We start from the raw sequence: 121,896 nt of genomic DNA, 5'->3' as shown, positions 1-121,896 counted from the left end.
TGATAAACGATTGGAAAAATTGCGAAGGGAACTTCCAAAATATGAAATAAATACAACTTTTTAAAGTGGACAATTTCATACAGTAATGTACGAAATTGAAAAATCAATTAAACATAAGAATAATGTTACGATATAAAATGGTAATATTAACTCAGCCAATGGAATAAAAATTGTAATCATTAAGCAAATATATTATTTTATAAAAATACACAATATTTTTTGTGTGTTTCAAAGATAATATTTCGTCATAGGTTTATTAGAAAAATTACTATTATATATTAAAAGTAATAACAATGTGATTACTTGTTTGTTCTTTTTAATAGTTGCTACTATTTAGAAAATTCCACACTAAATTCGCTAAATTAAAGCGACGTAAGGGGAATCACAAATAAATTTCGTATTGTTGATTTTAATTCTCAAAAATGTAAGTTTAATTTATTTTAATATACATCGACGAGTGTTTGTACGCGCGTATACATGCTCATGTGCGTTCGCATGCGTACAAGAACGACGCGCCATGTAAAAGATGATGACATTGTGTGATCGAACGAAAGTGATAATTATTATTATAATCAAGATCACAAGATCACAGAGCGTGGCTTCGGGACAAAGAGCGCGTCTTCCACAATGGAAGTCAGCTTGCCAAGTCGATATGCAAAAAGGAACTTTTTACAATAATAACTTTTAACGACATTCGTTTCAGAAACAAACGATACGGTTTATGCTCGTAAACTGCTGCAAAATCTGAACTAATTGGAGATTTCAATTCTGCAACGGTACATGCTTCGTATACTTTCGTGAGATTCGTTTTCTGTGAAATTAGTTTTGGGCCGGCTTATCGAACGATTCAAATCAACTATACGTTTTTATACAATTGCTACGGACGAATCCAATTTTTAACGTTTTGTCCTAATTCATATCGTTATCCGTGATTTTCCATTCAGACATTCTAATCATCGTTTCTTTCTTTCTTCTTTCTTCATGAATACGAATCAGTATAAATGTACACGTTGGAAGAAACAAGTTTTTTTTTTACCGATAGTAGAAATATCAATGGAAAACAGCTGGGAGTATTTATTTATTTATTATTACGATCACGCGGTCGATTTGTCCGTTAAAAGATTGGATCGCCAGCGTATTAATCAATATGAATAAAGCTACGACGCTCTACGATTATTTACATCTATATATAATAATTTTCGCCCTACAATCACGTTAATATCGTTTCGTTGGATTCCTGGAAATAGTTTTTATCTTTTTGTACATCGCAACAATATTTACAAGGAAATTTACAAATTACAAGTTAGACGTTACGCTACCTAGCCGATATTGGTTAGTCTCTTAAAACGTACGGGTAGGAAGATAAAATTTCAAACTCGAAAATGCTTTCTAAAACTATGATGTCTGTTATTCACTGATAAGCGATATGTCCGTCTAGTGGTGTCATTTTTATTTCCTAGACCCTCGTTAGCCTCTTTGCTTGCTTTGATATAAAATTGCTCAGCACCCTGTGAACGTCCCCGCCTGCGTATACTATTGCCTCTTCTGTAACTCTCGAACAACTAGGCGTTTATATCGTTAGAAACATCGTACTACAAAGTTGAAGAAAAACACCTTGAAAATACTTTGTCGCAAGTTTTTTAATAATTTCGTATACGAGAGGAGACGCAGGGCAAAGGAGGTACTCGACTCTATCGATAAGAGTGATCTTTTCGTATCGAGATAGCTAGTTAAAAAATAGCGATATCGGAGACACGAAAAGAGAATAGTCATTCGGCTGCTTTTCAGAACTGCTAATGAATCCTCCAAATTGCCATTTAATTTTACATTCTGTGACAGAATAGAAACCTCGATCCTCGAAACACCGATAAATGGATCGATCGATTATTCAAACCATCATTATTAATTGTAAATTCGATTACTAGAACAACACGTTATGATTCGTTTAAATAATCATGGTTTTACTTACTAAATAGCAATTTGGATGAGTTTCTGTTCCTTCTGTTCAAATAAATATCAGGTCAATTTGTATGTAGAATACAATTTTACGATAAATAATTAGAAATATAAAAGAAATAATTTATTAGTTAAACATTATATCAGATATTTCTTAACAATGAAATGGATGTAATCGATTTCATTCTCTAAAAATTGTATTATACATGTGAACCGAACGACTATGTCAATAGATGAAGAAAACACCCCTATGTGCTTCGATATGTATCATTCCTTAACTTATTCGATCATCGTTAATGATAAAACGTTATCGATTTTTGTTTGCTCTGGTTTCGATATACTCTCACACTAAAACTGAATTCATCGCTCAGCTCCGACGAAAATCATTACACAGATGCTTCTCTGCGACGATTTCTTCTTCCGTTACGCGGCAACTGGAGAAAAGATAAAATGCGTGAATCGAGAGGACCGATTTCGATTCAAGAAAGCGATTGTCAATCGCGAATACGATGATTATCAGAATATCCAAATTCGTTGAAATCCTGCGCATCGATGGATGTCGCTTCCGTGAACATATAACCCCTCGATATTTTCGTCGGAGCTTACATCTCGTAACACTATTTGCCGTTCGACGAGAGCAACGGACTGGCGGCGTTTGAATATCCTTGACTGCAGGTGGGCAACATAAATGGATTCATGTTGAATGGTGAACTGACCACTTCTCCTAGTCCTGCAACATACCCACTGTCGGTTATATGTTAGTGTCATTCGCTATAGCTTACAAGTTAAGAAGTAATTAATGAACTGGCGATTCGAAAACATGTCCCTTTTAAATTGTTCTAACATAACTATAAATGTGAAGATCTAACCGAAGCGCAATTATATGTTTAGGAAAAATTGAATCGAAAATATATACGGTCAGTCGCAAGAGATTATGTGCTTACACTCGTCTAATGCTATGTATTAAAAAACAATATAAATTTGGATTATAATATTTGAGTTGATTATAATATTTATAGAAAGAGATTTCTCTTGAATTAAATTCTTTATATTCGTTCAGCATGTTTTTCACGTTATTTTAAAACTACGCCTAAAGAATGTGTTCATTCGTTCGATTAAAATTTCCTTATTTATCCTCTTGCGCTTGGCAACGAAAATGGAGTTGATTAAACGCGGAGACAGATCAATGCGAGGTCGGATAAGGGGAAGCATACTTTATAAAATCGTAATATGAAGTGCGTTCTGGAATCACCAGTTCAAGCAGAACAAATTGAATTATATCGGTATAGTTATTTAATTGTTTCTAGTGCTTGTAGTACTCTAGTACTTTACTATGTGTAGATAAATAAAATAGTAAAAAGTTTAAGGACAGTAGCAATATAAATACGTAGAAATAAAATTGTAATTTAAATGGAAGAGATAATAAGAATAAATGTAGAGTAATTTTTTCATGCATGTTTAAGTAAATTTGGTATCTGCATACTCTAATTGTAACTTATATGTATCATATGGTTTAATAAACAGGAGTAATTTTATATCAATGACTAGTGCTCATTACAAGGTGAAGGACTATATTTGGAACTTCGTGCTATGTCGCGTCGTTTGGACACGTGCCAACAAAACGACCGCTCTAACGACGCTAACGTTCATTGGTTAAGTGGCTTTCTTAACAATCGACGGCAATAAATGATATTATAACGTTTCGTCTACGAGGATACTCGTATATCACGATAATAATATAGCTAATATAGCTATAGAGAACCGTTTCACTTTTTCAGCAAATAATTTCATTTTGTAAATTTGTTTTAAAGTATTGAACAATAAATATCGAACAATATAAAATTTAATACGAAGCGACCTTGAGAAAATTCTAGCCACTCTTATAATTTAGTACATAGTCATAGGATAATTTTAAAATTGATTAAATATTTGAAAAATTGCATAAAAAATCTCGAAGACCGCATAAATTACATCCGAGTCATTGTTTATTGTCAAATATCAAAAATTCAAAGTAAAGATTTAGCTGAATATCCACATAATATATCTCATAATAATGATACATACAGAGGCAACTGAGACGTAATATCCAATTTAATGAAATCAAGGACGGGATGGGGATTATCAATTATTCATAAATGAACGTGTGTGTACATACATCCTCGAGTCTCGTCTCTCGTGCATGTTTCTCATAATTCTTTAATCGCAGTGCATAGGGTGGTTGTGATGGTGATGATGGTGGTTGTGATGGTGGACGGTTAGCGGTTACTGGGCGGCTGTGGCGAGGTGGTGCTGTGTGGACCAGTGCGGTGGGACTGAGGTGGTCGGTGGTCGTACTACGGGGGCGAACGCACTCCCATCCCCGGACGTATAGAAAATGCCATACTGTTCGTGCGCTAAAACGAAAATTTCACATAAGGGAAAATCATAAAGTGCGTGCGCCAGAACCATACGTATACGTAACAAGCGCATGCGTGCCATAGTTTCACGTGTACACAAATTCACACACAACATGCATATTAAATTACAGTTCGAAATGTATCGGGAAGGTACTTTTGTTAACTTTCTTTTCATTCGACCGGAATAAAATAGAATTTTCCATCACTCTGTTAGTACGGATACACATTTCGAATTGTCGAGAAGTTACAAAAATCATGAAGCGGAATCGACAGGATTAAGTAAATAAAATTGGAAAATACAGAGACAAGGTTGATATCATCGAATGAGATATACTTACGCGATGTATAAAGAGTCGGGCTACCAGTGTACGGATTGGCTACCGAGTAACTTCCGTTTGTGCTGTGACTGTGAGGTGTGCTAGCCGAACTTCCGCAATAACCACCACCGGTCACGACTCCACGTGGACTCGCGCTACTGCTTTGTCTATAGGCATCGGCGCTGCCACCGACGCTTCCTCCGACGCTACCACCACCGCCACCTCCGCCTGCAGCACCGGCTCCTGTCGTCACGGAACTACCGTCTAGAAATAGAAACCTGCCCGTCAGACGAACTCGTCAGTATTTCATCATTCTGTTCATAGCGTCTTGCCTATTACACCTGAACGAGGAGGAGATGACGTATAACGGCGGATAAACGCGTTTATTTCGAGCTAATTTTAAGTTTCATATCATGTTATCAATATCGAAGCAGTTGGAGTCAATTCAATCGTTCTGTTGTACTTTGTATAATATGTATAATATTATATGAAAGACGCTATTTAGACGTAGAGAAGTGTTATATATATTTCTATTTTGATGCTGTTTGTAGAAGAAGCTGAAGAAAAGAAAGAGAACAAGTTTAAAGTTAAAGAAATAGATTGGCTTTACGCGTCAGTACTCGACTAATTGTTTAACAAATGATGTTGGGTCAAGTTATACATCGAATATTAAATGCGCAGAACTGGCTATACAGGTTCAATGACACAGATAAGATTCGCGTTTGAGATCCCGCGTGGAACGATGCAATAACTTATTATATGTACTTATTAAGAGATATTTTAATTTTGATTATGTTGTTGACCATATAGATATATATATAGACAATGTTAACTTCCGCAACAGATGCTATTTGTAATTAGCGTGACACGGTATCTTGCACCGCAATCGTTTCGCGTTTCTAATTGTTATAATGACTGTGTTATCGTGTGATCTAGACATAGAATATCGCTATAATACTTACCGTCTGTCCATTTCGCCGCGCTACCGTTTTCCTGTACTGTCACTGCAAGTTGTCCTGTGTACGAGTTGAACGCTGTTGCCGAACTAGATGTTGGTGGTGCAGGTGGATGGCCCGATCCTGGACTTCTAGGTGCTCCCGTAATTCCAGCGTTCCCGCTTCTCGGCATACTGTATAAGGCTTCTGCAAGATCTGCCGCCCTTTTTAATATGATTTCTTTTGGTAATTTTTCAGGATCTCCTGGATGACGTGGGATAAGTTTCTGTAACCTTTGGAAGCCGTAGTCGATCGTGGGTTCGTTTAACGCTGAAAAATGTGTAAAACTTTACATTAGTAATAATCTATAGGATCATATACGTAATTATAGGTTGTGCATTCATTTATACTAATCTCTATTAATTTCCAAGTTTTATGGAAAAGGAGCTCAGAAATTCAAATAGTAAATCGAATAAATTACGTCGGAAGCTTCAGAACTACAGAACTTTGTTTTTTTATGTTTATAAAATAAATCATAATAATCCATAATAATTCTAGGAAATATTCTGTCGTCATTTATTATACATATATGTATATTTAGGTACCATAGACCTATACACCCTTTGTTCAGAAAGCTCTTTAGTTATCTTTCGCCTTCTACGTATTGATTGTAGTATTCAAAACATGTATAAATATACATATGTGATATAAAATTTAATTATTATTCCTACCTACATTGGAATATAAATTATATGAATCTCTTATCTACATAAGTTATACAGTTATCATACTCACAAACATAAACAAATCTACCAGGTGCTCCTTTACAGAATTGTTTAGTTTTGTAGGATAACGTAACTTCAACGACGCCTGGTATCTGTCGTGGTGGAGTTTGTACTCTAATTGCGTTTGGTGTAATTAGCTGGAAGAAAAAAATAAATGAATGTGAAGCAAGATACGTATATATGTATAGTGTAATATATACATGTATGTAATGTACAACTTTCGCTTTGAAAACCAAATCTTGATATTTAGTTCAGTTACAAATTTTTTTCTATTCCAATTATCTTTGTTAAAATATAAAATTTTACATACCTCACTCCAAACCAACATCGACCCAAAAACGACTTGAAGTCCGTCGAAGAAGTTCTCTCCAATGATTATTACCGTGGATCCACCAGATGTCCAGCCTTCGTTTGGTGATATCGCTTTTATGCACGGCGTTTGAAGAGGTACAGGCGTATAGAGACCTGATTTTGCGAATACACAATATTATTAGCTTAACATGATATAATGATTACGTTTCGCTTTAAAGTGTCAATATAATAACATTTATTGTCTTTCTTCAACGAGTATTCTATAACTTTTCGTATAGTTATACCTATATCATCATACATGTATAAACGACGCTGTTAAAGTTATTCTGACTTTGTGAAATTTGAAGTTAATTCCAGCGAAATATTGCTTTAAATTACACCTTTCTGCAACGCCAGTGAAAATTATATGCAATGTTAATATCTTAACATTATAGTATGATTAGCCATGTACATTTGTATGCTTGTAGTGTTGCGCCATAGAATTATTCTAAGCATTAACATTCTAACTATGTATGACCTAATTTACCCTAAAATAGATTTTATGAAATGTATATACATATCAAATTTCTGTATACGGTAGAATCGAAATACAAAATATATACATATATCAAGACGAATATTGTAGACTTGTACGTATTTAATTTGTAATTTGTCAAATTTGGGAATGTAAAAATGCACAAAATGTACACAGGTAATAAAGAAAAACATATAAAGTTTCTAAAATATAGCGTTCTTTACAATATTTAATAGGATTGATAAAAACTCTTTACATAAATAAAAGTGTAAAACAGTGTAATTATCACGTGCTGTACAAGAACGGAATTTATAAACTAAAGTGTAATATCGGTGTTATATTTGAAATCACGAAAACAATAAGAAATGATATACAAGAATGAAAAACTCGTAATAATGGAAGTTGAAAAATTACTCGCATACCTCCGATCGCACGGAGTAAGCTGAGACAGTTAGTTAGGGGGTGGGATACGGAAAATTATCTGAATATTCTGTTTATTCGGTCGAGGCCGCGTGGTAGATATATTTCCCGTGGCAGCGTGGCAAGGAGAAAGAGTAAGAGAAAGAGAAAGGGGAGGAAGCGGACAGGAGAAAGAGGCTGAGGGCTGGAGTGGCCGGAGAAGGGTTGTAACAAGAAGGAAAGGAGAGGGGGGCGATCGGGCCGCTGGTGTCTCTGCTTGGAATTTATAACCCAATGATATCATTTTGTACCCCAGCGAAGCCAAGCCACCCCCGGTACCAACCCTGGCAGAGCGGAGCCACGGCAGAGTGGCTGACATCATGGTATATTGCTCCCAGTGATGCTCAAACAGTTTCCACCTCGAGTGCTTACGCTTCTGTATAAATCTTAAAAGGTCTGGAGATCTTGACAGTGGACATGGCGTGTGTGATCTCAAAAAGTTAATGACTGTATTCCAGAAGTGGTTTACATTTTGGAAATTTAATAATAACGATACGGTTATTCCTATCGACTATTAAATATTAATAAAAAAAATTAAAATTATTCGTACCTATTGTAAATGAAGATATTAATCGGCATTCTTATATTGCAATGTTTTGCACGTTTATACCGTCTGTTTGTAATAAAGTGGAAGAAAATTTAAGTACTCGAGGACAGTACAGCGTTAAAGAGTAGCAGTTTCCGTGTAAATGGAGATTCTTGAATGGGACAAAGGTATTTATTACGTTCAATGTATAAGAAAGTCGTTAAACAGAGTCAGCGACGTTGGCAACCACCCTGCTGGAGAATTGTCGGGTGCGATGGCATGGGGTAGAAGAGTAGGAAGAGGTAGAGTGGTAAGAGGTAGAGGAGGGTTGAAAAGAGGGATTCTGTGGAGGAGGCCGGAACAAGCGTACCAACCCGGAATAAATAAAATCCCCCGTGCCACTAGCGAGTGGTAAGGGATGCTACCCTTACTACTCTTTCCTACTCTCTCGAGTTCCTCTTTTACCACGAAACCATGGCCAAAGTCGAAGACTCGTTGTACTCCAACACGTTCGGCCCGATTCTCTCTGATCACTGTGAGATCGCGCGATAACTTCGTTTACCCTGATAAAGACCCGCGAACTTCTGCAGAAAGAAATTGCTTTCACTTTCACCGCGAACGGCGTCATTAAGCTGATGTTTTATGGCCAAACTGCTTTCTCTTTACCTAGGCGACTCGCATAATTCATGCTCCTTAATTATCGTTTATATCTTTGTAAATAGAACCACGCAAACATATATATTCTAATATTTAATTAAATTTCATTGAGAAACAAACTTTCCATGATGTAATTAGAGAAACTACGATATTAACAAATGGATTGCGGGTGCTTATGAAAAATTTAAAATTGTAATGAACGATGTTAGTTAGAGCTACTTCAGTGAAATAAAACGTAATTTCGACATTGGCGTAAGTAAATTTGGTAAACACTATCTTAGTGTTGCAGCTTTGACAGATCTAAACTCCGATTTCTAAAACGGATAGGAAAATTCGATTGTAGTTACGAGCTATCTTTTTGTCCGTTTCCTCTTTCTCTCTGATTTTGTCCTTTCAGCGCGTCTTCTCCTTTTGTCTCATCGGTATGCCTGTTTCAGCGTTTTGGGAGTTGCTCGCTAGGGAATTTGGAAAGAGTGCTAGCGGTATAGCGTCACAGCAGTTGCGAAAGCTGAGAGGATGAGATAGCATAAACTTAGAATTCACAAACCAACACCTCGCAGCAACCACTGCTAAAAGAGAGAAAGAGAAAGTGGGGAGAAAGGGAAGAAAAGAGAGGTCAATCCCGAGTTTCCTCTCCTTCTTTGTTCCCTTTTGTTCCTGTTCTACTTGTGTCTTTCCGCTTGATGGCAGCCAGCCCGGCAAAAAAAGAAACGAAAAGATACGGTAGGGTGGAAAGAAAGCTTGAAACCTGTGGAGAGGAGCGAGAAGAGAAACGGAGGAAATAAGAGCAATGGAGAAAGCACAGAGAGAAACGTGGTGGATCCCTCGTTTTCCCGCATCCCATTGATTTACATCTTGTCTTGGCGCAGCAAGGAAGAAAGGTTGGAAGAAGAAAGCTAGGAGAAGAGGAGAACGCGCGTAGTCAAGGGGTGGCCGCACGATATCAGCCGTTTGTATGCGCGACCGACGCCAAACTTTGCTGAATTGCCCTATGACTCCTTATATCCTATCCTCCGAGCATGCCCCTCCCTCTCCTCTTACGATTCCACCCTCTACTATGGCTCTCGAGTCGTTATACCGATCTCGAAGAAACCAACTCACCCCGCTACCGTACCCTTCCCTTTCATTCGAGAATTCCGTAAGGAAGGGAAACGCTGCTCGAACGCCCAGGATCTTCCAATTGTAAATGACGACTATAAATCGGTCGAGGAACTATCGTAAGATTACGTGTACGCGATTAATTGCGCGTCTCGTGTGGAATTTAATTCACTGTCATCTTATTTACAACATGTTTTATTTAAAGCAACATTTGATAAGTATTCATAGTTTGCAGGGATATCACTAAAAATTGTAATATTAATATTTAACGTTATTCGTATTCACATACTTTTATATACTTTTACTATTTACTTTACATACTTTCATATACTTTTATTATTTCTAGCATATTACATTTTTTATAATCGTTGCAAATGAACTCTGCGATGAATCATGCATTGCCATTAATCATAATGTATTCGTGAAAGAATGAAATATCTGAAATGATTGATCGCAAGTATTTAAGACGTCACCGCGATAAAGACGGATCGTTACAAAAGCTTTGTTTAAACTCGATTACTAGCGTTATATTATTTTAATTACGTATTGCAAGTAAAATCACTTTCGTTATTATCATCTTTGTATAATATTACAGCAAATTAATAGCGTTCTGTATCGTACGAAATGCGACCTTAAAATTACACTTCTGTCGCATTTGGTTAGTAAAAATCTATTTCTAATACGATGCTTTTACGCATCATTTACTTTACAATCGTAGTTCATGGTACTCACTGTTGTATTCACCAGGATCACTGGGATCCAATCGTTTCGTTCTACGTCCGTGTTTGCTGTTGTTGTGAACGAACATGTTGTCCGAGACGGCCAGTAGTGGTCCCTCCACTCCTACTTGCGTGGAAATGACCACCTGTTACGTTGAAATTCGTTGATATAAGATTTTACTTACAAAAAATTAGTAAAATTATAACGTATATTTTTAATTCCATAAAATAATCCAAATTAATGGAACAAAGAAATTACATTCCTAAGATAATTTCGAATCTTACATAAGATGAAACATTTTTCTTGTTATTAAAAGAGGTCAAATTATCAACATTAATTTTTCTATCACAGATTAAAGAATTTCAACATCGCATTTAATTTTCATATCGTTTTTAGATTTACAATAATAAATATATAAATAAAAATAGATATCGAAGTTCTAGTTTCACGTCGTAGTACAGATAAATTTATAGTCTCCGGTATGGTTTAAAACATGTTAAGCCATCGTCAAATAGAACACAAAAGGGCGTGTGTACAGAAACTATGTCGTACAGCACGTTGCGTAATTTTATTTACGTATTATGTAAGTACAGTGCATGTATATGTTAATCATATCTCTTGCGAACAAGCAATGTAACCTGATTTACTACATTGCATTATGTGTATTCGCCATGCATTCCGTGACTCTCGTGACCCCCTATTTGCACGTATGATAGATACTATCGTACAAATGTATGAATATAATCTCATTAAAGCTGAGCCTTGGAATATGGTTGCCTCGTGTAAGCAACCTAGAGCATTGTAAATACTATTAAATATTTTTTCTTATTTAAATATTGCGTACTAATAAAAGGAAAATTCCTTCTCATTAATTATAAAATTATCTTCTTTCAAAATAAATTTATAAAATATTAGTTGGAGAATCTTTACAAATATAATTATACAATAATTCTATTGATATGTGATGTGAATAATGTAACTTTATTGGTGACGTATGTATATTTCTTTCACTTCCATAATATAGAGAGCATACTTTTGCGAATAGCAGTTTAGACAAATTGAAACAAACCACGTGGTTAACCTCGAGTTTGCCGGATGCAAACAAGAGAACGATGATTTTCGGGAGAAAGTAGAAAGAACGTTTATAAAATCGACTGGGCGGTTGGTAAATGCCTGAAGTTTTGTCCTTCCGCAACTTCTCAACTTTCTTGGCTAGTTGGCTGTGGTACCTAGCGCGTAACGTCGTGCAAACTTGGCCAGCACAAGGGTGAGTATAACCTAGCTGCCCTTCGCCAGAGAAATTTTCAAGGAAACGGAAGGAGTATTGCTAAAATTTTAATTCGTTACGTCAAGTAATATGCAATTTCTAAACAAATTCGGTGAAATAATAAGTACTTTAACTTTGGTTTACTTTTAAGTGGTCGAATACAAAAATGAGTCCATGAAAAATTGAAAGACAAGGTTTGGAAATTATATAAAAAAATATACATTGATATTATATAAAAAATAAATCATATTAAAGTTATCATAGGTCAAATATATTATACAGTGCTTTTAGAATTTACAATTTTTTTTTCTTATATATATTTCTTTTATCGATATGGTTGAAATCATCAGCAGTTTTTCAAGTAAAACTAACGTCGATTAATTATATTAACTGGCCAGAGGAACGAAGACGAGAACACGAAAAATCTGTCGGAATAGCATGCCGGCGTATCGCTGTATAGTACGCCTAGAAATGCGTAGCTTCCACTTGGAAGCATTCTTTTTTAATTTCGAAAAAGAAAAGAAGAAGTTGGTCGAGGAGACAGCAATTTCCCGATGGTCGGCCATCGTCGGAAGTTGAGATCCCCATCCAAGAGACGTAATCCAAGGGGTTGGCAATTAGCTCAGCGCGGCATCAACCAACCCACCCCCGTATCCGTTCACCCCTTCCACCCCCACCTCCGTATAACGGTCTCTCCTACTCACCGACAGCCGTATCTCGCCACCCCGTCCGTATCCATTTCCACAGACAAAAGGTAGAATTAAAAAATAAATTACCAAAAACTTTGCGCTCTGTCTTTTCGCCTTCTTCCATTGGTTCCGTCCGCCTTATCGCACGATTGTTACGTTCCCTTTCTGTTCAGCCACTTTGTAATCGAATAAAAGAGATTCGAGACGCGGAAGAAAATCTAACTGTTCACTAATTTCTTTCTCACTCGGAAATAACGTTTTATGCGTTCGGCTGCTTCTCGGATTTTTAATGTAAACGTTACTTAACAGTAATGAAATTACGAGTTTTTATTTTAGGATAATGTTTAGGATTGATTCGTATCTGTGGTTTACTTGTGATTTACATGTGAAACTCATGTACAATTAAAAGATTATTGTTATAAAAGTTCACGCTACATTAAAATATGAAAATTAAGTTACTGACGATTAAAGTATAAGGTTTGTACCAATGAAATGAAAATGAAGATATATAAGAAAATACATAATGCAAAGAAGACATTTCTATCCATATATTCTAAAAAAAAAGATCATTCAAATTCCTGAAGATTCACTGTTATATATTCATCAAATTTTTATCAAACATTACGAATTTGACATTTTGACCACGCTGGCAATTTTTTCTTCTTAAGCGTTTTAATTAGCAAAAATTGATACGTTAACTTACTTGGAAGCGTCTCATATCACGTGGATTGCCGGCATTCTTAAGGCAGTTCTGGTTGCACTTGAGGAAGAACTTGAGGAAGAATCTGAAAGCAGAGGGGGACCGGAGTTAAACGGTTGACAAGGTGCTTAACGCTCTTCGACGCCGAGAACTTAATTAGAACGCGAACTTGGCTGGAAAGTAAGTCTGAATATTGCATAAGCCAATCGTAAGCCCTGTTCTACTCGCCTCTATTATTCAGCATTTCTCTAGATTAAACCCCCAACCACGTGTTCTTCGACCTTTAGGACCGTACGGCATTGTATACTATGCCAACGTACGTGGCTACTGCGCCACTCTATCCAAAATGTCAGATCGTGTATTTTTATAAAAACATATTTTTTTGTAAATCAGTGTAAAAGCTTCGTTTTCGTTCTAAAATACAAAAACAGATATAACGTGTAATTGCAACATATTTCTGATCACCAGAATCAACGAATGTGTATTAAAGATACGGATGATTCGAAGAATTATAAAATAATATTAATCTATATAACAAGACGATGGTAACATACGGCTTCCAAAAGAAATTTAAAAAAGCTCACAGAACAAAAAGCAAATTTTAAGGCAAAAAGCCGACGATTCAATTTTCATGAATTATGTAGACTGTAGGGGAAATATTGAATTTGAGAAAATTTTTGTAGATGCGGGAATACTCGTGTTTGCATTGGTGAGAGTGAAAGGCAAAAGAAGAATTCGCCGAAGAGACAGAAAGAGCGAAATACGGAATATATTTGTGTTGGTAGACTGAGATAGATCGACAGAGAATGGAGAAAACTCGTAGGAAACAATCAGGAGGACCGAGACGATGAAGAGTTCGACGGATGAAGGGGTAGTTTTCTGGGTGGCTGGTAGGCCTGTCCTCCCGTGGGACACCATTGTTATCCCCCTACGGACTGCGTCTATACGATCCGGGACTCCATCGAAAAATCAAACGCATACCTTCTAGTAGTGACGCCCGCTTTTTTCTTTCTCGTTTGCGCGAATCGTCCAAGCGAAACTGTAGGAGGAACTCGTCTGATTTCACTTCGTCGCCTCGATTCCTATCGATACCACGTTCCTTTTCTGTTCCTTTGTCTCCGCTATTTTCCGTGTTCTATATACGTTAAGAGATAAACAGAGGAATGAAAGACTGCATAGAACACAGTAAATGTCGGTTCGTTTAATTTTATGGACGCTGGAAGGAATAAAATCGTTTAGGTGTTGTGTTATATACGCGTGATCCATCGTCCTTATCGTTGCGTTGATTTATCTCGTGCCACGTCTCATCGTCTCTCGCGTCACCGTCCTTTTTATTTCCCATAAAATTGAAAGAAAATAGAGCAGCGGTAATAATAGTATAAATAACGTCTAGTATACAAGTTAATGAAGTCGGTAAACTACGTTGAAACATGCTTCGCCGTAAGTAATCATAATAGTGTAAACTTATCTTTTATTGCACTTATTAAATTTGATTAACGCCGTTTTGTAACATCTTGTATATGTTACTTGCTAACTTTTACAAAACTCATCTCTCTTCGTAATCTTTTTACAATTATTTCAAATACGTCTGTATATATACTACGTTATACTCCAAAATGTCTATTGAAATTAGTGTGTAGTTCGAACAGCAAGGTTCTATTTGTAGATATATCTTCGTGCCGTACTAACAGAGCCGTCAATTCATTCCTCTTTGCGATATCGCACGCGCGCAGATAACGACAGCGTGAGCGCGCATTACACGTGGTCGGATTATCTAAACGACACTTTTATCGTCGGTTGCATGATCCAGAGCAAGTTGTCAACCGAGTGGAACGTTTGGCACGGAATCCATATAGTTGGAAAAGTGAAAAGTAAAAACGAAAACCGATCGGGAGATAGCCCTTGTTCGCGTAGTGAGTACGGAAGGGAAGTACTGCTGGCTGGATATAAAGAGAAAAGGCGGAGGAAGAACGGGAAGGGACGATATACAGAAAGAGAAAGGGAAAGAAACGTATCGATCTCCTGCTTCATGCTTTTCGTATCTATCCGTATTCATGGACTATGCTCTAGGTTCGTGTTAACGGTTACGTTCGGCCGCTCTTAGAACGCCGAGCGAATTTAATTTCGTTTACTCTTAGAGGACGTTAAGATCTTATCGAGATGCTGGATGGGTATTCAAAGCATTGTACTTTACCTTATCATCGTTGTGGATCTTGCTCTAAACACGATGTCTCTGTCGTGCCTGAGGCGCGGAAAACGACGACGCTTTCTAGTCTTTTGCAGATACGAATCCTATCGACCATACCTGTGTATACCTACGTTCCTGTAAAAGCGACATGAAAACGTCTAGCGTGTTAACGTTTTTAACGGGAAGGAGGATGACCAAGCAAGTTGTTTCTACCACGAGTATTCTATTTTTCTTGTAGCTCGTAGTAATTGTTTGTTTATCGATTTATTAGATATTATATACAATATTTTCTTTCTTCAAGAGTCTAGCAATGAGAAGTACAATTAATCATATTTTAAACACGACTAATAGATGTTAAGTCGTGTTATGGTTAGTGAAAGAAATATGAAGAGGTTTACGACTCTTTAGGGAATTCTATGCAATAGAAGTGGAATGCAAGTAGACAAACACTTCGTAATTAATTTTGTAGGTTGTGTACACGGTCCTTTTTGCATAGTATTTATAGTTTTACATATATATTGATATTGACTATAAAATATACATTGATACATTGATGATGAAAGTTATTTCTAACAATGTTTTTATTGTTCTTTTAGTGATTTTCAGTTCTTTTTTTATATAAATATAATGCTAATAATTCTAAACGTGATATCTTATGTTTTTAATATTTTAGTTCGAATATTTATACAACGCGTACACTTATAATAAATTTAGTAATGAAATTTTTTCATTTCCTTTTTTTAGCAGAAACTTTATATTCCAATAAATGAAAAAGACATCGGAGAAATAAAAATCATTCTTCTAAACATTATTTCGTGTAATGACTTTTTGTTGTATAGAATATACTCATACGTAACACTAATCATTCGCGACACCCTACGGTTCGTATTGACGTCTATCCATCCCTCCATTCTTTTTCCTTTTTAGAGTCGTTTTCTTCCACGCTCTCCTCGGAGTATTGGCTGTTAGGAGCTAATGGATTGCGTTACCGACTGATTCAAATGCGAACTGGATTTCATTCTAAGCTCGATGGGGCGACAGTATCGACGATGTTGTAACGCGAACACGAGCAAGAAGGGTGGAAAGGCCAGTTTCTTACAGGGGCTCAAACTCGATTTCGATCATCTATTAGATTTTTCTCCTTCAGCGATGCTTTCCGCGAGCTTGCGCCAGTTTTCGCGATAAAACCTATTCTGGATCGTCGCTTAACACAGCCGGGAGGTGTATTTTACGTCATTGAAACGTTTGATGGAGTTAAAGATCGTTTGTATCAACAGCGAAGATTTATATACTCTACAATAAATCACTTAACAAAATATATATATATTTCTTAAAATACCCGAATGTCAACATTTTACAATTGAATACAAATACATATTAGAAATTGTAACTATTCGCTTGATCTTTAAAACATATATATTATTCGAAGACGAAGATCTTTGACAAATCTGTATAATATAACGAATTCTTAAAGATGAAACAAAAATTGTCAGCCCAAATCCTTCTAAAAAATTTAGTTTAAAAAACATTAAAAAATGTAATACTTTTAATGAGCAAAAACTCTTAACGTTAATACGCTCAGAAGTGGGATGATCAGTATCGTATGAACGTAAATATTATAGTTTCGTAATTAAAATGTTTTGTCAGTGAATGCGAGGAACGGATCGGTTGATTCTTGCTGTATTGGTCGTTGTTCAGTTGCTAACGAATTGACACGGAATAAAATATACAGAGGCCGACCAATTGAGAAATCATTCCCAACCTACCTTCCGATCTGTAGCATGCCTTTCCGTTGCCTCTGCTAAAATGAAAATAAAACGCAGCAACGCGCAGCGGAAAGCGGAGGGTTGTATGCGATGGGGAGAAGGGGAGACAGAATGGCAACGGCGTGTAGCGAGAAACGTGCACCGTTCGCTGTTTCCAGTTTTACAGTATACAACTTCGCAACGTCGGGATGGATGAACGAACGAGCCAGAAAAAATAAACGACGTCAATGAAAAAAAAAGAGCTAAATATTGGAGGTTCGCGGTGAGAGGGAGAGGGAAAATGAAAGGAAGAGAGAGGCCAGGTAAACAGAACCGAATGAATTCAATCAAACCTTGCAGTAAATCATCGGCACTTGTGCAGCGGTTTGTTAATATTTCCCGTGTACCAATTAGCGTTTTTTCTCACTATATTGAAGAGGATGCTTCTCTCTCGAAGAAAGTAATTTGTGTGGAAATATTTTCGAACCGAAAGATGTTTCATGATATGTATTTATCGAAATGTAAGGGTAAAAAAATATGAGGGTTACTAATATTGGACGATTTTGTTATTATAAAAATAATATAGAACTGTAAACGCAATATAATTAATTAAATATTCATTAAAACATTTTGTTTTTTATTATACTTTTATGTAATTTTGTATTAATCGTGTTGCTTTATTATTAGATCGTAAGATATGAAATTTGAATTTCTCACAACGAACATGTAATTATTTTTCGACTTATTTACACGTTATCAACACGTACACGGGTGTTAAGGCGAAAGTAGATGCCTTCTGATCTACTAAATATATTTCGACCAAGGGTGAATGGATATAGGGGGCTTACTTGGGGACTTACGCGTAATAGTTCCAAATAGGGTAGCATTACGCGTATCAGAAATCCATTTCCTCCCACGTTGGAAAATCTTTAATCATGTTTTCGGCTCCCTAAGTATAGCCCCTTTTTTGTTACCATAGAGCAGCGAATAATGTAATGTCAGGTCAGCGCGAAATTCAAGAACGTCACGTTTAATTCGCTCTCTCTGTCATTTTATTTCCTTTTTATTTTATAGCGAAGATAGTAAGTAATATTGCAAATTCTTACTTGATCCATTAAAGATTGTGTACAATAAATTGATAAAGTTAAATGATTTCTATGTCAAATAATTAAAAATTTATTTTGTAAAAAAATACAAGATATCTCATTGTTAACAATATTAATAAATATCTTGTTAGTCGTTTTGAATGATTTTTGTAATTACAAATTTCTGTTTCTTCAAATTACAATTATTATTTGTGAAATATGTTATTTAAACGCGTCCTCTAAGGAAAAACATATCGATAAAAATAAATTATTTTAGACGTTAATGAAAAATTCCACTGTGAGAACCTCTAAGTCTCAAAGGAATATCAGTAAGAAATTCTGTCTGTTCAGTGGAATAGGAGGCGTGTTCGATAGAGTACTAATCACCTATCCAAACGACAAACCTCTACTCAGCAGTCGTATTAACAATGTATCTCGGTTCTAGGTACTCCTTAGGGATATCTTCATTACGTTCATTGTTACTAAGCTTTAAGAGAATTCAGAATCTCATTATGGTACTAGATATTAGTTATCAGACTGTTGGTCCATTGAATCTGATCAGTCTTATACTTAGTCCGTCAAATAATGTACAATAAAGTAAAGCGTACGGATGAGGAATATGGGTTGTACCCATTGAAAAAGATGTTTTCATATTGTGGTTCAGCTTGATAAGATATAGGTCAATTGTGAAAATTGCGGTCTTACAATGAATATAGATACTAAATATGAGAATCAATATCATGTTTGTGATTTTTGAAAGCAATATCATCTTATGTGATAATAATAACAATAATAATGAGTTCACTGAGTATCCTATTTAACATGTTCATGCTACTCCATATCACTAACATCAAAGCCTTTAGGTAAAGAAGTTTATTTTTGAAAATGAAAGAAAATTTTCTAATTAAAATCCATAGATGTAAAAGCAGGAATACCTAAGAATTAAATTGAAGTAGCATTTAAGTTCATTCGTAAGTCAGATAAACTGATTTCATATGGGTATCTTCTTCTTTAACATTTTCGTATTATTTCTGATGCTACATCGATGATATTAATAATAAAGAAGAACATTCAGCGATAAACTACAAGATACAAGATAAAAGGAAAGGCCTAAAGAAAAGAAACGCATTTCCATTATTAAAACAGAAACGTACACACGTAGACACATAGATAGTACGTAACAATTTGCTATTTCTCTCTGAAAAAATACAGCGGTACACCGTTCGATTGGATATATTATTTTAGTAAGAAAACGCCCGGGAGTAATCGCAAGTGCATAATGCAGACGCGCGGAACGTCAATTAGTAAGAATGTATACGGAGGTCCGTAAGGCATAGGAAACCACCTAGAGCTGTATACCTTGCATACACCTTAACTGGGGTTAGTAAGGGGTTAGTAAGGTATCAGGGGATGCTTAATGTTTAACTAGCCTCCATTACGCCTCCTGCATTGGTCTTCTTGAAACCCCCCTCCCTCTTTGCATCGCCGTCATCCAGCATCCACCGACTCGTTCCTTCAGATCCTCTCTACAGGAAGTATTATAGATAGGAAACAGCTAAGAAGGATCATATGTAAGCTATCGGTTAAATTAGGAAATTATTGCCTGTCGATGAAAAATTTATTTATACGGGTCATTTACTGATTTTATATCGTCACCGACATAACTGTTTTCACTACAAAGTTATTGATATAAGTACGAGTTTATAGTATAGAATTTGATTTTTTTTAAGGATACTTACGTACCGTTATTCAGGAAAATATTTGAATACTTGGCATAGAAAATTTGAATAGATATATTATATGCATTATATAAAAGTTTTCGAGTTTCGTCGACGCTGCAATAATATACACTATTAAGCTTATGTTGGTGAATTTTGAAATGAATTCGAATAATAGTTACAAAACAGATACGTGTCGAAAGTGTGTATTTGGTTGTCCGAAAACTTTTTTACAGACCCGTCTTTTACAACGATGCATCTTTATACAAACATGAAACCTCATCTGTCGAACGTTGTGATCTTTATTTTGATAGAACAAAATGGATCATACGTAATTCAATAAAATAATATAAAACGGAAAATGTTGTGCATCCATTATTTCCTTATAAAACGAAAGAAACTTTTCGGACGACCTAATATATTGAATATACCCTTTAGCATACAATAATCTGTTCGTTCATAATAATTATATAAGTAATCTAAATGATCATTCTCTTAACTTCATCCTAGCATTATGTACATAATCGATTCCTTAACCATATTCTTTTAAGTATCAGATATTAAACATCACCGAAATAGTAAACGTATTACGTTTTATCAAGTAGAGTATTCTAGTGGACGTCACGGTGAAACGAACATTAATTTAATTTACAGAAAAGTCAACATTTTAGACAAGCTGAGAAAATAATACGACATGACGTGTGAGCAGCATAGGACCGCAAGCCGGTCCTTATGATATCGCTGTTTAATTTTCTCTTACCAGAATGTCGACGTAAATAGGAGCCGGACTGAGAGTGCAAGTAGAATAAATTTACGCTCGAGCAGACAAGAAGTTATGAATGTCCTTAGATGCCTTCAGCCACGCTTTTTCTACACTAAATATTCAAAACGTACCACATGATATCGATGAAAACGTTACTTTTTACAACCGGTTTTAAGTATCTTGTACATTTTACGAAATTCTGAAATTTTAAACTGTGAGATAGTGATGCTTGTGAAAAGCATTGTTCGATTGACGATGATACCACATAGATTTTTTTTATAGATTTCGAAAATATACTACGAAATTTACAAAAATATTTCTAAAAGAATGCTATTGGTGATTAATTTAGGAACTAGACTTATTTTTGTGAAAAACAGTCAAGGAACTTCAGGCGAGAATTTTCGTGACTTTGTCTATTAAAATATTTTTAAGTGAATCGATATATACAGTAAATAAAATAACTTCGTTATTGTTCGTTCGTAACGAGGAAGGCACTTGTCAAGTTTGTCAACCTTTCAAATAATAATGGATTCTATTAGTCGAAAGCTATATTTATAACATAGTGGAGTCAACATTATAAAATATGATTATTTAATTAACCGATTCTACAAAAAGTATTATCACAAAGTCCACAGCTTTATGATACTGATCAGATATAATTAAATATAATCATAATAGTTATATATACATTTATATAGATATAAATAGGTTAGATAAAAATTAGATATAATTCTTCTACAATGTAATCACAGACATCCTCCTCGTAAAAGTTATGTAATATATGAATATTCTGTTCAAAAACAGAAATATAAGATATTAGAATATCCTTTTGCTTCTCTGAAGAAAAACAAAGACGTACAATGGTCCCCTTTGATGTGAATTCTTCAATTGTCCATAGCATTTTTATTGAATATTACGAATTTTATGTACTTCTCTGAATCATACAAAAAAGTTTATATAGTTCTATCTTCAATTAAATAGCGTTCCTTATAAGATTTGGAGTTCATGAGAAAAAGTATATTCGTCCGTCTTGTTGAAACATGGTTACGAAACCAAACACGGCTGTTAATCGACAGTCCCGATGTATTTTGTATTGGGACGGTCGTTTTCGTGTTTACAAAAGGAAATCAGGCGCCCGGCAATGTGTAAAGAGGGTAACTTAACCGAATTCCTGTCAGTAGTAAGAGAGAGTTCCGTTTACCTAAGTCCTAAGATGGGAGAAGCTAAGGCTATTCGGCAGGTACTACCAAGGTACTGCATAATTCATACGTAAGTAATACGTCTTACTAACTAGCATATCCCGAGCTAACGTACCCTGTCGTGGTTCTATGTTGTGTAGCCCATCCTCCCTCCTTGCTCCTTGTGCGTTTCACAGTCCCCTCGTCACGACAGCGAGATATCCCTAATGGCAGTCTATCATATTAGCTACAAGACGGCTTGAGAGGCCGGCTGCTGTAACTAGATTTGCTTTGCACCTATGGTACATCAACTGACGATTTACTATCTATCGCATAGTTACTGTTACATAATACGAATGTTAACACTAGTCACGTAAGTGACGTGACTGTTATGGAATTCGCAATGCGGTTTAATGTAAAGTTTTACTCTGCATATATCGTGATTTCATACGAATTATGTTATCCTTAAAACGTATTCAATGAAAAGGAATTGCGTGTCCGATGTAATTTTCTTCTTTATGCTTTTTCAATTGGTAGTACAAATTTATAGAGATAATAAGGAAGGAATCGTATAAAAGTACCAAATAATGTAATTTAACGTCGGATGTAAAAATATACAATAAATAATTGAATAGTTGAATAGTTTATAGAATTTGTAGATTATTGTATGTAATTCTTTTGTTACGTCATATAGTAGCAAAAATATGGTTTCCTTTAATTCAATCCAAATAGATTGAAAAGTTTTTTATTTAAAAATTTCAGTTATCGAAATCACATCCGAATGATAAAATTTTTGTTATTGCAATTTAATTAGCTACAGAAAGCATTATCAGTTTCTATAATTTTCACCCTTTGCAGATACGACTGTCCGAATGTTCCCACTGAGTAGAGGGCTAGCCGAAAATTGTTGAATTATGTCGTAATGCCTTAGGCGTACGCTGTCCGAGCAAGGCACGAGTCATTTCCATAAACGCATCAGAACCTCCACCAGCGTAAACTAACTTACCGCCGACGACGATTCGTACACGAACGTACGAGTGTGTCCGCGATTTATTAATGTCTGCATTTAGATACGGAGCCCCTGAGGGCTCGATGGGGATGGTTGGGACCCTCTCAAGTTGCTACTGTCAAATATCGACAAAAACGACCGTAAGTCGCGCATGCTCCGGCACACGTGTGTTCTTACCAAAGATAAAAATGTCACGCAAACCAAAAACATCCTGTACCGTGTGTTTCTAACAAGAAGAATTTCATGAACAGTATTTCTATGCCTCTTTAATAATCCTAGGTCAGGAACGAAGTGTCATATTTTATATTATATTCATACTCTTTTAAATATAATCAGATCGATATATTTTTAATAATTTAGACAAATTTGTTATATCTATATTTTACTCAGAGAAAGTCTCCACAAGTCAGACTGTATTTGTATCTCCATAAATTATTCAAGTTTCCACAAATCAGGTTGTATTTATGAAAATGGAGATATGAGAAAATGGGAGAAACGGCCAGTGAACTTCAATAACCATATAAAATTCATTACTGACAAACGATTTAGCGATACGTGTCTGGGTAAAGTAACACAGTGCTGTAGGTTTTCCGGAAGCTCGCTTAATCTCGGTTAACCTTGTTGCACGGTCATGGAGTTCGTCGTCGAAACAGCGAGGGGTAGGGGGTGAGGAAAGGGCTAAAATGTGATTTTAATATTCGCGGCCCCTTTGAGGAAACTCACGACTCTTCCTTAACAGGCTTACGGAGGGTACCCTGAACCTTGTCTACTCCCTCCCACGAGAACGGCATCCCGCTTTGAGAGGCACACCTAGTTTCAAACTCGGTAAAATCTGCAACTCTGTCTCGCTTGAGAACTTCTCTTTACCTTCCTTCGTTGACATTCAACCATTCTGATTTTATTGGATGCTTCGTACCAGCGGCTTGTTACGCTGCTTTTTTTATGTACATATACATCTTTACATTCATGTCTTTAGACATCAAACGTTTGCAAACTTATTACGAGCAAGATTAACTGAAAATTGGAAATAGAATAAAATCGCTATTATTTTCAGCGAAAACTCTCATCCTGATCTCTCTTTGAATTAGATTTGTATTTCTGATAAAGAAGACAAGTATGACTATTTCTAAATTTAATCTAACTTGTCAGGATAAATACACCGAATTATCAAATCGCCGCCAATGAAAGCTGTAATCTATTGATTTCACGGCATGATAAAACTGTCCGTCATGAGCTACAAATTAATTTTAATCTACTGCAGAATTTTAATCTACTGCATTGTATTGGGCCCAATACAATGATTCTAAAAACTCGATACTGAGAAACATTCTATAATATAATCTTGATTAGTCTAATGCAACGAGTAATTGTTATACTAATTAAAAAGATTCTAAAGATTTGTCACTATAACGTACTCTCAATCATAAGTCGTATATACTTGCAAATATCCGACGTGTATTCATACACGTTTACACTAACACCCTTGCGAAAGAAGGAATCTCGTGATGAAGGTTGTAAACCCTTCTGGCTCGGATCGAGATAAGGTCCCTGTGTATCCCGCGGACGATGGTTCACCGCGTTCCTTTGAAAACGATCGTTCTAACGAACGGGTACGTGGGTCAAAATCGCGCGCGACCAGAATAAACGAATTTTCAGAACGGAAGATGAGAGGGTGAAAAAAAAGGTAAGCGACACGAAAGAGAAGACTTCTAGGTTATCGTCGACAGAGAAGTTTGGGAGGTTAGCAGTCGCCATGCTAGCAGGACATGGAAGCACGCAGGACACGACGCCGTGGCGGGCCGTACAGGGGTTGCCATGGTGATCTCATGGGGAGGGCATTCGCCCTCTCTCACCCTCACCCGACGAAGATAATGCCGCCTGCCTGCCTGCCTGCCTTTCTACCGATGTTGCTACCAACTGCCGCGATATCAGAAGCTCTGGCAATAAAGCAAACGTCCATGCTCGCACGGAAGTTTACGAGAGACCCGGTTTTCGAGTCGCGCGATTACGAGGCGACAACCTGCTCGATACTTCGTCTTTGTCTTCCAGACTGAAATTTCCTTCGGCGTTTCCGCATTCGAGAAATCACTTCTCCGTATCACGGCGACAAACGCCACGCCAGTAAATAACCCATGATTTGAAATTATGGATTTAGCTTGGAAATGTCATTCTTATCAATAAAAATTCAACGTAGAATTTTAATATTTCATATTAATCCTTGAAGGCTGTCGTGGGTAAAATTTCATCGTACACGTGAATTTAATTTTAATATTATTATTCTGTAATAATAGCATTATAGTGTTACCTGTAATCACTAAAGATGATAACACTTTCATTTTCCATGTAGTAGAAAATTCATATTGATTCAGTAGAAAAATCGTACTAGAGAATATCTAATTGCATTTATTCGGTTGTAAGATAAAAAGATCAACTACGATTTCATCCCTGGCAATATTAACGTTATTATACTCTAAATTAGGAAATAAATATACTATTTAAATTTCATATTATTTCATATTTAAATTTCATAATTCATACATATCTAGTAAAAATTGAATAATTTCATATCATCGTCATAATCTTTTCTCCGTGGAGGGTCTATACGAGGTTTATTTTCTACATATTCTGTTATAAATCTGCTATTTCCCTCGCATCTCACTTTATAATTTTTCATTTTCACTTTCTTAATTATGAAATATTAAGCAGACGATACTTTTAAGCGTTAAAATACGCGATTAAATTCAAGCTCTAAATATCTTGATTTCCATCACTATGATTTCTAGCTCTCCATATATGCCTTCTAATGTAAATCTACATAAAGTAATATTTGGTAGACTTCTCCAATAAATGTAACGAGTAAGTATCCCAATACTTATAGCCGGCATTGATCATCATGATAAAAATGAAGTTAAAAACACGGTAGGAACGACTGTTCGAATAATTTAATGTAACGAGTTAATAGATAATTTGAATTACACTTAAACTTGAGCAGAAGCTGCAGTAACTTTCTTCGCTCTTGCTGCCGCCTAGTCGAACATTAAAACGTACGGGACACGGATGCTTCGACAAAGTGTCGTCGTATTTTTGGTTTACAGCGTCTGAAGGTTGCCGAGGAGAGACGTGGAATCGAGAGGAAGAAGGAGGCGGTCGGCGGTGTGAGGGAATACCTGAGCGCTTCAACGATTACGGGGGTGGAAAGTGGGTGGTTTGGTGGATACGGGGAGTGATACCAGTCCCAAAGGTGTCGTTACAATTAGACAGCGCTGCCAACTGCTACGGCCTCAACCGCTAAATAACTTACCGGTGCTGACAACCCGACCGCACACTGTTACCGCTCATTCTACCGCATACATTTAACTGTAAGTCTCCAAACTGTAAGTCCTTCCAATCATTGATGAGATTACTTCTTTCTTATTAAAACAAATATTCCTTTTAGAATACTATTTATATAAAATAATTGGTATAGAATAATTCATATTAAGCTGTTAACTGGAGAAGACAAATTAACTCGTCATTCAGATTGACAATCTTTTGGATATAATAATTCATTTACTTAAAAATTCCCTATTCTTTACGGATATAGGAATATAAAATATTTTTATATTTGCGGCTATTACGTTTCATTAACAATACCTTGGTGTAAATGGATGATTAAAAGCTATGATTGCAACAAAATTTCTCATTGATAAGTATGATTGTTTTTTTTCAAAATGTGCTATGTATCTACTTTGAATATATGTAAATGTAATTCATTCACGAAGAAAATATAAAAAAAATTAGACTGTACTTAGGGAGAAGGGACGCGTTGCGCTTGCGTCGACTGTTTAGAACTCGAATGCTGGTAGAAAGAGGTGACGAGGAGGTGAGGAGAAAGAGGATAGACCTCTGAAGGAGGAGGATGGGGTGTCCCTGGAGTATCGACTTGCCCCACGGGACTCGGCAGTCGATAGTCCCGTGGGATTCACGGTCTCTTTCTCGATCCTCTGAATCCTGATATTCTTTCTTCCTTCCACCTTCTTCTGTTCTTACAGTCTTTCTTTCCTCCTTTTTCTCGAAGCTCTCTTTGTTTCCCTTACGCAGTCCGAGTCAAGCCTCCATGGGTCACGGAGCCAAGGCGCTCGAGAAGAAATAAAAGGGCAGCGAAAGTAAAAAGTGATTTCATTTTGAAAATTCTTTAAGACAGTGGCTCTAAGATATTTATACATATTAAATGGTGGAAAATGTTTCAAGTGTTTTTAAAATTTGTGAACACATAAAAGTTATTACACATAAGTTATTACGTTATATACTATAGTACCATTCGGTTACGATGAATTTGACTTTTATGATTAAATATAAAATACATTTAAGGTAAAATATAAATTATAAAAGCAGTAACAGTAGATTCAAGAAATTTTTCGTTGTCTTTATAGATAACTATAGATATTTATAGATAGTAATTATACATGATTATAGGTAATTGATATTACAAAGCAGATATACCTAGGTAATATCTATAATGGAATTGTAACATAATTGCTTGTTAAAGAGTAAACTGTGGAAGCGACACGAATGTCAAATGATTATTGGATACTAAACGTTAGAATTGCGGGTATAGTACAGTAATCACTGATTGTGTTGATACGTAAATAGCAATAAATTCATACTATATTCTGACAACACTGTGCTAGTATGTACTTAATGAATTTACATGTATTGTAAAATTGTTTCTTCATTGAATCGATTTAAATACACACGATATTTAGTTACGAGCGAATAATAATAAGACAATATTACTATAAATACATATAAAATAAATTACCTCGAGGAAGTACAGACTTTTTAATATTGTATAAAAATCTATATTCTGTATCGTAGACGGTTTCACCTTCGTGCCTACGATCACCAACCCTCTTACAGTCTACCACCCTTGTACAAAAGGTTGCCTGCTCTGCCTCCGCCACCGAGAATTATCTGCGCAACTTACAACCCCTATTTTTTCCGTCTTCTCGCAGATTCTTCGTTCCCTTCCACGGAACGAAGGTTTTCAAGCCCGCGTACTAAAGTGGAAAATGAAAGTGAATCTCAAAACGTCACGTATCTTACGCATGTTGCAATCGTGTATCGCATGGAATACATTTTTTATTTCCCTCGTGAACTTATTACAAAATAGATTTTTATATAAACATTAGACTACGGCTTTCATACATTTAAGGATAATTTGAAAGTGGATGTAATAGATGGATATAATATACAAAAACGTATAAAGTATCCAAACTATGCAACTTGTTGTAATATTCAGTAAATAAAACAATTGTCTATCGTAGTTCTATTTCTTCTAATACACTTATAAGAATATGAATTTGCATAAATATCTGTAGTTTAGTAATCATGAATTTGCTTCTTGCCTAGGATTAACTATGAAATTTTTATGAAATGACGCATGTTATTATATTAAATCGTAAGAAAAATTGTCAACTAAAGTTGAAAGAATTTGCTAATTGTGGCTATAAATTCTATAAATTTTCTTTCGTTATTCCATCTACGTTGAAAATTATGTTTTTTTAACTACATTTAGAGGACAACGTTGCCTGGAACAATTCAAGCAGTCGAAAGCCATCACGAAACGGTCTTCGCGTACATGTGTGGAGGACGCAGAGGTATTGGCACGTAGGGAAGCGTGGTACGATCGAAAGAAAGGAAAGAAAGCAGCCCCTCTCCGTTCGAGGGAAGATTCGAAGGGTGCGTAGGCAGCCCTCGCGGTTCTTCGGCTACCCTACCAACGTCCGTTTCATGCTGGAGTACGGAAATTCGCAAAATGTCCTCCCGTTCGGTAATATGTTACTCGGTTGTAGAAGTATCGTCCCGAACCACCCCCGAGTCCAGCCTAACCTTGTTCACGAAGGACAGAACTTTCGCCAGTAGGTCCACGAGGAGGAGGTCTCCAGAGACTTCCATTTTGACTCTGGGGATTAGGCGTGACTCCGCCCATTCGCAGCCAAAGTTTTGACCCTCGCTTGTTAGATAGAAGAGAAAAGCCACGAGATATTGATGACTTCCCTCTCTGTTTGAAAAGGAGAGCCAGAAAGAAGGAAACAAGAAAGAAGGACTAAAGTACGGAGAAGGTGTTCGAGGAACTACGTTGCAACCTCTTCTATAGCCGTACATATCGTCCTAGCAATGCTTTTCAGGATATATTCATGGTAGGATGAAGCGTTATTGTGCGAATACATCGTCATTACCTGAAATTGTTTGATCCTCGAGTGCTAAATGTAACGTTGTGTACGGGTTAATTGATATTGCTTCTCGCCCCAGTTACGTGATAAGATTTGTGATTGAACGCGTTTCTAAGTGGGTAATTGACATGGTGATCGTTCATCAACTAGATATGAGAACGCGCGCTATTCCTCAGATCTACGATTACGTTACACGCAATGTTGCAGATTAATTCATTTTCCTTGAGATAAGTAAACTTGAATTATAACTATGTTCTAAGGATGAGATAATTCTATAGTATTAGTAAAATAATTAAAAAATTTACATCTACTTGAAATATGATAAATCGTTGTAAATATGATTCCTATGATGACAAAGGAAATTTTTCGTCTTTTTTTTTCCTAAAGAACGATTATATTGATGTTTATCAATGGAGTAAGTAAAATGATAAAATCAAATTAACATGCCGCATATTTAGCTGCTTCGGTTGCTTTAGCTATAAACATGTGTTTTCTTTATTCGGTGGAACATTGTGTATAAAGCTTGTGTAAGGAGTGGCACAAAGTTTGGGGTTGGTCGGACAACGGCATCATAAGTCGGGAGCGGTTTGGGGGTTGGGTGGCGGTTGGGGTGGCAAGGGTCCCTGGAGGCAGCAGGCTAAATATATCCACCCCCGACAACCCTCGAGGGAGAATGTCAAGACAACATGGCCGACGCCCGTCATCCTACTAGCGACCCTATGTGTACACTAGTCCATGTTCGACCACCCTTATGCCTCAAGAACGTTCAAAGACTATGACATCGTTTCACTAGGCGTACCTATTTCGATCTTCACGGTTTATTCGTGTTCCTCTTACAATCGTTAATCACGTCCCATGCAATTCAACGTTACACACTGAAATCGAGTAACAATTTATTTCCACTCACGGTAAGTTCGAAGAATATTTTCCTTGTTTCTGCGAGCAGCGAGATTATGTTCTCGGGTCACGAATAAGTACAATCGTGGAGAAAGCCTCGTAAAAAAAGCACGTCGGAAGAATTTACATTATTACCCCCGAGAGCGTTTTAGGTAATCTCGGAATTCATCGTCGACAATCGGATTTCGAAAAAGCTTCAAAAGCAGTTCGACGTAGTTCGACGTAGACACCATAAACGATTGAGGGTCGGTCGGCGGTAACGCGTGGTAATTTTACGCGGGACGAAAGGAAAAGAGAGACAAGGATCGCGTGAGGAAGGTGAGCAAAGAAATATAGCAGAGATTAAAAGTTGCAAGGAGAAGGGACTAGGTTGTACGACGGGAAGAAAACTCGAGGAGAGTATCGCTAGTTGGGGAACAGGGAGAGGGTTGGCTTGAAATTAGCCACCCTCAGGATTACCCTGAATTAACAAATTGAAAAAAGTCACCTCCCCTCAAGCACCTCTTAAAGGAGCCCGTCTCGCCGGTCCGAAGATCGCGCTGTCCCGACTCCGGAGTTTGGCTTTCCTTGGCTTAAAGCACGATCCTTGCCGGGATATCGGACCAACAAATTCATGCAAATGCCACTTGGCTCCGCCGTACCTGCGATACGTACATCCTCTCTGTATCCTTTGTATGCCTGTATAGGTATAGCCGCTGGTACAGCGATAACGCCACTGTGACGTTATACACGATAGCTACGCGTCGATGTGTTTAAACCCGACGCCATGCGAACAAATTCACCATAAAGATTTTGACAAATTGCTCATCGAAGCATCGATTAATTAAATCACAAGAATAATGAAAATAGGATATAGCAGTGAAAGTTTATAGATGTGTCAGGATTAAATAAAAAAAAATGATAAAGGTGTATTTATTAAGAAATTACTATTATTGATCGTACAGATATATATAATAGACATTTTAGAAATACTAAGCTCTGGAAATCTGTTTGCATGTAGGTTTGTTTTGACAGCAATACGTACAGTGATTGTGACCGACAATCGATGTATAGAGCACTGTTGTACGAAACCTTTCCGCGGTACGTGCTACGAGTACAGAATCTTTTTCGTGAGGCCAGCATGAAATAACTGCACCGGCGAATTGTCTGCATAAAATATTCAAAGGTAAGGTGAGGAACCAGTAAGATGGCTACGCGTACGGATACCCTTCGTATACCCAAGGCCGTTATACGTTCCAAAAAGTGCCGAGAGGCCAAGTTTTGTTCTCCCTCGATTTCCTTTCCTTTTACAGGTACACATTTCTTCGATGCGATCGACCTTCGTCAGACAGAAACAAATCCTGAGTCTAACATTTAATAGTTCTGTCTAGTACTGAAATTCGACAGTTTTTATCTATTTAAGATCGTTATTTTTATCTCTATAGCTACTTTTTTATTGTGGAAGAATATATATTTGTTCGTGATTATTAAAACGCCTGTTCTAAAATCTTATACGAAAAATTATTTTCGATCATTTATAGAAAATAATGATTCATAATACATTAAAAATATTTATAAAAGATATCCATAAAAGCTAAAGCCAAAAATAATCAATTACTATTTGTATATTGATGTCCACAATTTCGTTCACTTTTCAGTTTCTCAGAGATCTTTACAGGTTTGAGCTCGTTGCGTTTGTAAATAATGCCAAAGTATACGTACAAGTCACCGACGAATTGTGAGAGTAATAGAACGATAGAAGAGAGAATCAGAAGAATGGGAGGAGTGTGAGCGGCCGTAAAATCGGGTGTCGTTTGCGTTTTCTATTTAGCCATTTCAGATCAACTATCTCTGTTTTCCTTTATAGTCTCTTCTCTTTTGCTCGACCGCTATCGTCCCAGTAGACGAGCGACTCGAATTGAATTCCACGCGATACGGGTAGTTGGATTTACATGGATACTGAATGCGCACAAACCTCGACCACTGGACTTGCTTTCTTATAAGACTGCAGACTTCTTACTATCAACGTACCGATTGATATCGATCAATACACTGCAAATACAAATTCTATCGTATTTGAATCGCGCCGCGCCCTATTTTGCATTCGAGAAAGTCGCGTGTACGATTTGGATAAAAAATAATCCTATCGTAAATGTAGTATTTTCGTAAAAGTATAGGTATGAAGTTCTGTGTGGATTATATGTTTAAGAATAATATTATAAACTTCTAAATACCAGTATTTGTTATCTAATATTTAATACATGATTTAACACCATGTTGAATACACGATAAACACTTACAAATGTTATCTTTACATTTAAATTACTTCTATTAATACAATAGAAATAAATAATTTATTGTCTCACTGTTAATCTAAGTGAAACGTTCCTTCAACAAGAAACAATACCTTTTTACGATTTAGATTCCGAATTTTTGACAGATAACAGAAAAACGTATATAATATATAAAAATATATAAAATACCCGAGATATAATGTATTGATTACAGTATTTAGCGAGGAAAACAATTTTCTACCTAGTTTTTATTTTTTAAATTGTATTCATAAAATTGTATTGTAAATTTACATAAATATCTGCAGTCTAATAATAGCTACTGTTTTCGAAACACGTGCACCGATTAACATCGAGCAACAACGAATTGTGTTTATCAATAATTACATGTAATATCGAAATTTCAAACTTGATCATTCCCCTTGGCATAAACATCCAAATTTAACGCAATATTCGTTTAATTTTTAATAACATAAAAACGCGACCAGGGAGATATACGAGGGAAGAAAGGAAAAGTGGCAAGTTCAGTTTGCTCCTTTTTCAGAGACGACATAGAGGTCTAGCGAGTCTTCGATTGCTACCTATATGCGAAGGGTGAACCTGTATGTAAGGATGCCTATCGGGAACGCCGTTTGCCGTACATTTATTGCCTCCGCCACCCTCCGCGCTTTCTCGGGGTTACGACGTTATATTTGATATTGGGTAGACTCCGTATACGTATCATTGGTGTCGTAAAACCTGCCGTAAATAATATTAAATAAATGTAATACGCTCAGTAAAATGCCACTTAGCTTCACTCGCTGAAGCTCTTCTGTTACGCGACATATCCCGCATATAGAAACTTTAATACCTTCGCTGCACCGAGAAATAAAGGAACGAATCTTTAAAGAAAAAAGAAAGTTTTCTTCTTATTTCGAATACCAACTATAGAAGAGAGTTCGGTGCATCGTCCACAAGATGCTCATCTTTGATACAAGGAATACGAGCAAAATACTTTCCTCTTCTTTTCTTGTTGCTTTGGCTTATTCTATTTAGATAACGATAGACAGCAGGCACAATCTGCGATTATGTGGTATCAAGTTTAAAAATATATTTGTACATATATAAGAATATTGTAGTCGAGATCATCTTGGTATAATAAAAATTGATTTTCATGAGAGTACGATTTTTTCATTTTAGAAATCAATGGAGTTAAACAAACACGGTTAAACATTTCACTATTAGTCGATATTAGATGAGAAGCAGAAAACTGATTTTCTAATATAACCACAAATAACATATCGATGATATTATTGTCAATTGATAACATAAAAATAAGTTTCACGTGGAGCGAAATTTTATTCATGGACTGTAAGAATTCATAAACGTTTTCCTCTTTCGAGATAGAACAAACTAAGGATACTATTACCGGTCATACGTCGATTCTCTCTTTAGTCCCGTACCGCGTCTACGATTTTAAATCATAGTTCGACAACTAAACGCATTCTATAATCCGGTCACGTTGTTGACGTACGATTTGAGAGCTCGTAACCAGAGCCACTGGCAGCATTTTATCTTCGGTATCTCCTGTTACCGAGAGCCGAGACGCTTCGTAATTTCCAAGACACAATCATGTATTTCCATTTTCCATGAGATACGTCGGGTAGTGGCATACTCCGTTGCGAGGACCTTGCCAGTCCTCGAGCGCAGAGAGTTACGCCATTACATCTTCGGCATGAAGTAAGCGCTCGCTTAAGGACACGCATCGCCATAGACGTAACGATCCAACGGAAAAAATCGTGTTCCATCAAAACGTGTGCACGGTTGCTCGGTAGAGGACGCGGCTAAGTTTCCTTGTACATACGTACTGTCGACGAGAATACCGGTATTAACTGCGGATACGTTGTCGCTCGATTCGCCGAGGAAGGTTCGTACAAGCCTCCGGCTCGTCGTTAATTGCCGGTATAATTTGTAATTCGAGAAGCAGAAAGGAAGAGAGCAAAGTAGGAGAATGAAGAGTGGGATGGAAATAGAGTGATTGGCCAGCAGTTGGAAGGAGAAGAGAGAAAGAGCACCGTGGATACCGTGAGATAGAGGCAGAAAGTCGCTGGCTCTCTAAAGGAAACAAGCGTCGCGCTTGTCCCCCGAAAGGAAATGTCTTTTGAGCGAGGAACGAGAACCAGATCACGAGGACGAGCGGGGCGCCTGGCGTTTGCCTGACCCGTTGACCCGCCTCGGGCGTCTTTGTACTTGTCCTGTACCGACCGAGTATTTGTCACGACCCGTCAAAACCTCTCGACGAGCGTGAACCTTCGTCAGCTCGATCGTCTTTCCGCAATCTGCCGACCCGACCCGCCTTTCTATATGGAACCTCGCGTCTCCCGCTGAGAAATTAGCTGTTAAGTGTTTTATGTATCCGGCACGCTACATGCACTGACACCACAGTCACGTGGCGTCTACAGTGATTTGTGGCGTGCGAGTGTTCCACGATTTTCAGCTATCGACCATGTCATATAAAACTGTTGATTGAAAACTGAGATAAATATATTATATCAATGAAGAAAATATTACTATTTGTTTTTTTTATTTTGTTTCTTAATTGATTTAATAAATAATCTAGAAAATGAAAAGGTAGCTTATGTTAGTCTAAGTGGGAAAAATGAAAATAAAGCCTATTATCATTTATTAATATGAAAACTTGCATGCTATATAATTAAATAACAGACGAGTTCGTAGAAATTGTAAAAAATAGCAGTCGAATTTCTTTATGTTTATTTTCAAACTCTAGAACTTCGATAACGAACGATTACTAGAGTTAATTGGTCGCAACACTTTTAAAGCACTTGATCGAACACGAGCCTAACGACATCTATATTTCATTGCCACTGCTTTTTCGTTGGACATTAGTTACTTTTTCTCTACTCTCTCCTTGTGCCCGCCCTCTTTTCCATTAAACAATACAGGCCTGGGAGGCAGAAGAGCAACCAGATCACTTCGCCAGATGCCATCTCCGAGTCGCCCACCGTGATAACGGACGATGGTTAAATGCCTCATAACTAACTCAATCTGGGTCCTTCTAATTAAATATCTATCGTTTAATTAAGAATGATTTACCGATGGCAGTCAGTCAGTCAGCCAGCCAGCCGACCAAGTTGCTAGTCAGACGAGCACTGCTTGTACCATTCGTTGCGTCTTGGCAATCAATGCAGGAATTATCCTCATTAGGTCGATTCTCAGTCCAGGTTCTCCGAGTTCGCTTCTACCCGCTCGCAAACTCGTACAAACGTCTCATTGCCGGATGAGTGAAAGGGAGAGAGAAGACAGGAGGACCGAAGAAAGAGTGCAAAGCATGAAGATGGCGATGGGAAGCAAGAAGAAGAAGAAAGAGTAGAAGAGAGAAGGGGGAAGGAGACATGGAAGTGGAGGATCAGGAGGAAGAGGAGAAGGACGAAGCAAGCTATTAGATCGAGAGCTGGTTGCGTGCAGCTCGAAGAAAAACTGGAAATCCGCGGCTGTTGACGGGCCGGGGGATCCCTGGGGGGACTAAGGGAGAGAACCCTGGGTTACCCAGGACCCTCTGTTCCCCCTGCTTTCCGCCTGACTCCTTTCCTTCTGTTTGACAAAAAGGAGTCGCTGACTGCGAGTGACAACTTAGCGAGCCGGAGCTCACCTCGCCGTCCACCAGCTCGGCCACACACAGACCGTCCTCGCGATATGACACGTCTTTTCCTGCGATAGAATTCCTTCCGCGAAGGAAACGCTCGTTGGTGGAATCCTTTCGTCGAAAGAGATCCAATGCGACGCTTAATGATATCGTTGTACTGCAACAGGTTTGATAGCTCTTGTCAAATGTAATAGATCCGGTACGGCAAAACATTTACACGCTTTTTTCTACGCGATATGCAAACGAATTAGTGGGAGATTTATTGGTCTATCGTTTAGAGAATTTGTACTATTTTTAGTAATCGATATATATATATATATATCATATACTTGATAAGATTGGAAGACAGATGTCTTCGTTAAATAACGAGATGTTGGAACATTAAATCAGATAAATTGGTCAATAGAAAAGATGCCATTCGACAATGTGACTATATTGCATATGGTATATCTTCGAAACGTAGAGAAACATTATATTTATTAATATTACATCCGATAATGTAATCAACACTTTTTTTCAGTATATTCGTGAATTTTTATCTTGATAAATCTCATCGTCATATTATTGGCATATAACATTTGTTTCAAAATTATTGATATTATTACTCATATATCGTATGTGATTCGAAATGAGTGATCTGTACTAATGATCTCGACTGGTACCCGTCATTGATTGAAGTATGTTTATTAATTTTATGTGCCTATCGTCCATGTAGGCATAGAAAAATATAGGTAAGAGCAACTATGTTAGTTGCCATGTGGCCATATGTTGCGCGTGAAAAGAGTTTGAGTTTACATTGCGACATCCAGTCGCCCTGGGCGACAAGGGTAGCGGGTGAAATGCATTTTATCCCCCTTCACTCGAATTTTGGATTCAAGTTCCCTTTTTACTTGTTTCTCCGTCCTTTTCTTGTACCGCCCTTCCGTATCTTCTTCCCTGCCTTTTTAGGCTACTATTGCCGCAAGAGCAACGGATAATGTTATTTCGATTTACATATATGTTCCGATCGTTCCTTCCACCAACTTCGATATAGTTATACCAGGCAATACCATCGATATCAACATTTTGGCACTTTACTGATTTTTATTCTCGATTTATGTTCATTCCATAAGCCGATTGTGTTGCGTTTTCTTTGTGAATTCAATTTACTCTCTTCGATAGATTCATCGCTTGTTTCACAATTTGTTTAATATTTTCAAATTTTATTGGTATAGCTTCAAACATATCCATAAACGTAAAAACTAATTTAAGGATGTCAAAATGCGCAATGAAAATGAAACATTAAGTTAATTCTCCTTGAACCATTTACGTTAGCGTTGTATTTTTCTATTGGTAGAAGATTACTTAAATTCGAGGAAAATTAGAAAAATTCGTTATGCACATTCCCTAAACAGAGATAAGTTTCATCGATTATATATTATAACAAGTACTATACTTTGAATATTTTGCATCTACGTATCGTGTGCATTCTGTTTATTTCTGTACTTTTAAATCTCTCACGGATGCAGAAATACCGATAGTTTCATAACAAGAAATTAGAGCAAGATCTTACCAAGTCTGAAACTTTCGTAGCACGCAATCGACCGGTGATAGCGTTCGAAACATTCACGGTACCCAGTCTGATGATAATTCCATGCTGGTCGTTTGCTTATGGAGAGAGAATAGGAGTAAGTTTATCGAACCGAGATGCTGTACGGGCGCGAATATAGACATCCGACACACCCTAAGACCGAGATATCTGAGCACGACGGTGCATGCGAGGGTGCATACATTGTGTAGAGCCACCCTTCTTGACAACGACGCCCCAGTAACACCCCCCAAGAGCCAATAATACCGCGTACTAGCGGGCTACTACGACGGCTTATTATTTTCCTACGGCTCATCGAACCCAGTGTGCTTGCTATCAATTACAGGACATTCCACGCGCGACCCCCTTGCTGGACTTAGACGGATCAGCCTAACCAGAATCCCATCTGGTAAACTTTTACGTTATGCCCATTTAGCCACCACGATGACTATTCGACGGAGGATAAGGGAAACGAGCTCCAAGGCGTCAATTTTACGGTTAACACGCGGACTGTCACGGTGAATATCGGTGACCTACATTTTACACAATTTTTTTTAGAATGATACAAATAAGTTGGATTTCAAGGATTAACAAATTTTCAACAATAATTTAGGTACCATCGTCGGAGAAAAATGTGCAAATATGATATAGTATTTTGCAAAAATTAAATCTCTCGTGAATAATATTTAGAACTTGTCAATGCTTAATTTGAATATAACTATTACTCAAATTTTGAATTTTTTATATTTATATAATATATCTATCAATTGCACAAGAAGATAACTATTCCTTTTGTTCATTAGTTTGCTATTGATTCATATATTTTAGTCAAATTCGTGTAAATCAATTCAAGTATTCACATGTTTATAAATTTATCACAGGGTAGTATGATTAATGTTAAACAATACATTCCAGTAACAAATCTACGTGCCCCACTGATATTATGCCGCATTTTTACGAGGCACCTTGTTTACAACGTTACGACACATGCGACATACCGCAAGTGAATATCTTAAAAAAGGTTAAGCGCGTTTCAATGATCTTATGGCCTTTATCATTAGTCAGACAAGGTCTTAGAATCAGGACAGCCATGTACACTCTAGAGAGTTTCGTAACTAGAATAAGGGGTGAAGTATCTGAGTGTACCTGATTTAATGATACGTTTATTTTATGGAACAACGTGCTTCGCATACTTCTGCACTTCTCTGATCGGTTCATTGATACAGGTTATAAAGAAATTCCCATTCTGAAGCACAGACGAGAAATTGTATATCCTGATGCGGCTTGTCAAACGTACTTACGGAATCTAGAATAATGTAATGCGTAGTACGCACAGGAAGATTTGATACCATCAAACTTGGGATAATCTTGAATCGCGAACGAATGATCGAAGCTACCTGCGCAGTAGGAAACCGGTTTCACGCGATATATTTTTTCGCTCCGCGCATCATCAATGCATCACGCCGTGAAGATTGACTGATTGAACGTAGTACAGAAGTTAAAGTTCTCTTTATTCGATCCTGTAGGCTCTTCTACAATTGAGTTTATAGAAATACGAATGTTATTAGAATAACATTAATCTTATTAACGTTATAAGTATCAAGGTGATTTTTTAATTTTTTATGTTTAATTTGTAATTTTTGTACTGCCGCCCGAAGTAGTTGAAGCGTAATTTTTCATCCATATAAAGTTATTTAAGTGCAATAAAATTTGTACAACGCATAATACAGGAATTAAGTTATCGCAAGATTGTAATTTGTAATTGAATGCTGATTGGTTAAAATGACACTGCAGCAAAGACCTAACGGCTACAATGTCAGGGAACGTTCGATTAGATTAGGGTGGATTAGCCAATCAAAAACTACAATACTGCGAACCCTCTACAACTAGTAGTGACATTTGATGCTGCAGGCACTCTATTAGATTTGCGCCGTAGTTAACGTGATACGGAATCGAATGATCCGAGTTCTCTCGAAACGATTTTCGGGAGCCAGTAGTTCTGCTATCGCTGAACGAAGTTGCGATTTAAACGCTTAAATTTCATACACGCCAGGGCAACCGTGTAATTGAATTCAGTGTTCTTGTATTACGGTCGAATTCATTTGGTTGAAATAATACAATCATATCTCATAAAAATCATACGAATATCAAAACTCCAACCACAATCTATAGGATGGGTTCTAGTAATATTTTGTTACTCCAGTACGATGAACACGAATCGCAAGAAAGTATCATTTTAAAAATACACGTACAACGATATAAGGCTAATATATTAACATTTGAAAATACTATTAGTTGATTTTTTATTTCCGACAATATCGATAACATTTAAACTAATACAAAATTCCTAAGGTATTTTTCATTTTCATGATTATATGATTTTATAAATCATTTTATGAAAATGATTAGTTGCCTGACAATGTTAAAGGTGTGTAAAATAAATTGTGTTAAACTCCACGTATAAACAATATTTACAAGAAGAATCAAAAGGATTAACGAAGAATTAAAAAATGCAAACAAAAAGCCGATTTTTCTTAAAGCAATGGTTTATGTTAAAAATATTCATGTCTTCACCCCTGTCGTCTTATCCCAATCAAATAGAACATCCATCAAACGAATTATCCACACGTACGACAAACAATAATACATAGTTTTTCCTTGCAGTTACTTCTACCATAACACAGCTGGTAATCGAAATTCTATTTTCTACGTTCCAATATCGAAAGCACAGAGAAAAAGTGCACGTAATCATAAAGATAAGCGAATCAATCGCTTGTTCCTCTAACAACGTGTTATTACAGGACTGAAGCCTGGCCATTCCATGTTAGTAGTATCCTGTTGGTATACTATAATCCGAATTTTATGCCGGTACGTATACCGACGGACGTGTCTATCGAGGTTGATATCAAAAGCGGGCAGAAAAGGTGCGTGAAGGCGAACTAGCGTCACGCGACCTGCACGTTCGTTTACGCGGGTGTGGCGAGAATGAGTGGTAGCGAGCAATTATCTTCTTATCTGTTCCGTGCAACCACGATGGTACAACCCGATGCCACGAGCTAACGCCACCACGAAAGTCGTTTTCGCCACTGGTTTTTAACAGGACCTTTCCGGTCCGGAGAATTCGGCGCTTAAACCTTTGGCCGGTTTTCCGATTAACATGCTAATTGGCACGGCAACCCTTTAAACGGCCATTTCAAAAATTAGGGGATGCGATCTGGCTCTGGTTCAGGGAAGACGAACTGGCGCGGTTTCACGCACCGTTGCGGATCGAATTTTATCGCCGGGGTTTCAGCCGACCATGCTTTTTTTTCTTGGCAAAATGAGTTTCGCTAACGAGTTCCTTCTCCATTAAAATTAATGAGCCTTTTTTTTCTAAAGAGAAATTATGTGTTACATGCATGTAAAAATGGTGTGTGATTAATATGTTCATCTTTGGAGGTCATGTTTATAATCAATTAAGGGAATCTTGATAACAGGTTGATTGAGTATGTAATAAGTAGGGCAGGGCAAGCAAAGTATAACAGCAAGGAGTATGTCATGTAAAGTAAGTTCAATCGATTTGTTTTGTGTGTATCTTTTTCAGTTATTGTACATCATATTTTCAGCTATATAGAAGATTAATTTGGAAATTGTTAATTTAAGTTTAAAAATTGAAATCTTGGACCTTGCTTTTAAAATGTAAAACATTTTATACAATATGCTTGTAATGAAGTAGAAGCTGAGAATAAAATTACAATAATATTTTATTTATCGAAATTTATTTATCAAATCATATATGGAAATTTCTAATGATTAATACCAGTGAAATTTCAAATGATTCATATTTTGTACAGTATCAACGAACTTTAACGAAATATAAATTTTGCAATATTCTATGAAGATGGAACTAAACCTATGCCATCTGTTCGAACTGCACGGCATGCTACGTTGTCAGTCATGTCCACCGTTCATTGACAACACATGTAGAGGGAAACTCAATCTTACAGGAAGATACCTAACACCGTTGACGCTACCCTCAACTACCCTGTGGGCAACAAAAGGGCAAAAACCGTATTCGTTCCTATCCCCTTTTGATGTGTTCGTCTCCTCCTTCCGAACGAACAATTAACTGAATTTGCATTATATCTCTATCGAATTACTAGATCCTTATTATCGATAAAATTGGCAATTTGACGAAGAGACCAATACGGACGTAGAAATAGAGCGAGCCATGTGTTCGTTTCATGTCGAAGTTATTTCGTATTATTGCAATATATCCATTTGTAGCAATAGATCTATTTTGTTATAATGTGAGAACATTAATATAATATAGTCACTTAGTTATTAGAATTAGCGGAATTTTTTTGTTTACATACTAATATTTTGTGACAGTCACATAAAAATGCGTTTTCTTTTTTTTTATTAATATTGAGTACCTTTTCGGTTCTAAGAATTTTTATTTAGAGTAATTTTAAATCAGAATTCAAAAATTTTATATACTTACACATACTTTTTTATTTCATATACGTATATTGTACGTTTTACTGTATATTACACTTTCATGTAATTGGTGCAATGATAAAGTATAAATGTGGAAGAGACGTATTTTTAAGTACATGACCAACGTGAAATGTATTAAGAAAGAAATGATGTTCGCTTTCCATTGAAACGTAGATCATTTTTCCATTGTACTAATTTCAATTAGGCACGATTTTTACAGTTCTGCGCGCTAGCAGCGGTAGCCAAAAAGTCCAATAGCAGAAGAGGGAACAACAGAGGGTGACTAGACGATCGTAACGTTGGCAAAGTGTAATGGTGTAACTTGATACACGGGGTATACGCCCCTCTCGCACACGTCGTTCAACGAGCAATACCGCTATCGCCACCAGACGAGCCATGGCCAGCTTGTGCGTTCTGCATGCTCGTACGTGTATCTATGCGCTTCGAATTAGTCATGGAAAGGCAATTCCTGATAATAAAATAAGAGAGGAGCGTAACCGATTATCATGGTTAACGAGCGTCGCGAAATTATCGTAACGGCCTGTTTCGCGATTATCGGACAGCGCGATCGTTCGCGATTCTTCGTACGCTCCATTGTTTTCCCCTATATCGAGAGCTAGTTCGGTCGATATCGTTAGAAAGGGTGGTTAATTAGTCACGATTGGTGTCCGTATAATTTACGATCTGATGGCGCAAAGATAAAGATAGTGAATGGCATCGTAAGCGACCACTTTTTGTTAAGGGTTGATCAGGCTACGATAAACATTCCAAACGATGTTACACGTTCGTATATTTGATCGTTTCGATACTTTCAGTGCCAGAAAAGTTTGCGAATGTCAATTTTAAAATTTTTATTATTTTTTTATGTAATGCGAGTTGAGTAGTCATAGAAAAATTTTAACTTTCCAATTTAATTAATTGGGTCATCCTCTCTAATTCGACAAAACGACACTACAAGAAATATTGCACTACAATATCATTCCCAAACAAGACTACGCATATACAGTATATTTGATTATCTTGATATTTCCAGCGTTATATATTTCACGTTCATATTTCAGTTTTACGTTTTTTTACTATCTTTTGTTATGAGTCATAACTGGTATCGGAAAGATTTATTTCAATTTAATTGGCATAATGACGCTGCCAGTAACGATATTGAGCTACAAATCTATAGCTGGATTCCAAATCGACGCGTACAAATTTCCCTGTTCACTCGTGTACGTCTTACTGCCAGAGGCGTCGCCTTACTTTGGGTTACCCGGCACATTAACGATAATACATGCACATAGCTGCAACAAATGCCGCATAAACGATAGTGCGATCCACGTGGCAGCGTAGGCGCAGAAGGGCACAGATGGTCGCCCTAGGCACTTACCAGTTACCACCACCCCGCACATTGCCCCTTCGGTCAAAGGGATCTAAAGGGCCTTGGCTGGCCACTAACCGTATTTATTCACGGGGGTGACTGAATTTACCGAACAGTCGGAGGATAAGTCTTGCCTGGAGCACGAGAAGCGTCTTAACGCCACCAAGCCTTTCAGAAGTCGATCTAACATTCATCGACAAGCGCGTTCAACCTCTTTGCTATCTCTGTCACCGGGATGAGTGTTTTCATACACCTTTCGTTTAAGCCACTGACATTCTTACTCCGACATATAGGTGTATTCAATTACAATAATACGATGCATGCTGTGCGTATAATTTTAAAGATATACATCTTAATTTCAATGTTTATTATATGGATCATATTTTCTTTACATAAACAATACGATCAATGATTTGCAATTATTTTATATTAAAGGTATTAGTTTTCATCACATTGATTGCATAGAAATTGTTAATATATATATCGTCTTTTATATTATACATATATGTCACAAATCTATTCTATATACAGGGTGGTTGGTAACTGGTGGTACAAGCGGAAAGGGGGTGACTCTACGCGAAAAAAGAAGTCGAAAATATAGAATAGAAATTTTTCGTTTGAGGCTTTGTTTTCGAGAAAATCGACTTTGAATTTTCGCTCGGTACGCGTGCGGTACGTTATAACGTATCTCACTGTAGATCGTTGTCTCGATGGACAATTTAAAAAAAAAAAATAAAAAAAAATTTGTTATTCTATATTTTCGACTTCTTTTTTCGCGTAGAATCACCCCCTTTCCGCTTGTACCACCAGTTACCAACCACCCTGTATATTTCGAAAAGAATTTAGTGAATTCCAGTGCTTAGTATTTAAATAAAAATGAAAGTCAACTGAACATATATATATAGTCTGAATTTATTAAATATATTACTATGAATATAATTTTTCTTTTTGGAAAGTTGCATAAATATATAAAATTTATTAAATCTGCAAGTCAGCTGTTATTTAATAACGACAGGACGATAATCGTAGATATTAAAAGAAATATTTCTATAGTCTGACATGTTCTATCACGTGCTCTTTAGCCTCTCGATATATAAGTGCGCGTCAATGTATTGGTACACACACATGTGCACACGAAAACGAACACGTACCAGATCACCACCGGCAAGTGGTCAGAGCAACAGATAAGTTTGATTTATTTTAATTTCTCACCGGCAACGCAGCGGGCCTTTCATGGGGATTCCCTGTGCTCCTGTGAATTATTGCGAAGTTATTTTCTAGCTCGTATTGATTTACGGCCGGGATTTCGGGGCATCGCGAACACTTTATCGTCATTACAGGTGGGCGAACAGGTGTACCGGGAGTTGAAAGAGTTGTCAATGTTTGCGAGAGAAATTTTTCAAAGAGCTGTGAATTTCGCACCATTAACCAATGTACCGTTTGAATTTACTTATTGATGAAACTATTAGTAGTAGTACTTTTAAAAATACCTGCTTTTTTTCAACGATAACAGTTTTTGGTAGCGAAAGTTTCAGACTGTTTCTGAGTACTAAAGTTTTTACTTAACGTGTGACGAAACAACAAATATTTAATTATTAAAGTGATTTTCTATCAGCTAACGCAGGAGTCCTTTTCTTACAATAATTCAAATAAATAATTTTGTTCTAAAGAGTGGAACATACCGTGATAATATTTTTAAATCCTCTTTTCACAGACACGTACAATACACGTACAAGTATTTATACAATATTGCACACTTAGTTAGACAATTGCGGATGATTCAGTGAAATAACGCAGAGAACAATTTTTGGAAATAGATATACGGTGTATTTGTTGCTTGTAATATTGAAATTTATAGCCTATAGCTCGAGTAGCGATAAATATTATGTTGTTTACTAGTTCAGTCAGTGACAATCATAATGAAAATTGAATACACAATACCGTTATCCTTTTTATAACACTAAAGAATAGTTTATACTCATGAATCACATTATACGTCATAGAGCGATGCGAACTTTCATAATTGAATATTGAGAACCGAATCGTTCTATTCATTAGCGACGTCAAATCGATTTTCAATCGCGGAATATAGCACCGTGTCGAAGACGTTAACGTAGTTTACAATGTAATAACGGTTTATCCGTTTTCGATGTAACGCAGTTAAGATCGCCTCGAATCAATATGAATTCGATTAAGGCATTTGGCGAGACCAAAATTCAACCAGGTAATTTAGTTGCTGTCTCTGTAATAGCAATCAACCGCGTTATGCACCGGTAAATGGAGAAGCTCGGAACTGAACGCGCGTATCGCTCGCGACTCGGTTAAATTCGATACATGATTAATTCGATAGATTCTCATTGTCAGTCGCGTATGAAACAGGGGACGCGCCGTTTCTTTCCTCCTTCAGGGCCTTAGTTTTCTTCGTAATCGTCTTGTCGTGCGCCATTTGGCAGGCAAAGTAAGCGGAGAATTAATCGGGACTTAATTACCAGGTTAGGCGGGTACTTGTTGCAGCAAAGCGGAGGCGTCTAGTGTACGCGGCGTGTTAGGGTGCCGTAGCGTAATAAGATTCCCTTTAATGGCATTACACGCCTCATTGGGACTTGCCAAGTCCGAAGTTTCCGCGACTTTACGCCGTGTTTGACTTAACCGGAAGTTACTACCTTTCGATCGGCCACTGTACGAACAAAGTCGAACCGAGGGGTTTAAGTCTCTTAACGGATTACGAGTTACCGACTAAATAAGTCTTAGGAACTTGTACCAGCATTTTACAAAAAGTATTAGCTTCATTGAGGATATTTAGAAATCAAATATATTTCTGATATATAGTAATCTGATTCGAAGTATTCAAACACTCATAGAAATCTTCTGTGAACATATTATATGTGTTATATGGAGCAAGTTGAAATTTCATTAACACAAGATACTTTCAAATACTTTCGCAAGCCATTGCATACGTATATACGAGATGTTCTAATAATTCAAGTTTCTTTGTATATAATAATTGAAATTATAATTGAAAACATCGACCATTGCCTTATTTGCCAACAAAACGATTTATTAAATTCATAAGCGAAGTTACAATTGAAAAATATAAAACATTATGTGTATATCTTATGTACTTGTCATAATACAGAAGATATTTGATGACCATATAAAATCATCTAAGGATACAAAATTATGAAGCTTTTTTTGGAGTGAAACTCTATAAAAGTGAGTAATGTTCATTCCATGGAGATAAACTTCTCGGTTTGGACACGATCATCTCTTAATGATGTTTCTTCTTTCGATCGGAGAATTCGTATTTAATGCGATACTTCGATGGCATGAAATCGTTCTGGCGATGTTCGCTGAATTTAACGAAGCTAGTAAATCGAAAATCGTATTTGGACAATTGCGCGAAAAAGCATGTCAGTACGCTGATTAATTACGCCATCGAAGCGTGGTCGGATGAGTTGCAGCAGGCGTAAGAAAGGCATGTCGTCGATCGGTCAGCAATTAATTAAAGCGTCACTTGAATTTACAACGACTGCCGACTGCCCACCAACGAAGGCGATCAAAGCTTCATCTCGGCATTACGATCTGGCAGGCGGCTGTCGACAGGCGCGAAGAAGCCGCACACCGCGTCGATCCCGCGTTCGTTCTGATGGCTGACAAAAACTACCTGAACGAAAATCCAGGTGTCGAATCGCGCATGAGGGACAGTTGGGACGCTCTAACCAACGAGACAGCCCGGCGTGACCATTGGTCCGGGAAACGACCTTAAGCGGCCCTTATCTGGATTCAGCGACCGTTCGTGAAATCTCCGTAGGAAGCCCGACGGGCCCGGCAAGAAACGTCCAACACACATTTAATAGCTTAATTTATAATTCTCGCCGCAAGAAAAAGATACCCGGTGAAAGGGCAGAAGAGGGAGAAGACGGGGACGGACAGAAAGGCCGAGGCAAGGCGAAGCAAAACGCAAAGGGGGCGATAGAGATGAAGAATGGAAAAAGGGAAGAAAAAGGGGGAGGCTGGATAAAGCTGGATCCATCGTATCTTCGTAAGAAGAAACGGCGAAGAGGGAAGAGATCGAAAGAAGCGCGAGGCAGAGAAACGGAGTCACCGAGAAAAACAAAGCCACGAAAAGAAAGAGGGAGAGAGGGAGATACAGAGATCGTGCGCCTAAGAAGAAGAAGCCGGTGGAAAGAAGTTAAAACGGAAGGAATGCCGACGCCGCCGCTTGCACCGATGGAAACGGTTCGACAATGCGGTGCGACGATCATGGACCTTTATATGGAGCGTCGTCCCCGTGGGTGGTCCCCCACAGGACGTCTTACCAGGCGTCATCCTGGATTCATCGGGACGATCGGCGCGTTGAGAACCACCGATCGCTAACCTAGAAGGCAGCGGAGAGTGAGATCGAGCTGCGACGCGCACTGAATCACTCATCGTGTGCTTAGTTGTCGTCGTTGTCGTTCGCGTCGTCCGTCGTCCGCCGTTCCGTCGTTCGTCGCTTGCCGATCAACCGTTCTCCGTACCGAAGAGGTTTACCAGAGGCGAGCTATTAACTCACGAGCACTGCTACCTTCTACTATTCTACAAGGCTACATTATTTACTACACCGCTACTTGTCCACGTAAAGTTATTATGGGACATCTCGGCACATGCTGCACTCCCTGTGTCTACTTCGATTTGAACAGATTGTTACGATCGGAATCTCGGTATCGTTAATCGCTGCTGTCAGACTTTTTGCCCGCAGAAAACCAGGCGTCACCCTGGATTTAGAAGGAAATCGTTTCCTTCGATGGTTGGTCTTTTGGTCATTTACGTAGGTAATTCCATGACGTTCACGTGTTAACACGTGGACGAGTTTCTGGACGAAGCGACCGCGACTCTTGGACAGCTCCTTCGAGACGTCGATATTCAGCCGATCAACCGGACACGTGTTTTTTACTTATGTAAGACTGCTATTAGTTGAACGGACGGTTGGAGCCAACGACCGATGCTGCTCATTGCGAACCGGCCCCCAAGTTTCTCTTTCCTCTTTTCTCTTTCCAGCTTTGTTCGGGCGCGAGCGAACGCGCCAGTAGAACGACGTCAGGAAAGAAACAAGAGAGAGCAAGAAGGAACAAGGAAAGAAGAGAAATCCAACGAGCTGGCCGAAGCTATTCTCTGAAATCCGGCGATTCTTTCGGGCGTCTTCGGAGATGATATTTGCTCGGATCAATCCATATGGTCGCCATGGCAACCGGTTAGCCTGGCTTGTCCACCCCCGTCGTCCAAAGTCTGGAAAGCCGGCCGCCGGCCCAACGAATGGACGAATGGACTCGGGGGTGCGGTGCTGATGGCCGATGGTTCGAGGCAACTCGCGTTCCGCGAAGGGTGGACATCGCTTCCCGATATACTTTCCTTCCCGAGAATCTTTGCGTTCTTCTACCAATTCAATGAACGAAAATCTATATGTGTACACGTACGTATCTTCCGATCCCACTCACTCGCTCGTTTCTCTGGCCTACACGGATTAGATTGAACGAAACCCAATAGAACCAAATGTATTCATGAACCGTTGTTTACAAAACTGTCCACGTAGTTCTTTCGTCCCCATCTTTGGAGAATCTCTGTCCCTTCTTCTAACCACATTTCCTGGACCATTGTTACAATGCCGGTAATGGCTTTTTATCGCGTCTTCGCACATTTGTATTTCTTTTCGTTTTCTTTTCCTTTTTCTTTTCAGATATTTAGACTTTTCAATAGCTTAACATATTAATACACTTTAATTAGGTATTTACAAAGAAGGAAAGCATTGCAAATGTAATATTCTATGAATGCATAAAAGAAGTATTTATTCAAATTTGTATGTGAATAATTATTTTGTAGTCCATCGAAATATTGCAGTTCTTCGATAAATGAATAAATAAGTTTAAGGCTTTAATATTTTACAACTTTTCAAATTTATATGCCAAGCATGAAAATCCGGGGTGGTGAAAAATTAAAGAACTGTTGAAAGAAATATAGAAATAGAATATTTAATTCTCTAGTAGGATTAACCTAATTTTTAATTTTAGAATGAAAATATGCAAAATATTTCTGCCCGTCAGTCGTTACCTCAAGAGATATACAACTATCAATTTTACCAGGTTATTGCACTATTTTCACTTCTAAATTACACTAGTGTACAAAAGTTTTTAGTCAACTAGATTATTTACTTTATATCCGAAAGAATCTTTTCTAATATTAGGTATAAGAGTATAAGTAAAGATAATTAATAAGAGTATCAATTAAAATTCTTTAAATTATCTCTTGTAGGATATAGAGCGAAAAACCTATAGACGTGACTGTATATCACCTCATATTTCTAGTGCTTGCGTTCGTATGAAAAACACTCTTCTTCCATGTCATTGGTAGCGTTAATGAGCATCACTAATAGCATCGAGAAAAAGAGGAAGCGTGAGCAGGACCTCGGTCGACTCGAATTTCGTCGAAGGAAACTAACTTCTGGTTATGCTCAAAATGAAATTAGGCAATACGGACGTCTTGAGAAACGAGAATGTATCTGAGATATGCGTCGACAGATGCGACAGGCTATCCTCGGCATCTACTGTCGTGAGAACCTCCGCGGGTATTCTACATGCAAATTTATAGAGATCCTTCGGACACCGGCGCTTCGAAGGGAGATGTATCCTCGAGGGACCAAAGACACCAGGACTAAGAGCGCTTCCTTGTACTGTCACTCTGCTCCGTTCGAATCAATCGCATAAATCTTGACGCATCGATCGTCCCTTTCGGTAACACGTTCGCCTACGAAAAATTCACTTGTCCGTGCTAGAACGTTCCAGAAAAATGGTAACGCCAAAATATCCTTGTTTCATACGAACCTGCGTGCACGTGAGAAAATATTCTCGTAATTTTGTGTAATATTCGAACGAATAATATTTTTCAATAAATTTAATATTGGTTAACTTATTGAGTTTATTTTCCTAATGTTGGAGATGTCGGGATTTGTTCTTGCAACTGTGAAACTAATATGAATATCATATAAATTATACGATAATTTTAGTTTTGATATATCATTTCTGTTTTCGATAAAATTCCGGCAAATTACAAAATATGTATATGAGATGTATATTTAAATCCTACGTTGTAGAAGAAGAAAAAAAATAGAAATAAGATCTTCTATAATACAATTGGTTGAATCTATGAACGATAAAATTAAAAATAACGATATTACCTTTATCTAAAACATCGTTCACGTAAAATTCATAACAACTTAACAAACAGATTTAGAATCTTTTGCGGCCCTTCTCCCTTCTTTCAAAAACAACTCCAAACCTTTCGTATAGATTTCGTATTTTCTTCGTGATTTATCTATGGTTTACAGGTCGATTCTCCGATCAACCACTTGTTGACACACGATCGGCATAACAGAGACATATGCAAGTTCCAAGAATTTGGAGGATAAATTTGTCGACATTCTGCACTGAATAAAAATGGCGCGAGGCAGCGAGCTTTAGTACGTGACGGATCGACGAGCGAGCGATACCGATCGAAAAAAGGCGTTCGAGGTCGACCGAGAAAGATTCCAGAGTTACGAACCCACGGGATCCGCAAGCAACAATCGCGCTTACTATTTTCATCCCGGTTTGAGTCCGGGCCGGGTAGGCTACTGCCCGAAGGGGGCTGCCAGGCGCACGATCCCGACGAGATAGAGCAGTGGATCATCATTAACCGGATGGTCGCAAAACCAGCGACGGCTGATTGACAGGCGCGCAAAGACTTCCCGTTTTTCCTAAACCTGCCTTTTAGTTCTCGGTACGGCGAAACCCTTCTGCGGAGCCGAGAGAACGATATACGTCGGCCGATGATGAAGGACAGATCAAACGGTGGGAGGAAAGGATTCCGAAGGGAAGGGGGTTCGTGGGGTGCCAAAGAAAGAGGAGGGTGCCTTAGCAGTTCCTCGGAGCTGATGGACAGCCAAGAGGCGCCAAGCTATGCCAGCTATTCGCCTCTTATTTTATGCTGTCTCCTCGACAATTTAACGAGCCTGTGTTTGTGCATGCAGCCACGCGTGTACGTGTTACGCCTGTGTGCTGCCAATAAACCGAGACGAATTCCAAGATACCGATCGACTACTTTGATATGTCGCTAGTCTTCTGTACCGTCTACGATTCGTTTTCGTGTAAATAGGTACACTATCCGTCAAAAGTATCTGCAGTAAGTAATACATATAAGTAATACATATTTTCAACATGACATAATTTGGTTACAAAATTATGGATGAATTGGATCGTAATCAGTTTGTCCTTGGTATAACTACTTATGATAAAATGTTATAACGCGATTGAATTGATTTTTAGAAATTAATATGCAATAATAAGAGTCTTATTTATAATTGTCATACCTGGAACCGTTTTCTTAGTTGAAAGGATCTTTATTATCAGGCCTTTTAATTTTAAAAAGGCGAGATAATCGAACACAGAGACAACAGTCTATTAATCGTAAGCGAAAAAATCGCGAAGATTTATTCATTGAATTAGAAGTAGCTTGGTGCTCTGTCGGTGAAGGAGAAGTTCGTTTTTTGGGAGAAAGTAGGTACGGAGAAGTAGCGTGAATTGATCGTTCGAAGCGCGCGTTCAAGACCGAAGTACTTTGTAATCGTCCACCCTCGACCACCTTTTGCGACCACACGGAGGTCACGTACTGATCGATGCCGAGGTTATCGCAAACCGCAGGACTCTTGTAATTTCAAATAGCACTTGATTCTTTATTGTTCATTAACTAATTTGCAAAACTAATATTTCTATTTGTATTCACATTTCTAATAAAAATGCGAATTAATTAATCAAACTCACCCTTTACTAGAATATTCATTTCACATTAGATTGTATAGTTCGAATAATTATTTAATTATTTATTATTATAAATATACAGTATGATATTTCGTAAACATAAAAAGAATAGAGTTCTGTAAGTGGCATTATAATTATCGAAACGTAGCTAACATTAACAGACATTGCAATTATAAAATTCGTCGAAATGGTGAATTTCAAATTTCTTTCTGCTACATTATAATAGAATATCTTTCTAGTGTTAAGAAACTGGAATAAAAACTTCCAACGCAATCTATTCAATTCATTATGTCTTAACTACCCTTTGTTCAAAAGGTTGTTCAACTGTTTATTCGATGATTAACAGCGTAATTATACGAGCGTGAAAGCGTTGTCCGATAATCGGATGGATAGTTTGGTAGAAATCCTGATTGCCGAGAACAGATTTCGACAATAAGATGACACGGTTGTCTCATCGTATTACGCACGAGCCCAAAGCATTCGAGGCATTAGTGCGTGGCTGGTGTTTAGAGGCCCTAGAAAGTAATTGAGTTGGCCACGCGACTCTTGAAGTGGCTCCCTACCAACGCTACGAAACGGGTTCCCTCCAGGCTCTTCTTCTCATTGGTAACCACCTGTTTTGAGCGGAACCCACTCTCTTTATTTCCCCCCTCTCTATCATTCTCTCTTTGTATCTCTCTCTTTCATTCTCCTCTACACGGGTACAGAAAAATACACACTCGTACACGCATTGGTTTGGCCACTTGAAATTCACGTTCTTCATTGTACGAAGAATTTGACATACGGCCGATGGGCGCCACCGTTTTCCAACCCCTAAAATCATGCACCACCACTCTCTTACCAGTCGTCGTTGTCATTCTATTATAGCCCGCGCATGGATGCTCCCCGTGATCTGTTTGTTCGTTTTCTTTATCGAGATAAATAAGTCCTTCAGTGCGCTTGTGCGCTCCTTTCTAAATTGAATCCTATCAGTCGGAGTATGGTAGGTCTATATTTGCCAAAAGGGTCTTTATATCTTTGATTAAGAAATTAGAACTTTTAAATATACACGTGGATTATATCCTGTTCTGTAGTATGTCTACCAGTAATATTTCTGCAATTAATTTTTTCTTTCTCACGTATAGTTGTAAACCGAACAGATAACATTTACGAGTAGTAATAGGAAACACATTAGAGAAACAGTACATAAATGAAATTTGTATTCTTAAAATTTGAAATCTTTAAAATCATATTCTATGAAAAGATCACTCTATAAGAAGATATTAAGCTGGTCTACGATACTTCAAGTGATACTCAACATTCAACAAATTTATTAAATACGTCTACTTCTCTACTCATACAGTTCGCATTATCAGGCATAATATACTCTTAATATAAAGAATGACATTTACATTGTATTGGATGCTCATCGATGGAATACTCCTTTTACTTCAGTTTCGGAGGAGGCAACGTGACATCGTGAAATCTTAGTAGAAATAATAGAAGATAGGTTCGAGTAGAAGTAAGAGATCGATTCCGTAGAGCAAGAGGAGGAAGGTAAGGGTGGCAGCGTGGAGGACCGAATGCCATTTAGAGTCATCCACCGTGTCTCAATCTAGAGGCACCCTTCCAGGCATCGGCGAGCCGTGACGGTTGGCATCTGTTCTGCGGGCCGAGACCCCAACGAGGATGGCAGAAGCAACGCCAGCGGCAGCATATAACGCTACAAAATGCCAAGGGTCCCGTCAGAACGTCTATATGCACTAGAACGTTCAAAATGATCCTGCAAGCATCGCGCCACTACATGCTTTCTCGAATGATTTCACCTATCAATAAACTAGAGAGCACCGAATCGTTTTCTGAGTAATTGGTTGCTTGATCCCTGACTAACCGTGATTGAAAGACAAGTACTATTGTTAACATAGGGTACAAACTCAAGGGGTGTTAATATGAGACGTCATTTTTCCATAATTTTGTAAAAAAAAAACAATGGAATTATGGATATAACCCTTTTAATACAGATTCCTTTTTTCTCGTAAAAATTGATATCGATGGGGTGTTTAAATATGAAGAAAAGAACCTGATAAGTATTGTTTGTTCATCCGTTTTTGTTTTAATGTCGCTTAATGACTAATGTTAGTATTTTAGTAATGAATCTTCATTATTATTGCAAAGAATGTTTGACTACCATATTTACTTTTGTTTCAAGAAAATGATTACAAATTTCTCTATTGATCTCCCAATAATTACAATACTTCTTCGTTTATAACTAATGAAGGGAATTTGAACAATGGAATAACTGAACAAATTTGAGCGTGAATAATTTGAAACAATTCCTTTCTTACTATTCCTATACATTGAATGTAATTTGGAATAATTTATGAAAATCATATCGAAACAAATCACAGTCAAAGTAAAATCTTAGATCGCATCGGATCTAAAAGAAAATCTGGAAATTCCTTCGGTTTTGGCAACGATGGCGGGAAGAAAACTGGCGAGCGACAGGAAGAAAAAGAGAATACCTCTGGTTTCTCGGAAGGTAGATCGATGGCGATTTTTCACTCACTTAGCTCGGCGCGCATCAATATGCATTAAGCTGATCGGTTCTCCCTATTGGCTTCTTCTCTTTAGGAGCAATAGGGACCAAAAACGTGAACGAAGAGAGAAAGCCAGAACGACGGAAAGAGGGTTATGCAAGAAAGACTGTTCTCTCCCTCTTTCTACCCCTTTCTTCGACAACGTGGAGAGGGAATAAGAAACAAGCGCTGTGCGGGAAGCTGTTAAGATATTCTTCGAAAATAAGGATACCGTATCGAGGTAATTCTCGGTAGGTAGAATAACCGTAAGGAAATCGAGCCGAAGTCTCGGATACGACTAAGATTCCACGGGCTCTACGACACTCTTGGGTACGTTTTGGTATCTGTCTAGGCTCCTCTGTAGTCACGGCCCAGGATATGCTCGCCACTTTTCGTACAGACGGTGAGCCAATCAGCGTCCACTTGTGTCAAGACTTTTGAGAAGTTGCGAGTTTTCCAACGGAAACCATGCGATTCTCTCGATTCTAGTATTCCTATGGCCGGCTGATATCAGAAGTCTTTAAATATCGTATTACTTTTATTGAAATTTGGAATACTTGCAGGATATAGTGATAGATTATTTAGTATTAAATTGTAGATATTTGTGCAATTTTTTTTATCGGTTTATATTATTGAATACAGCTTTTTAATAGTGTGAGTATGAAAGAAAATTCGAAGGATTTCCTTAATATTTTCATTTTTTCCGAGAGTCTAGACAATTTTACGGAAATTGAAATATTTTGTAACATTCTCAGAAACCACTTTTTTATTAATCATGAAAACTCTTTTTGCATCTTTGTCTTATGCACTGAATTTCCATTATCTTCGCTACCTTGTACTATCCTAACATACCTTTTATACTTTGACAAAGCAGTATGTAAATTATGTTTTTCAATTATATATTTACGCAATTTTTCAGAGTTCTCTTACTACTTGGTCCTCAATGGATTAACGTTGTCGCTAGTTAAGTTTGTTATATACCATGTTTTACGTGTATCAAGCTAAGAACAATAATTTTTCACTTAACGTGCTGAAACTCGACTTCAATTCGCTCATACAACGATTAATCGTGATATTAATACATTACTGAAATCTTGAGAATCGTAGGGGTGAAAATGTATATTTCTACTGAGGTTGTATGACAAGATGCATTAAATGATTCGCATAAGCAATTCGAAAACCGATTCCACTGATACATAATGGATTGACAGGAGTTAGTTTAGCATAAGTTTTCCATTAGCAGGCTGAATAGATCGAGATATCGATAATATCCAATATAGATTCCAGTCGTATTTCGCGAGTGAAGCGTGTGTTTTAGGTGCCTTTCTCCTCTTCGGACTTGCCAGAAGGATCCCGCATACTTGTCGACAACAGAAACAAGCTATATTCCGTAAATTTTTTGGTGATTCGACTAATTGGACGAATTTACGAGGTAGCCAGTCCATCTTTGGCCCATAATACCTGTGATTCCTTTTATCTTGTAAATACCGAAACAGGAATCTCTCGGAATTTCTAAATTTTACGTTGAAGAAGAAGAGTTGGTACCGACATCGATAGAATTGTAAGTCAATTGCGTAAAGTTTTAATTAAACATCGACGAGTATGTTTCGAGCAAAACTTTAGAAAGTTGAAAAAGATGTATTTAAAGGAAAAGGATTGCATTAAAATATCTTTTCCAATATTTGGATCTTTGAACAGGGAACGAAATTTGGAAAATAAAAATATTCTCAATATTTTGTAGAATAAAATAAATTAAATTAAATAAATCATTTGTAGCGGCACAAGAGTTAGATCCCCCTACACATTTATTAAGGAGCACAGTCCTTTACGATTAAAATCTAAATTTGAACTTCATTTTTTTTTTAAGTACAAATATTTAATACTATAGTCTGGTAGTTTTTCTAGAAGTGAAGAAAAATTGGAAACTTCTGAAGTTTACATTTCTTAAAAATTTCGATATCTATAAAGTGATGACTCAAACTGTTGTGTATTTACCTATAGACGTACTTCAATCGGAATAAAATTTCAGATATTAATTTAACACGGAATGTCCGTATTCAAAGAAAGGGGTTTTGATAAATTATTTTTTCACTGTCTATGAATATGCAGAAAATGATTCTCGGTTCGCAAATCAAATTTTTTCACCTAATATCCATAAATTATTTGCTATTTACGGTTACTTTGATCAATTCATTTGATTCCTCGTGTGCAACGATTATCGGCTGCAATTTTCTGGTTGGTAAAACCAAAAAATAATTAGCCGTGTAAATATACCGTTATTTATCCGACGATTTCCCGGCCGAGCGATCGGTCGTTCTTGTTTCTATAGAGGAGCGTGCACGCGCACTTTTATCCATTTATTTTAGGGGCATATCCAGAATGAAGGGTGTGATACCCCTACAATAGGGTCCCATATGCTTCGCGTATGAGAACGAGTACCACCATTGAGTGTGTTTTGATTTCTTTAATAGTCACGTCAGAAAATAGTACTTTTAGGACCAGTCAACTTGAAAAATGCTGAATAATGTAACTCGATTTGTTTTACCTTCCGACAGCTATGTATAGAGATACAAATTCCAACAATATTGCTCATTTGGAAGATTCTACGCTTCTATTTAATACACTTGGTATCTATAATGTTTTAGTGTTTAATATTTAAATTATAACATATATTTTAAGTATTTGAGAAATATTGGGTTCATTCCGATTTTTAAGGAATTTGGTTCACATGAAAGATCATATTGAAAAGTTTTTCGTCGAAAAACCTGAGAGGTTCTGGAAGGATGGAATATTCAAGTTGCGTGAAAGATGGAGAAAGGTTATGGAACAAAATGGCACCTATATAATTCAATGAATGTATATCGAATCGAAATGTAAATCGGAACGAACTCTCCGGGCGACCCAATAGTTATTATAGAAATATAAAAAGAATCGTTACGATCTTTAAAATATATCTCAAAATATTGACAGAAAACAAGCTTCGATCTTATTCTATTACCAATTCTTGATTTAACATTACTTTTGGTTTTTTTGTTACGCATATAATAATCTTTTAAACGCATTTCTCAATTCCTTTATTTAGAATCTAATTCTTGCCTATAACATTCGTAAAATATTATGTTCAATTTTCAAAGGAACACAACGTAATTTTTTTTATATTTTACGTATCATAATGTATTATGTAATTTTTCATACTTTGCGTGTTATAAAATTGATGCACATTTCTAATCCTTGAAACAAGCAGGAGGAATCCCTCGTTTTACAATATTTATGCCGATTCCGTGGCTCGTGGAACAGATTCGCTGATAAAACTCGTGTTTCTACATCTTAATTAGCACAACCAATGGCACCCGTGTAAAAATTGAAAGAAACAAGGGGCGTTGTTCGGCAGAAATAGTGGGTGAGTGAGATTTCCCACTGGATCGTTTGATTCGACCAATGAATAGCAAGCCCATTTCAGTATGCATCGCGTACGTCGTTCGCTTAATAAGTTTTCCTTATCGATGTGTGTCATCTACGAGCAGGCAACCAGAGACCCGTTATTATCGTCCCTATCTCGGTTGATAGTTTTCATCATTTCCATCCAAAGTAGCGGTGCACAGCACACACGCGGTACTTACTCGTTAGGTGGAACAGCACTAATGCTGCGTGGTCTAACATGTGTCGCTGATTGCACGCACTTTCACCTGATTAGCTTTTAACAGGACGTCAAAACGTTTTCGGTTTTTTTACGACGTCTGATATATACAACTCGTGTTCCTTAATACGATTGTCATATTAATTACTTGTTTCTATCTTTTACGGCAATTTATAGCCCCTAATGAATGCGCATGATCTTTCTTTTATTGTTTTTAAAATAGTTCTGTCGTTCCATTCCATTACCACATTACATTCACATTCGTACTTTTACGAATACAATCGGAGAAATGTAAATTAAATTATTATTTATTGTTCTTTAAAACGCAAGAGCTAGAAAATAATGTATCACGAGCAAAAATGAAAGGGAACGATAAATATTTATGTCTATGTTTTCGTATTAATATCGGAACCTCGGCTCCAACGTTGAAAGAGTTTTCAGTATTCTGCAATAATGCTTGCGCCAGAAATTCTCTGACTGCCCTTGATATCGAGTCCATACTGATGGAGATTCGCGGCAAGGGTGCGAGACAACGTAGCACGATTCGGTCAAATCTGCATGCATTAACGCCACAAGCGCGACTGATTGACAATCCGTGTGTCATTGTGACGTCAGTCAAATCGCTCGAGCATCCTCGACCAATCGCAATCAATTAAGGTAACGATTGATTGTTACGCGTTTGGACTCGACGAAGGGAATATCGCGAGCCGGTATTTATGTGGATGATAGACGTGCCATTGAAAATCACAATATCGCCATCGACGAGGGACCAGTTTAAAGCTTCGTATATCTAAATGATCGTTTTTATAGCATCTTTTTCATATATCTATCTGATGTTCCTTCTTATTTTGTTTCTAACAAATAAACGCTGATATTTTGTTTAGCGTTTATCACTTTCAGTATTACTATTGTATACGTCACACCCAAGTAATGTGTTTGAAAATAAAATCCTAGTTAGGTTTATTTTTATCCTTATTAGGACATAGTTTGGAAGAAGCAAAGAAGTGGGAGGTGTATTAGAACAAATATTACTACATAAGATAAAGTGACAATCAAATTTTTGGCCACAAAAAGTAACACTTCATTTTCTATTTTTGCTTTCCAATCTTTCTTGCAAGATACCACCTAATTTTCCATTATTTGATATTTTAATAATCAAAGTTCTGCTGTACTTATATTTCCTCAGTTCTCAGTGTTTTGACATTTGTCAAGACTCATCCATTACGCTCACCACGCCCATAATGCTAAATTTCCTCGCCACGTATTTGGCCTTTCGAACAATTTCAAAATATACATATATCTTCCTGTTCACGATCGTAGTAGCGTTCATCGCGGTATTAATCGGGCAGGGTGGCATTTTCCCCGTGAAAAATTCAACCGTGTCGTCCCCTCGAAGGGACCATACGTCCAGGAAAACGAAACGATCGTCGTCGCGCGCCACCCGAAATGGAATCCGTCAAATTGACGGAGGGTATAGAGCGTCACGGCGCGCTGAGGGTCGCGCGAGCCTCGAACGAGCACAGAGAGGAAACGGTTGCAGTACGAACCGGAGGGCTATGATCGATGTCCCGAAATTAAGGGCTTGCCCGCCGAGCGAAATAAAGTTAACCAATCGGGCCAACGAATGGCCCGTTCGGTCGTTATTGGCTCTGGCAGTTCTGGTCCGAGTCGCGACGACCCGATGCCCGATTTTTTCACGCTGTCCCTTGTTTTTCGAGGGGGTCGCCGGGCTATGCCGATTGCAATTCGAGAAAGAGTGATATAGGGACGAGAGGCATCACGGTGAATCCAGGAACTGGTCGCGGATGGGGGAGAGGATTTTCGTAATTATGGAACGGCGTTGGTCTCCGGGGATTCGTCAGTCGACGGGAAAGCCCCTGGCTCTGTACGGCCACGACAATGCCATTTTAATTATGCATGTTAATTGGTTTCCGAGTCCGGCGTAATACCAGCTTCTCTAGGACTATTCTCGCGGTGCATCTCCTCTTCATGTTACTGATCGATGCGTTGGATTCATCGATCGACTGATCTATACTTGTTACTTTTACGGTGAAACTTACAACGAGGTAGGATTACTTCAACCACCTAAGGTTTGGTTTATCTTAAAATTTTAATTCAAATACAAATTATATACAATATTATGCTGAATCGATATACGTATGTACGGATATGTATGTACGAAGCACAACGAAGATAAATTTTTCATATTAAATTTATTTGCGGTTGAGAATAATTGAGAAGTCAATAAACATGTGACGAAAAATATAACGTGAGGAGAAAACAATGTTCAACCTTCTATGAATTTTTCCGAGAGAGAAATTATTGTGGACTTATGTACACTTGAGTTATTCGACGAAGTATTACAATTGGTCTTGGTTTTCTTGGTCTCTGATCGACTGTTCCCTTCAACGCTCCGTAAGGGAAAGTGATGGGGTGAAAAAATGGCCACGCTTCGATATAGCAATCGCTTTTGTTTTTTGTACTTTTTTTTTAGTGAGATATACACGATTGATGGGGGCTGCGTTGTACTTTCTGCACAGCTGAGTGAGCATGTCACAATCGGCCAGGGCCGCCTCAATCAAAGTGGCATTGATACCCTTCGCTCCTTCTCTCGATCGGGCCCTCGCGCTCTCCATTGCGGTTTTGTTCGAGACCGAAAATCTATTAGCCTACCAACATATATACACATATTTTCTACTACATACAACACCTCTGTGTGAGAGAGAAACTGATTTTAATACCAACAAATACGAAAAACCATCGTACGGGTTCAATTCCTGGCGAATTTATCTTCTAGAAAATGTACATGAAATATTGTTTACTCATATCGACTGTAATATTTATAGTCTATTCTTTATATATCTTTATATATGAAATACGATTTCTTCCGAACAATAAACTCTGTACTTTCTAAAATTAAAACTATTTCATAGCACTGAAATATTTAAATAACAGCTGCATTAACCGCTGATGTAAAAACTACATATTAACAATTATTTGTAGTTCAAAACATTCCCATCGAATCATTGGAATTAAAATCTGTGACGAATAAGGCACATGTAGTATAATTTGTATTAATTAACAATTTCTTGTAATCAAATATTTACGACCTTATTGTACTATGATTTGAAGAAATTCGAGAAATGATATTAATCTTACACTTAAATGCATTGATTTTAGATGGTAGCTTGAAATCTTTTCGTAAATATCACGAATACTGTCTATGGTAAATACATGATAAACATAATGCGCATGCTAAATGAATCTTCTAATTCTATAGTTCGTACATTTAGGTACTCTACGCCAGGCACGATCTACCACAAGCCAAGGTAAGAGACATAGTTTAGGGTGGCGCTCGATGTGACACGCGACCGCAACGTGGTTGTGCATTTACATTATATCGCGGTTTATACGATGTTACTTAGGTGCGTGCGTGCTGTGTATCGAAGCAACATTTTCGAGATTAATTTTTCTAATGCTTTCGTCAGACAAGTCTTATTCCATTGGAAATTTATTGTGATACAACTAACACAGTAACATAGCCATCCTACCAGTTTTAATTAAACGCGAAGTGAAACTTGCCAAATTATTAAAAAGATCTCAAGTCTATTGATAAATTTAACGGTATTTAGAATTATGGTTATAGATAATGATAGAAAATGTTTTGATTAAACAATAATATACATCTTAGAGAACATTCGTTACGTATTCTTAACAATCGTAATCTTCTTTGTTAATATTAAATGATGGTAAGAGAGTTGGAACCATTGTCTCGTTTATTTATAGTAACATTCACCTATTTTACTGCCAATATATTGACAAACTTTGTTTCGGTATCAATCTGTTGTTGCGAAGAGGGATCACTTTTTCCTCGAAATTCCCAATATCAGATAAAACACTTTGATACCAGTTTCTCGAAATGCGCGAATAAGTATAAAATCCATTTTCCCAAGAACTATAAACAACACCTATGGCAGATCATTGCACTTAAATCCAGGCGGAGAAGGATTCGAAAACACTGCAAGCTGCAGAAAAATAGTTACGTGCAAGCCCAGTAGGCTTTGCCTGTCACCTACGTGTATCACATATCCTCCGAATAAGGATGAAAGCTCCGAGGCGACGTTGTATCGAAAACCGTAGGTTGAGCATCCCTGAGCACAAGATGTCCTCCTGAAGACTATCTCGGCCTTGGTCCCGCGGGAAACCTCTTCCTTCCTACCGTTCCTATCTCAGGACACTCTATAGCCTATTCAGATACCAGGCTCACTCTACTGCTACCATGTTAGCCAGCTTGTGAGGAAGAGAGAGAAAGAGAGAGAGAGGAGGGGGGAGACTGTTGAGCGAGAGAAGGGGCGAGAAAGGGAGAGAAAGAGTGTCTCTGTATTTCCAAGGACAAGCAACACCATGTAGAACGTGGAGGAGGTATAAGTACGCCTGAGTATTCGAGTGCTCTTGTACCTTGCAGTCTCACCACACCTCGTAGGAAACGTATTTTGCAAGCCTAAATATCACGGGTTTCTAGTCTATGCGACGCTATCTTGCAAGTGGGTACCTTCGAGAAGGAGTTATCTGGCCCCTTATTTCGCAGATCGTTGAGAAGCATGATAGCAAGGGTGGCAAACTGATATCAGAGTCGTTGACGTCTCAATGAAATTCGACTGTATATGTATACACTACCATTCATAAGAATCCAGACACTTTGATCGATTTGTGGCAATCGTGTCTGAATTTGATCAAAATATACGAATTAATGATGGATTAATAATTTGAGAACTGAAAGTCATCGGGGTGTTAGTCAACATTCTGAGAGTCTGGATTTAGTCAAGTACTTCAAATTTTAGAGGTGTCATAAGGGTATACCATAAAGGGATGATAATCTCTTTAATTTCATAATTGATTACTTTACTTTCTGTCGCGATATGTTTTCGTGGCTAGAAAAAGTATAATGAACTTTTTATAATAATAAATGAAGAACATTATTTTATGAAGACAAGAAACGGACTGAGCTAATTCATCAATTTTTCTTATGGTCTACCAGAAAGCCCCTTAAAAACGCAGGGTGTTTTTATTCAATACTAAAAAGATACTGTCGTACGAATGAAAAATACTACTCATGTAATAAGTGTATCTTTCAGTTGGAAGATCGATAGTACTAATGTAAGTAAGATAATAAAGGCGAGTATTCTAGACACGGTGGCTTCGAGTGTTAACTCTGTTGCGTTCTGTCATCATTCTAGGTTCAATTCTATTCTTTATTCTTAACAAACTTCTTAATTTTATGAAAATTATAAATTACAAAAGAATCATTCTTAATATTCATAATTTCGTGTTCTATATGCGTATAAAATAATAAAAATCCTGTTGCTTACTAAAACGATATTAACGGATATAAAAGTTGGTGGATAGCAAGCAGAATTAATAAAACTTCACGAAAACGATACGATTTGATTATATCCAAAACGATATTATCCACTCACCGATCGATGATAACAGGATCACTTGGTGTTTCGTTTCGGTTTCCACAGCTCTTCTTATCGCAACATCGACTACAACAAACAGAGTCAGGTGGATCAGAGACTAGTATGTCGCAATTTCCAAATATTTCTTTATTTATCCGTGGGGGGTGCATTCTTTCTTCGACTCAATTCGGTGGGTCCAGAGGGTCAGAATTTTCGAGGTCGTCTAAAAACTATATAAACCCTTGGGACTTTGTAAGTTTGGGGGTGGAGAGTAGTCAGGCCGAAGTCCCATGGGTCAATGAGTCAGCCACCCCCAAAGAATGATTGCACCCCCGTGTGTCTCGTTACGTTTATGGTTTGCCACCGCAAGGGTGGCTGCATGCATGAGGAGTAAATTCTTTGCTCTTCGGCCGTACGTGTTTGCATACAGTTAGAATTGCCACTAAACGATGAAAAGGCGTATCATTGCCGTGTCAAACAAATGAAAGTTAAAATATTTGCATATTTCAGGTATACGATCAACGTTACCTTCATCTTTAAATGCACACTGTTATTTGAGATGATTGTTAAACGTTGATAACTATTATTAGGAAAAACTCACCTGCACATCACCTCGTGAGTAAGAAGAACCCTACACATTTCAGGATTTTTATCTTGTCCCTCATACATGATAGCCTGGAACAAAATGAAAATTATTTCAGAACGGTAATTACAATGGTATATGTGTACATAAATGGTGTATTTCACAATACAAGTTTAAATGATCGTTTATTAATGTCTAATTTAATATTAAAATAGTATAAAAATATGTGTTGTCAGGCATTTATTAGAATTCTGGCATGTACTTAAATTTCTATATTATACGTATAAATGGAAACCTATACAAAAAATAAAACATGTTAGAAAACTATCAGTAGGGACGCAAGTCGAGAAGGGACTATTTCCCCTAGAAATCGCTAAGCCATGGTCGGCTTAAGCAAATCCGTTAAGCTTCCTTCACGACCTTCTGATTGATTTTTATTTAATGATAACAAGTCGTTATCCTGTATTCATACACTTACAGTTGGGGATGAGTCGCGAATTAACCGTAGAATAATCAAGCATGGTTAGGTAATACATTTTTGATCTTGGTGAAATCCCTCAAACAGTAAGTAATATTTTGAGGGTATTGAAGTATCCTGTGTAAGATAAGTAAAATAAACACAACATACAAACAAGCGTTTTGTTTTATTCGTATATTTTTTTATTTTTTATTCGTACTTAAATGAAATTTTCTCAATGACTAAATTAATCATTTAACTAATATTCGCTTGATTCCATTAATTAAAATATAGAACTATGATTACAAGATTCAATATACAGCAATGGCAAACGTAACGCGAATAAACCACGGAATGTAGGTGCATTACTATGTATCTTGTCAATGCACAACCGCGCGAAAGCAAATTTCCCATTTCGTTACAAATTCGAAGGGAAGTCAACTCTCGGACATTTGTATTTCTACGCGTCAGACACGTTAATCGTATCGCCGGTACGCGTAATTTATGCAGAAGTTGCTTCGTATTGCGTGTAACGACCTAAATTGCTGGAGTTGGCGAAGAAGCGATAAAATGTAAATACTTTGAAATATAACGTTCTAGGGAATTGGTTATGTTGGCGTCAGTGGTCTCGGACTGCGAAAGCGGTTGAATAGCGAAGGATCCCCGTAACGATATCAAATACATTTCGCCTCGGCAGTTAGGTGTGACTTTCAGAACGGCATCAAATATTTATACGAACAAAATAACCGAATTGCAACGTAAACGAACCGCGATGGTTGTATACGCGGCGGAAGGTAAATCAGAGGAGAATCCCCCGCCGAAGTGGAAACGTCAGCCAGGGAAATAGAGGGGCAAAAATAAACACGGAAGAAAGAGGAAAGTGGATCGAGAAGTGAAAGAGGAAAAGTAGTATTCCTTCGAAGAGGAAAACGAAAGGAGGCGCATAAAACGTTTCGTGCCCTTCGGCCGTTTCGACTCCTAATCGTTGAACAGCATGCGATCTTATTTGTGTCGTGAATAATTAATACGAGTATCTACCTTGTACGCATTAACTCCGGTTCTAAAACACATAGGGTTATTAGTTGTAATTAGTTACTTAACGGAGTAACTATTTTCCTAAACCTTCGGTTAATATTGTGTTAAAATACAATTCCTTCTAATCGACGTAATTGGTTTGCTAGAAGAGTGACGCAAGTAAGGAACGTAAACTTCTGTATAGGAAAGTTTGAAATAGAAAGCTTGTTATCGATACTCGTTAGTTAGTCCATGCAGTGGAAAATTGTTAATTACTCAGCCGTGACAATATCTTTCCACTTTTACAACTTTTATTTTCATATTTAAACAGAAAATTATAGCTCCCTTATGTGCAGTTAAAACTTTATGTATAGTATGATTTATCTCAATCAACATATCCGATTTTTAAACATATTTCGTCGTCGTGCAGTTTATTGCCGTTACTATACTAATTGGAAATAAATGCTACATTGGTAATAATATATCTGAGTGAACGTGAATGTAAAATATTTTCACTATAAAATATAGATCTAGATAATATTTCAGTCCGTTATATAGTTTAGTTTTTGGAGAATTAAAGACTGATCATGTATTTTGGCGATGGAAACAATAAATTTTTTAAAAATAGAGTTCACCCGATTGACTTTCTAAAAATACATTGACTATGAGAAATAAATAATGTATTTTGCAACCTCTATTATGGAAAAAAAATAGAAATAAGATTTCTCAGAATATAGTTATCGGAATATACGAGGATGCCTATTTATCCACATTTTTTTCTATACTGTGATATGAAAGTTAATATTATTTTAACAAACGTCTATCAATTCATAATTATAAATATTCCGATATTTAAAAAGGATAGATACCTAACGCTTATCCAATCTTGGGCATGCACATGTCATTCACGTGTAATAATCATTGTTTATACACGTAATGATCATTGGGTAGATCTTGTACACCTTCTGATACGACATGCGATATTATTTGCTCAGTAACCGTTGCCAGGTACGATACGTGTTGTTGATTTTACGTATCTATCCCACTTACAGACAATTTCGAGCAATTAGTTTTTACCGCGTTGCTTGTTCTCATGAACTACTAAGTTCTTGTTTGTTCTTATCGCTGTACAGGTCGACGATATCAATTATCGATCACGCACGTATCGAAATCGATCAATAGTTATGTTTTTGTTCTTCTAAAAACTACTTCGTGCAAGAACAAGGCGATAAAACTCTTTTTACAATCTTTTACTTTACAAATATCATTTGTGGTAACGTTATGATATTCGTACAATACGAAGTGTTAAGAGTGAATATTTAATAATTTTTCAAGATATGGAAATCAAAATATTCGATACTCACTGATCCTTTCTCTCAAATCTCTTTTCTAAATTAGTCAGTTTGATCGCTTATCGCCACACGTTAATATTTCTTCGTTATAGATATGCAATAATCGCGTCGCTACGTACGAAATTTATTGGTTAATTCCGTCAGTCGATCGAATTTTGATAGTGTCATTCCATGTCAGTTAATATCGTCTCTAAATTAGATTGAAATCCAATTAGACTAGAAGCAATTGATTGGCTATTACTGACTTTACAATCGCGTAATTCCAAAGGAAATATTGTTAACATTACATTCTTTTTAGTATTAGATTTATCGCAAGATATTTATTGCAAACGTACACTTAGTCAAAATTTAGTAGATTTACAGCATGAATAATACATATATAATAAATGTCAAAGTTTGTCCCACTAAATATCTGCTTGTTCAAACATTTCTATGACTTTAGCAAAGTACTGATATGCTTGCAGTAAATATCTTGTAATCTTTTTATACATATTCATGTTTGTTTCAAACTTTGCTAATATAATCATGAAATTTCAAAATGTTTTGTATAATACAAATAATATATTCGAAAAATATTTCTGTAAGCGCTGAAATACTTTCGTGAGCCACTATATATCGTCAGATATCTTAAGGGATGGCTGGCTCAAGTCGAGAGAGTTTGCAAGTAATACTGTCAAATGAGTCGTCCTAGGGGTGCGACCAATCAGCATCAGTCCCTCGGAGGCCTTTCTTCCGTTCCCTCCTGGTCCCAGTAGAAACGTTTGGGCCTCCCCACTGCCATCCAATTCCCACGGGAATTACTTACGAAGGACTAATAGCGATAACACGCCAGTACTAACGATTTTTAAATTTATGACAGTGTGCGTTTACCTACGCGCCTGTTTCATTAAAGTGAAAGTAAATTATTCTATTATTTCGTTGCTATATCTTTTTAATGAAGTAATTAATCTAACGTTTTAACAACTGAAATATAGTATGTTGTGCTGTATGTTAAATTATATGAAAATACTTATATGTTTATACATCTGTGAAAAGTTTAATTGCACCGAGATGAAGAGAACTATGCAAAAATATAGTTATACGAGAATAAGGGAATTGGCCTAATATCCCAAAATATATAAGTTTCCTAATAAAGTGATTATGATAAGATCTTTTTAATTGTTGGCATAAAAGTACAAAAATATATAAACCATCGCAAATGATATTGAAGAATGATTACTATCTATCAGAACGACAGTTTTTGCACTTGGTAATAAAACCATAACGTTATTCACGACGAGTACTCAAAAATGGCAATAGAACGAGGAAGAAAAGGAGTCGAGGAGGACGCAGATAAATACGAAGATAGTCATTCAAATCTGCCGTAATGATTTCCATCCTGAATCGATTCCAAAAGTCCCCTGGGATTCCCCCTCTATATCGGTTGTGCAACCCCTGTCGCCTGACGTATACACCACCGAACAACGTGCATACAATGTTACTTTCACCCCTAAAAAGAATGTTCATCGTTAGGGGACAGCTCTGCTCTCTTTCTCATCTTATCTGCCAAGGATTAACTTATCTCAAACTTATTATTTCCTTAATCTATAGTTAAATACTCATATTTCAGTATTATATACGTCCATCCGACGTTTAAAAGCTGATATCGATTCGTTTTGGAATAATCGGAAGAAAAATAAGAAAAATGCATTGTCCTGTAATCTTTAATCGCGAGTACTATATTCCTTTTGTCTTTTTCTCCTCTTTAGTAACATATGTTTTTAGCATTAGAACTATCAAACTAGTCAAAACTCTGACTGGCATCAAATTTTGCTTCTTATAATTATTAAGAAATGGAAATATTAATGTTTCATCGTAAGACAAAAAAATGATTACGTATGAAGAGTACAGGGGAGAAATATGATAAGTATAGGTTTACCGCTTTAATGACTTTAATGTTATTTAGTGATTATAAGAGTCTATTTTAATGTAACATAAGTAGAAAGAGAAATAGCTCATTCGGTTCAAAGATATGAACCTTTTAGTCATAGACAAATCCATGAAGTTTCGTGAAAAAGCTAACAGCATACCTGATATCTGAAATATAATAGTCAACACTTTTGAAATCAATATTTTTGATGTAAATATTTTTAAAAGAATCGCATAACTAAATTCAATAAAAAGACAGTTTTAATAAAGCTGTTTCAGAAGCAATCGTAAAATTTAATAGCTTGTCAGTCAATCGTATATTAATTTTACAATTGCAGAATAAAAGATCTGACTTAACATGTCATCGTCTATGTTCTTTATGTAATTACACAATACTTAATTATATAGTAATTCTAATCATCTACGTACAACTCTTTCTAAGGTATATATTAAATATATCGGTAGCTTTGCTGTTAACGACGCGACGATGAAGATATTAGATCGATATCGATAATAGATTTAAAGAAGCGAATACACAGAGAGCAGAGTACGAGTGTGATGTGCCACGGAATCCTTTCTCGATTCTTTTCTGAATTCCCGCGGGTAGTATTTCATAAAAAAGAAAAAAAAAGGAGAGAAAAGGAAAGTTCCGACTGATCATCTCCAGTGGCGGATGGAAGTTGGAGCTTAAAAGGGTTAGGTACAATTTCCTGTTGTTCATTCATTTAAAATAACGATGGTACGCGGTTCGCTGCTTCCTCCATACCCGCGTCCTGTAAATGCTTTTTTATCCCCGGAACTAATTACAATTTAGCATTTTTAATCCTGCGAAAAAGCGCATTCCAGTTCTCCCACCTTTCTCGTTCCCTTTTCCTGGCCGGAAGTTCGTTCTCAAGCGCTTACAAACGTACGTTGTTAGCGCCATTCAGCCGCGGCTGCACGCTGCTCTTCTCTTTCTGTTAGAAGCTGCTCGTATTTTTCTGGAAATTTCAACGAGAAACGCACAGCAGTTCTCGACATCCTATATTTTTTTTTCCTCTACTGCTGCTTTCTCGTCGAGAGTGCCTCCCCCGTACTCTCTGCCCGCTCCGCCAAGCGAAAGTAGATATAGATACCCGTACCTTGGCCAGGAGCGAAGAAATTGAAGAACAGCTTAAGGGTAGGAGGGCTTCGCCACGGGCTCAGCAGCCAGCTCGGTGTAGCCAATTATTGCGGATTTATAACCGACCACTTGATTCGGTCTCGAGCTAGTCGGCCGCATTTCCGAATTGGAATTTGTGAACCATAACTCGATCTTCAACTAGCAAATTTTTCTTCTCATAGACAAGAGAATTTACTGACTGTTTTCAACTTTGGACGTCTCTTTGAGTTACGCTTTGAGTTGCTTTATTTTATCAATTAGTACATCGTAGGAAATCTTGTTAGTAACGAACTCTTTTTAAAATAAAGAATGAAGATTACTTTGATATAATATACAGTTAAAAAGTGGAACAGCCTATGTAGCCCAAAGATATAAACCTTTCAGCAACACTTGACAAATCTATGAAGTTTCATGAGAAAAATTATCAACATACCTAATACCTAAATCAAGATTTTTTAGAGAAAGTTGAAACGAATATTTTTGATGTAAATATTTCTAAGAGAACTTTTATGAAAAAGAACTATTAACGATAAAATTGTATAATTGTCTAAAGAATATTGAAGAAAGAGAATGAATTTTTGGGTCAACCTCTACGTTTCAGTGCTATTTATGACTAAAGCACTGTATTATTTGAATATTTATTAAAGTTAATAATATCAATTCAAAAACAAATAGAACGTACTTCACGCGAGTCATGGAAAGAAAATGTTTCTGCATCTGTTTCGCATTGTAAATAACAAAGGGTATCCAATAATCGTAGTGTTGTAATGATTTTCAGGTTTCTAACACAGTACTCTTTATACAAACTAAATGTTACGTAACATTGTTGCTTTTTAAACCTTTAATCCAGAGAATTCTGGACGTTTGTTAATTTTGTAGGGCACGGTATGCAGTAAGAACACGTCAACCCAGATTTGCTAAACACTTCGTACGAGTTGTTTCGCGAAACTCCATACATGGACAGAGTAAATATATATATCGATTCTCGTGTCTGTATGTCTTCCTCTCGCTTTGGCAGAATGGAGGAGACGCGTTCAATCGAGGCTTTGATGTATAAATTGCAGCTTTCTCGTTTTCGATCCTACCTCCCCATCCAACTTTCTACTCCCTTTACTGGCACGATTCCTCCATAGAGACGGAAAGGGTATCCCGGCATCTATCACTTCCGCTTTTCTTTTCCTCGTGGACAATCGCTCCGGAGAACTATCGAGGCGTTTACTCCGTTCAAGATTCCGTTTCATTCTTTTACCAATGTTTCTACCAACTCTGCAGGTATCTGGCTACTTACATTTTTCACATTTTTCACATTTCTAGTAAACCCAAGTTCGATAAATAATCGACAAACGGTTGTAACATAGATACTTCAAAATTAAATCAAGATACACATTATTTTGTAATAATATAATAAATAATTTGAGTTTCAGTATAGACATTATATTATGCTCGAATATTATCATTTAAAATATTTCTGAGCGCATAGAAATCTTTTCATGAATAATTAATTTTAACGATCAATTACTACATGTATACATGCCTATTATTTCCCACAGGAAAATGAACAGTGATCTTTTCCAACCTTAATAAAATTGTTCCCAAGAAAGTTAGGTTACGAATCTCGTATAATTTCTTGCATAAATCGTTAAATCGACATAATGAAAAATTTCTTTATACTAATTCTATGTTATACTTTGTCGTTATAAAAACCGTTAAAAATATAAAAGATATATTTGATACGTTTTGGAAAATAGAAAATAAATCATTGCTATTCTATCTTCTATCAAGTTCATCTTTTTTCAAAAACTCTGTGCAAACACCGTTTCGTACTCTTTTAAACGTAGCTTAACGCACAGATCGGTCCCTGGTCCCTGAAAGATATTCAACCTGACGACGACTTGGATCCGATTAATAAAAGGAATGGATCGCGAATTGAAGAACGGTCTCTGCCGACGCAAGGCCACCGCGGCTTAGTAATTTAATCAGCTAAAACTAACATCAGCTCTGTTTCCCCAACCTTCCTCGTCCACGGCCGCCTCTTTCTTCTCCCTACTGCTCTTCTTACCTTCGTAACCGACCAACCCCAAGATGATTTAATCTGCTAAAATGGTGCAAGTACCTATAGATACTTAGAAGCTAGGGTCGCGAACACGAAACAAAATAATTCAAGAAAGTAGCTATACCTTTCCAGCAATAGACAAACAGCTTTGTACTACACTATGTAGTCTACTTTCTCTCTCTTTCTTTCTCTTCCCGATTTAGATTTCTAATTTCGAAATGTCTTCGATTCCCAGCAACTTGAATAAACCAACGAAACTCAACTCTAAATCAATCAAACTCAAAGTATATTTTGAAACGCGCTATGAATTCATATTCAGTAGTGATAAACTTTTGCACTTTCGAATATCAAATCTATATCTTTCTCTTGCAATAAATGCAAATATTACAGGCTCTCTTCTTATTTCTGCAATCCTTGCAGGTATCTTCTACGAAATATTCCACACAACGTAATTACGAGAAATTTCTATGAGATGCAAACATTTTCGCGAATCAATGTAAGTGACATAGTAAGCTTCGTGTTACTCAAAGTTGATACGTCGATCAAAATCGCTAAGAAACGTTTACCAAGCATTTGTTTACACTTCTTTATCTGCTCGTACGATCTACCATTCAGCTATTAGATATTGCACACGTCGCAGGCGAGAAACGCGATTCACGGGAAGCCATTGGTAGCCAAAAGAGCACCCTCGAACGCGCAAAGGCTTATCGTGCTCGGTGATCAGGCCTCGTATTTGCGTTTGTTCGAAGGTTATGATCCTTCTTTGCGCCCTATCACTGCGCAAGGATCTACGGCCCTGTGTACAGGGTCACAACACGTGGTTCGCGGACTATGCGCAGGGTTCGCCACGTGGCGCAGATAACAGGATGGGGCAGACGTGCGGCAGTCGCTGCTTTCCTGGAGGGGTAGGAATCAACCCCCCGGAAAATTAAGTGCTTGTAGCTCAGATGATAATACTCTCAGCGGCGGGAACGCGTCACTGCGACTATTTCGGAGGAGTTCCATCGCGCGGAAACGCCAACAGAGAGGAAAGACTCGCGACAACTTACGAATTGATCCTGCCGAAACACTGCCGTCAATTGCAATGGTATTAGAGTAAAATTGTGGAATCCGATAGCGGTTCAAGCAGTTTGTCATAAATGACTATAACGTGAATAACAACGTGCAACATTATTTTATGAACGAAATCTGATCTTAATATTTGGTGTCTTTGCGAAGAGTTGTCTCGATGGTGTAATTTCATGTTGCAAATACAGATACCTGAAGATAACGATATATTTGCTATACAGGTTTGATGTACAATAGGGTTGGTGTACATGGAATGTAGTTTCGTTTTCATCGTCGAAGGAATAACCTAATACTTTAGAATGTTTTTGTTTCAACGATATTCAGATAATTTTAACGAGTCGGTTTAGACTTTTAATGAAATTTGATACTTTCTCATAAATAAACATTCCTTCATCCTAAGAACTTTGTAAATGTCTTACATAAAACTTATATTTCTTATTTATATTACTTACTGTATGTAAGAAATGAAATGTCCGAAATCCAGACGAAAAAACATATCCATTCTCACCTGTTTCGTTGCAGAGTCGATGAGCCTCACGTAGATGTCCTGCACCTGCCTGACACCTGCAACAAGAGCCAGAAGATCTCACATTAACCAAAAACTTACAAACACGTACAAAAATTTATACTACGCATACTGCACACGATCCACACACACACACAAGGAACGAACGATAGACGATATTCGAAAATAATGAAAAAATAATCGAATTTGTTTTCTCTCAAATATCCACTTGAATACCAATGACACGCTGGTTTGGTTGACGATGTCAATGCATATTGCAATAGGTGTATGTATATAGAAGACAGAGGGTAGTAAATGCTCTTACAAGTTGAAAAGATAAATAGTTATGCCCTTTTTGGAACCGAAGACAGTTTCGAATAGTTTTTTTAAGCTTAATATAAAGACAACGCTGCTCTTTATTCAATTTACCCCGCGAGTTTTTCATGGATTCGGTAAGAAGGTCCATTAAGTTAAGAGCGTTGCGCGCAGGCATTTGCGACGGATGTGCATGGAATACGACGAATACGGAAACGAGTCCAAATTCTGACAAGTTCGGCGCCGCTGAAAGGGACTGTTCCAGAAAAACTTACATATTAAGGAGCATTTAAGGTGGACGACGAGGTAAGCGGCCTGATCGCATCCCCGGGGACGTATGCACAATCTCCGTTGTTTTTGCATGGACCCAGCCCGTACTTTGTACCAACGAGTACCGACCTCACCACGAGCGGATCGCTATGCAACGAGCCATTGCGGCAAGGCAAATTCTTGTACGTGTAGTGCGTTAATTATTTTTGCGACCTTAGAGTTTCGTCAGGATCGTCGTTCCCGCTGCTTCGCGGAACTTAGTGGCTGCCAGGTAAACATTGCGGAACACACGGCCAAAACTTGCTGAACTTCCGCGATGCGGACGTGTTTAATCGTCAAATATTCACGGATAACAAAATGTAACAAAACGACCATTTCGTTAGAACAATAATTTATTAAATTGAAGATAGCGTTTGTACGTATATGAAATATGTTATGCTACTATTAAAGTGCAAAATTGTATTTTTTATAATATTGTTTGTTATACTGAACAGCATCTGTTTAGTTTTTATATTATAGTCAAGTCTTGGTAGGAATTTTTGGTATTCTAAGTATGGCTTGATGATTAATTTTTCCGAAATACGCCACGAATTCTTCTCATAACGAAAATCTTCTCGAATCATACACGTTTAGATACTTTCTCTAATTGTCCGACATTGAAATATATATCCTAATATTTATATACAGCAAACATTTTCATTGGGGTAGGTTAAGAAGATAGATACATATGTACCTTATATAAAATATAAAACGATGATTCCAATCGGTCAACAACCAATCTTTCAGATTCTTTATGTAACTTCCTTAAAAATGTCAAAAACTATAATCAGCAAGAACATTCATTAACTTAACAGGAAATTTATTTGGCGAGATAATGAGAAGCAGCGTGTGCTCATTAAAATTTACGCGAATGACATTTTAATCATACAAAATTACAGCCATTAACGATAGCTTAATTTGTTATTACCTAGTTGGTAGGCCGGTTGCACGCAGTTTATTACCTCGAACAAGCAATTTTGTCGCGTGATCAAGCTTTCGTGTGTATTATACCGCGTTATTGCTATCCGTTATCGGTAGTCGAACTAGCTCCGATGCTTATATACACATTCCGCGGGTAGCAAGTTTTCGAAACAGTTTCTACCTTCCAGAGGGAACGGCAGGTAATCCCGGGGTGTATTTTGGACAGACACCCTCGTGGCTTCCGGCCTCGCGTGTCCGGTAAGCCAAGTAATCCCGACATAAGACTCCCAGACCCGGCGGCTACTACGGGAGCCAGACTCACGCCGCATAACGTTACCATGGATTACGATACTCCGGCCGAAACTAGCTCACAAATTACCTCGAGAAACCGTCGCAGCTTTACCGGAAGTTACTTGCACGCTCCGCCTGTTTGCCGGTTTCTATCTAGCGCGAGAGAGTAGCAATGTCAGGATTTCCAGCGTACAATGGAACGTCGATTATGCGAGCTGATTGGAAAACGCTCGAGCAAAGACGATCAATTGTTAGCCGTGTTTTGCAGGGATGAAACGATTTCTGTCATTAGAGCGGAATGCTAGCGGTTTCTACGATTTATTGCAGTTATGAGCTGCTCTTGTGGTGTCTTGTTTTTCAGGCCGCACAATCGCTCGCGATTTAACAGTCGGACATCGTACAATCGTGTTTCTGTTATTATCATCATCGTTAGTTTCTTGTCAAATTATTAAGAGCAGTGGGTCTCAGATCATTCGAGCTACTTTTTTTAAATTTTGTTCTTACGCAGTGCACTATTAAGTACTTGTTATTTGGCTTAGGTTGTCTTGTTTTATTTAATTCATTATAGCAAACTACCTGCAATTATCGTGGATATAAGTCTAGAAACGTGTTCCTTATTTATTTATATGCTTCATTTGATACTATATTTTAATAAATGATTGAAAGGATTATTATCACTTGACATACACGTATTTGTACTCAATGCATGAAACGTTTAAATGAAATTAATTGATTAGTTGTCTAGCATCTATTAAACATAATATTTAATAATACGCACTAAATTATAAATCAATATAACCGATTGTATTTTAAGCGAACTCTAGTTTATCATTTCAAAGAATACAGAGGAGCTTCTTTCGAACAAATTTGCTTACATGTATACTTCAGCTTTTTTTTTCTAGAACCTGTCGTTAAGTACCTACTCCAAACTTTTGCGTCGTCTCGATTCCTCGGATAGCAAGGAACGCGGCATCGTACAAAATGCGTCCGGTTCATCGGATAACGAAGATTGTCTCCATTCCTGATGCTCGGTATGTAAACAAGATGGTATAAAATCAGTCGACGAACGAGCGAATTCATTTATGCAAGTACGTCGATGCATCTTAAGGATGCACGATTACCAGCGCGACGCTGCGACATGCCACGTGAACGTACGTATACATTTATCACAGACATTGCGGCGACTCGTGATCATGCCTCGGACGACGACAATAAAGGCAAAAGATCAAGAAGAAGGTACGTAAGAAGCGGTATCGCGTGCTAAGTCCTGCTGAGAGGAGGCAGATAGATCCGTTCGTATTAGCATAACTAGGCAACCAACTTCAATGTGTACAAGAAGCCATTGAAGAAGCGGACACCACCCATTTTATTCCTTCGATCGGCATCCTTAATCAGCGGCGCTCTTATTACGAGCCGTTATATTCCGCGGTCCAACTACCTCGTTCGCTCTATTTGTACGTCTCTCTTTCTCTGAATGACATCTGCTTTTATACGTTCTTCTTCGTCTAACCTGCCGCGCCTTGTCCTGATCGTGAGCACCTTGCTCCATCTTAGAGGCGCAAGGACATCGGGAACGTCGAGCAGAAGGGAGACGGAGAACGAGAATGAAAGAAACCGAATGAAATGGAAGAGAGTTCGAAGGAAGGGAACGATCACAAAAAGAAGTAGAACCTGATATGGAGAAGCGCTGTCGTCACTTGAACGGTAGCCCCTGTGTTCCTCATTTATTATTTAATTATAGATTTATTGCTTGACCGACTGATCAGTGTTGCGACAATGTGCAGATTCGATTGTATGACAAACGGTCAGAGTGAAGAGGATGAGACGTTGCTGTGGCCGTGAGCTAGCGCCAATTTGTCTTCGTGATATAAAAGCTGCACCGTAAAGTATTTCGTGCATGAAACTTTTATAGAGTGCGTCTCGAGAGTCCGGACAGAAGACCGATCTCGGGAACGAGGCATAAATCAGAGCCGCGACGATCCGCCGATTCACTCTAAAGGACATAACCGGTACTTCGATAGAAGACGTATAGGCTCCGTTATATCGTAACGTTTGATTGCATCGCTTGCTTATTGGAAATCGTCATTGCCCTGATCTTTCTCATTGTGCAACGTGTATATCTTATCGTAATTAGCATTTGAATCGGTTGTTGAAATTTTGCTGTATTATTTATATGCTGCAGTTTTTATATTATCGTAGTATTTTACCTCATTTAACAAAATTACCAAAAACTTATTTGATAATATTACAGTAGAGATTTATTGTTTAAGTATATTATATGTATATTAGTTACGTGGAAACGGACCAAAATTGTGATTTATACAGTTGTGAATGTATCAATCAATACAATTAAAATAATTAAACAGTTAACATCTATCATTACACGATTCAGAAATTCCGAGAGTTCAAACTCGAGGTATAAAATCGTTCTATAATATCGTATTCCATGTACAACAGCTAGTAATGCAACTAGTATTAAGCAACCATTCTGACTGCCTTTTAAGACAGCAAGTAGATGTTTCATCTCAAATCACATTCCGATATACAAATCGATCTTGCGATATAACGAAGAATTGTGTTTTCCAGGATGTTCAAGAAACTCTAAAGGGATATCATACGATAGCAAGTACTGGCAAAGACTTTGCCGATTATAGGCTGAACTACGAGTATCGTCGAACGAAAGTTCCAGAGAATAGGATAAAAGTAGGAGAGCTTGGGATCTACGATCCCGAAGGTGGCTATAAGTATTCTATAGGTTGCGATAGTTAGTTATTTCTTGTTTGCAATGTTGGCAACACGTTTTAGTGTCCATAGATGGCAGGGCGGCCCCTCAGTCAGTTCTGCCAACGCAAAAATCTCGCATTGATTGATCGGCTCGCAACAGCGGAGGCAAGAAGGCTGATGGTATGAGCCGCGGAAAAGAGAAAGGGGGACGGCCGGGAAAGGGGCAGGAAAGGGAATGGAAAAGAAACGAGGGGAAGATGCTCGCGAGAGAAAGAGCCATGAGAATCGACAAGAAATGAAGATAAAGAAAGCACCGGCGGAGGTTGACGTTGTTCTTGATGTACACAGGATGAAAAAACTCTGGAATGAAAGCCAGCAGATAGCGCCTTGCGGCTTTTTAATATGTTCATAATACGAGCACGTTTTTAAAGGGTCTCTCTGTTAGTTGGACCACCTCTAAATCATCGACTTCTTCTTCTCCCTTTTCTCTCCGTGTTCCTCTTTTCCTTCTTTCGTTCACGCACAGACGTTCGAACGCTTCTTCACGACGGAAACTGAACCCTTTTTGCCAAACCTGGGCCAGTGACATAAAATATGTCTTTGTTGCACTCGGGCCTCGAAAGTTCGTGAGCTTTTTAGCTGAGACACTGGGTGTCTGGCGGAATGTCGATGGCCTGTCATCGTCGCTTCGGATCGAATCGGGCTACTGCGTGGATCACTCTTCGAATACATGTTACGCGTTCACTGACTGACTTCTTTTTACACATCGTGGTCCTAAATCCGTGGTACAGTTGATGTCAGAAAAATTATATGGCTCAAAATATGACGAGAATCGAGAATAACAGTTATGTTGGAGGCTTCGCGTACAAGTTTGAAGTTTGAAAACTTTTCAAGTACACAGGTAGTATTTGACTAATTTTTGACTGGACAGAATATGTACATAATCGACAGGAGAATTTTTTACACGCAGAAATAAGTCGAAAATGTGGAACAAAATTTGTTTGTTTAAGGTCTCGTTATGGAGGACTTTAAATACAATAGAATAAGAGAATTAAAATTCATTAAAAATTTTTTAATGAAGAAATCATTATGTTGGAGAGATAAATAATTTAACAATAAGCGATGAATTAATTCGTCTTCTCTGTTTAACTAAGTTTAAAATGCTTTTCGAATGGGGTAAGTGGAAGGTTAATTGTAAATTGTTACGAAGAATATGGACATTTAACTAATAATAAATAATAATAAACTAATTCTTCTAATTCATAGGATTTAAATAACTTTTCTACCACTTTAATATAAATGCTTTTAATCTAAAGATTTATACTTATTACCTGTTTCTTTCTAAATAAAATCCTGATTGTTTTTTCTCTGTTCATAAACTGCGCACTTTATTACCCTCTCGTATAATCTTTATTAAGTACTAGCTATACATATATATTACGGTTGACCCAATTCTTTAAATCTCACATTTCTCCAGCAATGAAATTTAAATCTACTTGGTTGATTTCGTAGTTGTGAGACTTTGATGTATGCACATTTTAAAAATACATAGTATACACCGCAATTTAGTATTCATAAATTGGTGCGATGAGTCATAATTAATATGGTTCGGTTTACTCACCGTTAGAATACAGCAGATGCAGGCTATACTGAATGCCATTGTTTGTCTTCTGACCTTCAGATTCCTAGAAACACACACGTAACATGATACTGTTATATGTCATTAAAAAATCTCTGTCTTGAATAAATTAATTGAAGTGTGACGTAAAATTTAATTGACATGACGTGGCATTTAATGGTTACATTAAAACGAAGATTTCATCAATATTTATCATCCACAAATTGAAACGTGTCGTCGCCTTATTAATCTTAAGGTCTACGACTAACCATTAATTCATTAAGGCGACACAAGCGAATTTCAATGTTAAATCTCGTTAATCTCGCTAAATTTCCTGCGTGTTTAAACCGTTTGAATCGAATGCAGTACGCGAAGGAACGGAGATTCAGTCCCGCGCGTTCTTCACACCCCGTTCTATTTTAATTAAGTGCACCGTGACGTAACTCTCGCGCTCGGTCTGCTCCACCTCACGCTAATTATTAATTTCTTGATGTGCCGGTAAGAGCCGTGCCATTACGTATGGCGTGCGATGCATAATTATCATCCTGCCCTGTTGACGAGTCATGCGTGCATCGTGCCATATGCCGCAGCCGCGGTAATGCATTTTCAACTATCTACCCCTGAAACACCCAGGACTCCAACCCCCCGTGTATCGTGGCCACGACATTTAGTCGTGCATACAATCTTTCAACCCGAGAACAACGATGAGTCCAATCGATATTATAGAAAATTAACATAATTACCTAGATCGAGTCTTTGGCTGTACGTTCAATACGATAATTCTACTCGATAATGATAATTCAAGTACGAGGAACGGTAGTTCTTTCTTTCATTTCAACGGAATATATTCGAATTACATAGATACGTTAAACACGCTTGTGTTGAAAAGAATAAGAGTAACACAGAAAACTGTTGCTTGATCGCAATTAAAATCAGAACTACCGACGATCGAAGTGTAAAATTTGTCATTTGTCACTTATCAAAGAAGTTAAAGTAAAATAACCTTTCAAATTTTGAATTATATAGCGAAATGCTGCATTTCAATTCTCGATTGTATTGTACTCTGAATTTAGAGTGGAAATAATACTAATATTCATCAAGACAGACATAGGACTCTTTCAGACTTCTTCACGCTATCTATATTTCTTCATTTAATGGTAATTGGTAAACAATGATAATTTAAATCTGTCATAAATAGTGACGTGTAAACTATTTGAAATTGTTTGTTTAGCGTGCTGAGAAATTAACTATACCTTTCCATCAACTTAATACATGGATACTCGTACAGGGTAATTACGCAAATGAAGTTAAATCGTGTACTCATGGTTTCGTTAAAACAGGCCGAGTATACGGTTGATTTTTCTATCGAAGCTTGATTACGGTACACTGGATAATCGTCGTTAGTTCGTCGGTAGATCGACATCATTCTTCCCTTTTTCCTCGAGCCGTGTGTACGCATTAAGCTCTTTCCTGTCACTGGCGTTCGTCGCGGCCATTAATCTTTAAATTCGCAAGCGCACGATGGACGTTAATCAGGTATATACGCGGGTCGTTCGATCCACGACTACTTTTTAATTAAACACGAATAAAAAGCGGATAGAACGGAGAACGAATGCGGAGACCCTGTATTTACGTAGGGCACCAGTTTCCGGGAACTGTACGCCTGCCATCGCGCTGACACGCTCTATTTACAGGCTTTTATGTCGCGTATTACTCACGATAGAAACGATAGACGGTTCAATCGACCCGATAGCCGAGCGACGCCACTTAAATAATTGGGCTTTGTGTAAAAATATGTAAATAGTTCCGTACCTCTTGAGGTGAAAGTTCCAGACTGGAAGGATCGAGGGTGAGAACAGGCATAAGTACGCTTAGGCACAAACGGCTACTCGACACCGGGGCTGATCTATGCTTGCGGTGCACGACCCTAATTAATAGGGAGGCTATGCAATGCAACTGTCCTGTTCATGTGAATTATACATATAGACGTGCTCTTACGGAGGATAGGGAGGAATGGAGATATCAAGATAACCAATGCAAATCGAAGTAAAGGAATAGAAAGTACACTTGTTCGCTGATTCACAAATGAGTCGCTTTAATTACCTGTTTACAGTGGCTCACGAAAGTATTCGAACGCTTGTTATTAAACCTTTAAACAATCGAAATATGCGTGTTAATCTTAAGATCTGGTAATAATATCATACCTGCTATAAGATACAAGTATCAAAATTATGTGCCTAAAAGTTGGATCGAATTAGATAATATTAGTAGAAGTTAGGAAATATTCATTGCAATGTATTTAATGTAATTAGTAGAAGTTACAAAGCAATTTTTATTTCGCACACGACAATGACTTCAAGCATACATCCAGAATCGTGAAAGAATAATTATTATATAACACACAGCGTGTGTTACATATGCTTCCACAAAGTCCGAATTTTAGTCCCATCGAACATTTGCAGGAAGAAAAAAGATTGAAAAATTAGGATACAAGTTCGAAAGATATATTTAAAAAATTTTAGAAGTATGGAATTCTTTCGAAACTAAAATAACTGAAAAGCTTCTCCAAGCAGTAATTGAAGCCAAAGAAGGCTCAACTAAACATTAACATAAAATAAGATAGGTATAATCAATACCGTTCGATTATTTTCGTAACCTTATTTTTGTACAAATTACAATGAATGTTTCGTAACTTCTACAAATATTGCCGGCTCCATTTCAAATTTTAAATATACAATCTTGATACTTGTATCTTATAGCAGTTATAACATTGTTCTCAGATCTTAAGTCTAACACGCATACTCTAATTATTTTAATAATAAAAGCTTCAACAGCGAATGTTCGAATGCTTCCGTGAGCCACTGTATATGTTTCTTTCCACTATTTGAGAATAAATGTTGAGTATAGTTGGCGGAGTTCAATTTGAGCGAGAGTCTGAATTTAAGTTTAATCCAATTATCTATTTTCAAATGACTTCAATATTTTTAAATATTTTATACGATATTAGAACGTGAGTTTATGAACGTTGTGGATTGTTAACGTTTAATGTCTCCGCAATACACGCTAAAATAAAAAACTAAAGTAAATTATCCTATCACTTATAATTTTTTTCATCTTATTCCACGTGAAACTTACATCTTATTCCGTTAAGAAAATTGCTTTTTATTTATTCAACGCCTCTGTATACTATTTCAACTTCTCGGTTTTAAATTCTATACCTCGATAATTTACACGCGTGTCGCAGTAATTTATCCTTATATCGAGAATCTGGATTTCTGTCATGCAGGTATCTGACATTTCGAATGTTCTATGATATATACAGGTGTAATATCGGAAAATAAAGATAGAAACTTTTTTCCCGATTGCTTACAATTTATTAATATTAAATTGAATATACAAATATAAATTGGACCGAAAACGATATTTATTTAACGGAAACTAAATGCAATACTCGTATTTATATCAAATAACTTTACAGTTATTTGGCCACTCTCGTCACAACGAATCTAACACACACTCTCTCTCTCTCTAACAACTCTATCAATTCCCTCGACTCTACTCTTCGGTGTCTCGATTAACTCTAACGACTCTACTCTTCGACGACTCGATTGTCGACGACTCTGACTCTCGCAACACGCACACTTTTCGACTCGCACACTCTGACCTTTCGGCCGTCCCGCCTTGAAAATACGAAACCGTCCTTCTCGTCTAACGTTGTCTATTGTTTTCCTCATACCTCATACCTATGAGGAACCACAGAAAGATGACGTACACGGTTTTTTTCTATTTTCAACCAATCTCTAGTTCAAACTACCTTACGATATTACACAGGTAATCGATTGACGATGTACAAACTAGAAGCTTGTAATGGTTCTTCACATGGTAGAGTGGCAGGAAGGGATATCCGACCATTCGCGTGATCGTCTGTCCGAACAGTATCTGCCAGTGTAGAGATTTCTTTTGCGCAAGAATGAGTGTGTGGCAGTCAGCTTTTCCTTAAACAGCTATACTAATTGACCAATAGAAAGTGGAGCTCTAACGATGACTGTGCTGACAATCGCGTCCCGCTCCAAACCGTTCGCACGAAGTCGTGACAACTCTTCGAACACGACTCGAATGTCATTTTTCCCGATGATTCTAACCAGTACTCGATAACTGACAGAGACTAGTCTTCTCCGTGAAATCATAACCGGGATCATAAGCGACTCTTTACGTTAATTGAAAGATCACTCGAATGACAGGCTTTCATTATGAGGAAAAACGGGCAACCGGAAGTTGGCGAATGGAAAAAGAGATCCACTCGCAGGCATATTAAAAAGAACGCTCGATTCAATTTTTCTCACATACAATATTAATCTATTAGGTCTATCTCGTTAATAATGCGGTTTCTTAAAAGTTAAGTTTAAAATCATTGCTTAAAAGTTGAAATTGTTGAAGCGTAAAAGTGTTATATAGGTAAAATAGAAAACTTGAAGCAGAAAGATGGTGAATGATTGTAAAAATTGTAGGAGAATAGATTAATTACCAATAGATGTTAATTATCTCTGAGATCGTCTAATATAAAACGAAGAATAACCCTATTCCGCCCTTTGAATTATTTTTGACCGAATCTTATTTTGCTACTCTTAGGAAATTTCTTAAGTTCCAGGAAGATAAGAAAGAAATAAAATAAAGAGAAAGAACATTGCAAATCCAGGGAAATCGTTGTAAAAATGAATAAAATGCGGTAGTAAAATATTAGCAAGCGATTGTCATAGATCAATCACAACCTAGGACAACTGCGTACTCGCAGAAATCTGCATTTGTAATTGATTGCTCTTAATTAATACGCTCTTACATAAAAAAAAACCGTACAGATTGAGGGAATGGAGCACGTATAATGACTTCATTTGCAGGCATTCTTGCCATTTCTTCGAATGCAATGAAAATAGATTAGATTGTTGGCACGGAAGCTAGAAATCACTCGAACACTGACACTTTAAACCTAATAATTAACGTTTCATTAACGTTGTATTGTTACACAGAAGTTTATCATAAATTATTACGATAGTTTTTTTACTAACTTGGAGGAATTTTCCTACCTTATTTATAGATAGTTTGCTATCTTATTTATAGTATTTATAGTAGGTTAGGTTAGAAACCTAAACCAATCCTTTTCTTGCACATTAAGGTAACAAAATTATACCATGTCAAGCATAAACAAATATCCATATCCTTTTGAGCAGTTCATAGTTACATTTTATTCTAACGACAGAATAATTATTAAAAGGTACAATTAAACAGAAACATGACCGTGTTAATTGTAAGACACTGACATAATCAAATAAAAGTTATTCACTCGGCGAAATATTTGGAACGATAGAATGATTTAGTAACAAATGCTCAAAGAGATACGATCTGTGATAGAAAAGGGAGACGGGATGAACGAAAGAAAATGGAAAGCCCGGTTATTATTCGTAGGTTGCTCGGTTCGCGTGACAACATCGATGCTCTTACGATCGCGTCCGTCCATTTCTCACGCGGCCAATGGATTTTCGCCTGTCCGACTAATTGCTGGAAAAGCTGGAGGTGTATCCTGCCGACTATCGATATGTATACGTATAGGCGGAGCCGTTTAATATTTGACGTCGTCCCCGATGGAAACGGCAATTATCGAGATAAGCGTACGCTCGCACGATATTCCCTGATGTCATAAAGGTCCACCTCGCCTTTTTCCACTTAACCTCACGGGAAAACAGGGACTACGATGTGCATTGAAATTCCGAAGTTGTCACTCGACGCCATCACTTACTTTTCGAACCCGATACTGATGAATGATCTGCGATTTCTCATCGACTTTCGAAACTAACAAGACATAAATCTTATGCTACTCTGCCATTTTAAACTTATCTATCGTAACTTCTATATTGCATCTTATTGCAATGTTTATGAATTGAATATTATGTAATTTATTTCCACTATTGATGATTCGTTAGCAGATAGTAAGATGAAATACAACAAATGAAAGTAGTATAGGCAACTATTCATTTTGTATTAGATATGAGAAAATGTCCTAATAGATATCTACTTATGACAGGCAATGTATATATTTTTGTTTGCAATTACGATCACCCATATCAGAATTATTTAACAATCTTTGAATAAAAATATCTTTTTAGCAAAATATTAATTTAACACAAGTAATATGTCTTTATGAAAATAATTACCTGATCTTTTTCGACGAAACCCATGAAAGAAGTCCTCTCTATTTCGATCGGTTGACCGTGTCGATCGTAAAGAGCGATCACAAAATGGAAGAAGTTACTTTTTCTTAAATTGCTTGGTGGTTGTTTCTCGAAGTGTGCTCTACCGACACCAACCCTGAAATTCATATATAATACAATCTTTATTACGCTGTTTAAATCACTGTTTAAATAATTACAACATATTACAATCGCGTTGAATTATTAACGAAAATTTTATTTCACTTTATATCCATATATTAGATCCTAAATATCAATAATCTCACGTATAACTACTTAAACATTGTCACGTTTCATTGTATATTTGTCTGTCAGGCTGCACTACGTTAAAGCTGTTTATGTTTGATATCCATGATACTAATAACAGTATTTAATATTTTTAATAGTATTTAATGCTTTTACGATTCGGATAATTTAATCACACAGTGAATAATGTAAATTCCCTTTTCTCAAAAATTGCATTCAATAGCGATCTATCGAGTTAACCTTTCCATACTATATTCAGAAATCGCAAGTATTTCAGTACGATCTACCGACTATGAAGAGTGCGCGTGCATTCGATGCCGCAAACGATGCACGTTACCAAATTCGGACGTCAGAAGTGAGATCCTCTATCGTAGGGTCAAATAGGTATGTCCTACTCGGCCTTGAATGCAATAAGAATGTCCAAACTGGTAGAGAGGAAAGACAAACGAGGCTGTCCGTGGGGGAGCGCGCAGGTGGCCTCAACGCCTTAAAATCCCATTAAGGTCTCATGTGCTGAGATTAGACCACCGGACTCCGATGCCATCTTTGAGTAATGGCACGGAAAGTCCCCTTTTCCATTGCACTACTTCGCATAATTCGCGCACGTGACTACGTTCTGATTGATCCCATGAAACGTGACTTTTCACCAAGCTTTGTGCCACCATTCGTGACATCGTGTCTCTTATTAATATTACTTCTGATGTTTACGAATTATCAGCCTGAACATGTAGGATATATTTTTTTAATATAATTATAATTAATAATTTAACATAAGGCATTTAACGCATTAATTCAGTGGACTTTTTTTTAGAAAAGGAACAACGCATGGATACTGTTTGATTGTATAACACTATAAATTATTCGAAGGTTGTAATAATTATAGTAAGGAGTAAAATATCGTACAAACTGTATATACGCAAATTTTTGAATTTCTTCTTTATTGGACATAATTTCCTTGTTCAATACGTTTCAATATATTATTAAATGTTTAATGGTAACTCATAACATCTTCATACCATCCTAGTAAGCCAAGTACAAATACTAAAACTTTACTGGAATGTTTTATGTTTTTATGCAAACATATTTAACATTCCATCGTTTAAAACAACAATTCTGTTAACGATTAATATTGTTTGGAGAATGTAATAATTAATACTCCTTTATCAAGTCCATAGGGATTACATAAGTTACAAACGGTTGCGACACGTTGGAAAATATTAAATTCATAAAATCGATTGTCACAGCATTATGGCTTTTTTAAAATTAACCTTTATTGGAGTCGCTCACCGTTTGCTCTCTAATTATGCTTCGTCTGTATTCCCCCTCATATTGCGAGCGCTTCTCACTAAGCTATCTGTTTCCTAACCCCTTAGACATTAAATATAACCTCTATTTCCTGGTACAAATTTAGATTTACCTGGTTTTGCGTAAACGCGTAAATAATTCTATATCGCCGCCGAATCAAGGTACTGCTAATCCACGTGTCAATAAAGGTTATTACCATGTTCTCGGAAGTGTTAGAAACCTTCATATTAAACAACGTGCAAATAATCAAAATATAAATTAAAAGTAACAGTTAGACGTAATAAAAATTGTTTTCCCTCGAATTGAGTAAACTGTGGAAGTTCATGCTCATAACTGAAAAGACAAAACTTACTCTCTTTAACCGCTATTCATATCCTCTACACAAGATTATATCGATGGATAAAAATTTACCCTCATCCACATCCCCGACGCTATAACCACGTGCAACAAATACCTCTAAAAATCGAAACAAAATATATTCACCCCCTCGCCATACAAAGTACGCTTTATAGCAAAATAACTAAAACTTTCAATCTCCCTTTTTCATGGTTTCAAATTTCAGATAAACACGCGCAGGGGGTTAAAAAAAAAAGATAGTCGTCAATGAAGCGGCGCGATCCGTCGAAGCGCGACAAGCGACAGGCGCGAAAGGGTTTTTAGGCTTGGAATGCGGGGGTCGGATAGATGTTGCATCGGTTAAAAACCGCCGCGGAGAAATCGCATTATCGGGTGGTGGCGTGGTTCGGGCACGCGGCATCGCGATCGCGGCTGTGGCTGCGGCGGCGGTGGCGGGCAGCGCGAAGCGATAAAACGGTCGCGGCGCGGGTGCGCGGAATGCCGCCGCGGCGCTCACTGCCATCAGAACGGACTCTCAGAGCGGAAAACTGAATCGACTGGACCGAAAATGAATAGCGGCAGTTTTGCAGCACATTTGCGAAATAAATGATGGTATCGGCGGTGCGTTTGTCACGGCAGGCGGTGGGATGTCGGTCTGCCGGCAGGCAGAGGAGGCAGAGCAAGAGGGAGGAGGATACAAGGGGTTCTCGCCAGTCAGGGGTGTTCGAGGGCGAGAAGGGGGGCTGGTGGTGAATCCCGATGCAGAGAGAAGAGAGGGTCTGCTGGAGGGAAGGAGGCCACTGGGGTGGCAGAGAGGCTGGGAGGGTTAGTGATGTACTGCCCGTGTCGATAATTATCGGTGGCTGATTAACCGGCCGCCGGTTCGCGCCCCATAACTCTCGACGTCCGATTATTTTGCCCCGTTTGCCATGCACCAATTCCTATGTAACGTGTAGGCACGTCCTACCGAGCCTTTACATTATCACCTGCGGTGCAATACTGTCGCACACCTTTTTCCAAACTATTGCGGATTGCGGCGCGCCACCGTTTCGCGGTTTCAAGATTATGCTCGTTAAAATAACAATAATATGCAAGTCCGGGCGACCGCGTTGTTTTATTTCGCGGGTGGTACGTGGAGAGTCGCGCGGATGGGATTACTTTCATTGATAGTTTGTGTTTGGACTTTGCAACTTGTTAATATAACTGATTAGTAATTTATGCGATGCGATGCGACTGTGGGAATTCAATGAATTTTTTGTTTATATTATATATTAGAAGGGGAGCAAAAGTTTGCATTGGTGCAATATATTTCCTATCTAATTTTGTCGCAGATAATCATAGATGGGATTTTATTAGTGATTGTAGTGCAGTATCAGGCAATTATTTATGGAAGAACACTTTGAATTGAGTTCTGTCTGTTAGCACGAAATTTTTACTTTCAAATACTGAAAACAGTGCTTTTTATATTCATGCATTTAAAATATTAATTGTGTATATGGTAGGTATTCTGTTGAAATGTTATTTTACTTATTTATATTAAAAAGTGTTGTTAATGTAATGTGATAAGACTGTACTACAAATATTTTACATGTTAAATATTTCAAACATGTAGTATTAAAGTTTAATAATATTTATATCAAATAATAACAAGGAGCTTTTCAATAGTGTGCAAGATTTTCGGTGAAAAAAGCTAGGTAAAAATAGAGAGACAAAAAAGAAACGCAACTGTCAACCGGGAAAATGGAATGCAGGGGTCGTGGTCATTTAACGGGCCAGTATAATTATAATCGTATGGCGAGAGAACGCTTTACGCCAATATTCCTCTATTAAGCGGCTATTTTTCGCGTCGTTTCATATTCTCAACGTTTGCCGCGTGTATCCAACATTTCGGGGTTATTCTACTCACTCACGTGTCTACATTTTGCACAGAATGCGTAAGAAGAAATTAGAAAAAAAAAGATGCAGAGGATGCAGAAACATTACGTACAAAATATCCAAAGTACCTTCACTACTATTATTTAGTAGATCAGATAAATTTCCATTGCATATGCAGATTTGTATAACATATGAATTTGCATAAATACCTGCATTCTAATTATAATGCATACTTGGAATATTTCATTATATTTTTCAATATTACATATCTATTATCCGTAATATGTTTGTATATTTTTATATGTTTCGTATATTTCTGCAGACTTAAATTTCCCATAAATAAATGGACATCCGCAGCCTAATACATAGACTATATTTGGACCTATAAAGCTCGCTTTAATCATCATAAATATAGCTGTATGTTTAGAATTGATAGGTAATTTTGCATTAACAGGTACATTTCTCCTTAAAGACGAATGCGTAACAACTTGTACGTTCCAGACTACAGCAAGCGACACGGAGGTGATAATTACAGGCAGGATTGCCGGATTCCCGCAGCCGGAATTCTCCGGTACAATTTGCCACGCGCCCGCTTTCGGTTAGCTGATAGCGTTCATCGGTGGCGGCGGGCGCAACGTGCCGCCTGCATTGCCTTCGGCCTCGAGGCACAGCGATCCCTGTCGCGTAACTTTTCTTTCTGCGACGACTGAAGTAACGCTACGATTCGATCGGCCGACAAAGATAACTCGATACTCGCCGCGCGCCAAATACGCAAATGAAGATGTAGGACGCGATAGGTGTCTTTCCGCGCGATACCAGTTTTTCCCTGCATCGTTGCGCCCATTGGTGTGCAGGGACGTTACAAATAGTTCTGCACTTAGGAAAATGCCAATTTAAGGAAAAGAGCTGTAGATGAAAAAAAACGTGCACGAAATAAGTAAACGAACAGTTTCTCTCTTCGAGAGCGAGATTATACGCCAAAAGATTGCGAGTTAAAAATCTAACGTAAACATGGCGAATCCGGTTTTCATTCGCGTGAAAACATTTCCACCGGTAACGAAGTGTTAGAAGATGGATATGTAGGTTAGTCAGTAAGTTACTCCCCTTTTCTATAAAAAGTATGAACGAATAAAGGATATCTGTTTACTGTTAGTTTGCAGTATATGGTTCCACAGCATCTGCAAACATTTATCGTAATGAGAAATTAATTTATGAGTTGCGTCTGATTTCCTGACATCGTTCGAACGCTGCAACGTTTAGTGTGAACTAAATTATGAAATGAATAAATTATGAAAGTTATCTTGATCAGCCATGTATCTTTATTCATTCAGAAAAGCACATGAAAATTGCATGATGACAGATCCGAATTATAAGGTGAACATATTCGTGGTTTCTGTCTCCTGTACAGCAGAATTTGTACACGAGAAATTTGTGTACCTAAAAAGTTGTATTTATTATAGGACACTTTATGTTTGTAACATTAAAACTTAGTTGAAATTGACATCTAGTTTAAACTCATTATACATTAACAACAATATTGCACTCATATAACTACCCAATGGTAACATGAGTTTTGACAAACTCACAATTATAGCTAGATTTATTTTTATAGATGCACATTAATTTTTACTATATAACACAATAACTACTATAATGTAAATAGAAAACGATAGAGGATTAACGCAGTGTAATTTTAATGGAGGGCTGTAAGCAGATTTAAATATCAATTCATGAATGACGTTTGACTCTAGTCGCAGCTAGATCAATTTGAGTATCCATCTAATATTATAATTTGTGATTTCACTATGTACGTGTATCCTTTCCACGTACATTACGTTGAAATGAGAAGAAATTTCAATTCTTTTTTTTTTCTTTTATCAGTAATTAAATTCTACTGTAATGTTCCATTGGCAAAGCGTACAGAAATTTTTGCTTTATCGGTCGCGGGGCAAATATTGACACGCTGGCAATTTGCAAACGCAGATCGTCGAATAATCGTCCGAGCTAGTCTATACTTTACATGCGAGCCGCAACCTATGCTATTTGCGCACAATGCATTACGGGCGAAATATGCGGATAATACGAACCCACGGATACGGTTACGAATTCGTGGATAAAGCAATCGCGGAGAATTACAATAAATCCGCAGTTAATGTATACCGCCGGGCGTTAGTTATTACGAGTTAGCCGAAGCGCAGTCTATTTACGCTTGCACCCAACGTGATTCATAATGCGCGCGGAGATAATGAGCAATTTGTAATATATCCGAATGTAATTCGCAACTAGCCAGCGTTACCGCGGATGCTGTTCAATTTAATGCCATATTTCACTGCCTCCTCTGACAAAAATTTATTAATTCGTTTACGACTGGGGATTTTATTGCAAACATCACAACTATAAAAAGATCACGCACACGAATTCGCCTGTTGGTCCTCTTTGCGTTTCATCGATTTGCAAATAAAAGTTACGTAATTAAAAATTCAAAAAAATGAAAAATTAATCTACGATAAAATATTCATTACAGTTATACTGCACGAAAGAAAATGAAACGTTTTATAAAAAATTAATCCGCGATAGAATATTCATTAAAGTTAGCCCACGCACAAAAGAAAACGAAATGTTTCATAAAAGATTAATCCACGATAGAATATTCATTAAAGTTGCACCTTAAAGAGTGTCAAAATGAACGAACGTATGGTAGTTTCGACGATACTCCTTCCTAACTTTTTACATAACTAAACTTTCGTGATTATATTACGCGCAAAACGTATTCACTGATTTGCGAAAGCAACAATTGCTCGCAAACTTTTTCTTCGTCGTATATTCCTTTTACTTTCATACCCGGAGTCGCAGAGAAAGTCATTGTTTTTCCACGGACGACACAGCTCGTCCCTTCGTCGGGTGCGATGGTTTACTGCTTCATTAGGTGGGTAACTTTTTTAGGGGTTTTTAAAAAGCGTGAGAGTTTATGTCTGTTTGCTGGGAGTTTTAAAACAGTTTCGCCAAGCCCTCTCGCACCCTCTTTTTCGAGTCGGCGTACACCGCGTCTGTGTGTTATAACCGCTCTTCACCAAGGAAATGAAACTTTCCACGGTAAATTTGAACAGAAACGATTCCAACGCTTAACATTTTGTCTAAGCCACTTGTACCAACTGTGTTAGCGTTGTTTCAATTAAGTACCGGTTAAGAAAAGAATAGAGCTGACAAATACAATCTTTGTAAATTTATTGTTGCAAGAAAGGATAGATATTGGATATAAACGAAATTTTCGTATTTGAACTTTTTTGAAGTCAAATTGATCGACTCGAGATTGTGTAAATTGCACGATTTCATTGTCTAAGTACGTGGTCAATGTTCAACTTTTCGAAACAAGTATCTTAATCACATAAGCTTATTTGAGAAGATAACAAACTTACGCAGGAAGATGCATAAATAATCGTGAAGTACAAGGTAAATTTTGAAAAATAATATTTATCTACATGGATACCTACGTCATCACTTTTGCCTGCATTTCAATTTTTTACGCGCATTAAACAAGATGGTATCGAATTAATGTTGAAAATAATAGAAACAACGCGGACAAAATCACAGCGCGTATTTATCTGATTTGTCATTCTGTCGATTCTGCTCTGTAAACCCGCGATTATAACAGGAATTATGTATCTTTTTGAATATTGAACCAGAAAGCAATTATGATTATCCAAACGGATTAATAATAACGTATTCTTGAAACGAACTCTTAATTAAAACGTCTGAAAATATCCAAAATGTTTTTACAAAATATAAGTGTATCTATACATACGGTAATTACTGATATTTATATAAGTAAAGAAAATTCTTCTATCAAATTTTTTTTATTTAAAAAATACCAAAAAATGACTACATCGCGGATATTTACGTGAATTTGTATTTTTGTGAAAATGGTAATAACAGTAGGACCTAAGCAGAGATTTCTTTTTCCCATTAAATATTGTAACGAATACTTTGAACATTTTATATTATGCATTTTACATTCCATTTACATTCGATGCATTTCCATAAACGCATAAAAATTCACAATCCACCAATCACTTGCATAAAGTTATAGATAGAACTCGTACTGGCGTGTTAAGCCGCAATAATTTTTCAGTTTTCCTTTCAGGCGCGGAAAGTCTGCGATAACCCGGAGGAAAAACGAACAGGTAAAAGAGGAAACGAGAGGAAGAGAGGAAAGCAAAAGGCGCTAAAATTCTCAATTACATTAACTCGATTCCGGTCGCCCACTCCCGTGTCACGCCACTTGGAAGGGGTTAGTTAAGAGAACCGCTATTGGATTAGCGAGCCCCCAACCCGGTCGGTTTACCTCCTCGAGTCCGCGTATCTGTACCTTCGTCGTTTGCACGTCGTACAAATCCCTTAAGCGAGGCTGCAATAAAGCACGGTTTATCGTTCGCCAAATGCAGCTACGTGTGAACCGCTTTGAAACGTTCTGCTTCTAAAGATAAACTGGATATTTGTTCGCGTGCCACGAAATACCGAGGCATTGTCGTTTCCTGATGACGCGTCGTAATTTGGAAGTCTTCAAATCCAACGATTATGGGAAAGCTGGTGTAAAGCAATTTTTGTGATCTTTACTAATCATACGTCGTAATGTTTTTTATCTGAAGAAAATCTCATCGATATTCTCGATGTACGTACGAAGCGAAATTTTTGAAGGCAATTTTATAGGAGTAATATTGTAGTTTCAGCGATGGAGAAAGTAAAATAGTTATAGTTACAGCGATTCAATGTTTCAGAATTGTTATTCGTTTTTCTGTTTACTAGGAGTTTTGTGTAAATATTTCTTTAAATGATTCTGTGGAAAGTAAACGAAGCAACGACATTGCCGCTGTCCGACGGCATGCGACGACGTAATGGCGATTTATTTACGCTCTCTTTTTACTTGTTTTGGATAGATTTCACAATTGAAGGCCGAACGTGCCTATTGAGTCAATATTTTTAATTTCCTGCTACGATATCGTGAAATGGGTAACAAATAATACACAATGCGTACTCTACTTTTTAGCGACTTATCTAGCTGTTTAATCTACGCGATCATTTTTATAGTAAATGTGCTTCTACAATAATTTGATTGCCCGCTATAAGGAAAGTAGAAAATATAGAAATCGATTTAGATATGCACACCAATAGTTTTAGTTTATCAATAGATTCATTTTATGCATAGATTTTGATGACAATTATACGTGTCAATAATCGTCATTCATTATATCAACAGAGAGTTATATAATTCTATATACTATATACGTAGGACACACAAGCATTCCAATTTCAAACTGTACCTCAACGTCGACTAAACTTTCATTCAACATTACCTAATGCAGTACAAAATAAAACGAACATATAAAATATTTCCTAATTTTATCGAGATAAAACGCCGAATATTTCTTTACCGTCGTTCACGTTTTTCTTCACAATTTCACTTATAACTTAACCTCCGTATATTTCCAAATCTTCATTTTCCACTAAAGAAAGGAGCATATCGCGAATCTGATATACAAGAGCGAACGATTTCAATGGGGAAAATAGAAAAATAAGCGTAGGTACTCACGTTCCGTTGTCGGCAAGCGCGGGCTGTGGCCAAGCACGTGGCACGGGTTCCTCCTTGAGTATTTGCCTCATGTCCTGAGGCGCGAAAACGAGAGGCGCCCGCGGGTGGTGATGAGGCGGCGGCGGTGGTGGAGCTACACTCGCCCCGTACAGCTTACGTCCCCAGTGGCCTTCGAGTTCGACGGGGCTTCCGCCTCCGGTGGTAGCTCCCGTGCCACCCCCTGCGCCGAGTCCGAGCCATGGCGACCCCCCAGCACCCACGATCGTGGAGCTGGGCAGGAGACCGCTCCACTCGTCGGACCGCGTCGTGAGGCCGTACGGACTCTCCTGGGGCAACAGGCTTTCTCCTTCTCGTTGCCACCCTTCGCGAGAACCTTCTTCGCGGCTGATCGAGAGAGACCGTAACCTCTCGGTCAGAACGCTCCTCTCCACCGCCACGATTCTTCACGAGAGTGCATCAATCGAGTCGTTTGACCTCGATTCCTCGCGATTTCTCACCAATGCCCGTCCCTATCTGAGAAACAGCCAACCTGTCACACCATTAAATCGGTAGCCGACCGCGTGTCGGCGCACATGCGTCCCTTTAATTCTATATCACGAGTTCGATCGACACTGCAAAGTGTTCTTTCCTTTTGTTTCACTGACCACTGTATATTTATTTACTCACTCGTCTTCCTTTACGAAAGTCTCACAGTCTTCTGTTCGTTACTATCTGACTCTTCGCGATCTTCACTAAACTTCGTCACTCTCCATAGTCACTTACTATACGCGTGGCACGTACTTGGTAAACGATAAGTTGATAGAGATCGGTTTCCGAAGAGGATCTTCGATTCTCCGTTGTCAGTTCCTCGATCCAGGTCCCCAGCGTGTACGCGCGACTCCTCCGAGATCTTCGAACGATCCACTTGGGATGAAGAGATCGAGCCTGGATACGCGGCGAGCAGCGGTAATCTGAGTAGCGGGCGACGGCAGCGTGGTGCGTATATCGTCGACACGAAAGTGTCGGTAGGGTGACTCGTGACCAGAAGAGAGGTCCTTCGAGGTCCCCAGCCGCGCGTTGCTTCCCGTTACGGCGCCGCTTGTCGAATGTGTCAGGGCCGGCTCGAGCGGCGTGCCAGCGGGTCCCAACGGGGACGGGCCACCAGGTTCTCGGTGGGTGTGGCCGCCACGGATGCGGCGCAACGACCAGCCTGCCAACGACGCCTTGCCCATCCTCGATTTTCATCCAATCCACCGTCTCTTCGTCGACCAATCGCTACCGGCGTCCTTTTACGCTACCGACGCCCATCTCCAATTACCAAAGACGGTGGCGCCGCGACGGCCACGTCACGAGGCTGTCATTCCGGCGCGCGCCGTGGACGCTCAAGGCTGACATTGTGTTTCTCCTCCGTCTGAGACGACCTTCGAATCGCGATCAACGAATCGAATGATCGACGTACCCATTTTCGTCATTGAGATTCGGTCAATTGGTTGATTAATCGATGTTTGAGCCAGACGGATCGATCGGACAGGAATTATTTTTTATCTGATACACGAAAATCGTATCCGTTTGATTCCTTCTCGCGCATAGAGTTATCGCGTATAGTACTTTGAGCGTAGATTTTAACAATTTAACGATCGTTGGAACAGTTTTTAAAATAGTTGACTTTTTTGAAAAATCCAAAAGCTCATCGAATCGCGCGAGATTTTAGTCGAAATATTGAAATTGGAGCAAACCGAAGAAATTTTTTTTCGGAGCCTTGAGATACATGTGCAAGTGAACATACGAAGATCATGTCTAACTTCTTTACGAATCTTTTAAAATATTCGATTGAACTCGATATTTCCCATAGTAGCTCGAATAATTACAATCAGTAAATATTTATTTTTATACAACAAAAATTCCATTTTATCAAATATAAAAAACCTTTGCTCGATAGCGTCAAGTATCTACGTAGAAAAACACAACGTCTAGGAAGTGAATTTTTGTGCTCGACGCGTTCGTGCTTGACGCTCTATACATCACGGTCGACTGAAACGTCGTTTCGACACCTAGCGATCGAGATCGATCGAACTTTTGTCCAAATTTGGTGGTTTTCTTCATCGAGCTGTTTCTTTATCCCATCGTGCGCTGTTTAGACGATCCGCCATCATGTAATGTACTTAGGAAATTCCGATCAAATTCCGACAAAACGCTGAAAAGAAGAAAGCATAATCGACGTAGCTGAAAAGAAAATCGCCGCAATGACTGGTGTCCTCCAAGTATTTGCAAGTTGGTATGCTGAAATAGGGCCCGATGGCAGAGCAGTCAGTGTCCTTTTCGGGAGAGACGTCGACGTCTGGCAAGGAAGCTATCCTGACGTGCAGACATTTAATGGCAAGTGCGTCACGTATCGCGAAGAAACACCTCACTCTGATGTGGAAGCTGCCTCGAACTCGCACCTAGCCTGCCCCAGTTTTTATCGAAGCGTAATCAAGTACGGGGAAATCCATGGTCTCTCCCTCAGGAGACCACCGCGAGGTTCACTAGCAACTGGTCTACCTGATCTTCGTCTTGTCAGGTTTAGCGTTCTCGGTAATTTTCTACACCTGGTTATCACTTGTCTTCGAAGGAATAAGCGTTCAAGGAAGATGTTGCTTTCGTCGGTTCTTACGCCCGTATCGAAGACCCACCATTTTCTGGTTCGTTAATTGCCGGTGACATCCTTAAGAAAAATCGTACATTGTACTATTTACCATAAGTGGAAGCGTGCTGATTGCCCGATTCCGCAACCTGTTAATCGTATTTACGCTGTATTTGATTAGGTACAAGTCATTCAATGAAACATGCAATTTCTTTTTTCTGGATCTGTACAGATTTGAGATAGATAGGTAGATTTAGAGGCTAGTTTAAACGAAAATTATGAAAACATAGCCCTTATTTTTCTTAACGTATTGCAAATTATATACGCTACCAGCTATAAATAGTATTTGCCGATATTCAAAAATGCTTCTGATTGCGCTTATGTTTTATTTGCTTCATTATAGATTTGTTATTTCATTCGCATCATACGTGAATACTTATCATCTTATGAATACATGAATATGAATGAATAAGGTAAAATTCATTAGAGTTTTCTGGTAAAAGTGACGAGTAGATGTGTACCTATGTGAAGTATTCTCACATATAATGATTGAAAAAGGTACGAGAAGAATATTAATTATTATCTACTGTTCTAGCGAAAATGTAATGCTTCAAATGATTACCACGTATGAAATGATTCCGCGTGATTTAATTAAAAATTAAAAATTTGAATCATAACTAACTGAGTAAGTTGGAAGTTCTCGATTGACTGATACGCTACGTAAATTTTGGTTTGCGTGACATCCTAGGCGGAAATGTAATTGTAGAATTTGTTTGAATAAATTTATGCGTTCGAGGGGACTGATCCTGGTAAATCGAGAATTTAAGAGGGATACCAGGAAGTCGGGTTTACAACGTTTCTCAATACCTACTTCTGTTTTTTTCGTCGGAAACCTATTACTTTTAAATTCGTTCTCGGGAAGATTCATGCTTGAGAGTCACTGCTTTAAGGGTGCGAGGTCTATCAAGTAAAGATAATGCGTTCTGTGTCGGGTAATTTGACTTCCCTCTTTCTTCCTCCATCACGATCTTTTCAAGTACCTACACCTTTTCGAAGGTTTTACATTCACAAGTGCCTCGTGTTCTAGACGAAAGCTTACACGTGGAACATCGTCAGAATATTGCCATTGATATTTCATCGCTATGATATAAACAAAAGATATTTTCTGAATTTCATTTCTCAGCTACGCGATGAATGTTCAATTGCCAAGGAACAAATGACTTACTTGCGTCACAGAGAGAGAGAGAGAGAGAGAGAGAGAGAGAGAGAGAGAGAAGGCACATAGAGTATGTTTTAAAACAGATAGAAATTTCCATTCATTAGGTAATATAGTGTGTGATCATTTCTATATTAATTTATAATCTTCTTCGTTGCTAACTGTGAATTTGTAGAAAATAAGAAACGACATTACTTATGCGATGAGTTGTGAATTTTATGTCTGTGATGTTATACCTTGTATTGGTCGCTACACGAACAAAATTATGGAAATAGATAATTAAAATACTTGTAAAAGTTAACAGTAAATATCGAAGTGGCCTATAAAACAAGTGACACGAAGTTGATTGTTTTATCGAAATTTATAAAACTTGCTACGGGTTGCGGATCTGTATACGAATGCTGATAGTGTCGCCTGTAAGTTGGGGGAAGTGACGCGTGCAAAGGATCTAAGATAAATGTACATCACATGGTAGGATAATGAAGTTTAATGAGGGTCTGCAGGCGTCATTATGAAGCGTTCGAAATGTGCGCGTGCCAAACCGGTTTCACTCTCTTCCCTTTTTTTTTTTATTAAAAAGCTCGTCTCTCAGAGTCGTGATTCATGAGATCCCTCTCGGCTGCCCAACGGCCTGTAACATTGCCATCTTATGGCAACGACGCGAGTAGTCTAGAGTATGAGAGCCCATTTAGAAGTGGAGCTGCCGCTTTTTGCTTCTTGACTCTTTGATACGTGAAAAAAAACCACTTCGTTTACTAACAAAAAATTTAATATCCACGTCGTACCGTTTCGTTCGAGCACTTTCGATTGCTATACATTCGATCTCACAAACATCTACTTCATTCCTGAAGCGACACATTACTTTTATCATCTACAAATCGTTGTGTCGACTTGAACGAGTATGTGTGCTTCCAATTTATGGACTATCCTAATTTGTATTTGATCTATAATTAATCACATGAAATTTAAGATTTCATAATTTTCGTTACATACACATCAGACTGATAAACTGTGGTTTAGATTTCCTGAAGTAAAAATATATGAAACATTTTGAAAGTAACGAAAGGAATAAATAGAGATTCGAGTAACCTGCAGTGGAGGGTCACGTAAGTGTGTACCTATAGGTTTCTTAAATATTCGGATAATCCAATTAACGGTGTCAACGCAGTTAAACGTCTCAATGATGTCAAATGAACATCACTCCATTGACCAAATCCAATTACAAATCAATGGGGTCGGCACATTTCGCATTACTATGGCTTGCTTTTGCGGCACACCCTACGTCGCCTATGTGGAAACGTTCTGAGCCTATTACTAAGCTATGATAATATTTCGATTCTGGTTTCTATGTTTGTTCTACTGTACATACAACTTATTCTGGCATATGTCGAGTTACCGCAAAAGTGTCAATCTTCACCGACGCCGGCAGCTCGGTTTCTGGATTGAAATTTTGCGATTTTTTGCATAATTTTTATGATCATATACAATGTATTGTATTGTATGACTTGTATTAACAATGCGTGAATTTTACTAAAACCAATGTTCATTATCTTCTTACGGAATCAACAAATAAAAGATCGTATAAAATTTAAATCGTTTATTTAAAATTTTACTAATATAACATTAAAATTAAACACACGATTCGCCGAAATATTGTATATTGTATTGTATATTAAGTTCTAAGAATGTTTACAATATCCTATGTTACAATATCTTATGATAGCTCCAATAAAGTAATAAAATCATTCTTGAGAAGAAAACATTTCCTGTTTCTCATTTTCTGATCAATTATCCACATACACAGTTAACTACGTATATCAATTGTTTTGTACCAAAGATACGATACTGTTTCAACAATTCAGATCAATTTCTTGCAATTCTATTGCCATTAATAAATATATTTATTCTCTGAAAACTATATAACACGTTTTTTAAGTGAAGAGGAATAAGTCTTTCGTTTCTGCTAGTTTTATCTTTCATTAAATAAAACCATTAACAGGAACTGAATATATTAGCTCTCGGTTAACAAAAATACGAAGTATCTGTAATTAAACGAAAATACAAGAAAAATAAAATACAGGAAGTATCTTTCCGCAGGGACAAAATTCAATCCCAGTTATCAAATATTCACGCCTCTCCGCTTACAAATGATCACTATCATCATCCTGTTCCTGAGGACGATAATGCGTGCACTTGTCTTCGTCTTTCTAGTGACGGTGCGAGTTTTGCGTGCGATGTGGGGTTGGTTGGTTCTTTGAAACCTAACAGAGGCGTGTCCTACGAAGTAAACCACATTTGCCCCGTTGTAATACCATACATAGGTGAACCCTGGCAACGTTTCGCTGGTATATCCAGCAAAGGCAACGGGGGTCCTGCCAAAGATGTCCTGACATATGCGATGCTTATGTGGGGTGGCAGCCCTTAGGCTCACGAATTCGGAACATGTGCGTGGAGCCGAACTGTCCTGAATTCTATGACGGAGTTTGTTTGCAGTCACATGCGCGAATCGTGAAGTGGATGCATGATTATTTTTGTCTTCGCCGGGACGCCGAGGGCCATCAACCTGTCACTTGTTAAATGCATTTAGGAGTTCAATCTTCGATAAGCAGCATTTGGGAGGCTGATTTTCAAGTACTGGCGACAAGCACAAGTTTTAAACAGTGGTCGGTTTTATTGATTCTATTTGAGTGGTACGAACTAGGTCTTCTTCTAAAGTCTTGTTTATATTTGTAAAAAGTGTGATTTTCTATTTCACGTTTTCATCGAATATAACTTATTAATTTTTGTAATGTATTTATATTGGATTTCTATTACGTAAATATCTGTATCACGTTCTTATTCAAAATGTATGTATAAATAAGAAGAAGTTCAATTGTAATAATATATGTACATTAGTGATAATATAATAAAAATACATAGATAAAATAAATAGAATTGAATTGAGTAGTAAGTTCGTTCGCTTCTTACTAGCGCGTTTCCAAGATTGTGATAAAAGTTGCTTAAAGACTGTAAAACAAGATGTAAGATCTAAAAATCTTTCCTATAAAAGATAGAAATTTACAGCGAAACCAGACAAACAAATTACTTCTTGATTAAACTTATATGAAAGTAGTAACGCTTAAATGTTTCAAAAAATCGTGAACGAACTTATTACTCAATAGAAGCAACTTAGATACAAATTGACTGTGATTAAGAAAATAAATTGTTCATTATATATCTACAGCTTTCCTGTGCTTAAAATATAAAGCACAAAGTAATATAAAATATAGTAACACCGTTTTTCCAAAAAAAAGTGTATCATTTGACGTACAAAAAATGAAACGACAACAAAGAGAACGCGGTAATAGATATATAGCATTCGTCTAGTTGGAAGTTCAGCATTTGGTATGACAATGCGGCTGATCAGCGCATCGGTGCACGATTATAATGATAATACCGACCTCTGTTTCGGAAGGGGAGAAGGCGGGGGCGCGCAATGCCCCCTAAGGGGTGCTCAAGTTTTTCGGCTAAAGTTTTTGCTACGCAGATGCGCCTCCGGACGGGACCATTTATTAGCACGCCTATCCTGCTTGTATGCTCCCATTCAAAAGGTCTGGACAACAGGTTGTCGCGTCAACGTCATTAGCCACAGCGTTTTTGTTCCTATCCTTTTGGGGTTTATCTTTGTACTGATAACAGGCCCCAAACTTTTCGATTAATCCTTCTCTCCAGAAAATAATCTGGAAGCATTATCCAATTTTAGAAGTGTCTGATAGAACTGGCCAAGGTACAACTTGAGATTTGTGCAAAATTTTACGAATATAAAGCGTAGGAGAAATGAAATATTTGTTTGGGATTCTAACACATTGAAATGTTGTATAAAAAATTGAATTGAAATGAATACAAGTTCATGTTGAAATAGATATGAATATTTAGGAAGAGACAACGTACGATTAAGAAAATTATATTTGTAATAGTTTATAGAAAGACAATAAATTAGGAAGTCGCATTTAATTAGTGAATATTGATTTAAGCAATTACATGCATTATTAAACCGCGCATTTAATTATAATTGGATAACGTATTTATTGCGTCATTTATTCAAGTGTATGTATTTATATTAATAAGCAATGTGATGTAACGCGTACGCTTCATATAAATGTTTTTATATAAGAATAAGTTTATATAATGAACACAGTATATCTTTGATTTAGTCATTAATTAGCGATTATTATAATAATATATAATTACATATGCTCTCTATCATAGCCGTCCATAATTATACATGAAGTTCTAAATGCTTCTTTTGTTAAAAAAATTGAATGCTAAAAATAGCAACATGATTTTATTTTTTAATATTATGTAATTTAATAGATATTATATATCATACATCTCATTAGAAATATATAGTTAAAATGCTAACGAAGAAAAAAGATGCACACCTACTGATTAGATGTGTAAATTTATATGTTGCTTTGATGAACGCAAAAGATGATTTCACATCAGATAGGATATCTAAAAATATAGAAAATTTCTATATATTTTTTCGTAGTTCGAGAAAACACTTCATGATTTATTCTATACAGATCGGCGGACATAGAACCGCAACCGCAAGTAAACCCCTCCTGCTAGGATCGAGGACGCGTCTGTTTCCATAAACCAAATTATTTTTATATCCAGGGATCTACGTTACCGTGAATTAGTGATAAGCTGATACGGTCACTCGATACGTTGCTGACCATTCTGCGATCCCTATGACATATATATGTATATGTATAAGTGGATAGAACCAGCTGAACCACAGTTACCATTTTTCCATTTTCTTTCAATACCCATAATGCGAGAGATTTATTTCACTTCCCTTTCTCTATAAGATCTTATTTATCATTTCTCTTTCTCTTATTAACGATATGTTTGGAACGTGTTTTTACTTACAAAGTTTACGAGATGAAAATTGAGCAGAAAGGGCAATGTTGTTTAACAATTTAATGTAGTGGATAAAAGTAATCTGTGCGAAAGAATATCACAGAAAGAATTATATTTGACAAGAACAATGAACAGATATAATATATAACATACCAATCTTCAAATGTATCTAATCATTAAGAAACTTCTCGTTTAAAAGGAAACATATCTTTGCTTGAGATCAAAGATGTTGTACTATGTTCTATGATCCATATATTAATTATTATTGAATTTGACTGATAGAGGAACGAGTGGATGAATTTGTAATAGAAAAATATATTGAAATAAATACAGGTATAAGTATAAGTACAGGTATAGTGTATGCTGATCCAGGTCCTCACTCTTTCAGTGTTACAATACGATAGGAAGTAATACGGAGCTCGTTCATATATTTATAGCAAAAGACATTACCAAACAATTTAACCTTGGTGTGTAGCTTTAGCTGAAGGCTGCAAGAAACAGGAATGGAAATCTACTTATAGCACATTTGTTTCTAAACCTAGTAACCCAAAACATTTCTATTCATTAGCACAATAGTATGGGCCTCTCTTTGTTTTGAATCTTTTGTTTCAATAAATTCTATTCTTTTCGTAGCAGAAGTGTCCAGGTCATGGGTATACAAAAGAAAAGATGTAGAATGTTTCTTCAAGTAATTACTTCAACAATTATAATTATATGTATATTATAGAATATCCAAAAAGTGTTTAAATATCGAAACAGTCGATTACATGTTCCAAACGAACAAAAAAATATCACATATCGACATGTGTAATGCACGTATCTATCGTCTACTACACCGATTGTATTATTGAGCGTAATACTCATCTGTGAAATGACAATATGTACGTCCCGTTAGAGGTTTCGTAGGATAGCAATCGACATCGCCACTAAGTACTACGAATTACCACTGACCCTGTACATTGCCGATTTCATTGGTGGTTCGCCGAGGGGGTGGAAGTTAGCCGATCGTTTTGGGGATGAACGCGGGGAATTCGGCCAGTTAGCCAAAGTGTAACGATGCATCCAGGTCGAGAAATCGTTCCGGAGAGAGACGATACGGTGTTACGGGGATAGAGAATGCGGCAGTCGAAGATAGGACACCCACGAGGGCCGTAGGGACACGCTCTGACTTCACTGCGTACAGCAAAGATTACCAAAAGTGTAACTTACTCCGCATAGTTACCTTTTGATGCGCTATTAACTGCTTCTGGTAATCTGCACGTGATACAAAGAATTATGTTGAGAAAAACATTTTTAACGCACACATACACACACACGTTTCAACCTTATATAGAAAAAATATATTTTGATATACGTAACGTCTTTGTATAAATTTTGACGTAAAAATATCCAAAGAACAAGGAATGGTTCCGCGATATTTTCTTCGGAAGAAGAAAGTGATATATTTCGATACCCTACTTGTAAAATATTACAATTGTATAATACTTACAAGATGTCAGTTACGCGGAAGCCAAAATCGTCAACTCAATCGAGGTTGTTTGATATTTGAAAAATGAATCAATCACGAATTCGAAATAGAATTGATCAGTTTGACTTTCAAGTGGCTCGTTTAAGTTTATTATCCATGTCAATTTGTAGTAAATTATTTTTAAGAGATAACTCCATCGATCATATGATCATATATGCATTTGTTGTACATAAAAAAAATGTAATATTTTATACAGAAGATATGTTATTCACTATTCTCATTATCTACTTTCTTTATCATAACTCTGATATACCACTCACTCCATGTCCGTCAAGATACTGAACTAAATTGAAGTCTCCTAATAAATATATAACGAATAATCTAGTAAGTATCCGAGGATTAATGATGGGTATACTAGAAATCGTGCCTTTGTCAGAAATATTCTTATACACTCCGTCTTCCTTCCTTATCCGGAATGACTGGCTAAACTTCTGGTCAAGGGTCTAACAGAATTAGCAGGCGATGCCATTCGCCACAGACGATCGACGGCTAATTCATAGATGATACTTGCGTGCTAACGTACGGATCATTAAGTTTTCACGATCGTGCGTTCGTATATATGGAGAAAAGTTGGCGAAAGGCACGAGACAGGCATTACCAAATACGCCTAAGCCACGCACGAAGTCGAACCGAAGAAGAAGAAGAAGACAGGAAAGAAGTGGAAGGACGAAAAACAAAACGGTGGTGAAAAAGGGAAAGAAGACAGGAGGGAGAGGAGAGAAAGAGGGCGGAGGGATAAGGGGAAGGTTTCCAACGCTGTCGACGGGACGTGTATCCGCTGGATTGCGGCCTCGTTCGAGAATTCTCATGGGAAGACGCCATCTTGTTCTCCTATGTAGGTATCCACTGCCCGCCAACCCGATGTCCTGCCACCCCTTTGCATAAACTTACGGACGGACGATGACGTCAGGCAACAAAGGCGTTCAAGTCTTGTTGGAATATCGATTTGGTATTTGTCTCGTCATGACGAAACGCCACGAAATATTGGAAAATTTCGTGTCTTTGTTAGAGTTTAATAACGGAAAAAATGAACACGTTTATTTGATGTGGAAGACACTTTAGGATCAAGTGTGAGTAAGGTTGCAGATTGCGTCGAGTCGTTCAGTCGTTCAGTTTATTGTTATCTATGTAACATTTGATTTACAAGTTCTACGTTCATATTTTCTGCACTATTTAGTATTTTTTATAGAGGAAGATTGCCGAATTTGAAACACTTAAACATTTTTGCGCCGGGAACTGATAATAATTGGACTTTAGATTTTTATGCATTAACGAGAACTTTTAATGTTTCAAAATGAACTCTAATATAGACGACGATCAAATCAAAACCACTTTTCTCAATATTTATAATATTTTTCAATAAAAATATTTGAACACATTCAATAGGTAATGCTAGATTTTGATTTATCAAACATAATCGATAGTGTATGCGTAGATTTAAAAATTTAGATTTATCCTTTGCATTTAAAAACAATTCGTACTTTATAAAGAGAGTTATATTAATATTACGTTGTCTATAAATCTTTAACGAAATGTGCCGAAATAATCCAAAGTGATAACACGATATAATTAAGTGTCAAAACGCGATGATTATTGTAGAATGGTAAACAAGCCAAATCATCATCATTGACAGTCTAGACATATATTTATAGCACCACCGGGAAAAATAGCGACAATAAGTGCGAGTACGTATAATATACGAATACTATTTTATTTATTAAATGGGGCATGCAGAAAGGTTCTTTCGGATCGCTATACTGGGTGGCATACACATTTTATCGGCTTTAATTGGACGCCACCGCATATTCCCGGTTAATTAATACGAAAAATTGCCAATGTTAATATCGCATGCATTACCTATTTGAAACGGTCTGTTGCATCGGCGTACAAACCGATGCACCACGAAGGGTCACCTGAACGGCAGTTCATACAGGGAGGGTGATATTAACGTATTTTGTTGTAATTATCGAACAGTCACTCGCGGTAAACGTTCCGCGATTCTCATTCCGATATTTACCATTGTCTCAGTAATTTTCCTCCCTTCTAAACGCTCCTCCCGAAACAGAGTAAATTTAGATTCAAATCTGGTTTATCACGGCACGATTATCGATCAGTTTAATAGGATTAAACGGGCAATTGTTAAAGCGAATAGTATTCTTTAGAAGGGTTCTAGAACTATCGAGAGTCGCTAGTTTATGGTCAGTTAGCGAAGGTATGAATCGACTCGTCGATTAAACTGCGCAAAATCACTTCTTCCATTTGAGAACCCCACCGAGGGCGGGTAAATAACGAATTGAAAATCAATGGTATTACGAGATTATGCGTTTATTGGTAGAGAGCTAGTAGAGTTACCGATGCCCAGAGCAGTAATATCAAGTAATTGCGTAAACGCACCCGGATCCCTCTGCGTGCCTCTCCCCCTAACGAAACCCGCGAATGTGATCACCCATCCGTGGAGTTTCGCGCATTCGTGCGATCGTTCGTGATGTTTAAAATAATTATCTCGATATTTCGCGTCTTTTTTCTTTTCCTTTTTTTTTTTTTTTTTTGAACTCGACCCGTTGCTGATTGCTTACCTTTTATTGGTTATCGATTTTGGAAAGCAAATATGATGGAAACGCATCGGTGCTCGAACGAGAATACTTTTGTGCAAGAACACCTGTTTACTGAAATGAAATATTAATTACTGTGGACTGTAGACGTGTATGCGAATTTATATTTTTATAAATAACAAAGAAATAGAGTCTAAGTAGAGACCTTGTGATACTATAACAAATACTTTATTTTAAGTATTTTTACGTATTATGCTTACGTAGTATCCATCTTATCATGTTGGTATCAGGTACAAGAAATATACATTTTGGATTCTTTATAGGAAATAAATATTAATAATTGTGATACGTATAATGACGTTTAGAGTATGAAATTTATAGTATGATATTTAACTGCTTGTGCAAGCATTTTTCGAACTACAATGTTAAAGAATTAATTACTTACTTAAAGCTAAAGAAATCTCAATGTTACGGATACTGACAGAAATATTCATTATTTTCTGTATGAGTTAAATCTATAAGCAATTACTGTCCAAACCTGTAACTTTGTTTATATTACATGCTATAACATTAAGCAACGGTGCAATATCACGGTTTGTTCCCAGTGGCAATCAAAGTAACGCTTCCTGGGAAAGGATCATGCGTCACAGTCTTATCCGACGACGTTCTCGCAATATTAGCCACCGTAGGATGTGTGTATTTCGCACATTAACGTATTTACACAGGACTGATTCTGGGTCCCGTCAGCGACACATTGCGTGCAATATCCACTGTTTGTTCCACGGCTCGCTTAATTCGGACACCCTGTTTCCTTGTTTTCTCTGTAAATTTACTATTATGTTGGTCGCTACACCGAACATGTTATGCAAAGAATATCGCGAAAGGTATTTATCTTTTTCGTCTAGGTAAACTCTAATCAACGTAATTCTTCTCCCAAAACTTCTAGGAAAATTATTTTCTTGTTTAGTTATTTATAAACTCAATTAATTTACCGCTTATTTAACTTTAGGGAAATACGAAGTTCACCCGATTGTATCAATGTTCGTAATAAATGACAGTAGTTGACAACTGCAAATAATTAATGATATCAGAAAATGAGAAAAGAGTAGTCGTCCGTCAATCTTCCAAAATATGCTATAAGAATCTATTAAGAAGAGTTGAAATGTATGCAGTATTAAATGACGAAAAAACGAACCACCAAATTCAACGGAAAATCATCAGAAAACTAAGACTTACAGGTACACTTGCGAAAACTCATGACGTGTATACTGACAAAACAGTTACGGCATAATCTCGGCAGTGGGACAATTATACATGGCGAAATAAGGATAAAATCAAGAGAGACAAAGAGAGAGAGAGAGAGAGAGAGAGAGAATGAGTGAGTGAGAGTAAGGGATGAAGGCGAGCAAAGGTGGCGCGTTGGATAGTGGTAATTCCGTCACGCCGTAAAGGTTGCTTTTTATCGTCTCCATTCTGTACGCCCATCCAACGAGATCCTACGGTCTGTGTCAGACATCTAGGCATTCCGCGTTTCCTCTCGTATTCTGGCGTTCGTTTCTCACTTGCGCCCGTTTTACACGTGCCGCTTGATTGTTCAGGTTTTATTATCACTCGTTGGTCCCCGACTACTCGTTCATCCGGTATATACGTCCGTGGTCACGGAAACGATCCACTACCGCGGATGCCCTCGGAAATAAAAACGGGAGTTAATCGTTTTTCGACACGGTGTTACGCGATACAGGAACTACCGTTGGCTTGCCCTGCTTTTATTAGATCGTTGCATATCAAACATTGAATATTTTATTCCTGTTGAGATTCAGCCGTTCTTCAGGCTGGCGCTCGTTGCCTCTCAAATACCTGGGGATTATTCCGTTAACCTGGCGTCGAGCTTTCCCTACACTTTTCACGCTTCTGTGCGATGTAAATCCTCTTTGTCTACAATTAATGTCTCTTCTTCTTTCAGTGGTTAAATAATACTAGACGAGAATATATCTGACGGAATGTAATGCGAAACAGCTTGTAAAAATACGACTAACTTTTAATATCCGAGCAAGAAGTATTCGTAAATAACGAATTCGTGTCTTACGAAATATTATATGAATTATAGATTTGTCATCTATGTTCAAAAGGTTTATACTTTCTATCGATTATACTCTGTGTGAGCTATTTCATATTAAAATACTTTTTTTTAATCTATATGTTGAATGGGAAGCTCAATAAAAATTGACCTACATTTTCCTCGTACGGTCGTGTTAAAATATTCCTTTTTAGTCATAGCGCGACGTTCAAATAAGTAATTTAACGAAAATATGCCTCCTGTGTATTTTTCCTGTGATCTTCGTATAATAAATACGTGGTATAAGTATAAAGTTGAACAAAAGCTTTTCGTTAATTACCATTAAAAACGAATCGTCCACCATCTGCATAATTAAATTGAATCGTTTTATAAGCAAAAATGCCCCGTTAACGTTCGTTCGGATATTATTTTTCCGTTCCACATTGTTTAAACGTTTCCATCAATATTTGACGATGAAAAGCTGAACAGCGAATATAAATTATTGTAAAGGAAGGAACGACACACGGACGGTAGAAAAACGAGGGTGGTGGGGCCCTCAGTGGCGCGCCGGCAGCAAATGGAATTAGCGGGCAGTTTAGTTCGGCCGAGTCGCGAAATAGAGGTTGCATTTTTACGGGCGTATTAATATGGTTGGAAACACACTATGATCGGACTTGTAATGCAGCCCTGGGGGCCCGTGTGATATGATACATTTGCTTTGCATACAGGATAGCGAGAGGCGGTGCCGGAAGAGGAGAGAAACGCTTGGTTCGTAACGGACGAGAGAAATGACGGGGTGGAGAGAAAGAGAGCGAGAAAGCGTGCGCGAATACAAACGTGTTTGCATTTCATAACAAGTTACGAACACACAACAACCGAGGCACCGAAATCGACGGGGGTAGGTATCGATGGTGTTTGCTTGTATCTATTCGAGCGATGCGCGACCAATTATACCTGTTTATTGCGAAATGCTCAGTTCGTTCGCACCTTGGCTACGAATTTACATTGCGAAATGTATATACGCATTTTTGCTCGACAATAACGATGAAATCGATATTTTCATCTTCTTGTATTTAATGACTTTTCCCCTTTAGATTTGTAAGGACAGTGATATACATATAGACTAAAATATCACTTCAATGTGCCATTTTGATATTCTGTTTTTCTATGTTAATTTGATTTTTATCCTCAATTTATGTATACTCTTTTTTAAATTATCTTAAAGTCAATCTCTATCACAGCGTCGTACAAATAATATGCCAATCCATCGAGTCTATAGAACTTACTCGCTTTTATTTGTTTGATTGGTGCGGTAGCAATCATGCATACTATTGATAATTTAATTATTTTGAGCAGTGTATTTATATGTGTACAATCAATTCTACTCTTCTGTTTAAACGCAAGTATCAATTCTATTAAATATCAAATTCTTTTTTAAAATTGTGTTAAAAAACACGATGATCTAAGTTTTAATACAACAAAGAGATGAAAATTCTTAACGACATCTGCGAGCACTCGTTTCGTTCAATCAAAATCCAGACAGAGAGGACGTATGACCACTGTTTTCAAACAAACAATTATACCACGCACCGTGATCAACTTTTAAAATTGTTCACTGAACATTTCTTCCACCAGGTACCACTTTGGACACGGAACGTTACGCTGCAGGGTGGCACGACAACGTCCGATCGAGTTGGCCAGGACAATGGTACTTGTTACGAAGGCAACGAGATGTCACCGACCGTGAATTAGCGCTGTGGTTGAGGTCGAGCTGGGGTTCCAGCGTGGAAGAAGGGTTTTCTGAAAGGGGTGACACGCGATCGAAACGAGAGAGGAGGAATTCTTTTCTTGCGTATTCGTGTACAGATGCTCTTTATCGAAACACATGGTACGTCGTGGTAGCCTAAGGTTCCTGCCTCGACCAGCTCAAGATTTATATCCTACCAAACTGACATCGCAAATGCGCTGGTACCTATAGTATATAGTACGTCAACGCCAATAATGAATCATCCTCTTCTGGTCCGGCTAACCCTGTGGTAACCTGAGATGCTTTATAAAGGATTTTCGTCAAGATATGACGAATTTCCCAGACTGCCAGTAACCGTAAGTCACGCTATCTAATTACAGGGATCAACTGGAGCTTCGCATCGGAAAAGTCAGCAATGATTAGTATCACTTCATCTCACACAGACATTTTGAAAGGTTAGAAATCAATAGGATTAATTATTGTTAGTTTCCTCGTGTAACTATTGTATAATAATTAATAATTATCGTCAGAATATTATAGCAGGGATTGTAATGACGTAATGTTGATAGGACGTACGAATATCAATAAAATAATAATGGTAAAAGAATTTAGTGAAAATAGGAGGATTTGGAAGATATTGAAAGCATACTAAAAATATTCGTCAAAATGCTAAAATTAACTTAATGTATACAACAGAAAATTTCCTCTACAAAACAAAATTGTTTTGTGTTTCGTATTTGCTTTACACTTATTCAGGGTAAGATGGCTGAAGAAAATCTCCGCTTCAAATCTGCAGATATTTGCCTGGATAGCAGTAGTTATCTATCGGTAGATGAACACATGGTGCATGGTTACGGTGAGTGAATACGGCACCCTCTGTTTGGATTACGGACCCGAAGTTTCGTCGGTGTCTATAAACAGAAATGAAGGAGAGGAAGACGAGCGGTACGGAAAACCACGTTCTCGCGACCACTATGACAGATTGAGAGGAAGGCATCGTCCTTTGGTGACCAACGAGGCGTCTCGCCACCTATACCCTCCCTTGGTGCGAGACAATGGCACTATAGTCCATTTCATTGTATGTGCATCATAACATCTATTCCACTTCGACGTTTCAAGTGATCGTCCAATGTGGGACTCTTCATCATTTACGTAAGGTTGCTCGGCAAAAACAAGTTCCGTTCACGTTCACGTACCTGTTAAGTTTTTAGAATGTGATATAAATATCGGTTACATATCATGCTCGTTACAGTGACCCAGGAAAGTATTTGAATATTTAGGCATAAAAAATTTTGTGTTAAAACTTGTCGAAATTTCATTAACATTGTTATGAAATAAAATTATCGTGATTGCGTTGGCAAAAATTATAAGCAATCTGAATACGTATATAGAAATTACAAATTTCTAGTTATTTTGTACACGGATACATTAAGAATGACTATAAAATTCTTTATAATAAATATTATATAAAAAGATTATACATACAGAATTTAAATTTTCCAAAAATTGCGTTACTTAAATCGATACTCGATCGTACAGATCATATCGACCTCATTAATTACTTTAGAAACAAATACCACAAATAAATGTAAAAAATAGAACGTACCTATAGTTTTAAATGATTCTAAGTTTTATAAAATATAAGTTTTTATAACATATAAGTGACTAATCCAAATTATCATTATACAACTAAAAATATTATTATGTGTAGTAATTTCATCTTCAAATGATATTTACACGGTATTTATATATATATATATATATATATATATATATATATATATATTGTTACGAATATAGCACGTTGGAGTGTGAATTGTACTACTACATAGACCATTGCATGTAACATAATCAAAAGTAATGCTATATAAGGATGATTTCATGTGCGTATAAAGGTAGAAATGCTACGTAAGGTACCTGTGATAGTGTTGCAAACAATGGTCGTTCAGATATGAGAATGACAATGCCTGGCGGCCAAAATGCACGTTAGAGACGCCTAACTGCCGCTTCTTATTGAAACATCATCTCTGCTTACCGGTATGGAAACGACTGTTGACAGTTATCCATAAAGCGAATGTCCTCAAGATATTGCTTATTCTCGATCTTTTGTTTCCTCGAAATGTAATGATGATTTGCTTTTCTTCTTTTTCGCAGATAGTGCAAGTTATTTCATATTACGAGTAGAACTAAGATGATAAGAATCGTATAACATACAGTTCATTTTTTAATTTAACGATATCAAGTAGGTACTTTCTTAAATGACTCGAAATCTTTACATAAATTAAGAATAGGTAAAAAATTGTGACTATTTACATTAAATTTCTATAAAGAGATTAAAATAAATATCTATCAATTGTAGGTATCTATAAATTGTATATCTACCTTGATAATAATTAAATTTGAAAACATCTTTATAAGTAGGATTTTATTCTGTATAATTTTACCCCATTTCTGTAATAAATTTTAATTACTTCAATAACAATGTATATTAATTAACACATGATACATCTGTATACACATACATCGATTTATGCTTTCTTTAACTATATAAAACATTTACGCATTGTCATAAAATTCATATCTACTATTCATGTTATTTATCAAGTTGATTTAGAAAGTATCGAGGTAACTTGTTTCGGTATCAATCAAAAGTAATACTCCTGGCTAAATACGTAAGTGTTCGAAACTGATGTTTTAAACCAATCAATTACGTTTGAAGAGGAGCCGAAGTAGGTTTCGTTACGCGTCGAACGAACATTAACCAATAAACGGATAAAACCAAAAAGATCGAGCCACTTGTTTCAATTGCAAACAGATGTGGTCATTGTATCGCCGTGCTCACCCCCTCTTTTGTAACTCAGCCCTCTCAGTCTTTTTAGAACGTAGCTATCGTTCAAACTTGCTAAATGTAGAGATACAGTATCCACTTCGAGGGGAAACGAGGCCATCAACGAGGGTGCCGTCGGTATCCGGAGGGAGCGTCAGATTTTAGACCGCAGCAGATCGGACAAGTGCATGCTCTCTCCATTATAAACGTGCCTCTAGGCTTTACTTCGACGAGCAACGAGCCATGAAGACCTCGTCATATGTGCATTTCCTATTACGTCTGTGATCGATGGCGTACGGCATTGTTATCTCATCGAATAATTCAGTAAGTCTGCCGATACTGTTTAGTTGAAAGTGCACTTGCAAAGATTTCTTCAAAACATTCCAATTTTCAAATATTATATATTTACTTTTCTTTACACAAGGTACATCAAATGAAAGGCAAAATTTCAAGTTTAATCCAGGGTATGAATATTACCGTATTCATATTTTATATAATCACATATTCAACACTATTTCGGAGTATATGAATACTGCTGTTAAGATTTATTATTCTAAATAGTAAGGGACGAGAAATGAAATAAAAGTATGTTTTGATCAAGAATGAAATCACACCATGAAACTGACAGTGTTTAGAAATACGAAAATCTACAGCATAATCAAACGAGCATCATCATCGATTTATTTAGTAATTAAGCTTCGTATTCAAAAATGTTATTCTACATTTAACTTTTTATTCATCGTATTACAAGCTTAATAACGCTTTAGTTATACTTTTAAACAATTTCGAATATATAATTGCCTAAGGCTTTAACGCATATGCGCAAATACAAATCTGTCACTAAGCTTTTCTTATCAACTGCACCAACGTTCACAGAAGATTAATATTCGTTGACTTTTCCTTGCAATAGCTCTACAATACTTCGTCCTGATAAATAAACAAATGCAAACAGAAATCCATATGCGGCAATAAGACCATTAGTCTACAGCCTTTCATTCACAAATAAGATTAGAGGCGGCATGGATACGGTAACAAGGTTTACATTAATTACTTTAAAATGACGTGGACCGAATAATCCTTGGGTAAGCCCCTTGCAGGAGTCCAGCTAAGTCGTTGTTTAACACTCGTTCGGGTAATCCCTCTCGCCTCGGTTCTGGCAAGAAGCAGCTAGCATAAAAGATTTTGGCAAAAAGAAGACTAAAAAGAAGAAAGACAGCCACATTTGGGAAGCAGAAGTCAACCAATACCGACAAAAAGATAGGACGAGGGCGAAATGAATATAAATGATGCTCGGGTCACCTGCATCGTAATTGGATGATCCTCTATTCGGAGGATTATCCTTCGTTGAACGTCCTGGGAACCCGCCCGCACTCTCAGCATCCGCCCATTTCTGCTTTTTCTACGAGCCAACAAATTTCGTCGGTCTGCGACTAGGCGGCCAGCACGTCAAGACTAAAGGCAAGATCCTTCGGAAGGAGTCTCGCGAGAATCAGAACGGAGATCATAAATCTAGTAAAGGTATACTGGTCCTGGAGGCCTAAACAGCCAAATAATGTCGCGTTGTCCAGACAATGATGGAACATCATGCTTTCTAATACCTTTACGACTACGCAAGTGAGTTTACAAAACGTATGTTCATGGCTTCGAAAGTGGCTTCCACGCTGCATCAACAGCCAAAACGATTACAACCGGAACGAATCAGCGGCTGCACGCTGCTTTTTGTTCCACTCTTGCTTTCTTGGGATGACCCTTTCTCGCGTCTTCGAAACGGTTAAGATTTTTGTCGAAATGACAAGCTTTAACTTCGTCGTATTTATAAAAGAGTTGAAATTATCGTACAAAGGATCTGTAACTCCTTTTGGTTGCATGTTGTCTGATTTTCTTTTTCGTGATGATAAATGGTTAGATATTGAATGTAGACGAAGATAATTTTCACAAAAGAGAACACAGCAACTATTAACAACAAATTAGTAAAACAAAGCAACAATTAACACAGTTATAAGAACACAGTAGGATTAAGGGTTGAAACAAATCTTCGTTTAGATTTCATTTCCTTCTTTTTATTTATGGACATACGTATTTATATATTTAACTTATTTGATTATAGATATTATCAATCTTCTGACTATCAAAGTAGAGTACTTGTATCTTTGGTTTAAATAACCTTTCAAATTCATGTAGATCGATGAATCTCACATATACATAGGTACGTGTATCCTGTAGCGATAAAATAACGCTGGTGCCTCTAGTAATGCTCTCTTGGGTTTTGATAAATTTCCAAGCACGTTGGCATGATTGGGGAAAGAGTGAACAAATAAATCTCATCATGATCTTGACTTTTAGCATATTTTGCCAATTAAAGTACCCGGCGACGTTTTACGAGCTTCAGTCAGTTATTCCCACACTTCGTCTGGCGTTCCCAGCGGTGTCTTTGTTTCGTTCCACTCCAGGCGAATTTACCTCGTTCAAAATGCAAATCTTGCATTGGTAAGTAAACTTGCGTTTCGAAATGTTTTATATATCCTTTTGCGTTCCTTTTACAATGTTGATAAAGATCTGTAACTGTATTAGTAAATGCAGTTAATCACAAAACATTTCATATTTATTTTTTAAAAAGCTAACTATCCATTATACATTCCGTTTTATTTTCAAACGATCATCCATCACCATGGAATATAATAAAAAAATATTTATCTCATTTCAATCTTATTTTTTGACGGTTTCTCTACTCTCCTAATATAGAACTGAATTATTCTGAGTCATATTCGAAATACATGTACGAATCTATTCATTTTCTCTCTGTTATTTTCCAGCTTACTTTCTCTTGTTCTTCCTTCGATATAATAACAAGAAAGATATAAAATTGCGAAACTGCTGATTTAATTGAAATTGTTTTCAGCGGAACACAGAAGGGACACGTCGTTCCATTAAACTTCCCAATCCTTACGAAGTTCCACAAAACAAATCTCAGTTCTGCGGTGACAACGAATTGTTCTGTCGTCGCGACGAGGTGACCAGTTCCCCGGCCCTTCTCCCCTTTACCCCTGATGCTCACGTTGTACAGCTTTCAGCAGAGTCGGCAACAGGAGTTCCTGAAGTCACGACGAAGGCACGAAGCCAGCTAGTGGCCCCCACAGGGGCTATGCACTGACTTTCGCCCCTATCTACCCTAAACCACACTCTAGAAGCTTCTCCTCGTCCTCCAACGAGCAGATCGCTAGTGGCTTGGACCAGACTTCTGAAGACGGCTTCTCCACCCTTCGCTTTTCCTCTTTCCTTGCGCTTCGCTTAATATCGGTGATACGCTTGAAGCCTTCTGGCGATCTTTTAATTCTTCTATATATGTATACACATGCCATTCATGGTAACTACTATTATACGAAATTCCCGATAAGGAATATTTCTTTTCTCATCGAGCGATGATTTTATTTAATAGCTACTATCCTAGATTAATAATTCAGAACTTTTTTCTGATGTACACGTTCTTCATTGAAATCATTAAAACAATCGTCTTGGTTTATTCGATCGACTTAAAATAATGCTTGAAATGTAGTGTGATAACTAAAAAATATATCCGATGAAAGACATCCCAAGACAACAGAAATAACAAAATTTCTCAAAGGGTGATATAAAAATGGTACGAAACGGGAAAGGTAATAAGCTGATAATTCGCTAAAAGGAACGAAGGGCAGATTGAACGGATAGATCGTTAGTGACAACAGCTATTTTACTCCTGCTACTGGCGCAGTGATATAGGCATTAAACTTTATTAATATCCTTATCAAAAACAGCGACGTGGCTAACTGCCGTAGTTGCAGTTCGCGGGATTCGGAAGTTCCTTGGTTGCTCTGTTCGAGGATAGTTGCCGGGGTTTCTCCCGTGGGCGCCGTGGCTAGCCATTGGGTTTGCGAGCCCTGAAGGACTAGTCCGTATCTCTGGTAAACTATCGTTCAGGACGTGTACAAGAGTCGGGATAGCGGTCGACGCCGGTTTCGGGTCGTGGGGATCCCGTCATATCGGCCGATCGAATTAAATTCGTGTAAAGAAGTTCGAAAACGCAGTGGATTGTTCAAAACGTGTTGTTTCATAGATAAGTGGGAATGTGTTGCTAAACGATTGGTTTCAAACCCGTATGGGTAAGTGATTTTTCTAGTTTTCACGTCAGTTTGTCACAAAGATAAGTCGCTACGTTAAAGGAAGAAAGTGTAGAAGAATATAAAATGGATATTTTATTATTCACAAGATACTGATAACTTTTTGATCTCCAGTTTTGCACATGGTATTAAAGCTACTTCAAAAATAGAATTTTTATATTTATATCTAAAAGTTTGTGCGTGTATGTATGTGTGAGTTATTCTATAGAATTGACAATTTTTTAAATTGAAATATCTAAAACTTATCACACCTAATTATGAATGATAAGATACTGTAATAAATATAAATTTTATCCTGAAACTTCATGGTTATAAGAATTAAACATTGGTAAAGTTGAACAAGTTGTAATGACTCATTTGCGACGAAAGCTAAGTGCGTTTCAAATGGAGGTGGAAGAGACATCTCGTAACACACGCGAGTAAAGTTATGATGGTTTATGAATACCCCCGTAACGAATGGCACGCTAGCCCCATGAACCGTGGTGAATAGCACTCCGTTATGCTATAATACAAAACTATAACGCGTGATTTTCTATGCTGAAAATTGTTTTACGCCTATAAACACAACCTGCTGTGCAGTGACAGTTGGCGCATAAAAATGTAATGACCGTCATTTTTACGGTTCTATATATCGATTTAGCGCTTTTCTTTCCGTAGTATTGATAAAACTGGATAAAGTATTAACTTTGTAAATTAATGTCTCGCTGCAGTTACTATCTCACTTCTTAGAAAATTTGTAGCAAAATTCATTGCTTGTTACTACTTGACATTCATTCGTGTTGGAGCGGTGAATGGACTAGATATGTAAAGGCTTAAATTATAAATGCTGGATATACATACATATACTATATTACTAACGTACTACACGGTCGTAAAATTTTTAAGTGTAGATGTATATCTAAATTACCTACCTGTGTCTACGTTTAATGAATGTAGCAATCGCTTCACTTTAATCAAGTTTTTTACTTAAGAACAACTAGTACACGCAAAAGCAGTTGAAGGTCTTTAATTTTCTTTCTTCTTTTTTGCAATATGAAAAATATTATTATACAAATATGTAGTAGTATACACTTACATGCGTAGGTAAAGAGACACAATACAGTCTAATGTCGAATTCACCAATAACGCATTCAGGGAGTCATGACGTATCGTTGACATAACTGCGGGGGGCGCGATAGGTAGCAATTTGTAAGAGGAACCCCTGCGGAGCGGATGGTGTAGAGTCGCATTTAGCTCAGGGCGCAATATGCTATGCCACTTGATTAAAACACTGTGCTGCATTCTCCATCGCATAAAACACTCCTAAACGGTGATACAAAGGGATTGCTCCACCGAGGCTAATTTACTTGACGAATCAAGAACATCGGCGATAATGAACACGCCAATGTATTCGCGAATATCTTTTATATCAGTCTCACCTCGTGCATTTTTTCAAAAGCAGCAAGACGTCAAAAGATTTGCGTTTCGAGTTTATAAACTTATGTATCAACCCTAATCGGTACAAAATATAATGGATATTTTGTTTAAGAAAATTGAAATATATTGAACAGAAATTAGAGACGCTGTAAAAAGATAAATATAGACGAGAGTGGTTTTCCTTACGAGCTCTTTAATTATTTGTACGTATTTGGTTATCGATTATGATTTTATCCGAATTGTTATTTTTAATCTTATTTTACGATATGACATAGAGGGATGCATTTCCTACGAAGTCCATTGCCAGCATGTAATATGATGTGGTGGCTGACTACGTAGCACTACAGAAGTGGAGCTCTCTGGCAAGATGTACTAACAGATGGAGGTGTTAATAATTGATAGTCGCGCCCCCTTGCTGATACTTGAGGGTACGTTGCTAAGGGTTGATGGATATTTTTTCAGGGAGAAGAAAGAATTACGCACGATGTACTTAATTATTTTGACGAAGCCCTTTGTTCCCTTCGTCGATACTAGGGTCGACGGAACTCAATACATCGCAAATGTTCAGAAATTTGTTGACTTATATACCAAGTAAAATGTGTTTCAAGAAAAACGGAGCAAAGTACATGTATAATTATTATTCTTTGTTTTTTTGGACAGTTTTATTAAAATATTATATGAGTTTCATAAAAGAATTATAATCCATGCAAACAATATTTGCACTGCTTACCCCAAAAAGATTTGATCGTTTTTGGAAAGCAAGATTTGATGCTGGAGATTACTATTTACACGATTATACATGTGTACATTTATCAAATACCACTTATTTTTCCAAAAGTGTGACAATGTTAACTATTCATTTATCAATTTCGAGGGAAAAGTCCCTAACTTTTACTTATCGCATTAGTTGAAAATATACATGTACAAACTTCAGGCTACTTGATCTTGGAAAGATGGTGGAAACTTCCGTCCTTCACAGAGTAAGCGAGTTAAGTAATTTCATTCTTCAAACAGTATAACTAGGTTGATAAGTTCTCGTTGCTGTAATTGGTCAGTGTTCAAACAATATTAACCAAAAATTCTATCCCTATATTCTCGAACGTACTA

The 121,896-nt window shown here is 37.3% G+C and overlaps 1 protein-coding gene across 4 annotated transcripts; it reads right to left on the bottom strand.

The window, feature by feature from the left end:
- Positions 1-407: 407 nt before the first annotated feature.
- Positions 408-96,227, bottom strand: LOC117237565 (transcription factor collier). Of its 4 annotated transcripts, none has more exons than XM_033501658.1 (14): positions 95,787-95,978; positions 86,402-86,555; positions 80,199-80,262; positions 74,021-74,076; positions 64,538-64,611; positions 63,955-64,023; positions 13,335-13,416; positions 10,688-10,820; positions 6,700-6,854; positions 6,400-6,526; positions 5,632-5,934; positions 4,691-4,933; positions 4,112-4,349; positions 2,557-2,686 (listed from the first exon to the last, which is right to left on the bottom strand). In XM_033501658.1, exons 1-13 carry the CDS (start codon positions 95,855-95,857, stop codon positions 4,219-4,221), a joined length of 1,662 nt encoding a protein of 553 aa, XP_033357549.1. In that variant the 5' UTR covers positions 95,858-95,978; the 3' UTR covers positions 2,557-2,686; positions 4,112-4,218. The 4 variants fall into 4 exon arrangements, with proteins under 4 accessions (XP_033357566.1, XP_033357557.1, XP_033357549.1 ...); XM_033501685.1 differs by having other exon boundaries at positions 2,608-2,700; positions 95,787-96,227; XM_033501675.1 differs by lacking the exon at positions 4,112-4,349 and having other exon boundaries at positions 408-2,700.
- Positions 96,228-121,896: the final 25,669 nt, after the last annotated feature.

The sequence above is a fragment of the Bombus vosnesenskii genome, unplaced genomic scaffold, assembly GCF_011952255.1.
Source record: "Bombus vosnesenskii isolate JDL3184/JDL3185 unplaced genomic scaffold, Bvos_JDL3184-5_v1.1 scf7180000013264, whole genome shotgun sequence".
NCBI lineage: Eukaryota > Metazoa > Arthropoda > Insecta > Hymenoptera > Apidae > Bombus > Bombus vosnesenskii.
This window is presented reverse-complemented; position numbering and strand designations above follow the sequence as displayed.

What these genes read in the sequence shown, in the direction of transcription:
- LOC117237565 (XM_033501685.1), bottom strand. Translation starts at nt 95,857, where the DNA reads ATGAGGCAAATACTCAAGGAGGAACCCGTGCCACGTGCTTGGCCACAG. An exon ending in TGATCCTGGTGAATACAACA is followed by an intron (nt 6,855 to 10,687) that starts GTGAGTACCATG and finishes TCGCAAAATCAG; the next exon opens with GTCTCTATACGCCTGTACCT. An exon ending in CGATGTTGGTTTGGAGTGAG is followed by an intron (nt 6,527 to 6,699) that starts GTATGTAAAATT and finishes TTTTTCTTCCAG; the next exon opens with CTAATTACACCAAACGCAAT.